General features: G+C 45.4%; 1 protein-coding gene across 6 annotated transcripts; it reads right to left on the bottom strand.

Moving 5' to 3' along the window:
• Positions 1 to 13,415: 13,415 nt before the first annotated feature.
• ZHX2 (zinc fingers and homeoboxes 2) lies at positions 13,416 to 88,357 on the bottom strand. Of its 6 annotated transcripts, XM_059866184.1 has the most exons (5): positions 88,254 to 88,291; positions 85,275 to 85,354; positions 55,882 to 55,939; positions 19,750 to 22,433; positions 13,416 to 14,683 (listed from the first exon to the last, which is right to left on the bottom strand). In XM_059866184.1, exons 2-4 carry the CDS (start codon positions 85,297 to 85,299, stop codon positions 19,754 to 19,756), a joined length of 2,763 nt encoding a protein of 920 aa, XP_059722167.1. In that variant the 5' UTR covers positions 85,300 to 85,354; positions 88,254 to 88,291; the 3' UTR covers positions 13,416 to 14,683; positions 19,750 to 19,753. The 6 variants fall into 6 exon arrangements, with proteins under 6 accessions (XP_059722167.1, XP_059722186.1, XP_059722194.1 ...); XM_059866203.1 differs by lacking the exon at positions 85,275 to 85,354 and having other exon boundaries at positions 88,254 to 88,357; XM_059866211.1 differs by lacking the exon at positions 85,275 to 85,354 and having other exon boundaries at positions 55,878 to 55,939; positions 88,254 to 88,330.
• Positions 88,358 to 112,426: the final 24,069 nt, after the last annotated feature.

Raw genomic sequence — 112,426 nt, 5'->3', positions numbered from 1 at the left:
TCCAGTGACTTAACAAGAAATTATCTGTTGTCATCCAATGATTGCACTAGGAAAACTGAGAGTCTTTCATTTTCAGGGGAGCATATTGTTTGCTCTGCAACATAAGATTCTTTCTGTGTTTATGTATCCCTGTGTACCTCACCAGGGAGGAAGATTGCTTTGCCTTGGTGGTTCCGGTTGTGAGATGGAGAGGTACACTCCAGTTTACAGTTTGAAGCTTCTGATACAAGAAGTCACTTTGTAATGACTTTGTTCTGCGTCCATAAATTAAGATGATTCATACTCTCCCTTGTTCTGTGCTAGACTTAGGATGGTGGATCCATCTGTACTACCCATAGTGTGACAGAGCACTAATTTTGGTGGAGATGTTCTTAGCATTGCTATTGCCTGCACTAGGAAATAGATTTTCTTGTTCTAAGCATCCCTAGATACTTATTTTGCCATGGATGATAGTAAGTGTGAAGTTCAGAATTGAGTCTGTTGTCATGATTTGATTAATTAAGCTAAATACTGTAATATGTGCATATTAAGCAGAAGTACTTACATCTAAAAGGTGATGATGTGCTGTTCTCTAGAATTGAAAGGATGAGAACACTTCAGCTGCTTGTGTTTTTCAGGCACACTGTTCAGGTGATGAAAGGAGTTCCATTTGCAGCCATGGCTCACCCTTTCATCATCTGGAAAAGGATCTAGGAGTGATTACACTGCTTGGGAGCACAAGTGCATGAAGGAGCTGTAGCTGTGGGATGCTGGCAAGGCCTGTGCAGAATCTTGTTGATGTTGGATGGGGGGGGAGGGGGAAAGTGATGATGAAACCTTAATTCTGGAGCTTCATTTTTTAAAATTTTCCTCCTTCTCCAAAAGGCAAAGCACTTCTAAAATGCCGTTAGAATCAAATCGGATTTTAAGGCCATGTTTCTCTGACTGCCAGACCAATCCTAGCCCTTTGTGATGAGGATCATGGCCACTGGAGGTAACGTTCCACATCAAAACCACTGGAAGGAGTCCTCTTGCATCTGAATATTTACAAGAATTTCTTAAGAGGATGTGTGTACTTAGTCCTTGGACTGGGTATGGATTACAGGACAGCAGGTGAATCTGTCTATTTTTGGTTTCATTGACTTTTCTTTGCCCCTGGAGGTGGGAGGATGCCTGTGCCAACCCTTGGGCTTGTCAAGCTGCTTGGCCCCTTCACACTGGAGAGTTCAGGTCACCTTGTGGCATTTAGTTAAATGGAGGAAGTTTCTTTGCAGTTTGTTTCCCTTTGGCTTCAAGTTAGTGTATCGGTTAGCCCTCCCTAATGAACCCAGGCTAGTTTGTAGTTAATCCTAACAGACCCCTCAGTCTCTTTTAAACTCGGAGCCCCCTCACCTACTCCAACTGAAAAGGCTTTTTTAAGCACTTGTCTTCCTTAAGACTGACTGGCCTGGCACTGCTCAGTGTTGGTGCTGTGAGAGCTCCCCTGGGCCATGGTGTGTGGAGTTCACAGAGGGCACATGAAGGGTTAGGCTGCAGCACTGCTGCCTCCTTCTGCAGTCCATGGAGTGCCCCTCCTGCACTGTGTGGTTCCTGTAGAACAGAGGATCTTGGATCAATGCAATCCAACTGCTTCAGTTCTGGTGCTTGTGCAGGTGTGCTCATGGCCCCAGGCTGTGGGGAACAGGTACTGTGATGGAGAAATGCAATTTGGGTTACACGGTGGCTTCTTTTTATTTTTTGGCAAAGTAGTGTGGTGGTGGTGAATGAACGAGGTAGAGAAACCTAAAGTACCTTTTTCTGGTGAAAAAATATTTTTAGTCAGTCAGGAAGGGATCTAAAGTTGCTGAGAAGTTGTGTTTTAAACTGGACTTGAAAATGGGAAAGAAAAACATTAGGGATTGTATTTATTGATCAAAGGATGTTTTTCAAAGTGCTTTTTTATCTGCAGTGTGGGCTCAAAAAGTGGCAGTCTCCATTCAGACTGCAAAGAAAAGCAGCACCTGTCTCTGTCCTCCTCTACTGAATCCTTAGCCCCACAGAAGGAGGAGGGCCAAAGGGAGACCCTGCTCAGTATTTATTTGTACCCCCAGCTGGTCTCAGGGATGTGCCTTTGGCTGGAAGGAAGCCTTGATTGTGTGTCTGTTACACCCCTTACCTGTCTTTTTAAGCAGTTGTCCATTGACTCTGAACTGCCTGTGGTTACTGCTGTTCAGAATTTAAGCAATTGCAAAAAAACCCAAAAACCAACAATGGCATGTGTGTGCCTTGGGCATTGGCCTTACTTGTTTTAGGGGTTTAGGCTAAGGAGTTAACTTTAACTAATGTTAATGTTTTGGTATTTTCACTCCGGAGCTTTTACATACAGAATAATTTTCTTAAAATCTGATTCAGAGCTCAGCTGCTAGAGGGTTTGGGCTTTTGAATGTATAAACGTCTAGGAAAGTTAATCTTCTCATGTTTTCTGTTCTGTCTCGCTTTTCTTCCCCAAGGTATGTAAGATCAGAATCCAATTAGTGTTGGAAAAGGAAAGCAGAGATTCTGAGGCAGCTTCAAGAAGCTTGAAGACCCCAAAGCTTTATGTAACTTATGGCATAAAGTTTTTATTGTTCTTTTGGCCCTTGTAGTCTGGTTTCTGAATTTACACAACACATCTTTAGGGACTGATGTTCTTAGAAGAACCTGGTTGGGATCTACAAAGCAGGAGTTCAAAAGTTTTATAAAAGTTCAAACTTCTGCTGTAATTAGAAGTGCTCTGATTCATCCAGCAGAGCAATATTTGGTTTTTTTTCCTACTCTACAGCTCTGTCTTAGCAATATTCAAACTGAAGTGTAGCCCTTGCTCGTTCACAGGGCAAACATTCCTCTCTAGCTGTATCAACATCTGCTTTGGCTTTGGTAGTCCAAGATGAGCACAGCCAGGGCAGGGGCTCCCCAGGGAGACCAGCACTCCTCAGCATGCCAAAAAAATCCACAGGGGCTGAGGGGAAGAGTGGGAGGTGTGACCTGACAGTAAGCTTGATTTATTTGACTTTCCTTAGTTGGCTGGGTTGAACTGGTGGGGCTGTACAACTCAGGAGGGAGTAGGACAGACAAGGATGAGGAAATGGCCATATCATTTTGAGGAGGTCCTGGTTTGGCATCTCTTGGGTACAGCCTTCCCCAGGGTATGTCAGGAAAGCCTCCTGAGATGAAAACTGCTGTTCCTGAAGGCTGTAGGAGGGAAGGCTCCTAATGTGAAAATAAAGGGGCAAAGCCTTGGTGTGTACAGAAGAGAGGTTCTTAGCTGGAGATCAGACCTGTGTGTGCCTGCAACATGTACAGGCTTCACTGGAACAGAATTGCAAAGAAATTGTGTGGGGTGGGAGGTGGGGTTGCAACATGAGAGTATTTTATTTGGGCGATACCGATGACGATGACATGCTTCAGGTTTTTATTTCTAAAATGACATTTCAGTTATCTTAGGAGGTATAATGGGCTTTCTGTTTTGCTTTTAAAGTTCAAGTCAACCCTTAAAAGGTGAAATCAGAGCCTGTTTTTTGATAGGGACGAAACATTTCTGCAGCCTTTGTTTCCAGAACTGTTATGGTGGTGGTGGCTTTTCACTGCAATAAAATTAAAAAAAAAGAATTACTCTTGTCTGAGATGAGACTTGTATGTTGGAAAAAAGGCCTCACTTGAACCATTGGATCAGTGGGTTTCTATCTCTTTTGCTCCCTGAGCAGGGAGTACCTGAAGGGGTTTAAGAACCTGGAGCTTCTGGGCTGTTTCTGCATTCATGGTGAAAGCTTCCTAGCGTGTCTGTTGCTCTCACTGGTGTAGTTACAACCTGATTTTTTGTTTTCCTCTATGTTTTAGTTAGAGCAATATTATTTCATTTAAGTCTACATTCCTTCTTGTTCTCATCTGAAACTGCACTCAAAGCATTAGGGCCAATTTTAATGTTTCACAATAGCACAGGAGGAAGAGGAAGGATATTCTCAGCTCTCCTGCACTGGACCCACACCCACTGCCTGGATTTTGCAGAGGCAGACAAGACTTACAGGGGCACCAGATGCACATGCAGAATGTAAATCCTCATTAGTTTAGAGAGCCTGGGCAACCTGTAACAGGGATCTTCACCCATTGCCTGCTGTGACTGCCGTCATACATAAAGAACTCCAAACCATTTTCAGAAGTTGAGCCTTGCTACTTAAAATCATGTGCCCAGTAGCAATACTAGTTTTATAGCAGTTTATAATCTTTCTTGCCTCTTCTGCTGTCTGTCATGCAGGTAGGAAATTACCAACTCTATTTTTTTCCACCCCTTTAGGTGATAACCAGTCTAATACCTCTTCCCTTGCTTACATCCATCTCTGTTTGCCAGATATCAGCTACTTGTTCTCTCAGATGATCTGATGAATGTAACCAGTTTAACTCAAGAATTCTTGTCCTTAAATGCCACTCGAGCTTTTGGAGTTGCTGCTTCAGAAGTAGAGTTTTTGTGCTGTCTTACCCAGTCTTTTTCTAGCTGTTGTTACTGAGCATCTAATTATTTCTCCAAACTTTCTCTTTGTTTCTGTACTTCAGAGCCACTCCATGGGGATGTGCATGGACTGTTTTGGGAGCAGAGGAGAGTGTGTAGTCATTGCTGTGTCACTGCAGACATGTCACTCTTCCCAAAAAAAAGGGAAGCTGTGATTACCCAAATGGTGAGCTCTGCTTGCCTCTCTCCTGGACTGTCTGATACTGGGAGGTCTCACCAGGCTGTAAGTCCTTGGATGAACCATTGCCTTCACAAGAGATGGATTTGTGGGGCTCACAGATCCACCCATTAAGAAATTACTTTTCTCATCTCTAGCAAAGCATTTTCCCCTACCTTGCACCCATTTTTCTGTCATTTTCAAATAGCAAATTCCTCTGTGTAATGCATCTTTCAAGAAAAGAAGAAATAGAAAGAGCCATTGATATAAGTTGATATCATTTAACCTTTCCTGGGCAAGTTGGTAGTAGAATTAGAGGAGAAAATCCTGTGTTGGAGGTGTAGGTGTGGTGATCCTGCACCTTGAAGGTCTGGTAAATCTCTAGGAACTGTATCAGTCTAATTTCTTGAAAGCAGACAGAGAACAACAGGCCCTAGGGCAGTATTATCTGGTTAAGTAGCTAAGTGGGCAGGGGGATGTTTTAGCTGGATGCAGTTTCTGTGCTGAAGGATCTCAGACAGCTCTGTAGCTGCTATTAGAGCACAGCTCATTGGGCCCAAATATTTACTGTATAATTTAATACAAACAACATAACCTAATGTGTCTGCTACCCTATAAAAAGTCTTTGTCATCTAAATCTGCTCCTGCCAGTTCCTCAAAGTTCTAGATCTTTCTGTGTTCCCTCGTGCATCTTGAATGAGATCAATGACTTCCAAGGCTGGCCCTAGTGGGGTGGTTCACTCCACAGAGCTGCCCTGTGAGGCCACAAGCAAATCTTGCTGAGTAAGAAGTTTCTGTTAATGTGTAATCAAGTCATGATAAGACCAGCTAATAAAGATAAGGTTTCCAACAAGTGGTGGGACAATGAGCAGGGAAATGGAGTATGGCAAATTCTGTGATTAATCATGACCCCTGGCTGCATTGTTTAGAGGAAAAGCCCTGCTGAAGAGGATGCATGGGGGAGGGAAAGCAGGAGGAATCCAGGGAAAAGAGTAGGAAGCAGGAAAGTGATTGATTGTTCCTCTGTGACCATGAAGGCAGCACTCTGACCCTGGGGAGGGCTGTCTAAGAGTAGTTTAGTCCTAATGCCCTCATGGCTGCAAAGCCAGAGGGAATTCAGTCACACTCCATGGGTTGAGCTGCTTTGTAATGCACGGGGAAGGGCTCGTTCCTGCTCGCTCTCTGGGGGCTTTGGTGGAACACCCTGCCCTGGAAGTGCCAGTTGGGCAGCAGGGTGTGGGGCAGGGCTGTGTGTCCCCATCAGCCAGGGAGGGGTAGGACAGCACATGGCATCTCCCTCACATTTGGTGTTCTGTAACTCAGCACTGTTGTCACTGCCAAGATCATTTACACTGGATATGTACCTTGCTGTATCACTGCTTTGCTTTTTTTTGATCTGAAGTGTAAATTAATCTATGGGCCAAATCACTCACTCTCTGACCTATGAAAATTTAATCTTTTTCCCTTTCAGAGTAGTATCTTAAAATTGCAAGCTTTGTTAAGTATATGCCAACAGGTGAGCTTGCTCTTAGGTGCTTCTGGGCAGGGAGCAGTTGTAAAGCCAATAAACAAGGGCAATTTTGTAGACTTGCATTTTTTCTGATTATACCACTGTGTGTCAGGCTTCAGCTTTGCTATGTGTTTTCCAGAAAAACAGCCACTGACTGGCACTGCAGCCCTGGTAAAGAGCTGGAGAATAAGGATGGGAAGGGACTTTAAAGAAAAATTATATTGGTGCCTTAGACCTGCAGTCCCTCTTTTTGAATAGCAGTTACAACAGAGACCATTTGGGCATAACTATTTTTTCCCCCACCATTTTACATCTGTCTTGCTACCTGAATGGTGATAGTTTTAAGAAGCTCTTAGCCTGGGGTCATATTTGAAGGACTGATCTAGTGTTGAACAAGCATGGGTGTCAATTAAGAAATGGTTACCTGCATAAGATAATTCAGGGAGAACATGATTGAAAAGAAGTGCTAATTTTTCTTGTCTGTCAGCTTGATCCTTGACTTGCTTAGGTGCTGGTGACTGTGTTTCAGTAGTATCAAATTAATAAAAGTTATGCTAGGCATGGAAATAAGGCAGTTCTAGCTGGCATCAAAAAATGGATGATAAAACCTGGTAAGCTCCAAGCAGCTTTTATATGTAGTCTTATGTTTGGCATATTGGATTCTTTTTAAAAATTATTAATGCTGTGGCTGTGAAGATGAGTTAAGAACTTCAGTGTGCAGGATGCAGAGGAGATAACAGTTTTGACTCTAGAGAGAACTGGGATGAGGTTTACTGAGTATTGCTGGAAAAGTCTGTTTAAAACAGGTCAGCAGGAGCTGTTCATTTAAAAACTGCCCCATGCCCGTGTCCTTAGGTTCCTTTGCAACTGCTTAGGTAAATCAACAGCTTTTGCCAAAAAGCTGGCAAGAGGAGGAGCACTAGGAGTTATGACTCTGGCAAGCTGACGTTGCAGATGGCCACAAGCAGTGGCTTTGGGAGAGGAGGGAACTGCTCTTTTTCAGAAGGGGTGTCAACACTACAGTGAAAATCTAAACACTGTAATTTTGCCTGATGAAGGTCAGTGCAGCAGCATCTGCAGATGCCCTGAATTAGTAGGTTGTGCTTTTACTGAGCCAAAACGTTTCTCTCCTGCTAAGGACCACCTGGAAGTTATTTGTAAGTAAAGCAGGAAAGTTTAATCAACCTGTATGACTTCAGCTCCCAAGTCACTTGTATTAAAAAAAAAATCACCTTCTAAATGTATAAGTAGGAGTGGGAGGTATAAGAGACCCAACAAAATAGGCCAAAAGGTCAAGCACATTATCAATAAGCCTATTCTGCTGCTGTCTAGTTGAGGACAAAGTGCTGAAGACATTGTTCAGTGCCACCACCTGCTCCCTCAGAGAGAGGTGCAGTCACTTTTGTTTAGATGTTGAAATGTTCTTGAAACTCGGGCACAGGGTGTGATTCTTGGGTATCCCACGCAGGGCCAGGAACTGGACTCAATGATCCTGATGGGTCCCTTCCAACTCGGCATATGCTATGGTTCTACAAGAGCACAGTCCTCTGAGAGGAGGTGATTTGGAGATAAGTTCATGTTTGGCAAAGCCTTGTCTGGGCTGTGGGGCTGTGCTGTGCCATGGTGGCAGCAGCCCCACTCTGGGACAGTGCTGAGCACAGTGACACCAGGGCACTTTGTGGCCGACACAGTGCTCAGCCTAGTGTCCCTCCCTTGGATGACACAAAATTGCTCAATGTGAGTCTGAAAAGAGGATGGTGATGTCCAGGTTCAAGTGCAGGCCAAGTATGAAGAAAACAAAACAAAGCTTCAGCAGCCTCCTGTGATTTAGATGGGCAAAGCTCCCACGCTGGAGGACAAAACTGCACTCTTTGGATAAGTGCTTATCGTTCTTGAAGCTGGCACAGCAGAGCAGAGCAGTCCATGCTTCAAAAAGCAAAGTAATTAATTCTCCTTGCTCTCAGCCTCAGCAGTCTCTGATGTGCAATGCTGCACTGCAACCAGGCATGGAGAAACTTTCTTCCCAATCAAAAGAAGTATTCAGTTTTTTTACTCTGATACAGCAGGGTTGGTCTTCCTTTTAATATTAATGGAGACAATGTCTTCCTTGCCTTTCCATGACCTTCAGTGTTTGTGCTTTGTGCTAAAATTTCCATTCCCCCTCCCTATTCAAATGCTGGCATAAAAAAAAAAAAAAAAAAAAAAAAAAAAAAAAAAAAAAAAAAAAAGAGATTAAAATTCCTTTTGTTTAAATCCCTAAGAAGGGAGCCTTAGAGCATGCCAGCCATCAGATGCAGGGGTAGGTCTTGGCTTGCACTCCTGGCTCTGAACTCTTCACCTGGGCCATGCTGGGTCAAACCTCTGGACCCTCAGCCCAATCCAAAAGCTCTTTGCCTGCTGTTGGCTCAGTTGTGGGTGAAGTTGGTGATAGCTGAGTCTGGGCTGGAGCAGAGATTTGGAGCTGTGCTTCTCAACCTGGGGTATTTCTACTCACCCTCTCTATAAAGGGGCTGACAGTGCCAAAGCCTCTGGCATCCTGTTTCTGTTGCAGATGCTCCAGTTGTGTCCTCTTGCTCTTAGCATGTGCAGTGGCCATCTCCAAAATGTGTCACAAACAATAATTAATAACTATGCCAATCAATCAAAATTAGTGCTGATTTAAATTCCTGCCCCAGCACTGAGATGACAGGGACTGCTGGGGTTATGGGAGGACTTAAAAAGCAAAGTATGTCAAATTGGAACATTTAGGTACAGATATATGTTACCTGCCACTGTGTGGCAAAGTGCATTTTGGTATGAAGGATTTGGTGTGAGGGGTTCAGGGAGGCCAATGAGGCTGAATGGTTCCATGCTTCTTGGTCTGAGGAGATAAAAACACTCCTTAAGCCATGAGGGGTTCAATTGCAGGTGTTGATGTGTTTATAAAGCACCCTTTGGCACACTGTGACCTCCTGCTGTAATGCAAAAGGAAATTCCCTCTGTGTGAGAATAAAACAGCAGCTGCAGCAATGGCTAGAAATGCTGCCCAGACTGGGGGGAGCACCTGGCACCTCCCGCTGGGGTCCCCTGTGCTGGTTTTGGTTGTGGTAGAGTTAATTTTCTTTACAGTAGCTGGTTTGGGGGTATGTTTTGGATTTGTGCTTTATTGAGTTGAATATGGCAAGGTCCCTTCCAGCTCAAACTACTCTGTGATTCTGTAATATCCCAAACCACTGGTCATCCTCAGCAATAACAGCTGAGGAAGAAGGAAGGAGGAGTGGGATGTTTGGAGTACTGGTGTGTGTTTTCCCAAGTCACTGTTACACGTGGTGGGGCCCTGTTCTCCTGGAGATGGCTGAACACCTGCCTGCCCGTGGGATGTTAATGAATTCCTTGTTTGCATTGCTTGTGTACATGGCTTTACCTATTAAACTGGCTTTATCTCAACCCACGAATTTTCCCACTTTTACCCTCCCAATTCTACTCCCCATCCAGCTGAGGGGGAGTCAGTGAGCAGCTGTGTAGGGCAGAGGTGCCAGCTGGGGTTAAACCACAACACTGCCCAAAACAGGTCTCTGGGAAAGGAAGATGGGTGGAGGATGTTCAGGAAGAGACTTAAAGGTGGAAGGAATTAAGGCAGGAAGGTGAAAGTTTTACCTGGAGACCTGGGTAAGAGAAGACACATGTCCTGGCAGGCTTGTGTGGGATGAGGGTCTCTGAGAATCCCCAGTCCCAGGCTGCTCATTTCTGCCCTTGTGCCTTTGCCCCTTGCAGAGTGAAAGGCTTAGAAATGCCAATGAAAGCGCAATGATTTGATCCCAATATAAAATGAAGCTTCCTTGTTGGAAGTCAAGACTAGGCCAAGCTGAACTGAGCTCTTACCTTTAACACATTCATTCAGCAGTCTTATGAATACCTGCATACATCTCAGTTTCTCTGTCCATAAACTTGGGTTAATGCTTTTATTCCTTTAGCTGTCTTATAGATGTTTGCAAAACTAATTATTTTATAGATTAAAATTGCTGCACACTAAATTTTACACAATACATTGCACTGGGATGATCCAGACTTTTAAGAAAGATTTTAAAAAATGAGGAAGGTGAGTTTGTGTACTGAGGAAACTACAAAGATGTCCAATTTACTGTGCCTGAGCCAGCTTGCTGGATGTGTTAGGTACATGTAAATGATGAGAATTTTAATATAATTGTAACTACCATTTTGGTGTATCAGTTGGAGGGAAATAAGAAAACCACAGCCCCCCCTGCTTTTGCTTGCTGTGCTCAAGGCGTGCTGTGTGATTTGCTCTGACAATTACCCGGTCACTCAGCTCTTAGCTCTGTCCTAGCCAGAGCTTGCAATAATCTGATTGGCATAATTCAACTGCATAACACCCCAGAAACCCTGCCTGGTGTTTTTATGCTGCTTTTCCATTCCTTCACTGTATATCTCACATTCTCTTGCTTTCAGTGAAGCATTCACTTTTCTGCTGTATTATGAATATTTTTGGAGTTATGCTCAAGAGCCACAGGCCCCATTCATAGCTGCTTTCCATTAGTCTAGCAGATTTCCAGCTCAGGTTTCTCTTTTTACCCAGCAGACAGTAAAAAAGTTCCTTTCCATTGCTGGTGTGCTCTCTCCTTGCTAACAAGATGCCAAATGACTTCCTACAATGTTGTCTTATGTGCTTCTGAAATTTATTCTTTTCCTCCTTCTGTAAACTGGTAAGATTTCAGGATGCATCTTTTTGCTACCTAAGAAATCTGAGGGCTACAAGATGAGGAATGTTTAAGTGGTAAATTTCTGCTGATGGCAAATATAATACATAAATATTACTTATCTTGGTTGCCATTTTACCTGTTTGTGTATTTCTCTAGGTTATCATCACATAATTATCATTATGCTCATAATCACTTGGATTTCTTGTATAACCCAGCACTTTCCTTCCGGTTTGTGCTGGTCCACATGGTGCTGGGACACTCCTTCTTCCTAGGGATCCCTGCAACTGCTGAGTTTCCCCCTGCAGGTGCAGGTTTCTTGCCCCATTCACTGGCTGAATTTCAGAGTGACACTTTAAATGAAATTCCCAAAGGTCAGAATTGGAGGTTCGAGGTAAGAAATTATGCTACTGCACAATTGTGATTGAAAAGAGCTATTTTTTTTTCTTCCTTAAAAAAATAGTATTTGAGAAAACTGAACTGAGACATTTAGACTGCAGGGAGTTTAGAGTTGCTCAAGCTGTTGCCCCTGAAGTTCCCAAGGCTTGGTTAAATGGGGCTTTGAGCCACTTGATCTATTGAAAGATGTCCCTGCCCAGTGCAGTGGTGATGGATGAGATGATCTTTAAATGTTCCTTGTGATCCAAACCATTCTGTGATGCTATTCTGTGTTGTCTGAGTGGTCTCTCACTATTCACATTTAATAAGGCTTCTGACATGTCTAAATTGTGTTATGATGTACTTGGAGCCCCCAGATTTCTAACACCAGTACAGAGCTTCCCAGAATCTTATGGACCAAGCAGAAGAATAATGAAAATCCTTGTCAGCAAAAATCAGACAAAATTTAAAAAGCAGAGTTCACCTAATTCAAGGTGTTACTGACTTCCCACTGACGGATTTTTCTACAAGCCACATTTTAATCTTGTACAAGTTTAAAAATCTGATTTATTTTTATTTTGTGTTTAACTAGATTCTTTCTGATTAGAAACTTCAACACTTATGTTAAAATGCATTGTGGAAGGCCTCAATCAACACCTGAGCACCAGGGACTGCTGCTGCTGGGGGACCCTGCCCAGGAAAGGCTGTCCCAAGCTGTCCCCTCGCTGCAGGGCTCTGCCAGGACAGGCCCTGCTGGCCGTGTTCCTGCAGCAGCTCTGGGCTGCAGGGCTGTGGGAGGAAACTCGGTGTCAGCAGCGTTTTCATGGTGTGCAAGGAAACCCCAGGGCCCTGTCCCTAATGGCTGCCGTGCACAAACAATGTCCCCATTGTCCCTTGCTGCTGGCACTCTCCTAGAAACGCAGTCACTGTGGCTGTGTTAATTAAACACAAAGCCTGCTTCCACTGCCCAGCTCTGACAGACACACTGAAGCAGCCTCTGGGGCACCTGGGCTGCTTCAGGCTCAGCCAAAAGGGGTCCTGGGCTCAGCTCTGCTGGGCTCTGAAGGTTGGGTACCACACCATGCCCTGCCTGCACAAAGCCCCTCAGTGCCACCAGCCTGCTTGCTGGGGGACAGCCTCAGATGTATTAGCTGTGTGATGACAGACTGCAGGGCCACTGCTAGTGTTTTATTTGAATTGCAGAGATCTCAACGAGCCCCAGTCCTGTGCCCTAATCCACTGTATCTGGGATGTACAAATACAGAAAAACCCAGGTGGGTCTTGTTCTTCCTAAGCTCCCTAGGAGCACTGCTAGTTAAGTAGGTCAGTGCTCCAAACACACAGATGTACTACACATGTCAGACAGGAGAGATGCAAACTGCAATACTAAGCCAGCAAGTGGCTGTTAAAAACTTTATAAGGGCAATTAAACTATTACCACCCTTTCATACAAGCAGTGGAAAGAGAAGTGGCAATTAGTTTCAGCTACAGCTTTGGAGTTCTGGACAAGCATCTTCAGATGCATTTTCTTTTTGGTTGCCTGATCTGTGCATCCGTGACTGCGCAGGCATCTGCCTCCACTCTGCAGCTGAACACCTGAGCTGTGTGTGATGGGACATGTGCCTGCTTCCTGGCTGGCAGCCTGTGTCCAGGGACCAGCTGATGTCACTTTCCCACCTTTTGCACACAAATGCAGCAAACAAAGTGCTGCCCCATCCAGTTACTCCTCTTCAGCAAGGAACCAGACAACTTTACTGCAAGGGAATTCACTTGTTGCCACCCACTGCAAACCTCCCTCTACAGTTATATGTTGTGCTGATGATTAATAAAAATAACTCCATATGGGTGAATCACAGGGGTGGTTTCATTCATTCATTCAGTTTGTGAATCTGCAATCAAAATAAAAGGTGTTCCCCAAAGGCTCATTCCCAGGCACTGTCTGCATCCTTCCTGCAGGAAACAGCTCACTGACAGGGGGGGAATAAACATTAGTATTCACAGAGTTCACTTTAATACTGTTGGTATTTGCCAAATACTGCAAAACCAGTGAAACCCTCATTGCAGCTCTAAAGACATCAAAGTCCTGTGCACAAACTTTTGAGCTGAGCTTGGGTGGGGTTTGGTTTTCTTGGGTTTTATTTATTTCAGAGTAAAACAAAAGCGTTGAGAAAAAAGTTATGAAAATTTTTAGCCTTTGTTTTATTGAGTTACAACAAATGAGCAACAAGTTAGAAAAGTTGGATTTATTCAAACTCCCTAGCATCCTGTTTGTGCCATGTACTGAAAGGTGGGCAAGTTCTCCAACCCCAGCTTGGCAGAGAAATGCCTGGACAGCTGTTGCACCCAGGCTCCTGCTCCCCTCCCTCCTCACCCATGCACAGACAGACATCCCCACACAAATCCAAATTAGCAGTATTTGAAAAAAAGTGCACTCAGGAACCTAAGAGTGATCAAAAAATTTAGTGGCGAGGGTTAATAAGAAAGTTCTGTTGTGCGCTACAACGTCTAAAGCTGGAGGGCAGCCTGCTGGTTATGGTGTCCATCACTGTACCAGCCAAAGAAACACAAATAAATTTGGATTATGAAGCATCTTCATTTCCTCATTCCAACCCCTCTGGGAGTTGTAATGCATGTTTAAACAAAAAGTGCTAAAAAAACCTCGAAACCAAACCAACAACCAAAAAAAGGCATTCTAGCCAAATCTTCAGAGACCCACAGCTGGGGCTGGCTGGTGAAAAGTGAAGTACAGGAGCTGGAGAAGGCTTGCCTTGTAGGAGCATGGAAAAGCAGAGATTTAAATATTTCAATCAGTAGCAGGTGGCCATAGAACAAAACAAAAAAGTCAAAACAACAAGAGAAAAAAACAAAAAAACAAACCCCACTGCTCCAGAACATGTTTAACTGGTCTGAAATGTAAACTGGAGTGGGGATCTGGGCTCAGGTGTTGATCTGCACCAAGACAACTCCAAAAGATTGCAAATCTTTCTTAAAACGCTTCAGGAAAAAAAAAAAATCTCCCTCCTCCACAAAAGACACTTCCCTCCCCCCAACCAACCCCAAAATTTCTCAACTGCATTATATGCAAGAATAACTTGCACCTATTAAAAAAATTAACAAAATTTTTATGTTGTACAAATCTGTTCCAGTAGAGGAAGAGGCAGGGCGGGAAAGTGGATGGGAGAGAAACTAAGAGAAAACTATGTACAAGGACCCTTTCCTCTTTCCTTCTTCTCTTTTGTAATGCAGTAGTAGGACTTTGGCACTATCAACAATTCCATGGTGATGCTCCATGAGAATATTTCTTCTCACTGTGCCTCCACAAGCGCAGTTTGAGACTTGGAGTCACAACACACTCTCTCACCCAGGCAGGAAAATAGAGTTGTCTTCTATTTTCAGAGAGCATTTCCCCTTCAACATCAGGACAGTGCAGCTGAGGAGTACCCCTGCAAAAATTACAACAGCAGCATATTATTTTTCAAGGCACTGTTTGAGCTGCTAACTATGACAAGAGAGCCGGTTTACATGCCTGCACATGTGGTTACACTGTTTTGTGTTAACTGTGCCCTGAGGCCTATCCTTATCACAGCCTCATCTGGTAGGGTGCTGCATTTTTGCTGCATGTAACACCCAGCTAATAATCCCCTATAAGCTTCTAACAGGGAAACATGGTCCAGCCTTGGCTCAGACAGATTCTCACACTGACTCAAAATGATGCCTGCACGTGTTTGGGGCAACTGCTTTGCAAACCACAGGACAGACAGTGCTAAAACCAAGAAGACTTCAGGTCTTTCTCCCCCAGTAAATCCCCTCATACTACTCCCTGTTTTACATGATTTTAGAAAATTATACAAACTAAAAGACAATGGAAAAAGTTGGATGTGCCTGTGCTCTGCAGAGCAGCTTCCTGGTTCTGCTATCACTCCTGCACCATCATAAAGGCTGCACAATTGGACCAGAGATTAAAAGATGACCCCTCAAAACCCAGCCTTCAAACAGGCACCAATTCACACACATCCCCAGTTCCAGCAAAAAGCAATGGCTCTACGGCAGGGATTAAGCTCAGTTTTTCCACACTGAGGTGTGAACGTGCAAGAAGTGCAAACATCCTCTCACCCACCCTGCAGCAGTGCTCACTGAAACCTGAGCTGACTCCTTATTTCACACCTCTCATGGATGTTGCTGTCTGCTCTGTTATTTCCCACAAAAGCAGTGGGCTCTATCTGGTATCTGCAATGCAGTCAAGCCCAGGGACAGGCCATAGGCTTGCACCAACATCAAGGGGAAAAGTCCTCCCCCCACCCTTGAGACCTTCCCATACAGGCCCCTGTTCATCCTGACTCGCTGGAAAATTTTAATTGCTGCACTGGGTTTTGCTTCTTTCTCTGAAATCCTCCATTATGGTAGAGCTTGAGTCTCTAATGAACCTCACTCATTCCAGGGGAAAAAGCATGTCCTCCCTACTTCAGCCTCATTCCCTCAAAAGTTTTAGGGTGACCTGAATACTGCACTGGTCAATCCCTTGCTGAGTTACTTCAGGATGCTGACTTGGAGCCCAGCACCAGTAGCAGACACTACTGTGAGCTTTCTAAATGAAACCCTAAGCCTCAAGAAAAGTGAGAACTTGGGCAGAGAGGGAGAAACCCAGTGATGTTCACTGTTGGTGGTTTTGGACACTGGAATGCACTGGGTCACTGGCAAGCGAGTAATCTGAGCTCCTGCAACAGTGCAGAAGGGCTGGAGATGCTGCCAGGAGGACCCAGACTGCCTCTGATGCTCAGTACCACGCATTCAGCAGATGCAATGGATGACTGCCTTCAGGCTTTTTTGTTTCCCTACTGTGCAACCTTCACACATGGTTTGACTTTGGCAAATCTCCAGGATCTGGGGTGTTCAGCTACCTCATTCCCACCATGAGCCACAGGCTCTGGTGCCCACATCTTGCAGGGTTCATGCTTTAAAAAGGAGGTCAGGAAATAACTCCAGAAAAAGACAGTTTACTGTGGAAAGGTGGAGATGGGGAAAAAACCAGATCATTCTGAGAAAAAACAAAAGCTCTGGTCTTGGGAAAACCCCACAGGGAGACAATACTAAAGAAAGCCAGCAGAAGCTGCCAAACACTCTGGCATGCTCTGGTGCTGCTCTCCTGTCTGAGCTGTAGTTTGCTGTGTTTAATCAGAACCAGTTTCTGTTTGTCAGTTTGTGCACAGGAGGACAAGGGACCCAGTTCTGCCCTGTGCTGTGGGAAGGCAGGAACCTCTCTACTGATGGAAAGGGAGCTACAGCACTCTTGACAGAGCAGTTGGACCTCACTACAAGAGGGACACAAAGCTTCATGACAGACAGGAACACTTCCAGAGATGGCTTCAGTGCACCCTACAGCATCCACTCAGCATCTGGAAGGCCTGGCACCCTATGGGGACAGGTCTCCCAGCCTCTGTTCAAGAAAGCTGATCCGCTCCATGGAATAAATCCAATTTTGCCAAAAACTTCAGATACAGACTTAGTTACAGAGACTCTTAGTGCTGGGATGGCACTGCAGAGCCTGGCATGAATCCTGCTCTCACAGAGGCCCACTTCCTTGTGAAATTCCCTCTAGCTGCTGCAGCAGCAGAATTTGCCAAACATGGATCAGTTTTGGAAAAACTCATTTTTTTAAGGCATAAGGTCTGTGTAGGCTATGACACAAATGCTCTCTAATAGTTCCAAAATCTCCTAAAGCTACATACTGGAGAAGAGAATGACTGAGATGGTCTGGAAGAACTGAGGATTTACAAAAGCCACACCCAAATTCAGTCAAGAAGGGTATGGAGGTCAATCATCAACAAACATTCATTTTAGACTATGCAGATCAAGCTGGCAAAACAGCAACACCAGGAATATGAAAGGAGCATGCTTCTGCCTGGTGCATGGCTCAGCAGTGAGAGACTCACCCAGCAAGTGTGGCTGTGTGAGACAAGAGGAATCCCTTGTCAGCTCTTTAGTCCACCTCTTACATGTGGCACCTGAGGAGCATGTTAGGAAAAATCAATCTTTTATGACAACTGACAGAAACAAGTTCCCTGTCAGGTCATACAAAAGTCTCTGCTTTTGAGTCACACCCTGGATGTCACTTGGGATAACACCTTGTTAACGTAACACCAACATTTTAGCTGAAAATTTCTAAGATTGGCTGCCCAGTGGAAGCTTACAAAAAGTAGCTGAGATAATTGCCTGAGTCCCATCAGTGTGGGGTATAAAGATTCCAAATTTTGTGTCACAACATCTGTGGCAATGCCTCCATGTGTGCACCACACAGCAGGCACTTGCATTCCTCAGCTGAGACTTAGAGGCAGAATATAGGAAAATAAAAAAACCTTTTTTAAGTCCCCAGACCAGCACACTGAGAAAATGGCAAGGAGCAGAGGACAGAAGGGCCCTCAGACCATTACTGCACACTCTTTGCAGCAGAAGTCCTGCTCCAGTGCACCTTTCCTCAGCAGGTGTATTGAACACACAACCATCAGAAAGCTCCTCATCCAAAGGATTACTCAGCAACAGTTTAACTGAGATTAAAGTTCTTATAAAAATTCCTCTCTGGTAACACTTGAGCACCTCCAGAGCCCTGAAGCTTTATGGTCAACATCTGTACCAGGGCACAGAGGCAGGAGGTTCACTCCATGCCTGACACTGCTCACAAGCACAAAAATGCAGGCACCAAACCTAGGCTGCTGGAAGGAGCTGTGGCAGATCCTGGTTTCATAGTACAAGAGGTTTGTAAGAAACAGGGGTTTCTGGCAACTCCCCCTGCTCCTGCCTTCTTCTCCATTGCCCCTCTGAGCCCCTGATCTGCTCCCTCTCCTCAGAATCAATATTTGTAGCTGGAAGGGGGAACTGTTCTGGAATAACAACCTAGAGAAAAAGAATTCCACAATGCATTTATTCCTCACACATTTGACTTTAAAAGGCAGATCAGATCCTGGCTCTCCCCTCTTATGTGGCTGCACAGCAGTGGCACCCCAGTGTGCCTCTGGCTGATGTTCCCACATCCTTCTTCCTTTAATCCCTGCCTTTGACACACAGGTAACACCTGCTCCTCACATCCATAATTACCAACTTTTTCAAAAGTAATGGAGGACAGTGCCTTGCAATGCAGTCTGAATCTGTAAGATTTTGTTATAAAGGTGCTGTCATAACATTTCTCAAGATTAGCAAACAGAATTCACAGTTAAAAATAATACCAACCTTCAGGGCTGGTTTTTTTTTCAACTCAGAGAATGTCCAGGAGACTCTGGGACAAGTACTGCACATGGAGAAAGTGGTGTGCTAGGCAGCAGGGCTTGCTGCCAAAAACAACTGCACCTCTGCAACAGGTAGTTCAATCCAAGTACTGGTAGCTACAATAGCAGAAGTCTTAAATGCAAGTGTGGAGGCACTTCTCTCAGTCCTGGCTTTTTTTTTTTTTGTTAATTTGTAAAGAAATACTAAAGTATATTTTACTTACTAGATGCCAGAAAATCACCAATTTTCTCAAACAGGTTTCTCTCACTATGGTTTTTAATGCAGGATGCTGAGTTTTCTGTAGCACAAACTCTAAAGCTGTGGTTTAAAGAAACTCCAGATTCAGGTTTACTGAGCACAAAATGTTACAGGTTCCAGTGAACTCAATTAAACATGCAAGAATTACTGACAGTGCTTGTTCCAGATTTACACCTGTGCAGTTGTGATCCCAAACAGGATTCAGCTCTCCAAATAACAAGTCCTTTTGCATTGGGAAAGATCATATAACCCCCCCTCCCTTAAAGCCAGGCCCTGCAGCTTGCTTTTAAATTCAAGATCCTGTGAAGAAGAGCTGCTAAACACCCACACAGCCTAGTCTGGGGCATTTCCTAAGCCTCTACTGAGAGCAAGCAGAACAAAGCTAGACTGAAGAGAGTTCTCACTTGCAAGAGGAAGAAAACACATTTGCATGAGCCACTTCAGTCCCACTTTTTTCTTTTTTTTTTGCTCGCTTTTGCATAAAGAGGCATCTGTGTCCTAGGCCCTTCCCCCAGTGACCTTTTGTTTTCAACATGGCAGGATGCTGCAAAGGAAGGACCTGAGATGCAAAAACAGGCACAGCCTCTATTCAGTGATCTCTCAGCAAGGGGGATATTAGCAGCTAGTGTTACTTACTATTTCTTCATGTGGTTCAGCTAGCATGTTTTATGTAAAGTACATACAGGTTGTTTAAAGACAGAAAGTTTAAAGGTTTAATCACTAATTGCAAAAAAAAAAAAAAAATTATGAAAACTTCCCTTATCCAGGACTTGACTCACAAGGAGACAAAAAACAAGGCAAATGGCACTAACCCCTCCTCTATCATGCAGCTGGCTTTAATTTACAAGCAGAATGGGTCTCCCTTTTGTTCAGGCATCCAGCAGGCACAAAGCATCCTGCAGGGATGGGCTCCAGGGATTTACACTGAAGCTGGGCTACAGAATGCTGAAAGCACACCCTGCAGGCTCAGAGAAAAGGGCACCCTCAGCATTACCTGTCTATACGTGGGCATTGTCTCCAGATATACTTTCAGAGTCCAAGTCTGGCAGCTCTCTGTGGCCCTCGGGGGCCGTTTGGCTCCAGGGGTCCGTACAGTCCGAGGCAGCGTCGTCCTCGCCCACCGTCACCTCCACCCAGCTGGCCTCTGCTGGCTCCTCGTTCTCCTCACTGCCGTGGCCATCGTGGCTGTTGCTGCACTCCAGCCTGTCCACACTCTCTGCTTGATTCCCCAACAAAGAGTCCTTCAGTGGTTCACAGTCTCTTTTTGCTCTCACCACTGGTTTCCCCCCATTCTCTTCATTCAGTTTTTTATGCTCCTGGTAATGCTGCCGAGACACCTCATTACCATTCTTTGGACTCTCAATGTGCTTTGAGCTCTTTTTCTGGCTTTGCTTGTTATGACCATCACCAGCATACTGCTGCTGGTACTGGTCAATCCATTTAAGTGACCCTGTTCTTAGAGAAGACCGGTTTTCCTTGAACCAGCGAACTATTTCCGTTCTCGTGAGCCCAGTCTGAGATGCCAGCTGGTCGTACTCCTGGGGTGATGGCCACTGGGTCCTTGCAAATGTGCTTTTCAATAGATGAATTTGCTCTTGTGTTTTCTTCAATGTGGTAGCGGACCCAGATAAAGCACCAGGGAGCTGAGAGCTAGTCAGAAGTTCTGCCTGGCTTATTGCACCATTGGGAGTTCCTTGATCCTTAATTTTTCTGTATGATCCCATCGAGTCCAAGACAGCTTGCTCCATGCTGTCCCTTATCTTTCTGCGCTCAGAGAACCATGAATCTATCTCCCTCCTACTCAGCTTTGTCTCCATTCGAAGCCTGTCCAATTCTCCCTGGGTAGGAAAAGAACATTTTAGGAAACTCTCCTCAAGGGCCCTAAGCTGCTCTTGAGTTTTCTCTTTGAATCTCTGGGGAGTGAAATCTGTGTATGGGTGAAATGACCGGCCGTGTCGACCAGCTGAAGGTGCTATTTGATCTTTCCCTAAAGCATCACCAGGAATTTGCACAATGCCCCTCTGACTTCTGTACCTGTGGTCACTGAACCACTTTTTGATCTCACTCCTGGAAAGACCTGTTGCCTCTATAAGCCGGTAGACTTCTGCATCATCAGGAAACTGGCTTGCCATGAAACTGGCCTTCAGCTCTGCTATCTGCTCCTTGGTCTTTTTCCGCTCACTGGCCGGGGTCACTGGAACAGCAGTCACCTTGGCAGGAATCTCAGGCACCTGAACTATGTGAGGACGCTTGGCCTCTGGGGCACTTGATAAGGTCTGTATTGTCCTCTTTTGGCCCTGATTTGGGGCAACAGCAAGGGTAATTGGTGAACAGGAAACAGTTGAACCATTTGATACAGGAGTCAAAACCAGGCCAGTCTGGCCCAGTATCTGACAAGGCAAGGCTGTCTGGATGATGGGCTGTGGCATTTTTGCAGTTGCCAAAGGAGCTGGCAGGACGGTGATGGTCTGGGGAACTGCCTGGATAGTACCATTGAACATCTTCTTCCTTGCTTCCTCCACTTCTTCAGGAGACCAACTTATACCGTGCTTCAAACGCTGCGTAGCAAACCAGATTCGGATTTGTTCTTCGGGATGTTTTGATGCTGCTGTCAACCACGACAGCTCTGCTTGTGTTGGGTAAGGAAACTTATTAAAGGAGTTGATCATGGTCGCATTAGTGTCCAGTGCAGAGTTGTATTTGGTACTGTTCAGAGGGACTGGGACCTTGGGGACAAGGTTGATATTTGGTGGCAGCTGTACAGAGGGCATAACATGGGCTAACACATCATGGAGAAGGTCTCCATTTATACAGGCAATAGCTTCAGTGGCTTCAGTTATGATGTGGGGGAGAGCACCATCCACGTGGTTTTCCATAACTCCCTCTTCTGGCTTTTTGGATCCCTTCTTGGCTTCCCCTTTAGGCTTTCCCAGTTTCATCGCGGGCGCTTTATTTGCGCCGCTTCCCCCATGGAGTGAATCGTCACACTCTGCATTTTCCAGCCCACTGCTTGTGACAGTGACATCGTTAGTGGCAGCCTCAATAGACTGCTCTAGAACAGTCTGATTATTGCGTTTAATTAATTTCAGTTTAAAGTTAGTCTCTCCCGGGTGGTATTTTGTGTTGTGGTCAGACAAAGAATCGTATTTTTTGGTTGTGAAGTTGCATTCAGCACAGACATACAGGGGGTTGAGAATGACATTTGGATGCTGAGTGTCAACGTGCTCTGTGAATTCATTTAGGTTTTGGGTTGAGTAAGGGCAGTACTTACACTCATAACCACCCTGGGGTTTCTTAGACTGATTTTCACCCGTGGGCTTCGCCTCCACCACCTCACAGTCTTTGACTGAGCTTTCTGAAGGCCAGTTTTTTTTGGAGTCCTGCTGTGATGCACCCTTGTCTTTAGGAGCCTCTGCGCCCTCGGCACCTTCCTGCTCCACGACTTCAGAAGTTCGCACCATACAGGGAGTTGTGGACTTTCTTTTGCTGGCCATGGCAGCTGCTGGCAGGGTGCTGCTGTCCAGATGCTGGCTTCTTTTGACAGGGTGAGCAACCAACTCAGCAGATCTTGCAAACAGCTCCAAACTTCCCTGATAATTTGACTCTGTTTTGTTTAAAGAATTTCTGCCCTGGCTGTGACCCTCAGCTTCAACAGCAGACCTGTCAGCTGCATGACACCTGTGAAACAAAGCACATGTTGTTAGCCACTGATCAATAAAACACAAATTTAACAGAAAGCCACAGCTCAAGGTGTGTGCATTTGCAAGGCATGTGCATATTTTGGATATTGCTGAACTCTTCTTCCTCCATGTCATCATTTTAAGAGTCAAAAATCTCCCCAAAAAGCAAAAAGTCATGGGTAATTTGCAATGAAGTGCACCACTGGAAGAAAATGACTGGAACTAATAAGATGAACAGACAGGGAATTTTAATTTCCACTAGACTCAATGTGTTTAGTTAGGAAAAGAAGAAGATAGTACTATAAATACTGCATCTTTTTATAGAAGCTGCAATTCTATTAATTACTATTTTGTAGCTTGCAGATTTGAAATTGAGTGTGATTTATATTAAACTTAATTACTTCCCACTGTCACTTACCTTGTAAATATGACTACTAAATGACTGTGGTTACTAATGATGGGTGATTTCTAAATAAAGCTATAGGATCTGCCTTGGTTGTAAAAGTAATGGCAGAAAGATGAGTTAATGTAAATCAACACTTGCAAAGGTCTGTGTTTTGAGAAAAGGTGGGCTCAAAGAAACTGCAGCAGGAAACTACAGATTTGTGGAGGCCTATCAAGTCTTTTCCAGATGAGAAGTTTCCTTAAAACACCACTTCTCACTCAGCATTGACAGAAACAGCAACCAAAGGCCATTGAAGCCCTCAGATTCCTTTTAAACAGGGTCCCTTTCTGTGACCCCACTGATAATGTCCCAACTTGTGCATGCCACTTCCTACAGAATTCAAAAAAGCCAAACCAAAACATTGTAAAGCTTTATTTTTAATGCTGAAGCACTTTTGAAAGTTCCCAAATGCAAGAGTTCTGTAACACATATTTTCTGAAGGACAGGAGGCAAACACCAGTCAGAACAAGCACAAAGAAAAATTACACCAACTTTTTTAGGATCTACACTCACTCTTTAGGACTGGATGGAGGGAAAAAGAACAATTTAGTTGTCAAAAGAGCTTAATTAATTAAAAAAAAAAAAAAGATTAAAAAGGTCACTTCCCTATTTGACAAGATGCTTTTTAAAATTTATCACTGATTCAAATTTGTTATTCTTCCTGGTCAGATGGTCTCTGGTTTCATAATACTTCTACAGTCTCGACAGAAAACTCAGATTTAACAATCAAGAAGTTCTTGGAATTGAGTGGGAGGCACACTGGTGCTCACAAACCGGAGGAGGATGGAAAGGAGATTTGCAGAGTGGGTCAGGTCTGCACTGAGTTCTGCAGAAGTGCTCTAAATGGAGAATTTGAACTAGAGATCCAATGGAAGATACCCCTACCCCTTGCAGGAGGGACAGACTGGATAATCTTTAAAGATCACTTCCAAGCCAAAGCATGATCTCATGTCTAACCAAATGCACATCTGCTTGTTGTGAAGATTGTAAATTACAAGCTGCATCCAGAACCGGAGACATGAAGATCTAACAAAATAAAACATCACTGCAGTCACATCTGGACACATCCAACATCAGCAGAGACTTTATAACCACCTGAGTGCTGTCCCTGTATCTGCTCCTCTCACTGGAGCCTTGGCATGAGAGAACCTGTGAAAGCAGCCGCCAGCTTCTCGCTTGTGTTTGCAGCTGAGGAACATTCTGCAGGTCTCCAGAGCACAGTGCTGCTGCTCTGCCTGTCACAGATCATTCCATTCCTGTGCACATGGAAACTCAAACCATACACTGCCAAAGGAAGCAGCCCCAGCTGGGGATAGGAGCAGGGATGGCAGCTCCCAGCCCTACACTCAAAAGCCAGCAGGAAGCGATTCCCCATCCACGGAAGGCTCCGCGCGCGGATTCCTCAGGCAGCGCCTTCGCGGGTAAGGCTCTGGTGACACTCAGGCTGTGAAACGCCAAACACACCATGGAGAAGATCCCATGCACATTTACTATGGTGCAGGTGCCTCTGCAGAGCTGCACAGTGCTTTGTGTTCACAGCGCTGCCACCGCTGCACCTCCCAGCCCTGACACAGCCCAGGCATGCTCCTGCACACTCGGGGAAGCATCAGAGCATCTGGCTGACTTTGGAGGGTGCATTTGAGCTCCAGGTGCTTCTCTGGGAAACAGAGCACATCTGCTGAGCTCTGTGAAACAGGCATGGGGCTGCCCACAGGCCTATGGCTCTGCCTTGGTCAGGGTGACCCAGTGCTATTTCCCCCCAATCTAGGACCACCAACATTGTCACCACCATTCCCCAAAGCATTTGCCTCTCAGCCAACATTTCCTTTTCTGTTTCCTTTTTTTATCCTTCTGCCTTTTAATGATAAACAAACAAGAACAGTGAAAGCAATGATGCCTGCTTTTCTGTACATTTGTGGCTATTTACCATTGAACTAGATCACACTGAACATTCTCTATTATTTCCACATATTCCTTCAAAATTCCCCTTCTACTTCACCTCACAATTGTCCTTCCACAGATATTTTGGCTGTGATCTGTGACTTGCTGCATCCCACTGTGAGTGGGATCTGAAGCTGGAGACAAACACACAACTGCCCCAATGCCCATCTTCCTGATCACCCATTTTCAACTGTGCTTGCAGAAAATTAATTTGCTTTGAGGCTTCTTCCCTTACACCAAATCTGGTTGAAACAGGGCAAAAGACAGGGGTAAAATGGGCTCTGCAAGCCCAGCTGGTGCTGTGAACAGGGTGATCAGGTCATCTCACTCTTCCCTGTAGATCCCACAACATTTGTGATATTGACTTGGATGAGGGAAGGGAGGTGCAAGGCAGTGTCCTGGCCAGGGTAATGAAGATGGAGCCATGGCTCCTGAGATGCTCCTCTGAGTCTTGCTCTCCCTCTCAGGCCACAGCTGCTCCTAATGGTCTGCTCCTGTTTTAATGCATGACCTCGTGCAAAATTCATGTGGCAACATCAGCAAAAGGAAGAAAATTCAAAGGACATCAGAGACAGAGCAAGGCTTATTTATATTTCACTGAACTTGCCCCTGCCTCCACAGGAAGAAAAAGCTAGGAATGTAAAGGAATGTGATGGAAGAGAAAGAGTGGAAAAGGAGAAACATCTAGGTTACAGCTTTGAGTCAATCAAAGGTTTCTTAAAAGTCAGACTAAATGTTTTGCATTCCCCAGTCTCTGGAAGCTCAGCAAGCTCTCTGCTGCACCAAGCTCCTAACTCTTATGAGGACAGGAGGACTGGCCTCAAACAAGGATGCTCTGATACAGAGGAAGGGCCAAGGTCCCTTGAAAACATATCTAAGTGTGTGGAAAGATGAAAAATTCTGTCTGCTACAGTTTGTCCAGAAAATTGTACAGATTGTTTCTTCTCTTCCTTCTTCCTTTCCACAGAGTGGTTTTCTGCATGTCTAATTGCTGGGTTTCTAACCCTACACTTGGAGTAGTTTGTTCTGCCACATGAGAATCATGATGCACCACAGAAATAAAGCACAAGTCAAATGCTTCTTTTTAGAAGTCAATAAAAGAAACAAGTGACTTTTAGTCTATGATGTGTAGTCTTGAGCACGCATTAGTAGCTACAGACTGTCCCTTAAGCCCACGCCCTGAATGATGGGGAAGAGGAGAAGCTCAACACTTTCCTGAGCAAGGGGAGTTTATTGGGATCTCCAAGCAGTAGCTCCTGCAGGACCTTAGTAAGGATGTCATTTGGGATAAAGTAAGAGAAAGTTCCAAAAGAGGATTGGACCCCGCCCTATCCAAAAACACATCCACCTTTTGGGAGGTGCATCATGTACATTTGCAGGGACTGCCACATGTCATCCCAGAACATTAGAGAAAGCATCAAGAGCATCTCACAGCTTTCAAACATGAGCCACTTGCCAAAAAATCAAAGGCCCAGCAGACAGCTTTAAATATGCAGTGTTGCCCCTGACAAAACTGATAAAGGATGCCACTTCAGCTCCTCCAATGCAAGGCTCAGCAACTGGCACATCCTGATGGCAGCCTGAGCTGCACCAAACCACCTGAGCCCTGTCCACAGGACATGCATTCCTTCCAGGGCCAAACCTACATCTGATACTCAGTGCAGGGCTGCACCATGGTCAGGTCAACCTCCATCCCTGAAGCTGGGCCTGTTCTCCTTATATCTTGTTATGGACAGGACTGTGGACAAATAATCTGCATTTCTGGGCTGCTGCCACTGTGGAGAGCCCACAGGAGTGAGGTGCAGGGGTGCAGTCAGCAGCTGCCTTGCGAGCTCACTGTGTACTCACTGGAGACCCCTCATCCCTCCAGCTCACCTGCCACATCTCTTGTCTCCCCATACTGCAGGGGGTTGAAAGAAAAAAAAAAAAAGTATCATTTTTTGAATTTTCTTTTTAAATGAACAAAGCAGCAAAAGGCAACCAGGTGAAAAACAAGATGCTTGGCTCCAAGCAGAATCTGTCATTGTGAATGAGTTTTAGACCAAACCACAGAGAGCCTGTGTGCAGGAACAAAAACTTTCAATCTGCTTTGCTCTGCAAAGCCTTCCAGGACAGGAGCACACAAGTCAGAAGCAATGCCTTCTTTTAAACTTATCTCCCCACAAGTGTGTCACAGCACTTATGAGTGAGGGCCTAACCTGTCTTCATTTAATTTCTGAGATTTGTTTAAATAATGAAATAATCCAGCCAGAGTCCTCTGATCAATGCAGCTCCTGTTCAAACAGCTACAGAGCAGCTGACAAGAGAAAGAAGCGGGATCTTAATGGCAACTCTGTGCATGACTGAGGAAATGCCACATTTCCTATCATGGCCCCAGACTGGGGAAACTGCAGAGAATCACACAGGAAAAATAAACAGTGTTTTTAGGCCTGGCTGGCACTGGAAAACGCTTGCCTGTGTAGCAAAGCCACCTTCCATCAGCAAAAGGTAACTGTACAGTGCAAGCTAAGGGATGATAAAAACAAATCCAAAAGGTTTCTCTTGCCGAATATTGAAATCTTTTCACTCTCTTGCATCTTTACCTTGTGCACATAGCTAAATTTTACACCCTATTTCCACCACAACAAAAGGGAAACATTTGGGTAGAAACTGAACTCCTTTTCTGCACTGCTGTTCCCACGGGCTCCTCCAAGGTGGTGGCAGAGCAGGAATTTTCCATGGGAGCTGGACACAGCTCAGTTGCACAAAGCATCATTCAAAACCCTGTGAGCTGTGGCTGGGGAAGCGGTAGGGCAGGGAGGGAGATAGGGAGAGATGCTGCTTGTTTTCCTTTATACCACAAAACATGAATGAGTCTGGAAAAGGCTGTCTAAAGATCACCAAACTTGAAGGTATGTCTAATTCAAAAGCATGGAAAACTTTAATTTTAGCAGTAAGGAAAAAGCACATCAGAATTATCACTGCTTTGTGCTGCACCTTGCTTTCAGCCAAGGGCTGGAGTAAAGTAAACAGAGGCTGAACCTCCCAGGCAGTGCAAATGGATCTTTACTTTTCACAGATAAACCTCACTTTTGGGAACAAACAAACAGAAAAAAACCAAACACTTTAGGGACACTTGTGAAATTTGTCAATAAAATCTTTCTTTATTTTTTCATCTTGCTGCATTGTTCACTCTGCCCTGGGCTGGCAGAGAGATCCCAGCACCTGGCCTCATTTGAAAATGAACAGTAGGGAAACCACCAGCACGAGGATAACTGCAAATAAGGACACAAATATATAGCAGTGCTCATTTGCAAGGGTTGGCTGATGTTTGGAGAGGGTGGAAACATTTTATTTTACTGCTTAGGAGCTCATTCTTCACAATCAGCATCCTCTCTGCTAACACAGGACAAGCAATAGCAAATTACACCCTTGTAATTTAACACCCACACCCCCCTTGTCTGAACGTGACAATTAATATCACAAAGGTAAAAGTTCCTCCTTGGAGCTTTCCCAGGCCCCTTCCCCAGCTTGAGGGCACAGCAGCAGTAAGAGAGGAGGAACACAGCACAGAGCTCACCAGCAAGGACTTGCTGGGCACAAACTGTTCAGTCCCTGGCTTCCTTTGGAATACCATCCCACTTTATTTCACAGCAAGTGGATCTCAGCAAAGCCCAACACAGATGCCCAGCTCTGCCCTTGGAGAGCAGCCAGCGTCCACCTGCTGATCACCACCTTGCAAACACTGCAGGCTGCTTTTAAGGCAGAGACACCACCTGCATCCTTCTTCCTGAGCTGTAGAATTTGCCACCCCTCCCAGGACATGTGACCAACCACACTGTGAGGGACCCCAGTGACTCTGTTCATTCCTGGGTATCTTCAGCCATCTCCTCTCACAGCCTTCCAAGCCTGGGGGTGCCTGGATGCAAACGCTGGGTCCCTCTGTGTGTCTCAGATTCTAACACTGTGTGGCTGCCCAGAAGTCATGCTCAAGTTCAGAGCAGAGCAGAAACTAACTGATATTACTTGACAGCATCAGAAGCCCCCCTTGACCACCTACTCTTTGTCCAGGAGGGCTGCAGCAATGCAAACAGAAGCAGCACAGGGCAGAGCTGTCATCCTGCTTCCCCCCAGAGACACTGAGCTTACATTCATTAGAGTTGTGGTAACGTTTTTCTCCTACAAGCACAAGGATGAGAGGGGAGATTCACATTTCACAGTGCAAAAAAAGAAACATGCCTAGGGTGATGTTCCTCCTTCCTTACAACTGCTTTCAGCATGCAGCTGCTACAGTAATATCAAAAAGCACATCAGCAAGCACAGCAAAAAACATGCTGTTGCTCTCCTCTGTGATAAAACACTTAAGAACATTGCTTAATTACATACAGAAGAATAAGTGGAAGCAAACCAGGGCAAATAATTCCTGCATGATTGCGACTGTAACGATTCACAAAAAACCCAACAAACCCACACAGAAAGAAAGGCAGGTTCTGTGAATTAGGGCAGAGCTTTTAAAACAGCATTTAAAGTCAGACCAGCATAGAGCTGCAACACCTCTACAGTTTTTTGTAAGCTGAATAAATCTCAATTATAGGGGAGGTATACAGACTGTTACAGCACTCACTTTTGCAGACGTGAAAAAATAAAATTGAAAGTTTGCATATGTTGGTGTAGACATTTCTAATTATAAAAAAATTCCCACATAGATGTCTGTAACAGGATACTGTGACCATGAATATTTTTCTACAGGAAAGCAGGAATTTATAATTTTTCTTTCTTTAAAGGACCAGAGACTCACACCTTTCAAAGGTGACCAGCAAACCAAAGTGCCTCTGGGACTCCTGACTTCCCCAGCAACAAATCCTGTGAAACTGGATGTCAACACATGAATGGGAGCAGAAGCAAAGCCAGTGCACATCCCACCTCTGCCCTGCACTCCCCTACAGCACAGTCTCTGTTTTTCTGTAAAAACACAAAGATAAAACAAGAATCAAAAGTTTTGGCGGGCTGAGGGTAGAATGAAAGGGGTTTTAGAAGGCACCGACAGCTGTAGAAAATCCCAGAGAACTGCATGATGAAATTAATCACATGAAAGCTGCCTCTTAACATTAACAGCTCAGCTGTGATGTGACCACTGTGTAGAGACAGAAAAACTTACTCTGAAAAACACAGGTGTTTTGGGGGGAAAAAACCCATTTGCAGGCTTCACCAGAATAGGCTGTGTGGCAGCACCATGCAACAGGTTTATTTCAGAGTACACTGCTAACAGGCTGTTCTTTTGAACTAAAATGTTCTCATTCAAGCTGCTGTTAAGCCAAAGATGTGGGGGAAATGGTGGTATGAACACAAGAGGCCAGCCCCTTCCCAGAAAAGGGGAAGTTGAATATTGCATGCTGTGAATTTGCTATTATAAGTACCAATCTGCAATCACTGGCTTGTACTTTTTTTGCCTTTTTTTAAATGAAGGCTTAATTCAGTTGCTAAAAACTAGATTAGGCCTGACTAGCTTTTTTGCTTTCTGAAAAAAACCTACTCACTATTAGAAACTGCACTTTACAAACTGGTTCATGCCCTGAACAACAGTCACTTATTCCAGCTAAGACAGTGGGCATAATCTTGGTGAAGGCAGGAGATGGTCCTTCTCCAGGAGGGCTCCCTCCAGAGCAGGAGGGAGAGCACTGGAGTGCCAAGGTGGGGACAAAATCCACGTTTCCCTTCTCCCCAGCCACTGCTTCCCCTCCAGAGAAGGGGCTGGCAACCCACAGCTCACACACAGAACGGGACATTGGGTACCCGCGGTGGCTGCAGCTCCCACTGCTTTGTGGGGCTGCTGCAGTCTGGGAAAAGCTTTTTTTCTTTGCAGTGTGTGCTCCTGCCAGGGGCACCCAGGTCCTGCTGGACACCCGACTTGGCTGCTGCCCTGCTCTGGAGTCACAGATGCCCAGGGACACAAAAGGACCCCAAATCCCAGTGGCACCTGACTGTGCACTCACAACCCAGAGGGTGATGGTGGATGCCCTGCTGAGAAATCGCTCTCTCCTCTGGGAGGGAGGAATACAAACTGAGCTCTTCCAGGCGAGATGATGCACAAACAACCCGTGCAAGGTACAGTCAGACACATCAGCAAATGTTCTCAACACCCACAGAGGGGCTGATCCTCTGTCCAACACCCTCCACTGGTGGCTTCCAGGGACAGCAAGCTCCAAAATAGCAGTCATGTACCCTGTCAAAATTACCTCCTTTAATCAGTGGTGTGCTCAGTGTTTACTCCTAGGGTGGGTACTGGCATGTTCAGAAGAGAGAAATAAAGATCAATAGACTTCTTACAAGAGAAACAGAAAAGCTATAAAAACATTCATTCTAATAAGTTTAATTACTTGTCTGTGCGACTCATTGAGTTCTCATCACTGGACTAAATTAAAGTCACTGGATATAAATAATTTTTCATATTGAGTTTTCATCCAGCATGATGTGGTAGGAGGACAAGAGACTCACAGACAAAGTAAAAATTATCTGTTCTGCTTAGTGGGTTAATGTATCTGGATAGATCTGTCTTTTATTTTATGCAGAAAAAAATAGTTTATCCTGTTAGAATGTTCAGCTTTACTTCTTTTCAGATACACCTTAAAGAGCAGCATTTTTTCTAGGAAACGGTGGAGATGTTAAAATAAATATTCTTTGCTTAGAACAGTTTAAGTAATAATTTCTTATTTGTTTAGATCAAATATCTTAACAGCAACATCTGGTCCACTTTCTCCTTCATGTCATCTGTCATTCCATAACACTGCCACCTAGACAAGGAACAGCTGCACCCATTTCCAATCTAACTATATATTTTATGTATCATCACATGTTTTTTCTCCTCAGATTTTATTGTTACTATAGAGACACTCTAAGTTAAATTCTTCCAAAGCAGAAAGAACATGAGCGGTGACAGAATCAAGACATTCAATTTTTTTTACAAAACTTAAGCAACAGTGCAGAAGTTTTCCTGCTTTAGTACTTCTTACACTACTTGGCTCCCTTCTCAAATTCTTCTGCTCTGGGAACCACAGCACCCTGCCTTTAGTCAGCTGAGTGTCAACTTCTTCTAAATAAAATTATCAAGGCACTCAAACACTTTTGCAGGTGAATTGCACAGGGGAAAACAAAATAAAAATCACACACACAGCCCTCTTGCTAGGCTGCAAGGTAGAAATGAGCTCTAAATTTCTCAAAAAAACCCCAAGAGCTCTCACTTCTCAAGAAGTAGCCCCTAGAGCCCCGCATGTCTGGGCTCTGACACATACATGGCACACACCACAGCAGAAAATGGGAAAAAGCCCCCAGAGGACCTGATGGAGGGGGAAAGAGAGAAGGCTAAGGCCACAAGACTGTTTTGGTGACCACTTCTAAGAAGTATTTAGATTTGAGGGTAAAAGAGAAGAAACTTCTGTCACCAGCAGGTCATGTCTCAGCGAGACAAGCAGTGCACACACCTGTGGGAGGCTTGGGCCAACTCTACTTGTCCAACATGGGAAGCAGCCCTTCCATCAGCCTCATTCACCACAACTGCAGCACTGAGAGAGTCTATGGAACTCCCAGGAGAGAGGAAGGAGCTCAATAATTAACAGAAAACATTAGTAACCTGTGTGTCTATGGCTGCACAGCTCCCTGTTTGACTCACTCACGATGTATTAGAAAAAGGCAGATGGTTTGTGATTTGTACAGCTGATGAATCACTGCACCTCTTTCCTCCCTCCCTGGAGGATAACACACTTCAAGCAGAGCAGTATAATGTCTCCTGCCACAGGATGGTTTTACCTGGGGCCCACAAGCACTGCTGTTCTCTCCTGTCCCATTTCTCTACCCACTCACCAACACACTGGTGAACTCCACAGCTATTGCTTCAAGTTGTGTTCACTGACACTGCCTACACAGTCTGAACCCCTGCACTATTGTGAAAAGCTTCAGTACATGGTCATTTTGCCTTTTAAAACATCAAGTCTGGCTTATAAACTCTAACAACCAAAAATACCCATTTCCTGACGGGAAACTCTTGAGCTACAGTACCAGATGCTATTGAAGGAAGAAGCCCAAGAGCTGGGTTTGGGGTACAAAGATGTGTCTTGAAGCCCACCACACTGAATACTTGCACAGCAATGAAATGGAAATGCTTCAGCTCAACACTTCCATAAGCAGGAGTTTAGACACACCTCTTTGAAAACAAGACCTCTCCTGGAAACTGCCACACGACTTTTCACAGGACCTGTACACCCAGTGACCTCCAAACTCAGCCAGGGGATACCAAGCAAATCTGATGTCCAAGGCACTTCAGGGCAGCTCCAATTTTAAGCACCCAGAGTCAGCTGCTGGCCCAACTCACACAGTTCAGTGACCTGCTCTATTAGAAGACTCCTGTGGTACAGATGAACCCCAATATCTCTAGGAAGACATTTCCTTTCTCAAACCTGACTCAGTTTTGTCACGACTATAGCCAGACCCCAAGCTCCTAGCCAAGACAAACACAAAAAGCAGCACATGGGAAAGTTGGCTGCTGCTGGTAAAGAGGAGTGAGATGCTTGGGAGAATTCCACAGGCAGTGCTTTGCATCTGTCTGATCTCTTCAACTTCCTGGTGATGAGCAGATTTGGTTCAAATCAGGGGCACTGCAAATATCTTGAGGTAAATGATTTTCACTCCCTCTCATCTTGTTGCATTTTACATTACCTTTTGTTGTGCTCTGCCTGCTTAAAGAAAAGGCTGCTTTAAAAGGCTGGTGAAAAACCTAAGTTCCACATTTATAGGCTTTTCTTCTCTCAAAGCAGTGACATGACTTCTACCATGTAAAACAAGTATTTTTTAGGTCCTTTCCCCTCATGTAGGAGTCTGCCTTAGATAGTTAATGACCCGTGGTGATCAGAGGATCCCACTGGTCCAATATTTGGAGGCTTTACAGCTGTTAAGATACCTATCCTCACAGCAGGCTGGTGAGTTAAGGCACTGCTATTATTCCCATTGCTCAAATGGGCAATTAAGGCATGAAGAGAACATGGCAGAGGCTTTGCTAAATGGCCAAGTCAATTTACAGCTTGCTGCCACCAAAACTGGGTATCAGAGTTCAAAAATTGTGCCTTACCCAAGGTCTTCAGCAGGGCTGGAAACTGCATCGAGGGTTTTGGTTACTGCTCCAATCTCCAGTAAATTCACAAGTGGAAAACATTTAACGGCCCCTGCAACTGGTACTGGTGCTTTTTTGCTGGGACCTAAGTCACAAAACCACCACAACTTTCACCAGGAGGCTCATGGGAGGAAGCAAAAGTCTAAAGATAAAAGGTCTGAACTCTTCTGCCTTCTCTCAGAAATCACTCATTGGGCCAGGTGCACATATGCAAGAGAGAAGCTCCTCTCCTGAGGCTGCTAAACCTCCCCCTGTCCTTACACAAAAGAAAAGCTACCTTCCTCTGCAGCTGCTGCAGAGCAGATCATTAGCAAACCACACCAACTCCTCCTGCTCTTCCTCTGCTTGAATCATAAAGTTCAAGAACTCTTTACACTTTTTGCCAAAATTCTGTAAAAAGCAAGTATTTTAGAGAGGGTTCCCACGTAACAGAGATCTTCTCGTGACAATCCCATCTCACACAGAGTCTGTGGGCACCATCAATACACTTGTTCTCTTCTCTCTGGTGACCCTGGATGAGTTGACCCACACTATTTTCAGTCAAGAGCACACATTTTTTTCTGCTTGTTGGTGACACAAGCTGAGCATTCCTAGCATGAATCATACTATTCCTTGGTCAGTTCCTTAGTCAGGTCTGAGGTCAAAGGATGAAAAAGTGACCATCAAAAAGATGCTTAGTTACACTGCTTTCTGTCATTTGAATCACATGCTGGGCCTGTGCTTTTTGAAGTTGTTTTACTACACCTGCTGTACCTCATCTCTTGCAATTCCCACTCAGATCACCCCTACATATAATTTCCCCCTCATTACCTTCAAGTTTTATCTCAGCACTTTGTTTTCAAAGCGTATTTCATTATTTCTCCTTCTCTTATCAAGCACCCAGTCCTCATACACATACACTTTGTTTTAGTGTAACCCTAGTGCAACTGTGTGACAGAGAACCTACCACATGTTCCACAGAAGAGGCTGAGAGACAAAAAAGGAGTCCAGCAAGATCCTTCTGAAACATTTGTATGCTTTCCCTTCACTGCAGAAAACACTTTCCTCAGCTTACTGGGCATTTGAGGCATCCAGTACAAGACCAAGACACAAACTCCTGTCTGCCATCAGAAACCAGAAGCCAGCTGAAGCATCACCGATGTTCCAGATGTTCTACACCCTATGAAATGTGAAATCAAAAGCTGTCTGAAGTTATTCACCAAGTGACACTATTCTAATTTCTTCAGTTGTCCAAATACGCTCCCAATCAAATCTTTATTTTCCTTGGGAAAATCACTGATTATAAATATAACTTTTAATCGAACCCCCCCAAAAGCCAAACAAACCCCCAGAGTTAGAAAGCCTTTCAAAACTGTGCTTACTCATGGGGAAAAGGCCTGTCCTGCCCCACAGGACGCTGAGGTTTCGGGTGGCTATGACCATTTAAGTGTCCCTACAGGCACCTGGCAGGCAGGCAGGCACACCAACGCCATTTTCCCCGGAGATCACGGGACCAAAGGACCTTCCTCTTCCTCCCTGCAGCACCCGTGGCTGCTGCAGTTTGTCACAGGGCAGAGCCACTGCCCTCTGTGCACAGTAACAGTTTTGCTGCCGGGAGAATTTGGCAGGGCCACAAAGGACCTTTGTCCGTGCCAGGAGTAGAGCGCACAATGCAATCCTTCCCCCTTGTCACACAGAGCTGGGTTTCCCCAGCTGGGCTGGAAACACTCCCCCGGTGACTGCAACCCACAAACCCAAACACTGTCCCCCTCCCTTCTTCCCCTATGCAGTGCTGCAGGCCAGTGGGGAGCAGTCACTGCTTTTGGGAGCCTTTGATTCTGGTGAATTCTACCCAGACCTGCTGCCAGGATGAGTCTGAGCGAGTGCCAGAGCTCTGCCCTCCATCTCTCTACACAACTTTTTCCACCTAGACAGGACAAGACCACCTGAATATAAGGGTCTCCAATTTCCAGGTATATTCTTGTCTTCAAGAGGCCAGAAACTTGGCAGACTGATCTGATCTCATCTAACAGTATGTGATTCCTTTGTGCAACATTCCTCTCTTTGTGTTTGATCTGCCAGTCTGTGTGTGCATGTATATGTAACTTTTTTTTAAATGCAGCAGCTCTAAATTCAGCCTGTCCCACCTTTCCCTCAACTGGCCCTTGAAATGAGGGTCCCTAGGCCAGGACAGGAGCTGCCAGCACCTTGGAGCTCTAGGCCAACATGGGATGTGGGGGACAGAGGATGAGCACACCCCAACACTGTGCTGCTGGAAAAAAGTGGGATTTAGCAGGATGTAAACGTCTCTGTGTTTTCATTTTGCTCCAGAAATACCAAGAGGAAAGGATTACTGAATCATTCACAAACTATTTAATATCTCAATTCAAAAGAGCCAGGGATTCTTCTGGAAATATACAGTGAAAGAGAGCAAAAATGATCTTTGGAAGTAAGACCTGACATGTATTAAAAAATAGTAGGAATCGACACAGTCGTAGATACAATGAGATTAGCACAACCCAAGCCCTTGGAGACTTTTTCCACAGCATATGATGCAAAGCAGGGCATGTTTAGTTTCTTCTACTTCTCATTTGAAGCATCAAGGGATACTGATCAAACCAGTTCCTACTTCCATAACTGAGTCTGACCTGGACCATCCATGGCCTAGATGCTTTGGCACAAAACACCCCTTATAATCTCGAGCCACAAAAGGAACCATGTTTCACACGGAGAAATTATTACTATATTGAAGAATAAAATGCCAAGGAAAACAACAAGAGAAGAACTGGCTAAGTCTCCCATTCATTTATTTCTAACCAGTGGAAGGGATTGCCATCAGAACACCTAAGTGTGACCAAGAACTTGGCACTTGCCTCCTTCCATCTGCTCCCACAGCTTTTAATTCCAGCGTGCTCACTATCCCCAGCTCTGGCTCCCAGCCCGAGCCAGCGCAGGCATCGCCTCTCTGTCTCCCTGGTGCTCGGATTTCCCCGAGGGCTACTTCAGAGCTCCTCCAGATGAAGAAACTGTAACAATGATGCTTGAGCAATACTTGAGAAATGCAGAAAAGGAGGAGAACTGCTCCATAAAACAGTTTCTCACTGAAGGATATTTGTTTAAATTTTTTATTAAGAATTTTTTAAAACTCTGTTTCTTCTCCTCCTGTTTCTGGGATGCCAGGACCAGGCCTGCAGCAGCGTGCCCAGGGCTTATGCTCACCCCCATCATCTCTAGCAAAACCTCCTCCTTCCTGCTCTCTCCTCAGAGCTGCAAAACAGGCTCCAACCATCCAGTCACCAAAATCCAGTGTGACACTAATATTCAGGATTTGTTGGCCAAAACACATATGTGCTCCTTCCAAGGGAAGGCACAAAAACAAACAAATCCCCTTAATGATATAATTTCAAAAGACACTGATTCTGTGATCAGCTTGTGTTAATTTAGATGGTCACCTGGTTTTATAACATTTGTGAAAATTCTTCTCTCAAAAAGAAACAGCCACCAAACACTCCAGTATGAACTCTGTGCAACGTGGCGGTTCTTTCCATGGCAACCCACCAGCACCAAGCTTGCTCTTCTCCACAGACTTTGCTGCACAGAAAAGGAAGGCAGGGAAAGAGCTGCTGCAAAGCTCTGGCTGTTGCTGCCAACCTGGCAATCCTGTCACCCCTGGGAACCACAACTTTGGGGAACGCAGCACTTCCACAGCCTCACTGCTGAAATGTGGCTTAGCCCCAGCTGCTAACCAGCTGCCGGCTCATTTGCAGGTTGCTTGGTTTGCTTGCTTTGTAAAGCCCAATCTATTTTGTTTCCCAAACACATGAAATATTACCTTGGTAGTCCCCAATCATTCTCCAATCATGCAGAAGGGAGTGGAATTAAGGCAACTAGGCCATGCTCTCAAATGGTCTCCACATGCAACAGCAGGATGCTCACTGAGGGCATCTCCTTCTGGAGGACAGACAGACAGACCTGCCACTGCTCTGGGCAGCCTGGCCAGTGTGGAGGGCAGGCAGGGCAACCACCAGCTCCCTGATGTTCTGCTAGGACCAACTGGAAAACAGCGAGGCTCCCAAGCTTGTCTCTGCAACTACACATTTTCCTTCTACACACAGCCCCTGCCCCTGCTCTTTGATGGACACGTTAGCAATTCAGCACCCCCACACACGTGGGAGCTAGGATCTTGTCTTTGGCTAGTCCTCAAGTTAGCCATGTAGCCAAACCTCTTGTGTCACCACAGGCAACCCAAAACTGAGCCACAAGCCAGCTCCCCAGACCTCCTCCCCTCCACCCCATCTCAGAAGCACTCCCTCACATCTCATCACCTGCAAGGATGCCTCAAGCACCGCGACAACCCACACTGCAGTGGTCCTGGCTTATTCTCCTGAAGCTTTATGTGAAGATTTAATTACGCAGCAGCTTCTGAAGTTTAGGAAAAACCATGTTCCACAGCAAGAGCTGATGGCATTATTTGGAGTGACCTGACCCCAAAATCCAAAATCCAAAGAAGCAGGGAAGGGGACAAACAATAGTGCCAGCAGTAAGGCTGGAGATGGCAGAGACTTGAAACCAGATCTCAGAGGAGCATTCATCAGCCATGACCTCTCATACCTAGCCTGGATTTTAGACATCTTTCCCAACAAAAACATTGACAAAACAGACTCTTATGTGGAGAGCTCATTTCCAGCAGATCAGCTAGCTGCCTTCTGGCAGGGAAACGCTCACCCATGAACATTTCCTGAAGCAATTCCTACTTCAAGACTTCTGTGATATTCAGGGAACTAGGTCAAGACTTACTGCAGGCTTCCCACCTGAAAGAGGAGCCCAAGGAAAAAAAAAAAAAATTACTGAATTACTTTTGTCTTTTCTCCCTGAAGTTCCTCTTCTCTTCATGATTTCTTTGCCTCATGGAAGTGATCTGCTTCTCCTCCAACACCTTTTGTCTTCTCTACCCTCACCAGAACACTCACGGAGTGAAGGAAGCTTAGGCAGAAGAAACCAGACAAACTGTTCACACAGTTCCTGGCTTGTGTGGTCTCTAGAAATGCTCCAGAGAGGCAGTCCCTGCAGAGCAGGGCTGCTTTGGGCTTGGAGGGGAATTGGGCTGTATGTGATCCAATTCATTCTGTTTCCCTGGTATGTCCTGTGGACTCACAACACTTAATTAAAGGAAAAAATCAGAGGGGAGAGAAAGGGAACAAACAAGAAATCCTTAAATCCCACCCTGCTCATGTAGGCCTCTGCTGCCTTTTTGAAAAAAAATATAATTTCTAAAGCAAAGTTATCCCATGTGTGGTACTGCAAGAGGAGGAAAGAGAGCCAGGAAGCAGGAAAAGACTGCAGAGCCTGCAATGGAAAATCCTCACTCTGTCACTGAGCAGTCCTCTTGTAACACTTATTTTAATAAAGTGAATATGATGAAACACAGCCCAGTTGTACACAAGACTGCTGAGAAATTGGATCGGGCTGCTGAAATCAGCTCTGGAACCCCTCCTCTCCCAATACTGGCAGTTCACATCAGCTAATTCCATCCAAACCACCCCCAGCCAAGAAGGGACAGGAGAAATGAGACAGGATGGGTCAAGCCCACATTTGATTCATCTTCAGAGCAGGGCCAGTGTGTACATCTTTACTGGTCTCTTTTGTCACCCGCCGAGGTTCAAACGTGGCATGTCTGGCTGTTCCCTAATGATGAAAGGTGACACTAACAGACTTCAAGGGCAGTGTCCATGGAACTTGGCCTTAGCTGCTGCATGAGCAAGTGAGAAAACAGCCTTGACATTAGGTATAAGAAAGCAAATTTAAAAAGGACCTGGTTTTTTCTCATCATTTGCTTTTAATTCTAGATCTTATTCTTTTAAAACTGAATTCAAACAAGAATAGACAGATTTTCCTCCTTTTGTGGAATAAATCAGCCCAGCTGCTGAGGTCAGTGTTTTCAGACCAACACATGAAAGCAGAAGATGTGTCTGAGGAAATTCAGTGCTGGCTGATTCATCTTTTAGAAAGGATGAAGAACAACCATCCTGGCACGTCAGGTTAGTTCCTTTGAAGGCAAAACAATTTAGTGTTGGTATCAAGATGGCAGGAACTTGGAAGGGAAAAAAAGGCAACCCTGTCCAGACTGCCCTGAAATATCTTTTCAGGCTTTAGATGCTGAACAATAAAAGAGCCTCCATGGTCCATCAAGTTTGCACTGAACAGAAGAGAGGTGAAGGGCATCCTTCCTCGTTCACTTCTTGCAGGGTGGCTGAGCACTGCTGCCCTCCTCATGTCCCCTGCCACAGACATGCACACAGAGACCAGGGCAGCAAAGGAAGAGAACCACAAATTGTATGACCCACTGCAATGTTCCCCCACGGAATCCCCACCTCATGTTTCACAGGAAACAAAGCATAGCCTGAAACTTGTGAAAACCAAACTGCACAGCAAAAATTCACCAAAAGCACAGAATGAGAGAAAGAGTGAAGAAAAAAAGTGCACTCAGATTTAATTCAGATTTGGAGAAATCAAGAGGGTGTTGGTGGAGGAAAAAAAAAAAAGAAAAAAAGGTCTTTTTTCCTTGGACAGCCCCATTTCAAGGTGCAGGTACACATTCACACAATGTGTATCCAGCTATATAAAACCAGCACATGCCATCTCTGTTTCCTTAGAGTGTAAACAGCATCAGGAAAGAAACACCTTTCAACCTGTCCCTCTGCTTGCTTTCAGTCCCAAGTGACTCGTAAGAAGGGCTGTCTGAAGATGCTCAGGAGCAGGTCAATCTCTCCCAGCAGGTAGAAGAGCTATAAATCAATTGCTTTAAAAGAAAAAAAAAGGCAAAAAATCCCCCAAACCAAAAAACCCCTGAGGCTTGCTGGGAAGAAGTAAAATTGGGGGGAAAAAAGAGGTAAGATGAGAAGAACCTGTAATCCCTTTAATGCAGCACTGAACTTCTTCTGAAGAGAAAGCACAGTAATGATAAGAAAAGGAAAGAAAGGGAAAGAAGAAAGCAGCCCATTGACACAAGGTACAGATATTTTTTTTAATGGGCATTAGGTCAGCAGGGCATTTTCCATCTGCCCTGCTTAAACCAGAGCTCTGATGATGTTATATGTGTGATTTTTATACAACATTTATCCTGGTGGGACTGTAAGTTTGTTCTCTGTGTGTGTGTGTGTGTGTGTGTGTGTGTGTGTGTGTGTGTGTATGTGTGCACATGGGTATTTTGATGGGTTTTCCTGAGGGGAAGGGCAATTTGTAAGCAGATGATGAAAACAACAGATGTTGGGTTGCACTTCTACTGATTTTGGGGATGCTTAGAAGGGAGAGAGAAAGAAATAATCAGCAACAAAGGGCTGTAAGGGTTTGGAGAGGAAGGGAAGAAGATAATGAAGAAGAAACAACTTTGCCCTCAGCCTCCTGCAGTCCTTCTGAGCTCAAATGGCCAAAGGGCAGCCCTGCTACTCTGGAATCCCACTGGGCAGGGGCAGCTCCCCTTTCCCAGCAGGGCCCTGGTCAGGACTCCAGGCTCTTCTCCCGTGCCAAATGCACAGGAACTGCCGTGACCCTCACTCCTGCTCAGTTTGTAGCCCAACCTCCAGGCCTGCCCATCTCAACTCAGAATCCTGGTCAAGGCAGCAGTGATAAAAGACATTTTTTCCTGTATTTTTGTTAGTCATCTGATGATTCACACAGATAAAGAGATCGCAGCCTTCCTCCTTCAAAAAGTTGGCATAAAAAGGAAAGATCACGATTCCACATTCTGCTTTTCTTTCCAATTCCACAGTGCTTTTCCAATCCAGTTCAATAAGACTGTGCAAACTAACTGGAGCCTGCAAGAGTTCCCAGTTAGCTGCTTGACTAACACAGTGGAAGTTAAGGAAGATTAGCTAGAAGCTGAAGTCAAGGTTTAAAACACAGATTAGAGACAGGTTTGGAAGTTAACTCAGAAAACCATACCCCACAATCTCAGTAATCCCCTAAGTTTAATTACCACAGTTTTAGGATACACTGCCATAATTAGATCACCCATTCTCTAAAGGTGTAAAAGATCCCTGGAGAACACCACCATTAGTGCCAGCACCAGCTCCTTACACACTTAACTACATGCAATGCCTTCTAGTTGCTTATATCCTAAATAAACCCAAAACAAGCCCAGACTCTCTTTCTGCCCACTGATAGGCAGCAGTGGTATCACTCAAAATGGTCACTGTTTCAGGAAACCTGAAGACTTGAAAAACATCTGCTAGACTTGAGGAACAAAGCAGAAAACATTCATATCTCTGTGGGGAACCTCCATCACGTGCAGTACAAGTGTGTGTGCTACCATGGATGGTGCAGGGATTCACTTTCTTCCTGGCCTGTGAAACTGGAGTAGGAAAAAGAGACCCAACAAGAAGCTTAATATTCACAAGCTGCTGTAAGAACCACTGAGGAGTTAAAAATTTCCAGTGGTTTTACTTTACAAGGGGCGAGATAGAAATAGGGATACATTTTGAAATTTAATTTTACAATCCCTGAGGATTATATTCCAGGAAATTACTCTCTAATGTGACTATGGTTACTGCAAGACATTTTGGTCCCATTATCTCAGACCCCTTTTTGGCACATCTGTCAGACAGGATTCACCATATATTTAATGGCATGCAACACTGGTTCAAATATAATTTACTAAAAATATAATTTACTACATCAAGTTAAGAAAACCTTTTTCTTATGCTTCAGGTTACAGCTTAACTCAGAAATGCCTTCAAACAATACTCATCCAATTTTAAGATCTCCCATGCAGATTTCTGGAACTTTAAACAAGAACAGAACACACACACAAGACAGATAAAACTGCTTTACATAAATTAGAGAAAAACAAGATACAGTTTGACTGCACTAAATCATCTCAATCCTAATACCCTCCCCAGCATTTTTGAGTTATTCATGTAAAGTCATTTCTCTGTATGATTCCTAGCCAGGATTTCTATGGCAAGAAGGTTTACCCAGATCAACAGTTTTTCTCCAATCACAATGTCACTGCTACAAACCCAAACAAGCCCCATTCCTTGTCCCAAAGAGTTTACACACCATGTCCCTGCTAATATGGGAGTCAGGAGGACAATTAGATGTCAATTGCTTTGAAGGTAAAATAAAAAGAGTGTTAAATATTGCTGTCTTCACAAGTCAATATACTTCAAAACTCTCTGTTAACACTATGGTAAAAATAGCAATTTTGAGCAACAAGCTACATGTTCTACAATTGGTGGCTCAGGAGCAACAAGCAGCACCAAGCATTACTGTCTCTGAGAACAGCCCCACGCAGGCAAATTTGTTTTAGAGATAAACTGAACACATTTCAACTCATGCAGCCAGAGAGATTTTGTTCAAACCCTTCAGGCAATGAGCTGAGTGTGCTTGTACCCTGCAGAGGGCAAGGAGCAAGTGGGATCCACCAGAATGACACCAGCCTTGCAAAGAGAGGACCACCTCCAGGACTCCGATGAAACATGGCTCACCTAGGGTCAACTACTGCTGTGCTGAAGGTGCACAGAGCAATGTGGCACCCAGCCTCTGATGAGGAGGGTCTTGGAGAAGGGGTTAAGGAGCAGCAGAGGAACACCAGGCACCTCCCACACAGGTAACCCACCCAGGGAAGGATGCACAGACTGGCAGCAGGCATGGATCCAGCCATGCTGTCAGGCACCTTTGTGATCAAGTATAAACAACCAACAAATCAATGAAAAAAATCAATCACCAGATTCACCCACAGGAATAGAAAGCCCTCCCACCCCCAGCTTCCAATTGTCTGGAATAAAATCCAGCCCTTGTAAAGCAGACACAACCTCATTTTCTTTGTCCTCCGTACTCAAATCTCCGACGTTATCTGGGTCTGTGCTGCCATCCCAGCTGAGGCTCCCACCAGCAGGAAGAACCAGGGAAAGCCCCAGGACACACAATGAGATCTTTACAGAATGCCCTGGCCAGCAAACAGGACATCTGGCTCCTTGGCTCAAGCAGATTTGGGAGTATCTAAGAAGGAAAGTGCAGCTAATTACATGAACTCTTTGAACATCTCTGTCTCCTGTGAGGTGACCCAGGGTTGTCCTGCCTTTCAGAGCTCTCAAGGCTGAGTGTTTGAGGAAGAGCAAAGCCACAGAGTGCTGCCAAGGTTAATCCTGCTAGAGTTCTCTGGAAAACAAACCAACAGCAACTAAGGAGGCTGCACAGAAGAGGGTGGCTTCTCCTGGAAAAAGACCTGGTGCTCCCCAGTCGTGGAGATGACACAAAATGCGAGCACACTCAATAAACAGCCCAGGAGCCTCCACCTGAGCAGACACTACACCAGGACCAGCTGAGGCCACAAACCTGCACTGCGTGGGGAAAGAGCTGATGCATTTGAAATTTCACTTCTTGCATAATTCCTAGCATTTGAAAGCAATACAAAAGCAGCAATGTTAAAGGAGAGGTTCAGTCAGCAGCCAGCCTGTGTAACATCACCTTGGTGCTCAGGGCGTTGAGAAGGGTCCTGTAAGGAAAAACTTCTGGAAAATTGCAGCGTGGTGCTGTTGATGCTCATTATGATGATGTTACTGGTGTTTCAGCAGCCAGGGAAGAGCACACAACACCTGAGCCCAGTGCTCCATTCCCCTGACACATCACAGAGCACAGTACACAGCCTGAGAAGGAGAAGCCACAGTTAACAGGTATCTATCCATGACTAGCCTCAGACACCTGATGGGCACAGCTCTGTGTTTGCTGGCAGGCAAGTGATGTGTTGCAGAAGCCAGGTGTCAGAAGCAGGGACTGTGATTTGCAGGGGTAATTCACCAGCTATACCTACCAGTTGCTTTGCTGTGGCTTTTTTTTGGCTTTTTAAAATATGCTTGCTAAGTGGGAAGCCCCAGTCACTGGCACAACAAACCTCCTCTCACAGACCCAGCACTTCTGAGCAAGGGGAGCATGGATTCACAAGAAGAAGGAGATGCTAGACAGGTATGAAACCAAGCCTGCATGAGCCTGAAGCAAACTAAGATACTGGAATGATCACAAGGCTCTCCTAACCCTGGGATGCTGCTGAGACATGCAGCCTTGAAACTCTCCACCCTTATAAATGAGATTTTTTCAAGTTTATTACTTCTGCAACCAGCTTATGAAACCCTCAAAATACCTTCTACTTGTTTTGCTACTTAAATGCTCTCTGGAGTCACTGACCCCTCTACCAAGAGGAGCTAAATCACTGCTTCCTTCCCCTCTGCCACCACTGCAGCCTTTTGGAGGTCACCATCTACCTTCTCTCCATTTATCCCGTCCCTCAGTGCACAGCTTTGTGTGTACCAGATATATCACACTGCACAGTGCTGCTGGGGCCATCTCAGGGGCTGAGCAGGTGCTTTTTTTGTTTTGTGTTTTGTTTTCTTTTTTTCCCCTGGTTAGCTTCAGGCTTAAAGGACACACTGAAGCTGTTCTCTGCTGGGAAAGGAGATGAGCACCATCATCCCCTCGTGCTTGCCAATGCCACCACCAGGGTGGCATATCATATAACATGCCAGGGGATGCAAACCTGACCCCCAGCCTACCCTATATCCCTCTTATGCTTGAAACCATTCTTAGGAATTCCCAAAGGTGATGAAAATTATGGCAGGCTCTGGAAGCTTTACTCTGCTTTTAACACACAGGGTGTACCTCTGATTTCACTGCCACCTCTGGCAGTCAGGGCTAGCACGAGCCTAATGTATGCACCAGGAGTTTGTCCAAATGACACAATTACTCATCCAGACTCAGCTGGAAAGAGATGCTCAGAGATCCTCATGACATGCACAAAATGCACCCTTCAGATTTTCACACACAGCAAAGGAAGGTGCTTTTGGATCTTCTCTTACAAAAAAGTGGCAGAATTTCTACAGTAACAGATCAAAACTTACTGCTGCCACAGACAGCCCTACATGTTACACTACCACTGCATAGATTTCTCTTTTATGAAACATATTCATGAAAAAAGCAACACTTATTAATGAGGGTGTGCTCCCTTCTACCCTACAGCCACATAAGAGCTGCTTCTCACCTGCTCACAAGTGCTTTCCCCAGTGCCTTGGGAGTATTTTTAGAGGGCTGATCCCGGCTCATTAAAGTCCTCTGAAATTTTGCTACTGACTCCAGCAGTAGCAAGATCAAAGAAGCAAGCTGCTTCTTCTCTGCACTCCTCCAGTATCAGAGGGGTGGCCTGCCCATGGCCACTCAGAGGGCTCTCTTACTGAAGGGAAAACCATTGCAGATGTTGAGGAATACATTCAGTGGAGCTGCAGATTTCAGCTCCGGGTGGAAGGAGCCCGAGGCAAGAGCTGGCAGTGACCCTTTGCACAACAAAAGGCACAGAGGACCCCTGTGCAGGAGCCAAAGACTCAGCAGAAGAGCCCAGACTTTCATGCACATAGATTGTGGGGATGTAAAAGCCCAAGGATTCCTTTGTTTGATGTCCCACCTCTGGAGGCAGCAGTTCAAGCTGTTAGTCTGTTATTGCACCAAGATTATTTTAACAATCCAGACATCTGAGACTGCTGTGGGAAAGCCTGGATTGAGCTGGTAAGGAAGCCTGGTGTGACTGTCTGAGAGTAGGGAGGCAAGTGGGCACCCTATGGCCACTGGAACCACCCGTGGTGAAAGGGCTTCAGTCCTGGCTCAGGGGCTGGGGCTGCAACTGCCAAAGCAAATCCTGCATGGTCAGACAGGAAAATTTCCTGAACAGGAGAGCAAGGTCACATCAAGTTGGGAATCTACTGAATGCTTTATGGAAGAGCTAAAGAAAACCCCAACCCGTTCCTCTTTGCATTCACATATAATAGTTAATACACACTCACTAGATAAAATTACATATATAATGTAAGTAACATAAACCACATTTTAATCCAATATTAATGACAAAGACAATGAATGCAAGGCCTTTCCCTGTCCTACTAGAGGACCAGTCTCCTCCTGCAGTAGGTGCTCTCTCCAAGCATTGCACCTCCCTTGCCCTTCCCTACAGACACTCACAGCAGCATCTGAAATGCAGCTGCCCCAAGCACAGCAGGGTTTGATTCATCTGTTGCAAGCCTGGCTGGGTTTCAGGGCTGGCAAACAGAGATAGTCTGGTTTGAGGCACGCAGGGAAGAGTGGACTTGGAGAACTGCAGACAGGAAATGTGCCAGATTGTTTATACCTGAGTCATAACTAATGCTGACAATGAAAACTGAGTCAACTCGGAGACCACCACTGTGCTCAGTGCCTGTGGGATGCTCCAGCCTAATGCCACTAACAGGGAAACTGGGACTAAGCACAAACATCACAGCTGGTCCTGTGAAACTGTTGGTGATGTGATACCCCTGCTGCATTTGCTGCCTTAGGAGACAGGAGCACATTCCTCAGAACACAAGCAGACTCACAGGTCCAAGCGCTCCTGCTATCAAGACCTTGGGCTCTGATTTCCAACAGACATCTCCATGAGCGAGCAGGCACTGAGAAAACAACACTACCAAAAACTACTGATGGTAGCAAAAAAAAAGGAAACGTCTGGAACAGGTGGAGATGGAAAGCTCCAGGAAAGTTCACTGCAACTTTTGGCACTTCCAGTCTCTCTCCTTTCAGTTCACTGAACTCTATTCCATCCCTTGGTGTTCTTGCTTATCAGGCAGACATGGAAGCAGCTGTGTACCTTTTAAATCCACTGGGACCAGTGAAGAGGAAAGCTAGCAAAGCCTGGTTTAGCTTCAAGGGGAGAGGATGAGGGTTGAAGTGAGGGGAGAAGATCCCATGCTTGGTTACATGGGGATTTGTGACAGACCACAGACTTGCAATGCAAGGTGTGCACATGCATCCCAAATCACATTAAAAAAGCCCCAAAACAAAACCCCACAAGCCTTGGGCTTAATTTTGGTGGAGTCCATGTTACTGCAGTATCTATGAGCACTCACTTGGGCAAGATGTGCCCTTTGCTCCCACACAGGGCTTTCTGCCACCTTGGATCCACTCTTATCCTCAGGGGTGGGAAAGTCAGACCTGCCTGAGTGCATGTCACACCTCTCCAGACTACATGCAAGTCCCAAATGACTGTACATTGAAAATCTGTATGGCACATTGCATCCATACAGGGAGGCTGAGTAGTTGATGCTGAGCTGAGGACTTGACAGGTAAACTCCCTCACAGCAGTCTGTGTTCACTGTAGAGTATTTATTTCCCCTCATAAATCACATTTCAGCTTTTCCAATAGAACTCCTATGCACATCTACCCAAACAGAATTTCAGGCTCCCATCTTCTACTTTTACCCCCTCCTGATGATCCTGATTTCCCTCCTGGGGAACAGCTTTCCAGACCTGCCACCCATGCCAGCACTCAGGAGCACTGTCCATCAAGGGCTCCCCCAAATCTCTCACCAGGCCTGCTCCACCACGCACACTCCTAGCAGAACACCCCTCCCCAGGAGCCCACTGCTCCCCTGTGCTCAGGGACAGGACAGCAGAGCTGGCCTGACTTCCTGGCTCCCCCATCTGCTGCCCTGTCAGTATTTTCACTGTCAGCCACCCCTAATCTGGTGGCATTTCTCTCAGCATGTAGCCCAAGCAGGATTGCTATTCTGCAGCACTTGTCTCTGCATCCTTTGCAGAATTGGACCACTTGACGAAAATTTCAGGTAGAAATGTTATTTCTGTACCTTCTTGTGAAAATTCCTATTTCAGCTACTTAATCCACTGCCTTTTGATATTCAAAAGCATCACTGCTCAGGTCTCTACCCTTGCCAGTCACCATCAACCAAACCCTTCCCACCTCCTGCCAAGGAACAGTTCCACAAGTTCCCTTTGGTCAGGGCATTTAGTTCAAAGCTCTCAGCCCCCCTTGTCCCTCTGAGGTAGCCTGATCACATCTGCTAACAGAGCAATACTGACCTCCTGCACTCCCCTGGTAATGCCAGCTTCATCCATCTGCTTGCCAGCTTCCCCCACAACAGCCACTGCCTGTCCCCACCCCATGCTGCCCCTCCAGCATGGCAGGACCTCCCACCATCCCACTGCAAAGCCTGTCCTGGCAGCTGCCTTGCAAGCCCAATGGAGATCCACATTTGCTATGAAAACATGAACATTTGGTTTTTGCAGTGTATCAGGTGCTTGGTGGTAGAAAAAAGGATTCCTTTCCAGAGCTCTCAGGAAGCAGCAGCTAAAACAGGTGGCTGCAAGCATGTGCTGCTCTGTGGCTGTCACCATCCACCCAGAGACCCTGCTTCCATCATAGCTCCTGCCATATCCTGGGATCACCTTTGGATTAGATGAGGTTGCCATCAGCTAGCAGAGGGATTTAAAGAAACATCAAAGAACTTAGCAAGAAGTATGGGATTCAACTCAGAAGGATTTTTTAAAAGAACTGCCTAACACACCCAATCTACTTGCTGTATTACTGCAGCAATAATATTATCACTCTAGTTTTGGTCATAACAACACACCTTCAGTGTAAACAGGAAGGAGAGCCTTAATTCTCTTCCTGGCTTGCTGGAACAATTTAGACAAATCTTTAGCACCTTAGTTTACATGCCTGGGGACTGGTTTTGCATATCCTTCTGTGCTGTTAAATCCCAGATGCCCAGCTGTGAGCAATGTGTAGCAGAGATTAGCTGTGCTGCTTTGGAAGGGCCACCTGACACTGTGTGACCAGAGCAGTGTGAGGAGCATGGACATCCTGCAGCCTGGAACACTGTTAGGGACCACCTACAGAAACTGTATAGGTCATCTTTGGTCAGGGTGGCACTCCTCTTGTCCCCTTTTTCCCCACCTAGTTTATGGCTCAGAGTTAAATGGGGAGAGATAGACAATTCTGAGGGCTATGCCTGTGACCTGCCTCACACATCTGTCCTAAAGCAGAGTGAAACATCTCTGCAAATGGTGCAGTCTTTCAACTGATGCTGGAAGTGGTTAGACAGCTACTATAGAATAACTACTTAACCTATAGGCAGCTGGGGGGAAACACATCCTAATCCATCTCTCCAGGTTTACTTTCACTCATTTATGAAATGGGGTAACAGCACCACCCCAGACTCTGAGAGTGAGAGGCTGAGCTCATGAATCCCTGGGTCTGGGCCAGCCAGCACACTGATCCATGATGGAGGTACACACAGCCTCAGACCCATCTGCACAAGTGAAAACCTTCAACACCCTTCCCCTGCCCTCAGGAAATAAAGGTGCTACCTCCCAAAGAAGGTTTCAGTACAATATTAAGGAATGTGATGTGAATAGAGACGAAGTGTGCAATACTGAAGTTAATCACAGGAAATAGGGGCTGGAAGGGAATCCCACGAGAGCGACACATTTATTTCATTATTATATCACAGACGACATTAAGCATCCACTGAGTCCCTCAAGGCAGAATTCTTGCATAAAAAGCATCCCCATTTACCAAGTATGATAGAACCTGCAACTGTTCTATAAATAAAGGTTATTTACAAAGAGCTGTTAAATATTTATTTTTCTCTGGAGACTGAGTTCTCTGTTCATTTGTCTCTGCTGCAGAATCATTTGGTATCAGGGAGCAGAGGAGCTCACCTAAAAAAAGACTAGGAATCTGTCCAGAGCCTGATCCGGACACAGCACCAGCCTCCTCCACAAGCTGGCAAGGAAAAGCATCCAACCTGACACAGAGGGAACACGAAGCAAACAAAACAGGAATGATCTCATTCAGGAGGCAGAGGTAGAAGAAGGAACACCAGTGATACAGCAGTGATTAATAAATGCTATCACACTGCTTCGTCCTTACAGGGCTGCCTTGGCACTGTACATTGAAAGAAGTGACAACCTTCAATTGTGAAGAGTAACTGCAGATTTGCATTACATTTGCTTTGTGTCTTAGGAACAAGAATACATCTCTCACAACCAATAAATTAGTGATTTTTCACTTGGGCTGACAGATCAGGGTGGGGGACACATGATACAGGCTCAACCAAAAAAATCGTGGCTCTGGAATACACTTCACTGCTAACCCTTTGTAGTAGTGATTGTAATAGTTCTTACTCCAGCTTGCCAAAAGCTGTTTTAATTAAATATTAAAAAGCTATTTGTTAAAATAATGTTTCCATAGCAACTAGAGAAAGCTAAAATACCCTGGTGCTTCTGACTCACAGCATATTAATCAAGCAGCAGCTATTATATAATGAGCACCTCCCTGCAAGCACCAGCAGGAGCCACGGCACTGAGTGCCTGAATGCAGAGCCGGACTCTGCTCTGTGTCTGCTGCCTGCTCCCAGCACAGGCAGCCTGGGGACTTACCTGGGCTCAGCCCAGCAATCACACGCCCAAACACTTTGGGGAAGCCATGCTGGAGTCCCCAGGGTCAGTATGTCCCTGTGGGGGCACAGAGGGGGTGGCACTGGGCAAGGGGAAGTTCTGGCGAGGGCCACACGGCAGTGGCTCCCCACATGCCTGCAGCAGTGAGGGGCTGAGGTGGCTCCTTCTCACTAAGCCCCAGCCACCTGCCTCCAGTGCTTGTCTTGCAAATGCAGTGCTCGTACCACATCTATTTCTCTAATTTTTTTTTTGTTTTACATTATTGGAATTATTTTTTGTAGCAAGAACCTTCCTACTATTAGGCCAACTGTGCAAAACTGAAGGAGTGATTAAATCTTGCAGGGACAAACAAGCTCTGCTGCTCAACCAGAAAAGCTTATTTCACAGATTCCAGAAACAAAACAAAACAAAGAAGAGCAAACAACCACTCCCCCATCACATCTAATGCCCCCAAAAGATGAGCAAACCCTCCTGTACTCTATCTGTGCAGCACAACACTGGCAGCCTCAGCCACCCAGCAGTTAAAGCTGCCTGACACGTGGCTGCTGCTGGCCCTTGCTGCCAGCCTTTGGGAGGCTTTGGGAGCCTTGTGTTAGAGGCAGTGCAATGTCTCCCATTGCCTTGTCCATGAGGAGCACCACCACATGGTCTGAAGTGATGGGAACAACTGCAGAAGGGAGTTGAGCAGTGGAGGCCAGAGCAATATTACCTCGGGGGAAGAGTACTGGGATGGAGAAGTGCAGCTACACAGGTCAGATGGAGCTGGAAACCACCTTCCTCCTCCTCAGTGACTCAACTTTTTGCTTTTAAGACCCCTTCCTTTTTTTTTTTTCCCAATGGAAAAGAAATACCTAACCACACAGTTATTAACCAAAAAGAATGTAATGAATATTGCAGCATCTGTATGCCAGCTTTGGTTTCCTGCTGCTTTGTTTGGGTGTCACAGACTGTGGCTATGACAACCACAAGCAGTTATTGGACTGATGTCATTTGTGACATCATACTTAATGGAAAAGAAAAGGAAGAAGAGACAGTATCAAAAATAAGAAGAATGGAGCAAGATCCCAAAGGACCGCCACACTGGGGCTGCTGGAGAGCCAGGGAGAAGCAATGCCATCCTTACCAAAGCCCAGGCAGCACTCATCTCTGGGACAAACCTGCCCTGGGCTGTGATTTGAGCTGCAGACTTGCAGTTACATGAATGAAATCCTCTCACCCCTTCTCATCTTGGAGCTGTAATACAGGCTTTTGGCTGAGCCTCATCTCCCCTGACTAAATCTCTCCTCCTCTCCAACCAACTTCTCCTCCACATCTTTATCCTTCAGTTACAATAGTATTCCCCTCCTTTTAAAAAATAAAACAGTCTGTCCAAAATTTCCAGACACTCCCCTGATCGAGCACCAGCAGAACAAGAGTTGGTTTTGTGAGGAGTGCACTGTTTGGAGAGGTGGCTTTGCTGGTGACAAGTACAAGTGACAATTTCAGGGCAGGCACAGCTAGAGCCCCATCTCTTGCCCCATGTAAGAGCAAGGAGGTGGCACCACTGCATTTGGCAAAGCAGTTTTTGTATGTAGTTCTGGCATCCCTAACACACTGTTGTCATTTTCTCTGCAGAAAACGCTTGCAAATTCACTGCTCAAGCTCCAAGAAACAAAAATAACCCCAAATTCATCTAAATCTCATCTGATAAGAGAACAGTTTACTGCAACAAGTATGTATTTTTGAAGTTATACATCCAGAAGTCTCAACATAAGCAAGTTAATTTTTCCAAGCTACTACTGCCCAAAGGACACTTTCTCTGTCCTTCCTGCTTCCCCACCAGACCTGCTGTGCCTTTGTAGTCCAACACTGCAGCCTGCCCTGGGCATCCTGTGGATCTCACCAACCTGTCCTGACACAGGGCATCCTGGGGTGGGAGAGCAGCCACACAACCACCTGAGGATGCTTCTTCCCCAGCACCTACAACTTGGAGGAACTCCTCCCCTGCATCCTCCCAGGGCTTGGTTCCCCACCAAGAGATGGCTCTGCCTTGCAGAGAACAAAACTCCATCAGCTGAATTCTGCCCATAATAAAGTGGGTATTGCTTCTAAAGAGCAGGACAGACATGCTGCCTTACAAAGGGATGGTGAACTAAAGCCTAATGGGTGAAGCAACCACCACTCACAGCTTGCTCATAACTGTCCCCAGGCCCACTGGAAGTGGTAGGAGCTTCCCAAACCAACACCTTCCTGACAGATCATAATACAGCTCTTGGTCAAGGCCCCTCTGCAAGGATGTCCATTAGAGGCACCCCAAGCCCCTGCTGACACCCACACTGCCACCCCTCACAGGGGACAGGCACCTCTGGGAGCAGCCACTGCCAAGATTCACCTCCAGCTGCTGGCAGTCAAACAGAGAAAGGGAAATGACAAGCAAGCCTGGTTTTCCTTCAGTTCTCTCACAGAACAGCTGAAACATTTTGCAGGGCAATACTGCAAGAGGACAGAGAGAGCATATGCAGAAGAGCCAAATTCTTCTAGCTCTGGGTTTTCCTGAGCTTCTGAGCAGGAGGTAAGTTTCTCAGTCAGCACTATCCCACTGCAGCCATCTCATGCTCCCCAGTTCCTGTCATGCAGCCAGCAGAGAAGACAGGCAAATGGGAGCTTCCAGTCTCCTGTCATTGCTGGGCTGTGACTGGATCTTGCTGCAGTAATTTCACAGCCATCTGAGACCATACACCAGTTGCCTGAGGAGCTTCCAAGGAGGCCACTCTTGGCTGTATCTCTCATCCTCTTAACACAGCTATAATATAGCAGAGGCACCTGGGGATTACATGCCTGTATCAGCACTGCTGTTTCACTTTGATTCAATGACACAGACAACATCTATGTGGGACCAGCCAGTCCTTCTCTGAGGAGCAGGAGCAGGTCCCCATGCTCAACCCCTCTGTGGAACCAACCACCACAGGGGTGCATTGGGATGTAGATTCATTAGGAACTGAGAAAATGATTCCCAGATTTCAACACTGCCTACCTAACAGAAAAACAATCAAGTTTTGGTTCTGAGACGAGGAAAGAGCTTTTCTAGGATGTGGATATACCTTGAGAGACACAATATATACAAAGCACACTTCTGCTGATTTCTTTTTCACTTAAATTGGCATCTATTCATCACTCTGAAGCCAGCACAGCTGTAAAAAAGCAGAGGCCAGAGCCCACCCTGTGCAATGCTTTGTAAGTGACTCACAAAAAATAAGCCCCACAGCTCAATTAGCAGGTCCTGTGTGGCAGTCTAAACACCAAGGAGTTAGAAGAAAACATTTGTGATTCAAAGGAAGAATATGAACCCTGGACCTTACTGAGAGAGATCAATACAAAACACTGTCATCATTTCACATCCCTTTTTTCTCCAGTTACTGCACTCATTGCCAGTAACCTTCATAAAGGGCTGAAAGAAGGATTCAATTTTTTTTGCTTACCAGTTTCTGAATGCTTGATAGGTGTTTATTAGTGAATTTTCACCACACCTTTACCAAACACGGATGGACTCAGTCTTTCTCCTTTAACAAAACTAGCCCTTCCTTTTTCAGGCTGATTTCAATTTGGGGTTTTATTCTGCTCCAGCCCAAATAGATTTTTGTTGTTGTAACAGAAAACAGGCTTAAGCCACTGAAATGAAAATAGAAACAAAACTCTGCTGATGTCCAAGTAACCAGAGATTGCCATCACCACAGAACAGGGTAAAAACAGGAGTTGAGCTGATTATAAAAGCCTCAAAAAAACCCCCTTATTCTACCCCTCAACTAATAAAATTTACTTACAGAAAGCAATGAAGCCCAGAACAACAGCATCCAAATTTCAGCCCTGTTATCAAACCTCAGAGCAGCTGCCTCAGGAGCCCACACTGTGCACAGCCAAAGGCTGCAACCAGGCTTTCCTGAGGTTCCTTTAGAACAGCACTGGCTGGCCCACCTGGAGAGCTGCAGAGTGGCCACAGCTGCTGGGAAATCCCAGCCCACACCCTCCAGCAATGCATAGGGAAAGGTGTAGGGCAGCTGCTCTTCAAAGATACATTTCCAGTTGTTTTGGTTTTTTTTTTAATATATATAGAAGCTCCTGGCTAAGCTGCTTTGAAGCAAATGTGCAAGTGTCTCCTGTGATACAAAACTTCCTTCAAAGCTATTTTATCACATCAGGGAAGACCCAAATATTGGATAGTTTCCTATTGTGATGACAAGGCTGTGGGGCTGCCCATACACACAAAAACAACATCACAGCCAATCTGTGCTCTTTTTCCATTGCAAAAGATGCAAGCTCACTTCCCAAGGAATGCTTCAACTCTTCAGCAAGATTCTGTCTTTCCATAGCTGGTAAAGCTTGGAAACGACAAACAAGCTTCAGATGGTGCTAATGGTCCATTCTGCTAACCATATTCTGAGTTAAATGCATTCATGTGGTTTATATCTGTAGTGAGATAATTATTCAGCCTATGTGGTAACACAACACTGACTTTATTTTGTGGGCTGCAAAGAGGTGCCAAAGGCACTCAACTAGCTCCAAAAGACTGGATTTGCTTGCTGTAAACATTTCTTGAAATGTCTTTAAAAGAAAAAAAATTAGAAGATTCTCCTTCTGTTTGGGCAAGCTTGGATTTCTCATGTAAAGGAAAATGGAAAGAAAAAGCTACTCACTCACAGCACTTGATTTCCTACATCCTGGGAATCTCTCTGAAGATGAACAGTATTTCTGATACCTACAAAGTGGAGAAAACCATATAAGTCAGGGAGAAAAAGAAAAGAGAATAGCATCCATCCCTTCTCCTTTACAACTGGTAATTTAGTTTTTTCACCAGCACCAGGAATGCCAACAGGAATTCCAACAATTCCCTTTTCCACTGACCACCACTGACAAGCAATTTGAAAGATTTGGTCCTCCAGCCCTTTTACAGTAATAATGAACCTTGGGAGCCTCTCAGGAGAAAAAAAAATCCACATTTGTTAGGCCAAGCAGCCAGTGGAGAGCGCTCACACTGATATCCTGAGATACCACCTCTGTGCTTTGCACTGGAAATACCCACAAAACATCTGCTGCAGCTGCCATGTTCCAGAACAAACTCTTTGGCTACTGGGAACTTCTACAAAATGCCATCAAAATTGTCCTCCTCCTCCTTAAAGGGACTCACCTTCTGTCTCCCAAAGCTAAAGCAGGCTTTTCTCATTTTTGCTTTTTTTTTTTTTCCCCCCTAAAAAAACAGGAGAGGAAGGTTTCGTTTCAGCAGCTGCAAGACAGAACTGAATAGAAAAACATTTCCCTTTGGCAGTGAGTGTATGCACACCTAAGAAACACAGTGCCTGCAGGTCTGCAGGAATGGCTAAAGAGATAATAAAAAGCCAAGGGACTGCTCTGAGTAAAAGAAATACAAACAGAAAACCACCCCACAAGCCCCCCAGGAAAAGAGGCAGAAGCCTATTGATTGCCTCAGTAGGACTGTGAGCACAAGCTGCACTTTCAGCTCAAGCTGAAGGATTTGGGTTTGAAACTCCAGACTCCTGTTATCAGCCCAGGAAGGCTGGCTGACAAACCCAAAAGAAACCACTTGGTTATGAGTAGAAAAGTTGTCCATTTTTAAAAAAAGTTGCAGAGTTAACAGGTTTAACCAACTGCTGCTAAGTTGGAGTTTTAACTATTTGTTGTTAATAATTTCATGTTGTAATCACCTGATGTTAATAGTTTTTCTTTAATTACCTGTTGTTGATGGTTAGAAATTCCCTCTTTGTCGAGTAACACCTTGGTGCTTCCTGGGAAATGGCACCTGGGACTGTGAGAAGGAGAGGACAATGGGGTTGGCATGCAAATGTGGAAACACCTCACCAAATCTAGCAGGAAAAACCCCTAAAACAAGGAGCCATCATGGAATTAAGAGATCTAAGTGATGTCTAGAGGTGAGGAACTGAATCCAGCGCCTGCTAAAATCCTTTTCACCTTTCACCCTAACCTAAAAGAATGTTGGCTAGGAAGAGGACCTCGGATGTCAAACCAAAAAACTGGCATCTCCTGGTGCTCTCGTGAGGACGGAACCCCCAGCTCTGCCTGCAGACCAGCAGACAAAGCTGCACTCTTCCTCCTCCTCTCTTCCTCCTCCTCCGTACCACTCCTGGGAGCAGCGGCAGCGTGTGCGCGACCCGTCGGTTCTCCCCACCCAGGCTGATTTTTAATAAAAGCATTCAAAAAGGAGAAAGATCTCCTGCCCTATTTATTTCAACTTGGAGTCTTTTGCTGCTTCCCAGCAGGTTAGTTTGGTATTTTTTTGGATCTTTTCAAAGGAAGAGATGACTTGATTTCCTGAAAGAGCACGCTGGCTACTGGAGGAGCTGGGAAGCCAGAAGCTATTACACAACCATAACCATATTTTAAGAGCTTAGGCTAGAAAAAGCTGCATGTTTATTCACAGATAAAAGGGAAACTGCTTCCCGCTTCACTCCACCTAAGAGTAAGGCAAAAAAATGCTAGTTTTACTGAATTGTAAAAGAGAAATAAAACACATGGGATAGCTGCAGATTTTGTGCTATTTATACCTCCAGCACTTCGGGACCCAGCAGGCCACCTTCTGCTGCTCTTCCTCCCTCTTTTGGGTCAAATTCTCCATTCTCACATTGTAGGCTTAGGATGAAGCTGTTTCTCTATTTAATGGGTTTAGTCCAGTCATATTTTACTAAAACTGCTATCTGAAATCCTTCTTTTTCAGTGCTGTGTCCAACACACAAAAGTGACCTTACAGCTTGCCAAGAGAACTAAATCCAAACCTATGAATAAAACACTTCTAAAGAAAAGGAAATCACCTACAGTCCAACACAAGCCCTGTCCTTCCCCAACCTCAAACCTCCGCTTAGAATGTTAAGTAAAATAAATACGTATATGTACAGTGCTGTTGCTTGTTGGGATTGTATATTGAACCTCACAATTTTTGGTACTTCTCCTAAAGACCCAGCTGGTGAAGCTTCTGCAAGGATCTTCTCTACTTTTGTAAACATAAAGCAGAAAGAAATCTTTGGGATTATTCCATCCAATCCCTTGCTGTTGTAATCATTCTGCACCATCCTCTTCAGAAAGTATACAAAAAGTTTCTGCCCCTCGTGGCTATGAGAATATGATTTGGGTTTAATACGACAGCTCAGAAACAAGTTGGTAATATATGTGTGTATATATATACACAAACATACATATTTCAGATCTTTCAAACTATTTCACACTTCTGGGAGATCTGCTACTGCTTTTGAATGCTTGGAGTTAGGCAACAGTGAAATGAAGGAGTCACAAACATGTTTCATATAGAAACACCAACTTTTTCAACAGGTAGGTAATTGCTATTGAAAACTCTTGCCTGAGTTTGCTTGTCTTGAGCATCCCTGCTGTAGGCAGCTCTTGAGCAGCCTCCCATGGGGACACGCTTACTCCCAGGCAGCACAAGGCAGCAGAAGCAGCTTTCCTTGCCATGAAAACACCACTTTCCTGGAATGCATCACAGTGCTGGGATCAGGCAAATTCAGACCAGACCTCCCCTCTGCACAGGAGGCATTCATACAGCCATCACCACTTCACCCACATGAGCTGTGCCACACCAACACCCACAGAGTAATGGACAAGAGCTGGGGAGATCTGTATCTGCTGGCTCCCATGTGTGTCATGGTGAGTACCTGCACAGAACAGTAAAGGGTGCTTTCTGAGTTACCACACAACTCCTGGTTGACAGGAATTGCCTGTTTGTGTGTTTGTGTGGCCCACAGCATGCAGTGAGTAACTCCAGCTATCCCAGCCAATCTCCATTCTCTGCACACTGAGCAGGAGACTCAGCCACCAGCTGCTTCATCATTCTAGATTCTTTCCAAAAAAACATCTCATGGCAAAACAAAACAAAATAAACAAAACAGCTTTTACATACTTTATAAACAGCAGCACTCCACATGGTTTCTGCAACCCAAACACTACAGCACAAACCACCTGAAAATGGGATTATTTTGCTTTATTCACCATGGACTTTTTACAAAAAAGAGAGATTGTCAAGATATCTTCAGAGAGCTAAAAGGCAAATCTTGAGCTGCTGTTACGACAGGGAAGAGAAATAATGGTACTTTTTACATGCTTGACAGAAAAGTTCCTTTGAGACTCTCTCAACCTACAGAAAATATCAATTTTGCAAAAGCGTATTTTACAGAGAGAAACTGAGTTGGAAGCCCTGAAAGCACTCGCTTTCCCAAGCTGTGCTTGAGATGAAGGAAAATAAACCCCACACTCCACTCAACTTCTCTTCCTGAAGATGCCAGTTGGGTGTTTTAAATCCTGGGGTCAGCCCAAAGCATCCCCATGGAGCAAGTCATGCCAGCTCCCCACAGCTCCAGCAGCTCTGATGTTCCCCCCACAGCACTGCTGATCCATCAAATGGCCTGACTGCCCCAAAGCCCCAAACTGGGGGTACAGGCAATGGTCAGGAAAAACCTCCTCCACTAAGCTAACGTGCCCAGAATGCCGCTCTCCTCTGCAGCTGGCTCAGCCAGGCAGGAATACAGCAAGCCCAGGATGCAGGGTGGGGCACTGGCAGCCACCCACCGTGTCCTTGCTCCTCACTCCCTGGTGTTTGTATCATACTAGGCATTTATTAACTTTTCAGCGTAGCTTACACCTCTATTTCCCTAAAAAACACCATGATCAAAATTACCACCTTAGAGATCTGAATTACTTCTAACAGCAGACTAGCAATGCCTTCATTGGAATTAAACATGCACAGCTGGGCTGGAAATGGGGGGTTTGCAGCCTCTCGACTGCAGACTGTTATTACAGCATGATTAGCAGATACAAATGTTCTTGGAAGTCATCTCTCTCCACACACTGAAAATCACAGTAATCCCAACAGATCCCAGGAGCCCCAACAGCTCCTGGCTGCTGGTCCAGGCCTCGTTAAGCATTCACCAAACCTGGCAGAGCACAGCACCATGGACTAACATGCTCATGAGCCTCCTTGCCTTCAACACCTCTTCCTAAAGCTATTAAAATTAACCCATCCCTGCCCCCATCCCTACAACAGACAAAATACAACTGAAAGTCTACATCAAAACCCTAATTATGCAGTGAAAAAGCCACTAAAAACCCCCAAAGTGCTCTGAGGTCTCTGAGTAAGTGCACACACACAGGGCAGACAGGGATGCTTGGACAGACCACGGGGTATCTCCCACAGCACTCCATCCCCAGAGATCTTGTTCCTGTCCCACTTGGCACTCAGCTGTCCTTCTCCAGCTTTCTGAACAAAGCTTAAGAAGAGAGGAGTATTTCCACCCCTCACCAGCTGCTGCTGGCAGCCCCTGAGCTCCCCTGGAAAACCACCAGGGCTGACCTGGAAAACACAGAGCAGGAGCCCCCTCCCAGAGTCACCTTCTCCACCTCTTTAGTGAGATGACCACTCACACAAGGTCCTTAGCCACGCTGCACAATTTTCAGGGATCTGTGAGCAGAAGCTGTCCCACTCAGTCAATCCAAGGCTGCACCACGCTGCAGCTCTCCAGCCTTAGCTTCCTTCAGGAACATTTCTATAAACTATAGGAACAGACCAAATCCCTCTTTGCAATGCCTTCTGATATTACCAGCTGCTTTTGAAAATATTACAAAGCATATTAATAAGCAAAGAGAAAACAACAGCAAAATAAAGAGTAAATAAGATCAAAAACCATATTAACTGTCTTAAAAAAAAAAAAAAGAAGGAAAAATTTCATCGTTTTAGGCACATTTTCACTGTGCAGCACTGTCCCAGAAACTATTCCTCCCCTCTGAGAGATTTACTAGATTTCAGAAAACATGTTCTTCTCTGCCAGGTTGAAACTGATCTCTCACTGCTCTAGGGAGAAGCAGATGGCTGAGCCAGGCAGCCTGGGCAGCCACGGAGGCCACCTCTGCCTGACTGCCAGCCCCAGGGGTCTGCTCCAGTCCCTTGGGCTGCTCAGGGCCAGGCTGTGCCCATCCACAGCTCTGCTGAAGCTGGTGAGAAGTGGTGGGGCTGCTGGCAGCAGCTGCAGTTGGCCTTGGCTACAAGGTGAGACAGGGGCTGGTGAGGGTCCTGGCCTGGCTTCCCTGGCACTGAACAGACAGACAGACAGGCAGACAGACAGACAGACAGACAGTCATCCTGCCACTTCTCATCTCAGTGCTCTCTTGAAAAATTTGCATGTGAACAACAACATTAGCCCCACAGCCCCAGCACAGGGAGGTGACCACCCACCTGAGGTCCCACAGCCTTTCTGCACCTCACTTTCCAACGCTAAGTCTGGTTCATGGGGAACCAGAGCCCTGAACCAGAATGAAAGAGAATGGGAAAGCACTGCTCAAAGCAGATTATATTTGCTTTTCAACACATCCCCAGTTGCAGATGTCAGCACAGAGAAAGGTAGAAAGAAAGGCTTTCTTTCCTATCTCCTTAACTGTTCCTAACTTCCTTCAACAAATCAAAGTGTTTTCTTGAAGGGTGAGAAATCTCAGTCTCATACTATTTTAAATTGGCAGCAAGGGGCTTAAAGCAAGGAGAAGAATGTTTGATTGCATAAGAAAATTCAGCCAGAGAGAGAAAGTGATGTTCTGTAGGGTTCTGGCAACAAAAAAAGTTCATTATTAGTTTATTTGGCTTTTAGTAAGGCTAAACTATTTCACATTATTCCTCTTAACCCTTGCCTTTCAGACTGTCACCCTCTGGTTAGTTACCTGCATGCCCATAGCAATGAAGGTGCTGGGAAACATTGTCAGACCCCTCCTCTGCCAGGGCCATGACTGAGAACTGTTTTCCAACACAGTGGCTGCTGCACTGTAGTTGGACACTTTTTCTGCCCAACATATGTACAGCAGTAACTTTTTATTGTTAAACAACCAATCTGTGACTGTTAGCCTGCTAATTAATTTTCAACACCATGGGATGTCCCCTTACACAGTCACAGAATCATTTATGTTGGAAAGAACCTTTATGCCAAGTCAACCACTAAGCCACTTCCCTAGGTACCACATCTACATGTCTTTTAAACACCTCCAGGCATGGTGACTTCCCTGGACAGCCTGTTTCAGTGCCTGACCACCCTTTCTGTGAAAAACTGCTTACTAATACCCAATCTAAACCTCCCCTGGTGCAACTTGAGGCCACTTCCTCTCATCCTGTCACTGTTACCTGGGAGAAGAGACCAACCCCACCTGGCTGCAGCCTCCTCTCAGGGAGCTGCAGAGAGTGTCGAGGTCTCCCCTGAGCCTCCCTTTTCTCCAGGCCAAACACCCCCAGCTCCCTCAGCTGCTCCTCATCTGAGTTGTGCTCCAGATCCTGCCCCAGCTCTGTTCCCTTCTCTGGACAATCTCCAGCCCCTCAATGTCTTTCTTCAAGTTGAGGGGCACAGAACTGGACACATGATTCAAGGTGTGGCCTCACCAGTGCTGAGTACAGGGGGACAACCCCTGCCCTAGTCCTGCTGGCCACACTGTTTCTGATCCAGGCCAGGATGCCATTGGCCTTTTTGGCCACCTGGGCACACCTTGTCTCATGTTCAGCCACTCTCAATCTGCACCCCAGCTCCTTTTCCTCTGGGCAACCTTGCAGCCACTCTTCCCCACACCTGTAGTTTTGCAGTTCCTGTGTTCAGATCCATCCAGGTGCCACACATGGAGATATCTCCATTTGATGGAGATACATGGTGTAAGTTGTACACTGGGGACTGAGCCAAAATCACACACTGCTTCCACTCCCCACCAAATACCCAAGCTCATAACAACAGCAGTGTTCAGAGTAGGAAAAACCAAAGAGACAACCGAAGCAAACACACCAGAAAAACAGGCTACCCCACATCAGTCCCCATGATCTAAATGGATGTACGAATTTGGGAAGGACAGGGGTCATCATCTGAGGCTGCCTGTAAGAGCAGGCAGGTGGGGAAAGTGTTGTGGGCAGCAACCCATCAGCACAACTTCACATATTGATAATGCTAGACTGCAGCCAGAAACATCACCAGCTATTGTCACTGCTCAGATCCTCTGTCTGACACAATTCAAGGCCTCCCAGTATGACTGTTAGGTCTGGCCTGGTCTCTCCAGTTTCAGCCTGATTTCCTCACCACATGACAGAGCCCAGCAGCAATCACTCTTTTCCCTTGCTCTTTATTCATTCCCTCTTTTGTTTCCCTCAACCCTCAAGCTGAAAAGAAAAAAAAAGGGAAAAAACCAAGACTGATCAAGACCAGACAGTGACTAGATTTTGTTGCCATAAAAATAAATGCAAGAGGAAGGGGTTTCCCTTTTCCAGCTGTTTAGACCATTCCTACTACTTTTGGCTGTAAAGCACCGATGTATTTGCAAATTCCTGCCAAACACAGCAGCCATCAGTGCAAAAATGGTGCAAGAAACTAAATGAGCACAGGATATAAACATAAAGCAAAAGATCACTTTGCTCCTCTCAAATATTTGTGTTTGTGCTTCATTTGCTCATGAAGACCAGCACTGTTTGGTGTTACTGAGGCTCTTGTTTTCAGTAAGAGCGTCCGTGTCCCTCTACCTGCAAAGTTCAGCGAGAGGAACCTGGGTCAGCTACAAGTAATCACAGAGCCACAAACAGACCACAGGAAAGGCTGCCCAGTGTCCCTTATATGTTGCTATATGCTCTTGCTCAGTCCTGAGCTTCAGCTGGTCTCCTCACTGCAAACTCCTGGAGGTCCTGTTTGATGGAAGCATCTCCCAGGGCATGTTCCTGCCCGCTGCACTTCTCCCTGCTGCACAGCCCCAGCCCTGTCTCTTCAGTATCCCCATGCTCCAGTAAATGGAGCCACAAGGGGAAAGTCTGCACACACTGACAAGTTAAAAAAAGTGACTGATCCCAAGGACTGGGAAGGGTTGTGGAAATCCCCACAAAGCAGCTGCTTTTGTGGCCTTTTCTCCCTATCCTAGGGATAGGCAACACAGCCTGGGCAATGCATTTGCTTATTCTGTTAAGAATCAGTAACTCTGGGACCATCCTTCCCCTCCAGCTAGACTTTAACTTTTAAGGTCAAGAATACAAAGGGATAGAATGAAAGTCTCCTACAGCCTGTCAGTCTTGCTGTCCCACAAATTTATCCTATCAATTTATCACCTTCACTGCACTGATGTCTGTATTGAACATTAATTTGTTATGTGTCTGGGTACACAGCCCTGAACAGTCTGGGATGTTTTTGGAAACCAAAGCAACAGAGGTTCGCTGCATGTGTGATTCCTCCAGACCTGTGTCCACTGGAATAAAATTAAGGCTTGGATCTGCCTTAGTTTGAGAAGTGGGCCCATGGGAATCTCATGAGGTTTAACCAGACCAAGTGCAAGAAGCAGCACCTGGGTCAGGGCCAATCCCTGGTAGGAATCCAGGCTGGGGAGGAACAGACCGAGAGCAGCCGTGCTGAGACCTGGGGGTGCTGTGGATGAGAGGCTGGGCACGACCCAGCAATGGAGCCCAGAAAGACAAACATCCTGGGGTGCATCAAAAGCCCTGTGGGCAGCAGGTTGAGGGGAGTGATTCTGCCATTCTGCTCTGCTCTGGTGAGACCCCACCTGCAGGGCTGTGTCCAGCTCTGGGGCCCTCAACACAGGAAGGACATCAACCTGTTGGAGTGAGTCCAGAAGATGTCACAAAGATGATTAGAAGGATGGAGCCCCTCCCCTATGAGGAAAGGAGGAGTGAATTTGGATTGTTCAGCCTGGAGAAGAGAAGGCTTCAGGGTGACCTAATTGCAATACCTGAAGAAAACTTACAGGAAAGATGGGTCAAAAATATTTACAAGGGCATGCAGTGCCACGACAAGGGATAATGGGTTCGAACAGAAGAAGAATAGGTTTAGGTTAGATATTATGAAGAAATTCTTTACTGTGAGGGTGGTGAGACACTGCCACAGGCTGCTCAGAGAAGCTGTGGTTGCCCCGTCCTGGGAAGCATTCAAGGTCAGGCTGCACAGGGCTCTGAGCAGCCTGCTCCAGTGGGAACTGACCCTGCCAATGGCAGGGGAGTTGGAATGAGACAAGTGCCTTCCAACCCAAACCATTCTATGATTCTACAGGAATACATCTGGAGCACCAGGTACTTTTTACAGCTTTCCACCCCATCCAGGATCGAAGATATGTTCACATTTCTGAGACAGAACCCTGCTACGACTTGGATACAACTTTCCCACTCACTCCAGCACAAGCAGGTTTGAACAGAGGAGATAAAGTGCAATTCACATCCTGCTGTGAAGACTGTTCAGGAAAAATGCACTTTCATCTTTTAAAAATCAGATTTAATACAAAATGTATCTTATCCTTCCACAAAACCAGCAACATGACATTACATTTCTTCTGTCTCATCTCATGATATATTTAATGAGGGGGAGAAAACCAGACAAGTGCACACCCCTTTCTCCAGTGCTCCTTGTTATTCTTCCAGAACAATTCTTCAAAGCTACTGAGATCACTGTATGTTACCTCCTTTTTGAAGGATCAGATACATTCCATCAAAAAGCATGCAGGAAAAGTTCTAGGGCATGAAACCAATTTTTGCACACTTTTATCTGGGTCAGCTTTTCTATTGATTCTGCAAATACTGTATCATTTTTTTAAAGTTAAGGTTTTTTTAGTTTAAAAAGAAGGAAAAGAGAACGTCAGAACTCAAGTCAAACATCCATCTCAGCCAAGGACTGGTTTTGTTGGGTGACTCCAAATCAAAAGGGTAGATTTTTTTGTAATAAAATCCATCTAACAATGAAAGGGATCTGGATCAACTTCTAAATTCAGTAAATGCCCTCTTCCCACACTGGGTCTAATTTCATTAATACCATTAACACCACCTTTGCTGTTAGGTGTACAAAACTTAGCAACAGCTGACAACATCTAAGAAAGCTAACATGAAACAAACACATCAAAACCACTCAGACACATGTTTTAGCATTAATTCCTCCCTTCCTTTCTCTCCTCCTCTGCCAAGTTTTCCTCCATGGTTATGAACTATTTGGCACAGCCTCCAGCTTTGCTTTATGTTGTTTCATCAACCAATGTGTGTCTTGAGGTGCTCAGAAATAGAAATAATAAGTAAGAACTGGCCTCAGGTGATATTTTGTATTAGGAGGAGATGACTTACTGCAGACATCCTGAAGATCTGTATCAGCTTCATCTGATACACACACAGTAGGTGGAGGAAGGACCCTTCTCAGAGGACTCCTACCAATAGGTGACAGTTCCTAGTATGGACAACTCAGAAAATTTGCTTACAACTTCAGATGACAGCATTATATTTATTTATAATAAATAAAATCGTGGGGAATTTCAATTAGGTTGGTGAAAATAAAGAGCTAATGAACTGTCTCTCAAGTGCTTTTCCCGAATGGAATGCTTTTACTTCTGAGATACTTTTTGCATATTTCCATGGTGGTGTGATGCTGGGAACTCCACCACATTGTCCAACAGCCTGATTATCAAATGTGCTTCAGCTGGAATTTGGGTGCCTGCTTTGACAAAACCTTGTTTCACAGGGATCTGGGCACATGGAAGAGAGCTTGTACACTTCTACGTCAGAGCTCAAGAGGGATCTAAGATAAGCATTTATTCCCTGGCTCTGGGACACTTGTCTGGCATGCTCAAGATCCAGAGGATTGTCTGCACAGATCCATCAACCTTTTTATAGTCACTTTTCCCAGTCTGGAGAGCTTGGATGGAAAGACGAGTAATCATTTCCATCACACCCACTGTGTGACCCACACAAAACCCCCAGCCTAACTGATTTCTGATACACAAATGATTCAACCCCAGCACTTTCTTGCCATGATTTTACCCCATTAAGCCTTGTCCTCATTAGGAACCTTGCCAGTCCTGCATGAGGCTGCTGGATGCTGCCTCCAGCATTGCACATGTACAACCAAAGAGCTGCAGACAAGTGAGCTGCCCTCTCTGCAGCAGGGCTGGAGGTCCCTTTGCCCAAGGATGGCCCTGTGCCCAGAACCCCACCCTGCTGCACTCCATCCATGGCCCAAGTGCAGTTATCAATATACTTCTACATGCAGGAATTATTGCTCTGTTACACTATGTCTTCTCTCTTCCCCCATGCATTAACTGGTTGCTTGGAGCTTTGCAATCCTTCAAAGAAAATGCTTTGAAAAATAAGACTGAGGAGGCTCACGTTAAATTGGGAAATGAGCACGCCTTGCTGGCTACCCTGAGAAAGTAGGACAGGCTTCTCTCCACCGAATCTCCAGGTATCTCTGAGGCAGCAACAGTCGGCACAATTCTTAAAATACGCACAGGCTGATTAAAGGCTGGCTTGCAGCACTCACCAGACCTGCAGCATTAGTGCAGACTTTTAAAATCAGACAGACAGGACAATCCACGAAAGAAATGCAGGACTGCTTGCTGGACCCCCTTCCTTGCTCTCCCACCTCATACCACACCTAAAGCTCCCCTTGGGAAAGCCTGGGGTACTGAAGTGGGCACAAGCAGAGGTACCCACATGGTACTTCTGGATGTCAGTCCAAATTCAAACCAGCAGCTGCTTCAGTGTTAAAGTGTGGTTGTAATCCGCACTTTTCCAGGGTTCCTGAACCAGCCTCCATCCTGCTTCATCCCTTGCTGGGAGATGCAGTGCAGATGTCTGAGGGGAAAGTGGAGGGCTGAGCTGGGACAGCTGGCCAATGGATCTCCAAAATGTCACACTAAACAGCTGCAGAGCAGAATTTAAAACAAATATCCCTTCCCAACAGGTCACTTTCCCTGGGGGAAAGGTCTTCCCCCATGTGCCACATCCCAGGCCCTCTCATTCATGTACTTGCCTCACTGCAAAAGCTTCATTAGCGGAGAGGAGCCGAGTGCTGCCGGGCCCTGTGCTCCCCTGAGTGATGGATAAAAACCAGACTGAGAAACCAGCAACATCCCTCCCTCACACAGGGGGAACAAGGGCTGCTTCCCTTCCACTGCCTTCCCCCCCTTCCTCCTAAGTATCAGAGCACCCCCCTGCCAAACTGAATTTAATATGGTGTTTTCATCCTGTTACTATGGAAGAAGCAAAGCAATACTAATAGTTTGGATTTACTTGTGTCAGTTTGAATTCAGGCAAGGTTGCACATCTGGCTTTGTCTGAGCCCACCACACCCCAGCAGTGCAAAGTGCAGAGCCCAGCTGGGGCAGATGGTGCCCTGGCAGTACCACCCTGGCCACCACTGCTGGCTGTCCCTTCTGTGCCAGGCTCAGGCTGTGGCACTCCAGTGCCCATGGGAGCGGGTGGGCTCCAGCTTCCCTCCACACCTTCACCTTGCACTGACACTCACCCCACAACCCCAGCCATGCAATCCAGCCAGCTCAGCTTACTAACACCTCCTCATTGAAATATTTAGGGCACTTTGCCACAAATGCAGGTGCTTTTGTTCCTCTGCTCTTTCACGTGGACTTCAATAAACAGCTTTTGGCCACCCGTCCCACAGGGGACAGTTCAGCATCTTGAAGAGAGCTATCAGGCACACAGGTTAATGGATGAATGTTAATGTACAAATATGCTGAACCTAAATGGACTCTCTCAAATGAGATTCAGAAATAACTACAGAAAATATAGTCAGAGGTCACCAGAGAAACCTACTGGTAATGCTCAAATTTATACAGAATCATAGAATAGTTTGGGTTGAAAAGGACCTTTAATTATGTATTAATTACAATTAAAATAGATTTTAGTCCAACCCTCTGCATATTCACAACCTTGAAGTGAAGGAAACATTGGCTGTAAAGGATCTCCTATAAAGCAAATTAAGTAAACACCTTTAAACAAAGCTCAGCAACTCTCTAAATCCAGGCAAGGTAGTTACAGCTCTCTTTAGACTGTACTTCATAGATCTTCACAGCAGTCTGTGGAATCAGTCATAACTTTCCCATTTGTCCTTTGCAACATTATGACAACTTCTGAATAACTGTGAAGCAGCACAGCTTCCTCAACTGGAACACCCTTCACTGTCCCAGGGCAAACTGCATCATTTGGATTTAATTTCTATTTATATGGCTGTGTTTTCCAAATGAAATGTGTGGTCTAAGCAAAAAAAAACAACTTCCAGAGTCTTTACTGCCTTCATCCAAACTCAATCATACGCTCTCACATGTCCCCCTGAAACAACCAAGGCTCCACCTGGTACCCCAAATCCCTTAGAGCACTCTGCCCTTCAGGAAGCACTGTAGTGCTCTGTTGAAAGATGAACAGTGCTCAAAAATTTTATTCTTTGTGGAGGCTGTATGTAAAAAGATTTTCTACCATCCTTGTTGGAATTTCATATTTTGGATGTGTGACAAAGCAGACATCATGTGCAAGGAAATATAAATTCTGACTTCACAAAACTACCCTAGAGCTAGAACTTCAGGACTGGATAGGGACCAATTCTGACCCCTCAAATCAAATTGCTCAGATCTTCTCTGCTGCTAAAATAAAGGCAGAATTTTGTCCTAAAAGCTTCCTGTCACTCCTCAGTTTGCAGCAGAGTTTAACTAGAGATCTGTCAAGGCTCTAGTCCCCACCTCAAACAGCCTTGTCAAGTCATACAATCAGCAAGAAGCAGCCAGGGCAGGGTTTTATTCTCAGGAATGTAAACACGTAACAGGCAGTGCTGTTAATCTATCTCAGGTTGGTGCATATAATTTTAATTAAAGCATTTATGTAAATACAGATGCAAATCAGGTTCAGTATAGCATCTGACAAATTACTATCAAAGACCTGAGGCTACTGGCAAATTATCAGCATGAGCTCTCATGATGTGAAGGAATGAAGTCCAATCCTGGTCCAGACACTGTATATTTTATTTGGCTTAAACTGGTAGTAAAACACCACACTGATGCATACGAAAGAAGTTAAATAGTCTTCAATTTGAAAAAAGAGCACTGAGGAGGTAAACCAACATCCTTATAATTTGTCCTTTAGACAGCCTGTGTCTAGCAAGAAAAAACTCCTTTTTGCATTTCTGCAACACCTACCGAAGAAACTCAAAGCATCTCTGAAATGTTAATTAATCCATACTCTCCCCAAGGGATATCTATTTTAAAGATGGCTATATGGAGCCTGCATTCATCTCTCATTTGCCAAAGGCTCACAGGGGAAAAGCCACAGAGATCAAATGTGGACCTTGGCTGTGCTCGTCCACGTTCTCATCACAAGACTTCCCCTTCACAAAAATCACAAGAACTCACTCACACCAAGAGGTGTGAACCTCTTTGGCCTAGATATCACTGCCTCAAAGTAGTGTTAACTTCAAAACCTTGTTTAACTTGCAAAGATGATTACAAGACAAGAAAAAGAAAGGAAAACAAATCACAAGAGAAAAAAACCACCCACTCCCAACATTTGAAAATTGAAGGAATCTTTAGATCATACTGAAAGAATCTTATCTTTGGAAAATGAAAAGGTATGACCAAGGTAATCTTCACAGCAGTATCAGCAGCAACTTCTGCTATTTCTTCCCTCCAGGTTCAATTCCATCTTTAGGGCCTTGCAAGGGAAGAGCAATTCTCCTTCATTCAGAACCACCAACTAAGACAATGCTTGGAAAGAGGCAATAGCTCCTAGGGTTTTAAAGCAGACTTAACTTGATCAACATCAATGATGTTTAAGTACGTGCTTAACATTTTGCCCGCAATTCCCTCGCACATTTCCCAGGGTATGAAATTCCCACTGGCACTGACAGAAATGAAATCACATTTCCAATTTATTCCGAACAGATGCATTAAGTTCCCTGGAAACAACTGTTATTACTGGTGATGAAGAAGGAGAAGGAAACACAGTAAGGTTTGGAGTTACACAGGTACATTCACAGCCTGACCAAATGTGACATATACATGTCATATCATTACTATGACAACAGTGTTTGAAAGATGTGTAACCAGCATTTTGTAAGCATATGGTCATATACTGGCCCCTTCCTGTGCTCAAAATGAAAAACAAAACAGAGGGACAGGAGCTAAAGGCATGAAGCCACAGACTGGCCAGTTTGCATTCCTTTGTCCTGAATCAGTTATAATGACTGCACAGTCATTCAAATGTTTTGCTTATAGATGTGTTTATTTGTCTTTAGCATCTTGCTTCCAAAAAACCTCCAAGAAACATATAGAAATAGCAAGTGTTGGTTTTGAACATTAGGACACCAGTGTGAATTCCTACAGTAACTGTGATTTCGTGGCTGCAGGGAGTGTGTGGAAGAGGGGAACAAGAAATGCTGATGTAATTAAGGAACTGATACTGAGGTCACACCTCCTGTTATCTGTTGGAACAGGCTAAATGTGAGAGCTTTATGCTCCTGGAAATTGGACATCCCTGCTTTCCATGGCTATTAAGAGAACTAGTGCACATATATATATGTGTGTGTGTGTGTGTGTGTGTGTGTATGAAATTTGCTGGAGAGCAGTTAACATTGCAAGCTCAGCTTCTCCATAGCACATTTGCATCTTTAATGGAGTACCTGCTCCAGCAAAATAATTTTCTGGGTCCCCTTTTCAAGAAGAAAAAGTGGCAAGTTTCACTGAAGGGGGAGAAGGAGTCAAGACTGTTACAAAGGATGAAACACCCCCCCATATTTATTTTGGGAGAAAACCAAGCCAAAACCACAGCCTTACCATGTACTGGTTCCAAGTCAGAGCCCAAATACCTAAAAGAGGCCAAGTTTGACATCTTGATGATTTCTTGTTGATAATCACATCTCAGTAGACTTTTTTTCTCATCTGATGACTTAATCAGGCAATTTCAACGGATTGAATGATTGCCAAGAAGTTTTGCCAAAAGCAGTAAGTGACTTGCAACATACAGGCAAACAGATAAATAAAAGACTTGCAGGTCTGATGTGGCCCCAGCTGGCACATCCTTAGGGAATTGTTTGGAAATCAGTGGTCCTATACTGTACTGAGAAGCTGAGCCTCTCAGGCAGCAACTCATTACCCAGGGATATGGGTGCACCAGAGGAAAAGGAGAGGGCAGGAGGGTATGGCTCCAGCCAGGCTGTGGGAGAGATTTTAATTCCCTGCCTGACCTTGTGCAAACCATTTTTACTTTCCAGAGCTTCTTCACTAAATTCTTGTTACAAAACTTTTCCGTATCACAAATACTGGTATGGTTAATAGCCAAGAGGATACAAGGTGCTTATATTTTAAAAATATGAGATCAAATAAGCACCAATAAACCACTCTCTCATCTACTTCTCCAGTGAGGTTTGGAATAACCCTGAAGGCCTGAATAACCCTGTTCTTCTTGAGCAAAGAAATGTGTAACTCTAAGATGCCGGGGAGGAAGAGAAGAGCAGTATTTCATCAAAGGACCTGTACTAACAGTAGCAGTCTAACCACATAATCTCTTGAAGGGAGCCAAGGATTAAAAGTTGGTGTGGAAAGTTGGTTGTAAAAATACAACAGCATCCATCCTTCAAAACTCAAGGGGTCTTGAAAGAAAGAGGGTGCTAGGAAGTGGGATGGGAGTTGCTCTGCCCAAGAGGTAAAGCTGTGCCTTGTTTCCTCTGCCTGCATATTTTTCTGCCTTTTAGTTTTCGATCTCTCCACATTATCCAGCACTAGATGGCACATAGCTAGAATAACAGCCACCGTGCCCTGCTCCAGAGCACAGCAGCCACACTGGAACCTCCCTGCAAAGAAGGAAGGTGAGGGAGAACACAGAACGCTAAAATGCATCTCTCACCTCTGTTTTACTTAGGAGGATTTGAAAACACACCTTTAGGAATTTACAGGACCTGATTTCCCAGAAGTGCTCCAGCAGCAGAGGAGCCCCTGTGTGACCCCAAAGGCTGTGCAATGGGCAGGGCTGTGGGGCAGAGCCCTGCTGTGCAGGAGCCCAGCCTGGTGGGCTGCAGAAAGGGCGGCTTCCCCAGCACAGGCACGCCGTGCCTCCTCAGGAATCACACCTCTCCTCGCTTGGCCAGGACAGCTCTGCTGGCAGGACTCTGTAGTGTAGGCATGGCTTAACCCCGAGCTATTTTCAGCAGAAAGCGGGATGGGATGCGAGCTGACTTCCCAGTATACAGCACAGCCTGTGTCATAATACAAAATCCAGCCTTTGTGCCTTGCCACACAGAGCTGCTCCGTGCGCTGCAGGTGGGGACCATCAGATGCTGTCAAGTAAGAGCCAAGATGCTGATGCCATGAAATAAATGGTTTTATAAACCCCCCAACAGGACAGTTCTCATTGATACACAAACTCTAGATGAGCACTGTTTTGGGCCCCATCACATCAGGTCAGTGCAGAAGGACCCAGCTATACAAGCAGGGCAGCCAAAAGGCCAATTTGCAGTCCTTAAGCTCAGGCAAGCACAATGCATAAACAGCATCACTGGAAAAAAATGTAGAACTAACACATCTCAAAGGAGATGAAACTCTTCTGAAAAGGCCAGGATTAACAGGTGTCCTAGGACAGCCTTATCACAGACTCAACCAGGAGCCATTTTATTAGGCTGGCTGGCCTGTTCCCCTGTTTCTGCCCATGAACTGGTTTTGCCATTTCATTTCTTTATTTTAGGCCTATATAACATTTTCCTGCATCAGAATTTACTATGACCCAAAGCAGCTACTGGCTGGAGTAGCCATCAATCTAAACACACATTAAAACTTCAAGTAACACATCCAACCCTGTGTATCACCCCTGAGGACACAGGCAAACACAGTTATAGCTAATCAACAGCTGGTTTCTTCTAAAAATGCTAGACCTGCAAGTCCCAATGAACTCCCAGTACCCCATGGACCACTTAGATGCCAAGATATCACTTCAAAGGCTAGACTTTAGAAACCAGCTTTCATAAATCTGTAAAATCATTTTTATCTTGACATAACTACATTGCCAGAAACAGAAAAAGAATTATGATTTGTAGCATCTTCTAAAGCACAGTCCAGTTCTCAGTCTGAAAGTGCTGAAATCAGGAATTTGCACAAGACTGCAAATACATGCTTTCTCCTTGGAAACATAGCTCACAGGCAGAAGATAATCTGGAATTCCTCTGCTGCCAGCACTGTTTTAGTTGATGTTATGATACCAAGAACTGCAAGTTGTTTCTACTGAGAACCCCTCCTTCTTCCAGTTGTTTCATGGGATAGAGTCAGTTTCTATGTTAATGGAAGGGTTAATTATCACTAAGTTTTCCCACATAATTGATACTTGATAACCAGTGCCTTTGGCGGTGGTAAGACATTGCTCCCAACACTTTGAATTACACTGATCTTTCCTCAGGAAAAGAGATTGTACATCTCTCACCTGTGATTCAGCCTCAAACTCAGAGTTGGAGGAATCATGCCTGTTTTGGATGGCAGACTCCTCCTAACTACCAAGGGAAACGTGAGGAAAAGGCTCCCAAAACTCAGGTGGAGCTTTGTGCCCATGCTGAGAGGCATACCTTTGCTGAGGAAGGGAGCAGCTCTACAAAAGGAGAGGTAATGGCACCCACTGGTAACTAAAAACCAACAGTGATCTGCTCTGCAGTCTCCACTGCAGCTTTCTCTAGAAAAGCTGCACCAGCCAACAGCCAGGGACTCAATCCTTGCATCTACCCATTTTCCAGCTTTTGGAGAAATTGCCTCAATAAAGAGTCACAAAAGAAGCTTAAGATCTGGGTGTTATTCTTGTAGCAGTAGAATCCCAGAAGTCCTCCCTGAAGACACTTATGCTACTTTTGAGGGCAAAAGCAGATGGCATTCAGTATGCTGCTGGAATATTCCGGGAGATCAGCGTGACAAGGGAGTCCCACCATCATCTACTGAAATCATACAGGGCACAGCATGACCTCCAAGTTGTGTCCACAACATTCACCTTGCCATAGCAGTGTGAAATAAACATTAACTTCAATATTGTTTCAGTGAAGGGCTTTGAATTTCTACGCTGGGTCTGCCCTAACTTTGCTCCAGCAATTGAAAGGAATGGCTCCAGGAGAGAAACCAAGCATCTGTTGCAACTTGATACGATGTGGGATGAAATATTCACACTCTGTAAGAAATAACAAGAAAGTTGTACCAGAGAATGCTTCTGATATGGATTTATTTTGCCACCTGGTTCCACTTCAGCACTACCTGCAACCCCAGAAGCTCAAAGAGTATTAAAGGCTGGTCCTTCCTGACACACCTTACATCTTCCAGACACAGAGGACCTTTTTTACTCTGAAGGCCAGCTGTATGTGGGAAAGATCTTAAACACTGTACAAACTGGTCCTCATTCCTGGAGTCATACCTGTTCTCATTAAACCCTATCTCCCTACTTTACCAAAAAATGCCTCCCACATGTATTTACACCAGTGTTCACTCTGCAGATGGCTGTGGGAAAGAAATAAAGATTTTAATCTGTCTGGTGTACCACCAGCTGAGCTGCAGTTGGGATTCAGTGGACAGACTCTTTATTGCTGGTAGACTTACGTGATGAGATGAGCACAGTTTTATCTCCAGAATCTGGATGGAGGGGTAAAATAGCTTCCCTGCTGTTTCTTGGTACCAGAGAGAACTAAAACAACTGGCTCCTTCCCAGGGAATTCACTACTCACTGCTCATCTCTGTGATCATGCAGGAGGTGTTTGCTGTAGCAATGGCTTCAGATGAGGCTTAGTGAGTGTCCTGCTTTTTCACACTAACCAGACTTCAATTAGAAGTATCATTACAGTCTTGGGCAAAACATTTCCATCCTCTGCTGGCTTTCTGTTCCTTGGCTCCAGGCAAAACGCTCAACTTTAGTGCCTCAGTTTCCCCACCACTAAACAGTAATAAAACCTCCCGTGGAGGTATCAATTGGTGCTTGTACAGGAGGGTGCAAAGGAAAGCACTCCAAGAACCAGAGATCATCAATAAAGCATCCAACACTGCCACTGATGCTTCAGCAAACCGCCAGCCCACTCGACCCCTAGAGCCAGATGTGCAGCACTAGCTCAGAAAGCCAAAAAAAAGGAAGAAGCTGCCAGGTTCTTCCTATTCATGAGCTTTTTAATAAAGCTCAACAAAACTTGGAGGCATGTTCTCTGCTGTTGCTCTTGCCCTTCTGCACAGCGAGCAAGTCATAAATATTTCAGGGGAAGAGTCCAGAAAATTTGCAAGACTGGTCCTAGCCTTTTACAGCATTAATGAGCAGGCCATTAATAGTTAATGAAGCAGCTGCTGGTGATCTCAGAGGTAAAGGCAAGACAAGAACAGCAGCGTTTGCCCATTCACTACAATGTGATAATGTGAAGGAATGGCTTGATCCTTCTATCAAATTCTCCCCATCACAGCAAGACCCAGAAGCTGATCACAGGACTTCCAGCAGAACCACACACAACCCCTTGCCCCACTGCTGTCACGCAGCACGGATGGAGGCTGCTGGAAGTGGCATGAACCAAGTGTCCTGATGCTCCGTGCACATCTGAGGGATTGCAAAAGCTTCAGTGCTGTGTCTTAAATACAAGACTAATGTTCCAGACAATCAGGAAGGACCATGCAATGCCGATGTGCAGGTGTGTGTGTGCACCCCATAGCCACACATATGTAAAAATGCCAAAAAAAAGAGTGGGTGTTGAGGCCTTTTAAAAGTCTCAGCTGTTCGTTCAAAGCTGCACTTTTAGAACCAAATTCACAATACAACTGGGCAGCCAATTTCAAAGAAAAATTTCTGCGATTTCAGCCTCAGATGCAGCGAGGACTTTGGTGAAAAGCTATTCTTGCTGTACTTACTCTTGTATATCTGAACTGACATCCCTTGGCTGTATCTCTGCAGACAGGAAAGCATCTTGCAGACAAGAAGTCACCTTTTGGCAACTCTACTTGCCAGGAGCTTTACCAAGGAAGGGCACCACTGGCCAGGCTGCTGGGTGCAGTCCCGCAGCCCTTTTGTTTTGAGAAGAACTGGGTAAAAGTTTGGACACTGCCAAACTCAATTTTCCTTTGTTTTATCCCTGCCAGTATCACTGATTTTTAAAGGATTTGTTAAGAGGTTTATTTCTGTCTTCCTCCACATTCATGTGTATGTGGGTCCATCAATCCCAGCACAGTAAATTCTTACTGGTCTAATGAAAACAGGGAAGTTGTGGAGAGACCCCCCCACCACTTGTGCTCTGGAGAGTGGCCAGTGTGACCCAGTGCACACAGGAATTCAGCACCACAAATCAAACACACTCAAAGCGGTTTGCGTCAGTCCTGCTGGCCCCAGGAATAATCAGCCTCCGGGATTTCAGCTCACATCACATCTGGCTCGTCACAGATTAAGCCTTTTCTTTGGTTTTCTAATAGGGGCCTGCACAGAAAGCAAGGATTGATAGCAGAGAGGCTCCCTGAAGACCCCCAGATGCACAGGGACAGCCAGACCCAACTCCTTCAACAGCAAACTGAGCTGGGTTTGGATGCAATCTGAGCATCTCCCTTTTATGTAAGTGTCCTCAGCACAGAGTGCAAAAGTTCATCTGTTCCAGCCGTTCAGGACTGGCAGTCAAGAGCTTTGCATTCAAAGCTAAGAGAAGAAGAAAAAGAAAAGCTTAATCTCAAAGTTACAGTCTTAATTCCACCCTCCAAACCAGAGATGTTTTAGTAGTGCAGGAGTCAAAGGCAACTGCAGCACTGGGCCCTTTGTTAAATAATTAACTACGATTTGCCTAATCCATCCACCCCAGGTTCTCACTGAAGAGACAAAAAACATCCCCATCAACACCCCACTCTCACCTAAGCAATGAGCTTCCTACAGCACCTCCTGGGATAATCCTCCAGTTTTTAACAAAACTGGTCCTTGACTTTTCTCACCTTCAAACATGATTCTGCCTGCTGCTCTCAATGCAGATCAAAGGGGACCTTAGTAGATCCTTACTGTGCTAAGACATAAATTTATTAAGTTAAATTTCAAGCAATTATGTTATTCTGTAACTTTATTAAAAACTATCATTTGCCAAACATGCTCTGGAAAATAATTACTACTCAGATTTAATAATAAAGTACATAATTAGCAATGAATGCATACTGCCTCTTTTTAAAATCCATAGCATATAATGCTCCTTGCTCCTTCATGCTTTGAGTGGGGAGTGTCTTAAAGTGATCATAAACAGTGATTTAAAGACTGTATACTGCCTCTTTTATACTGTATACTACTACTGTATAATGAATGTATACTGCCTCTTTCTAAAATCCATAGCATGTAATGCTCCCTCATGCTTTGAGTGGGGAGTGTCTTAAAGTGATTTAAATTGATTTAAAGACTTTAATACCTTAAACTAATTTAAATTACATTAAGGATGAAATGTTACATAGGAAGAACCCTGCCAGATTCAGATGTGTGTTGGGCTGTTCCTCACTCACACCATCTATTTTGCAGAATTTAAGAGCAAATATTTTAAAACAAGACAAGTAAAAAAAGCAGACAAGTTAAAAAAACTTTAATGACCAGAAAAACCTACCCAACCTTACACATTTCTTAATCAACTTCCTATTAGCTGCCTGTTTCATACAAAAAAGAAGGGGAAAAAAGTTGACATTTTACCTTCTCCTCCAGCAAAACTTTGATGCTAAGTGTGTGTTACATTTTTTGTTTCCAACCCTTTGAGAACCTATTTTTTACTGATTTTACAAGACAGCAAAGGGACATGGGCCATTAATGCAGTAGCCAAAAATTTATCAAGCTGCAACCCCAAACAAGCCAAGTGACCACAGCAGAAGCTGAAGAATGTTCCAAAATGAATATGTGTCAGCTGCAAAGACCAATACTAAAGGGTTGCAAATCACAGTCCTTTTCCACTGCTGTGCAGACCAGCAAATATGAATTTGAGCAGGGGAAGGGTGTCTCAGCCAACCTGTGCCAGAAGCTCATCATGGAACTCATCTGGGAGATGCTGCAGCAGGGCCTAGATACACAAGCCAAGCAGTGACCTTGCCACACACAGTAGCAGCCTCCACCCTGAGACTCAGTAAAAGGATCAGGACAAGAGAGAAGGAACAAATAAAACCCCTACTTACAGAGCAATGAACAAAATACAGGCAGATTAAAAACAAATAAAATAACTAAAGCATGTGAGATGAAAACATGAGCCAGTGTAAGTGGTCCTACTGCTTGTGCCAGTGAGAGGCAAATAGAAAAGGATGCCCTGAGTGCAAGGCAGATAAGTGAAAAATACAATCAAATTCCTACCTTGGCTGCAGAAATCAATACAGAGAGGAAACTCAGGTATGAATTCAGGTTTCCTGTGCAAATACACCATTCCAAATGCATCAAGCTACAACTCACACCACTCCACACAACATATCTCAAGGCTAAAAGTGTGGCAGAGCCCAGGTGATAATTCTCATCCCTCCTGCTGTCTGCAACCATCTGTAAGTAAAGCAGCCTGCAAACAGCCACAAATCCTATGCCACACAGTACTGCATACCATTTACACCACCACCAATTTTGGGATGCAGCTCGTGTTAAATACCCAGAATCTCCTTGCAAAATACCTCCTACACTTTTCCCATTCAATAGCACAGTTCAAAGCAGATCCCTATCTCCATCAAGCCCCACAACAGCCCACAGATGGAAAGGTGCTCTCCTTGTCCTGTGAGCACCTTGCCACAGCAAGCTCCTTGTTGGGATGCGAATGGAGCCCTCCCAAAAAATGTCAGGGTGGGAACAGACTGGTAGGGGAAGAGGTGAAGGAAGAGGATACCACAAAGAAATTAAAAATGCAAACCATGTGCTCAACAATGATCTTCTTCCTGAACTGAGCACAGGGCACAGACAGGGATTTGCGTACTTTTTTTTTTTTAATTTAGAAGAACCTTGTATTTAAGCCCCTCGGAATTTTTGTGGGAGAGTGGCAGAGGGCTCAGCACAGAAATGGAGCTGTGGCAAAGGGTGTCTGGTGCCTGCTCGCCCCTTGCAGCCTAGGGCAGTAGACCCTGAGGTTGAAAGCACTCACCCTTGAGCACTTTGTGGTGAGAACAAGACCATTCACTGCCCACCAAGAGGCAAGAACAGAGCAAGGAAAAAGCAGTTCAGGTTTCAGGAGATTAACTTTAAATCCACCACCTCAGTGCTCTGATTTGCTGCTGAAGAAGAGATGGGGATGGAGCTAAGATCATTCCTATGTACAAGCTCTTTTCAGCATAAATAATATATTGTGACACTCCTCTCCTGACTTGGACATGTACCGAGTGTTCGCACACTCTCCTCGACCATCAGAGGGTAAACACATAAAAATAAGGTTGATAAGGCTAAGATCCAGGATAACAGGACAAACAAACAGAATCTGAGGCACTCAAGTGTATTTATGGTTGAGAGCAAAATCCTTCAGAGAGCTAAGATTTTTTTTTCCTTTATCTGATTAAGTGCAGATCTTGAAACTTGTGTTTGCCTTGAGAAGTATTTCCCAAACCACATCACCCCCTTGACATCACCAAGGCACACAGACAAGATGCCAACAGATACACAGAGGAAGGATATCCTGTGAAAACTATTTTAGCAATAGTGAAATTATGAGGATGCTCTCAAGAGCTGCCAATTTAAAAGTAGTAAAGAAAACAGTTCACTCCAAACACATCATTCTTTCTTGTCACTCCAATTGTTTTAAAACACATGTATGTAGAGCCAACTCCTCTCTCATGCTGAAGAATCCTGCACAGGCAGAGAGAAGTAGAGGCTTCTTTAGGCAGCACTTTACTCTGAATTTATTCATCACCATTTACACCTGGAAGCTTCCTACCTGCTGTAGTTGGGCAAAATCCTGCAGGTCCTCAGTGGTCACCAGCCCCTGTCCTTGGCAGCCTGGCATGGGCACAATGCATCTGCCAGCTCTTCCATGCAGCAACCCCTGGCACCTTCTCTGGTTTGAAAACCCCATGTGAAGATTTTCAGCATCATCAGCCAGCTTTTTCAGCTGGTTTCTCAAAGAAAACTAAACCTAGCCCTCAAAAAAGGGTCCTATAGTGGAGCTGGTAGCTTCCTGGCAAGATACTTTACCTGAGCACAGGTTGGAAGGACCTGTGTCTTAGGTTAAAGCCCAGGTAAAAGAAAAAAAAAAAAGGATGCAAAGCCCTGAGACATGAGAAACAGATCCCAAAAAACTGCAACTGCAAGGTCATGACTCCTGGTACTGAATATCCCTTGATGGTAATGAAAATCAGCATCATAATGGTGAGAGGCTGCAAGAGATGATGTGGGGATGCCAGATAGTAAATGCATGAGTGATAAAGAACTCTGTAACTGCCTTTGGCTGAGCAAAAGGAGAGCACTGGTGTTCTGGTCCCACGGGTGGGAGCAGTGACACTCATGTGGACTCCCAGCCAGGCGGCCAAGTGCTCTCCCTGGGAGGGAGCTGAGCACTCAAACAACTTCCTCGCCTTTCAATCACATGGAAATGAACAACACTCTTCACAGAAGACCAGGAAGGGGAATCTCTTTGGAAAAATGCAGAAAAAAACAGCTTCAGGGGAAACTAGGATTCTTTGGGATAACCCCATCTTCCACAGTTTTCAAGAAAGCTGTACCAAAGCCGGGAAGACAACAAGCACCAAAGCCTTTAACAGCAGTGTGCTCCCAGCATATCATTTAAATAAATCAGTTTCTGGAGAGACAAAAGACAAGGAAAAACTCCCTGTGGTGCCTGACAGTTTGTGCTCAAGAGGATGCTGAAAAAAAAATCCCACAACAAGACATATTTGCTTTTGAGGTGGGTGGTAGGAGGAGGAGAGGGGAAGGAATATCCCCAGAAACACTTGAGGCCAGAACCATCAGAACTTTCCTTCATTTTGTGTGAAAGTGAATCAGCAGTGCTCTGCCAGCCCAGCAGCAAAGCCTGGAGATGCTGCTGCTGTCTGCTTCATACTGGCTTTCACTGGCAAGAGAGGAGGCAAAAACCTCCCTGCACCAATTCCCAGGCCAACCCCCAGCACCCTTTGAAACCCTACAAAACTTAACTGCTTCTAACTGGTATCCTCTTGGATTTTTGTCTTGCTGGTAGGATTTAAGAAAAAGAACAAGTATTTTCCCACTTCTGCTATCTAAGTGAAGTGCAACATAAAGTAACTGAAACTAATAAGCATGAAATTAGGTTGAGAAATGTAAAAAATAAATGCCCAAAACTTAGAGTGAGAAGAGTGAACACACACAAGAAAGGCAGCAGGAGGGGTACAGAGACCTTGAGACACACTGGTATTTTATTAAATCTCTCTGACAGTGCCTTCAGCAGCAGCTCAGAACCTGCTTTTTTGGGTGGTATTCAAAAAAAAAAAAAAAAAAAACCACGAACAAACCACAAATAACAAGATTCTGCTTAAAAAGAAAGGAACCACATTCTTCCCTATACAGTTTTGCTCACAGGACTCTTCTTCCTCCACTTCCTCCATCAAACTGGACAAGAGGTTAAGTAACACTGAATCCGAGCCTTCCTTAGTTATGGTCACTGACTCAAAAGAAGCAAGAAAATCTCTATTTGTTTGTTGGTGGAGGATTTTTGTTTGTTTTAAGCTCCAGTGAATGAAATATGCAGTTTTAACACTTTTTAAAAATTGTGGGAACAACAATCAACTACAAAAAGAGAAGCCAAAATAAACAGGTAATTTGAGGTTGCAAGTTTAAAAAAAAATTTTGCATTTAAGAGGGGAAATAAGGTCAGGACAGGATGAATGGGGAGGAGGGGGGGAAGAGAAGGAAAATCCAAGATTTCAGGCCTCTCATAGGCTCAATAAATAAATGAAAAGCAGTGCGAGACGTTCCCATCCTACCCAACCCACTGCTCACATGAAATTAATCGTCCCCTCCACCAGTGCCAACTGAGACCACACTGCAAATCACAGCATCAAAATGCCACAGATTAAAAGCTAACACTAAAGATTTATATCTCTACATGTCACTTAATAAAGGAGGGAGAGAAGCAGAGGGCTGTTTCTCTGCAAAGCCGAAGCTACGAGTTTTCTAAGTGGAGTAACACAGGGCAAGTAGCTTTGCTTTTCATCTTGGAACATTTTAACATTTTTCCAGGTAAAAAGATAAATTTCAGGCTGTGGAAGAGTTTACCAAGTGAACTGAAAGCCACGGTGGGCAGGTAATACTGCTCTTGAGGAGACTCTGTAGCTTGCACAGAGCTATTTGCACTTGCCAGGATGTGCCCATCCCTGTGATCCAGAGCCTGCACTGCCTGCACCTGCAGGAGGGACTTTAACTCGAGCTTCACTCCAGCAGTAACAAGGGCTTCCCAGAGCAGAGGGTGGACGTGCAGACACCAAGAGCTGAACAAGCCCATGACAGCAGGCATGTCTGCATGGGCACATCTCTCATCAGGTCTGTACCACCAACACTTGCCATGTGTTGTACCAGCCCAGGGCAGGACATGCCACTGAAGCAGCTGTGCTGGCAAACCCAGGAGTGAAAGGGCTGCTACACCAGCAAAGGGGCATTATTGCCAATGTCACTACTGAGACAGGGCTGGGAAGATACACCCACTATCAGCACATTCACCCAAGGAGAAAGTCCTTGATGTGCTTGTGGGATGCTGACCAGACCAAAGCACCTGGTAGCCTGCCTAATGAGATATAAACATACACAGTCTCACTTTGTACCAAAGCCTGTAGAGATGGGACAAGGAGCAATGGTTTTAAACTGAAAGAGTGTAGGTTTAGATTGGACATCAGGAAACAATTTAAAGATCCCTTTCAACCCTCAGGCTGGGCAATTCCAGACAAAGGCAGCACGAGGCAGAGGCCTACAGGACTTCAGAGCTTTTGAACTAAGCAGATGGAAACTGCATCCAAGGCTGAGCCTGGACCATGGTATTATTTACCCTGTAATCTGTGTGGGTGGGAGTTGTGGAGATCTGCAAATTCCTCCCAATAAGCCTGTAATAGTTTGAGAGGCAAGCAAGTAGTGAGCAGGCTCCAGTTTGCTAGATCAGGTCCCTGCTGGACAAGAGCGTGGAGAAGACACAAACTACAGCTGGTGCTGGGGAGGCTTGTTCTCAGAGCAAAGCTGAATTCTCTGCCCCTGCCCTGCTTTCAGCACCCAGCATGTGCCCTTGCCCCCAGTCAATTTGCAAAAGGTTGTGAAAACTCACTGCAAGCTCACCCCCTCCACTCCTGATGTGTGATTTCTAACCATGCAGGTGTTCCAGACCACCGTCTTCCCCATTTGCTTCCCAACCCTTCCTCCCCTGTCTCCCGTCCAGATGGCAAATGCTCCCCTCTGCCCAACACTGACATGAGCCTTCTCACCACAGCCCCACTCGGGGCACTGCCCACTGCAGGCCATGTGCAGTCTCATCCATGAATTCAAAGAGATGCTGCACCACAATCCACCTCCTCAGCTATCAGAATCTCCCAGGATGACTTTTTTGAAGTCCCCTCCTAGCTGCCAACACCTAAACCTACCCTCCTTGCCTGTGTCGTTCTCTCTGCTCAATAACAAAACCAAGCCATCTGAGCCTTCTGCAGTGCTAAATACACAAAATCATTTCACACCTCTCCCTCAGTTTCAGCAGCAGACTCACAATACTGGTCATTCTACATAAACTCAGCTTATGGAAATTCAGTTTTCACTGTAGGAACTGGTTTGGGGTCCCACGGTCCTGAAAAGAGCTTGCCAAATGCATTGCCTTATTTTCAAACTCACAACATTTTTACAACAACCCCAAGTGCTAATTTTTAAAACCAAAACAACCAACCAAACAACCCCTCTGCCTTGCAAAGGCATGGTGGTTTTGGGGAGAGGGCTAGCTTGGTGATTTCTGAACTGTCTCTGAAAGGCAAGGCTGCAACTGAACACTGTTCCCTTCATCTTCCAAGCACCCAACTTATTTTATTTCCATTTTGCTACACCTTCACAAACCAAACTCTCAAATATTACCCCATATGAAAAGTATTTGAATCATTCTGGAAATCAACAGGTCTTTCAGCTTTTCAGAAAAAAACCCAACTTACTGCTACCCTGCGACTGAACTGTATCATTACATCCCGTAAACGTCAGATCTATTTTTGCAGGGTTGATAAAATAAACTAACCGCAAATATTAGTTCTAGCTGATGTGACAAATGTAAATACACCCTGACAGAAGACCAGCAATATTCATAATGGCTTTAAGTTAAAGCCTTTATAGATTATTTTAGTGCCAACTTTTGTTTATTACTTACTTTCACTATGAACAAATAGCATCATGTAGATGTCCAGTAACCTTTAGGGCAGGAACACACTTGCTGAATTACCCTCACACCTGAAAGAAAGTCAAACTCCATGTAACTGGAAATGGAAATGCAGCTTTACCTGACAGGCATTCTGAAATCTCAGGGAATTCAGCTGTGACACTGCATGTTTCTGAACAAATTCTAATTAAAATACTTTTTCTATTTATTTTCTGTGGATGTTTCCATTCCTTAAGTGGACACGAAGAAAAATAATTTAGACATGGATCAAAACATCCCAACCAGAAGACACTCCAAATAGCATTTCTGAGAACCATCCAAGTTAGGGCAAAACAAAAAGAAATAAAACCTGAAGATGTCACACATGCAAATACAGTGATGTCACGTCTGGCATTAAAATCTTTGTCTTTTACAAGGATCAGCAAAACCTGCTGTGTTCTCATTCCAGCCTGGAGCAGTTTGAAACTGGTTAGAAAATGCAAAAAGAAGCCAGTAACTTTACTGTATTTAATGTTGGCTTTTTTGGACTTTTAATAAAAACACAATAAAACTTTCCCCTCCCCACAAGAAAGAACACTACAAACTTGGGCTGTTTCATATAATGGATTATTCATTTTACAGATATTGACTAGAAATTGCTGATTGTAACTAGAGTAAAGAGGAAAAAAGGGAGTGGAATTTTGAGAGAAAGCGATTGGAAGGAGTGTGCTACTTTCAAACACTGACAGCAGGAAATGTCCTGTGTGACAAAACTCTGACAGCTGAACTCTTGGGGTGGACAGGCAGGAAAAATGTCATTTTACAAAGGTGAGCAATCACAAAGTCTTTGGGCTGATGACTGAGCTAGAAACACCTATCCCCGCTTTTTGGCACTGAGTTTATCACGGATACAAGAAGAGAGGACAAACATGGGACAGCTCTTGGCCATTGATTTCTGTAGAAGCCTAAGGGGATAAACACACAAATGGGGGCAAAGCAAAACAAGGACCAGCCAATTCTTAGCATTTATATTCTTCCCAATTGCTGGCCAGTACCTTGCTTTTCCTGATCCAGAAATCAATCTGCAATTCTGTTTCAAAGAGCTGCTGAGTTCATACAACATACTGAAGCCACATCTACATTAGAAAGGCTTCACCGCTACAGAAATGCATTACCCTGGCAAAGCACTCTGGTCACAGATACCTCTTAAACAATAATATTGCCAATCTACTGGTCTAATAAAACCAAGGCAGCACACACCACTCCTGATACACATGCCATTTCCCAGTAAGGCTGCATGAATGAGGTTTCAGCTAGAAACATCAGACCTCCTCTGGTTACATCTGTGCCTCCCCGACCCAGCCGCGGCCAGGGGGGAAAAACCGCGCACAAAGTTTCATCTGTAGTTTAAAAATAAAAGGCACCTCAGTGACAGCCTTGGGCTGTGACCCTGTGCTGCCAGACGTGCAGCTTCTCAAGGCAATGCACACTCTGGCACTGTCGAGGCTGCTCCCCGCGCTGCTGCTGCGGGATCCAGCAGGCAGGAGCGGCTGATGCCCAGCAATCCTGATCACCAGGTCCCCTTCCCAGCCAGCCAGGAGTCCTACTCTTCCCTCCCACTCCTACATCTGCGGATGCTTTCTCCCCTTGTGCTCTCCACCTTCCAATCCAAAACTTTTGCTGTGTTCCCCTGCGCGGCAGGACGCTCGCAAGTTCACAGGGTTTCCAAGGAGCACCTGCCCCAAGAAAGGATGGGGAGCAGCCAGCAGAGAGGCGCTTGGGCAGCCAAGGGGGAGGAAATCAGAGCCATGCCCCGCCTCCCCGGCCGTCTCCCTCAGGAGGGATTCCCAGGCTCTGAACTAACCAAAGTGCTCAGTAAAGAGCTGGGTATACAGATCCCCCAAAGTCAGACAGGTACTTCCTCCCTGTATCATTTCCAAATTATAGTCCTGGAAAAAAGGGGGAGCGGGAGCCAGTATCCTTCCCTGTCGCCTTCATCGCAGAGGGAGACAGAGAAGGGGGAAAAAAAAGAAGATGGTTCTGTGATGTCTTTGGAAACCGGCTAAAACAAACGGGAAAGTCACCTCTCGTTAAAAAAAAGAAAAAAAGAAAAAAAGAAGTGGATAAAACATGCCAAAGCCTGAATTTCCCCAAATATCCCCATTCCGGAGAAAATAAAATGCCACGGGAAGGCAGAGCCTTTCGCCGGGGGTGGAGGAGGGATGGAGCGGGGCGCCCGGCTCTGCCCCGCCGCGGTCCCGGCTCGGTGCCGCCGCTCCGCCTCGCCGCTCCCCGCAGTTACCGGCAGCGAGACCCGCGCCACGACCACGGCGTCACGGGTGGGAGGGGGGCTGCCAAAGAGGGGAGGGAGGGCAGGAGGAAGGAAAAAACATCAAAAATTAAACCAGAAGAAACCGCTGCCAAGTGCGGCCGCGGGCGCGGAGCCACGCGCGGCGGCGGCGCCGGGCCCCTCCCGCGCCCCGGGGCGGCTCTGCCCCCCCGGCCCGGGAGCCCGCGGCTCCTCGTCAGGGACCGCGCTGACAAAATCCCCTGCTCGCCTCTACGTAACGCCCTGTCGAAAGCGGACGCCATATTTTGTGTTGCTGATGTCGACATAGACAAACGTAGACATGTTCCCCCCCCACTCCTGTTTTTCCCCCTTCGCCCAAACTTGCGATCGGGAGGCGGCGGGGAGCGGAAAAAGGGCGAGGGGAGGGAGGCTGCACGGCCAAAAATGAAAAATGTAGCTAAAATAATTAAATGCCCACCCCGAACAACCCTCTCGGCTCCCACCCCCGGCGGTCTCCCCCGCCCTCCCCCCCACCTCCCGGCCCCCGCCGAAGTCCAGGGAACCGGACAGTTTCTTGCAGGAGGAAAAGTTGGGTGCGAGCGGTCGGCGCGGGAGCGCCGGCGAGCGTCCGTGCGCAGGGAGGGGGCGGCTAGGGAGCGCCGCGCACCGGGGGAGAGGGCCCCGCCTGGGAAGTTTCCTACCTGCGCCCAGGGCGGCGGCACCGACTGTCCCGGGCGGAGCGGCACCGGGGCTCCGCTCCGCGCCGCTCCGCTCCGTGCGCCGCCCGCGGCCGCGGGACCCCGCGCCCCCCGCCCCCGCCGCGCCGGCCCGCGGGGAACACGCGCGCCCCGCCACGCGCGCACGCACCGGCCCTGCCCCGCCGCGGAAAAAAAGAAAAAAAAAAGGGAGGAAAAAAAAAAGGAAAAAAAAAAAAAAGAAAAAAAAAAGAGCCCTCGATCGGCGGGGATCTACGCCAAACCCCACATGATCTCTGACGTCAGCCTGCGTATTTGCATACGATACCACCGCCGGCGCGGCCGCCGGGGTCCCTCGGCGCGGCGGAAAGTTGCGCGCGGGGCCGCGCCCCCCCCATCGCCCGCCCGGCCCGGCCGCGCCTCCCGCGGCTCAGCCCCACCAGCCCTCCACGCACCCCTTGCCCCGAGCGTGGGCTCCTCCGGGCGCTCCGCTGTCCCTGCGGTGACACAACCGGCCCGTGCCCGGCCCGGCCGGTGGCATCGCCGGTCCCCGCCGCGCTCCCCTTCCCGCTCCACGGACGGAACCACGCGGACCTTCCCGATCGTCCAGGTGGAGCCGGGATCGCAGCGGGGGACCCTCCTCCCCGCCCCGGCCCCGGGCGGTTTGAGCGGTGGCGACGCCGAGGGGGATATGGACCCTGGGTAGAGGGGCTGGGAATGAGGAGCCTCGGACCAGTATCCCGTGGGCTGGAGCTCCCCGTGGGGGATGGCAGCAGCTGGACCCTCGTTCTAGGACGTGGGGACGGGACCAGCATCTCTGCATCTCATCCCTGCTGGAGAGTCGGCGGGGGCTGACCCGCGCTGTGGGCACGGTGACGGCATCCCCAGGGTCTGGATGAGGCTGTGCCGTTGCCGTGGGACTGCCCCTCGGAAACGGGGCAGGTTACCTGGGAAGGTGGGAGGCACTTCTTCATCTTTGGCTTGTGATACAGGTTTTCCAAGCCACAGTCTTTTGGGTGGGCTTCAGGCGGTGTGGTTTTTTTTGTGTTGCTTTGAAGAAGGTGGTGTGTATTTCCAAGGGATGCTACCGCAATCTCTGCTCCTCTGCTGCAGCGCAGGAATCCTTTCCCCAATTTAAAACTGTCGCTGAACTCCTTCCCCTTCTTCCAAAGAGATGCAGACAGATAGGACCCAGGCTATTTTCTGTTTACTTCAATGAATTAATTAAAAGAAATAATTTACCGATTGTATCTTGCCACTAGATAGCAGATCTTCCAACAAGTCCTGGCTAATAAGACTTAAGAGTAGCATAATCTCACTTTAACTTCAGGGATGTGCTATCTAGACGTGGTATCTTTGATTAGATCGCATTAGATTAATCTTTTAATTCTATTCTTTGTGCTCTACAGGCTTTAAATCTCGGTTTGCTTCGGCTCTCACCCTGCCCCATGTCACCAGCAGGTCGGCCAGGCTGCCGCCCTTAGCCCAGCTGCGCGACTTCGCTGGGCATGGTTTTGTTTCCCTTCCCCGTGTAGGGCTGGGACTGGGGACTGGCTCATGTTCGAGTGTCAGACGAGGAGCTCTAAGTTATTGCAACTGAATAATCGCAGAAGAACGTAAATATGTCAAAGCAGTGTCAAGAGATTTCTTTGCAGGGATACCCTTATCTGAGTAGGCGTGTTTTTGACTGCCTGACTGAGTATAGTCTCTCTCTGTAAGTATTTGATAGCAGGATGGATTCCTTCCTTGCTGCCACCAGCCCCGAGATTCCTGCTAACTTCCCTTTCCAGATGGAGGCTGTTAGGCAGGGACAAGCTTGGCATGCTCTCTGCACTTGTTGGGGGCACGGAAGATACCCCTTAAAGCTTGGTGATGTTCATCAAACTCTGGTGTTCATCCCGAAAGCTGTTGGTGGTTTTGGTATTTTTAATGAAAATTTCTTTCTCTTTTAAATATTTCTGAATATATTGTGTTTAACTCTTCAGTAGCTGTCCACCCCTGAAAATGGTGGTGGTGGTTTCTGATTTTTGAATACTCGGATGCAAAAAAAAAAGTTACTTTAGGGCACAAAGATTTTCCTCCAGGGTACACAGTTTTTTTACTGTCTTAAATTCCTTTTCTACAATCTAGAAAAGAGACAAGCCTAAGTGTTTTAGTAAGACTACTATACTTCTGAGTATAAAATGTTCTTGAAAGGGTAGATCAGTGGAAAAGCAGGTGAAAAATCATCTGCTTGCTGTTGTCCTAATTGACACGTACTTTAAGGCCTGTTTAGCTTTTCCTGCATTTCCAAATGCAGAAGGCTCTTTGACTGATTAGGTGATATGGCAGCTAACGCTGCTTTTCAAGTGCAAAAAAGGGCTGTCGGTGGGAGCCACGTGTGGGAATTCAGCCCTTAAACCCTTGTTGTAACAAAGGCAATTTTAACCTGTGGCCAAAGAGATCCCTGCACCAAGTAAGGCCTGCAGTGAGGCTTAGCCACCTTCCCCAGAAACGTGGATGGTGTCACACAAATTAGGATCTGGAAGGTCATTAAAGCTGAGGCATCATTCACTGTATTCAAGATGAAGAGGATGTGGGTTTAAAATTGGAGCAGTTGTTATTACTATCCTAAATGAATAAGCTAAGGACAACTATTTGAGCAGGTGTGTGTTCGATGTTCCTGCTAGAGAAGCTGCTCACACTGTGTCATCTAACTCCAAGAATACCTGCTTGTGTCTGACTTGGCATTTCCCACATGGAGGCACAAAATACAGTGCACAGAGGTTGGTTTTGTGAATGTTTTTTGACTTGGTCATGAAATTCCTCCTCTGAATCTTGAGGAGTGGGACAAACAGGCTGTGTGGCATCTCTGCCTGGATGCTGTCGTTTAGGAGACTTGTAGTTGGTCGGTTAGCTCTGATTCTGTCAAATTTATTTGAAGTTAAGTGAAATGATCGAAGATTTACTGAGAAATGGCAGAATGGTGTTTAAGATGAGAGTTTATAATTACAAAAGCCTCGATTCCTTGGGAAGTCATGCAATTAAAAAAGTATAAGTGATGAATGCAATTGGAATACTTTTACAAAGTCTCAGTGTTCATTTATGAAAACCTAACATTAACATGACGCGGGGTAACATAGCAAAATGGAAATTGCTTTTGCAGAATATGCAAAAGGAAATTTGCAATTTTAAATTTCTTTTGCATAAGGCCTCTCTTTTTAATTAATAGCACAATGAAAGCCACACTGATTACAAAGCACAGTGAACATGCATGCACAATTTCCCAGGAAAGTGAGGGCAGAGTACTTGCTTGCTTTAAATCTAGTGCCCTCTCTGTTCCTTCTGTGCACCATCTCTGGGTTTTAAGTGACATCTGCTCCACAAAGCCCTCAGATGAAGTTGCAGTCTTGTCTGTGAAATAATGCCTTGGTCAGACATAATGAACTCTGTACTGATGTGTGGTTTTCTTACAGTGTGGATATGAGTGTCTGACATATGTATTGTCACATACATTTCAGTCTTTTTCAGTTTAATGGTTTTTTTCTGACTGTTTATTCCTGTGAAATTGCAGGCTGAGTCAGCACTACAGATCTAATTGCCTGTCTTGGAGGTGCAGCTCTGACTTTTGCTCTGAAGGTACTGCATAAATATCCTAAAAAGGAATGTACATGCTCTAAGAGCTGCAACAGAGGCATGCAAATAAAAGAAGTCTTTTCTGTTGAGTCCATGGCTACATGTTTCTCATTTTTATGCTGGCCTAACTCTGTGAGATCAAGTGGAGTTTTGCCTACAAGACGTAGCAGCAAACAGGTAGGCTGTGAGTTTTGGAATGGTTGTGTTTGCTTCTCCCAGGGCAGGTGAACCAGCCCTTGGCTGGTGGGTCAAGCTACTGCCTTGGAGCTGGTTTTGGGAAGAACCAAACTCAGCTTCCATTGCTAATTTTACACCTTGCACCCATCTTCTTTTCCACCCCGTTCTTCTAACCCTGCATGGGCATAGCGATTTGCTGGCTCTTTGTTTCTAATGCCAGCTCAGTAATGGAATCAGGCTTCTTATACAATCAGGAGAAATTAAGGTAAAAACAAATAAAAAAGAAGTCAGCAGACAAGCACTGCTACCATTTTTCCCTCTCTTGTGGAGACCTTGATCTCTGTGCTGAGGGCGGGAAGTGGCGCTTGACTGGTGTGCACATCAGTGGTTGAGAAACAAAGCTCTTTAGCCTGGTGGGTTTTTTTTCCCACCCCAGCAAAACAGCTTCCCAAAGCAAGCCTTCTCCTTTGCTAAAATGCTTTGTCTCTCCTATAAATGCTCTCAGTCACCAGCGTGTGCAAATACAAGCTGAAGTAGTAAGCACCGATCAGATGTGCTGTCTGCAAAATGAGATGTTAATATGAATGCACAGAAAAGGAAAACAGTATCAAGGTCTGATCCAATTGTAAGGGCTGATCTTATGATTTGTAGTGCCCTTAAGCTGGGGGAAGCTGTCAGAAGGCAAGATGGCTCTCCTCCTGGAAGAAGGGCTGATGGGGAAGATTAGTTGCTAAGCCTGGATGGAGAGAATCCCCTGAACACAACCTCCCTAAGCTTTTGCACTCATCGCCTGAGCTTAAGATGGGTCCTGGCAAGAGGCACGCAGGCATCTGTCTTTTTCTGTTTCAAAAACTCCAGGAGAGCTGATCACTTATCACGGGAACCATCTGGCTTATTCTTACAGAGATCAACAGTTAGTCACTGAATGAACAAGGAACAAGCTGCATTGAAGTCTGCTCTCCCCATTAAATATGAGGACTCAGCCCAAGGTCTCTGAAGCACCACGTGCTTTGCCTGCTGCAGGCAGAAGGGAGAGAGATTTAATTTTGCCTTGAGGTTGCTGAACTGCTGTCATGTGGAAGAGAGCTTCTGTGGAGAGCTGGGGGATGTCGGTGTCTCTGCAGTGAGCTGTGGTGGCCATGGGGATGGGGACCCGAGGCTTTGCTGCCTCAAGGTCACCTCTGCAGGGATGGAAGAACCTGAGGAGGGAGCAGGGCTCCACCATGGCTGACTGGAAAGCTTGACACCGTCTGCTCTGCCTCCATTGATCACTGTTGGTCTCAGTTCCCAAGTGCCAGGGCAAGAGTGGGAATGGGTTATTGTTCTGGGACAGTTGCTGAGGGTGCAGGACCAGGCCAGTGTAGGCTGCTGTGGGTCAGTGCTGCTGTGCTAAACCTAGGGAGCCAAGGTGTTTCACTCTTGCCTTTGAGGAGTAAAACTCCACCTTGTCCCTGAAAGGATGCAAGCACATCTGTGTGCTCTTCGTGCTTCATTAAGAAGGACCATAGAAATAACAGAGGCCGCTCCTTGCTAAAAACTTTTGAAGTCAGGCTGTCACTGCACTGACTTGTGTTGGGCAGTGTTTTAATAAAGCCTTTGGCAGCCTCTGCCTGCCCTCTGCCATTCCTGTCAGGTCCCTGTGAAGGGTGGCTGGCTTTGATATGCACTGATGCACCAGGGGGGCTGCTATAGGAGGCGCTGCTCTGGGCCTCCTGTAGCCAAGCAGGCTCCAGACTCTTTTGGACTTATCAGTGACCTGACAAGCTCAGTGAACTTGGAGCAGCAGCTTGGCCTTTCTGTGGATGGCCTGCAAATCTCACGTGAATGCTACAACCTTTGCTGAGAGTGACAGTTTGGGGATTTTTCTTCTCTTTTCAATGTTTTTTAATTTTTTTCTATTGCTCTTGCTAATTACTAAAGCAATTTTTAAAATTTAAATGAGGGCTTCCTCCCTCACAGCCCATCTGCTGTGAAATCACAGCGCACATCCTTTGTGACAGTTCAAGCATTGCCATGGCAACGTGCTGTGATGTGATCAGCCCCGAGTTATGACCTCACTGCGGGACCAGGCAGGCCAGGTTGCTTTGGCAGAAGGAATAAAATCCAACTTCTGTATTAACAAAAGTGGTATCTCGGCTGCAAACTGGTGGGATTTGTCCTGGACTAAAAGCCAGGCTAAATCCCTTTCTGGAGCTTTTTACAGGACTTCAGTGCTAGGGCTTGGCAGGGGCATCCACTTGAGAAATCATCTATTTGTTTCCATAAAGAAAGTTACTTTCTTCGAGAATTCTTTCCCACCAGTTTATCGCACTATTTCAGTAGAAATTCTTTGAATTTTTAAGACTTTTTAATATTTTTTTTCCCTCCCTGTTTATCCATAGTGCTGGAGACCAAACTCTCCTTGTCCTATTTGGAGGCAGGTGCTGCCATGGCCAGTGGCAATGCATACTTCACCTGTGCTCCCCTGTGGCTTTGCCCTGACCCCATCCAGAAGATAACAGGGCTGGGGTGAGTAGTTTGACTTTCTGAGGCATTCATCTCTCACCTCCCTGCTGAGCCTGGCGTGAAGGGTGTCAAGGCTGCAAGCCTTTGTGGACAACTGGAGTGGATTAGTGACCAAAGACTGCCCAGCAGGTGTCATATCCAGTGTTATCCATTTCCAATTAACCAAAGACCTGGTTCAGAGCCCCTGGTCCAAAATAAGGGATTATTTAATTTTATTTTTTTTTGTGTGTGTGTGACTCCTGCTGATTTTGGATCAGATTTTAACTGTCAAACTGAGCCTGCTCTTCAGGAAGCTATTTACACATGTAACTAATTCACCAAGACAGCTTGTATATTTATCTCTGCTGTAGAATGTGTTTCAGAATGTGTCTTTATCTGTCCGTTATGTAGAGTACAGCCTCTTTAGACCGACGGTGCAAACAGAACTGATGGGGTTCTTTGGCAGCTGTAGAGGGACTGGTGATACAATTTGCCACCTCTCTGGAGACCTGGATGCTTTGCAGGCAGCCTTGTTTCTCCATTTTATTCCATGCTGTTTATGGGGATTTAAACAATACATGGCTATTAAATTACATGTATTAGCTGAGGGAAGGGGGGGGAGGCAGTCTGGGGAAAACGGTGTAGCTCCAAGTGGCACACTCTGCAGAGAAGTATTTCACAGTATTAGACTTTCAAGTGTTAAGAGTTTGTGGCCAATTTATATGATGGTATTAGCTAGGGGACCACAGTGGGTGTGCCATGCCAAGGTCTGTGTGGTGATGAAAGAGCACACAGCCCTTGGTTGCTGTAGGTCCCCCTGTCCCTTATAGCAGAGCTGGTACATAAGGCTTACAGTCCTCACACATCTATTCCTCCCCTGTCCCTTTCTGGACATATGCAATCAATATAGCCCCAGTGCATTATTGATCAGGCCATTTAACTTTGCACTGATGGTTCTGCTTTACCTGTTGAGTCAGAGAGCTGACAAATGGTTGCTGTAGTTTTGTCTTTAAGCCATTTTGGAAAGATAGCCTTGAAGATCTCCATAATTTTCAGGCTCACAACCAAAAGGGGAACAGAGGGGAAAGGACTCAAGTGTAATAATTGTCTCCCTCCAAAACTGTCTTTAAAAATCCTCCCTGGTTTAGCCTCTTTATGCCATTTTACAGCCTCCAGCAAGTTTTTACAGCTGAGCTACTTTCCAGCCCCAGAAATTGTGGTACAGACCCTGAACTATTGAAGTGCAAATGACTTGACCGTAATCTAGGAGGATTCAAGAGAAACAGGTCAGATGTTACACTAAACACTTATGGCAACATATTTCAACAGCAGGAGGACAGAAGCAAGTTTTACCCTGGTCAGGTTTAATGTGAGAAGATAAAAATCTATTTTCTGAAGGTGAATGTCATCAGTTTACTGGTGTTTGGCTGTGCAGGCTCAAAAATAACAATCCTTCTGTAACTCTGTGTAAACCAGAGCCTTAAGGTACTTATAATATTAACTTCATAAGCTTCACAGCACACTCATAGTATCAGCCCCTATGGTTATCCCAATTTATTGGTGGGAAACCAGAGCTTGAGAAAACTGGAGACAAGGTCTCCAGCAGCTTTGGCTATGGTCAAGCATTCATACAAATCAGTGCCCACATTGGGACTCCTGGGACTTTTGGCAACCCCGTGCAAGGGACTCATGCACAGCCAGATCCCTGGAGTCTGAAGCCACTGGCTGTGCTGCACATTGTTCACCCCATTGCTGGCACCAGGAGGAAGGCTTAGCTGGGCTTGCTGCAGGTTGAGATAAATATTTATGAGATTGACCTGGATCCCTGCAGTGGCAGTAGGAATTTTCCTGCTTTCACAGAAAAGTGCGTCTATACCACTCTCTGAAATAGAAAAGCAGTACCACAGTGCTACAGAAACAATTTGGAGTCTTTATCCTGCTGGGGCTCAGCCAAGAGTTTGTATCATTTTCTTAGTAAGACACCTGCCCTTAGGTCCTCAGCACACAGATTTTCCCTGCATGCTGGGTTAGCTCCAGGATTTTGTTTTGCTGCAAGGCCATGCTAGTAAAAGCTTCTCAAAGTTTTGGAAAGCTGGATTTGCAAAGCTAGCTCCTGGATAACGTGGTAAATTACAGGTTAGGCTATGTGTATTTACTGCAACTGAAGGGAAATGTTTTTTTCTGATCTTGAAAATCCCAAAAAGGCAGCTTTCTCAGTGAAAAATGTTTTGTCAGAGTAGCCACCTTAAATGTCACCCTAGACCAGTGACAAATTTATGATGACATTTTTCAACAGAGATGGTTAACTCATGTGCTCCCTATAAAATACTGATTTTCCTGCACTTTGAGAGTGTCTGGAGGAAAAAAGATACTGTATGTAAAACCTGATTTATAAAAACAATGTGCCAATTGCTTCAGTCTCTGGGTGCATTTACATTAAAAGACACAAATTAAATTTAACATGATGCTGCCAACAACTGTGTTTTATCCAGGACTGTGCAGACAGGACAGGATTTAGCTTTTCAATAAAAGGGTGGCATTTTAGGGGGAAGCTTGGAAAAAGTTGGGGGGACACACTAGCAGAGTAAGAGATAAAGGTGTATACCTTTATAAGGGCATGGATATGTATTTAGCTGCCTATGAACTTTAAATTATCATTTGGTTTCAGAAAGACTCTTGCCAATATTAAAAGAGACAAAGACAAGAGAACCCTTTGTCCCAATACAGTGAATTTATTTGCAAGAGTTTTGGTAATTCAGTAATAGAAGGAAGAATAAATGTAGATTTTCTGTATGTTTTCCTTAATGCTCTAATATTGGTACAGACGTTTCAGAGAAATGCTGGGATCTATTGTCTGGAGGGGAGGTGGGAGAGGGATTAATTCCTGTCCAGGTTCTATTCACTGCTTTTACTTATGTCTTAACACATTAATGAAATACATTTAAAAATAATTAGTATGCTAAGGATGGCGTGATGGATACCAAATTTGATGCATAGTGGTACAAATGAAGATTAATATTAGTCATATCTGTGTCATTTAATGAAGGATATAATGCCACCTGCTGTGTGGTGGAATCAAATTACTGGGTTTTGGTTGTTTTTGACTAGTTCTGGAAAGAAAATTAATTTGAACTAAGCTAATTTCCCTGTAATGTCTTAGATTTGTAATTAAAGATTCACGTGTTGCAGTTAAGCATGAATAGTGTGTAAAATCACACACAGGATAGGGCTGTGATGTTAATCCACCATTCCCCAGAGGATGCAGCACCCAGCATCTTCTAGCTGAGATTAGTAGTAGCTTCATTTTCTTTTACTCTGTGGACTTGTAAGACATCCCCATACATTTCCCTGCTTTTTCACAGGTACAGAAGAACATCCCTTGGAGGCTGTTATTCACAGAGCAGTGCCAGAAGGAGATGTATATTCATACATTTAGTGTGTGGCACTTGCTGGAGCCAGTGCAGGGCCATGCTGGGTTGGGACACCTCTTTGGTGGCTGCTGCCCCAGCATCTCTCAAGCCAGGGGCAGCATGTGGATCCTGAGAGGGAGCAGTGATGACTGGAGTAGGAGTCTCTGCTGGAAACAGACCACATGTGGCATCAAAAGGAGCCATTAAAACCCAAGCTGTGGCTTGGATCTGTTGCCACTGTGGACCTTTCTGAGGACCTGGAGTTTCTGGCTGATGGGTTGCTTTGAAGATCAGGATGGCTGCTGTAGCCAGAGCTGCTGTGCTGGAGTGTGCTGTGCCTCCTTGCCATGTCTAAAGGCTGCATGGCCTAACTGCTGGATGGCATATTGTACATGGCAGACTGGCAAGCAGTGGTAACAAAATGATTTTGTCCCCCAACAAAGTTAATTGAATGAGATTTAGTGTTGCTAAGAGATTTGGACTGCATCCCTCGAACTTCAGGAGATTAAGCTGCCAAGCAGGAGGCACTGCAGAGGGACTGGCCCCGTGCCAGTAAACAAAGCTTTATCAGGATGATATGTTAATATTTGTGTGTACTGTAAAATTAAAAAAAAAAGGGGGAGGGGCAGAGTGGTGGACTGCCTCATCTGCTACTCTGGCATAGAAATTCCCATTGAAACTGATGGTAACACGCTAATGCTCCTACAGAAAATGTGATTTCAAAACAGCTTGGTTGCAATGGAAAACAGATGCCTAATGCAGTCCACCTTCATCTGTGGCTCAGCAGATCCTACATGGGAAAATATTTGTCTTATGAGAAGGCCCAGAGGCCCCAGTTGACATCAGAGTTGAGTTTGGTGGGGGGCTTCTTTGGGCTGCAGCAGTGCTGACTCAGCAGGGTGTGGATGGATACAGGATTTCACTGCCTGGGCACCAAGCTGGCCATGCCTGGGTTCACCGTCACTGGAAAACTGTGTGACCATGTGAGTGTAAGACTGCACTTGAGGTGGCAAACCATGATGAAAAGCTCAGCCTACAGGAAAAAAAATGAACAAAACTGATCAGAAATGCAGGCAGGCAGTTGGTTTCTTTCACCTTACACAATATGGCCAGGGAAAGTGCCAGGAGCACCACAGTGGATCTTGCAGGCTGAGAAGGTGCTCCTGAATTTCATCTGAACTTTGGACAATTAAAACATCAAAGCTGGTACCAAAATGTATTTTTCTGGATTAATTGCTGAAAGAAGTTAACAGGAGAAGATAATGGAGTAGGTGCTGAAAGTAAGAAACAGCAGGATGGTCAGGAGGCAATTCCCTGTTGGCTTAGCTAGTGATGTGTGCCATGGTTAGAAGAAATGTTTTCTGGGTGTGGATGTGTGTGAGATGTTTGAGAAGGCCCCTGGCAGTACTCCTGCCTGGTTCTGCCTTGCTTACTGCTAATAGGTTTTCACCCTGGGGATTTGGGGGAAGTGGATCTGAGGGTGCTGGAAGCACACATGGATGGCTGTGGAGTGTCCCCACTTCAGTGACAGCTGACCTGAGTCTTACCAGAATCTGTAGTGATATTTTCATCTGAGGACCACTGCAAATGTGGTACCCCTGGTGACCACAGCATCAAAGTGTAGCATGGACTTCTTTCACCATATGAAAACTGCAGGACCTGCATAGATGTTGGGAGAAAGGAGAAGACCTTGGGGTTTCATGAGATAAAGGACAGCACAGCCCACAGAGCTTAACAGTTTTAGCTGCAGCTGTAACACAGGAGCTACAGCTTTCCTTTTTTGCCAATAGACAGGTAAAGCCTTGGCTGTCCAGATCACACTTTTCTTTCTCTTCCAACTTACTGCCTGCTTTCTTAAGCACTTTGCCTAAAATCCTGGTCCCAGTGAGGCAAAATGGCAAATATCCCACTGGCTCCAGTGGGACAGATGCTATTTCTCAGCTACAGTGACACACTAGCCCTCTTCACTGGCTAAACTCTGAACCTACACATCCAGAAGTCACATAAAGACAACATTGAGTTCGCAGGAAATCCTCATTTTTGATATAAAGAACAATCTGTAGGCTGACTCAGCTAATCTTTAGATCACTGACATGAAGAGTAAGGCTTGGGAGCCTCAGTCCCGAGAGAAATTCAAGTCCAGCCTGATTAACTGCTGTCCTCTGTCTCTACCAGACAGATCAGATGTGTCTGCATGGTTTTTAGTAGACAAGTTTTACAGCTACAAGATGTTTCCTCTTTGCCACCCCCCCCCACCTGCCAGCCCTGGGGTGAGGTACAAGTGTGACATTTGTGCTGTTTCCATAGCCTGCAAGCCTGCCCAATCCCTGAAGTACCCAGACTCCAGGAGAGGGGATGAGGAATGCATCAAGCATTTATTGGCTTGGCAGCTGCTAGCTGGGTGAAGATAGATACTTGTGTATGTCCCATTATCTGGCTCTGGGAATAAGGTGATGATTCACTCCAAGTGCTTTATCACAGCTCCACATCAGAAGGGAACCATACAGAAAACTTATCTCAGGACTGTCTTGACTTTTTCAGAATTCAATAATTATGTGTATCCAATTGGTCGTAAGTTTTATATTGCTTTAATGAGGCTTTTCCATCTCAATAGTCAGTTGTTTGCACAGAAAAACTCCCACTTCATATTATCTTTTATTGCCCTAGGCTGCATGTGTCTAATTTTTCCTGTATCCCAGAAAGGCTCTCTCCAGCATTTTGGGAGGATTCAGCTTGAGTGCTGACCTGCCTTCTTCAGTGCTCAGGAAACACAGAGCCTTGCACAGAGCAGCACTCTGTGCTGGCATAAAACAACAGGAGCTAGGAAGCCTAAAGCTAACTCAAATTCATCCTGGTGGAAGCTTTGTTATCGTGGATGAACTATATCACTGAAGAAAAGCTGGATTTATCTCCAAACACTACATATCCCAACTCCATAGGAGTTCAAATGAGCTAATCCTAGCAACTTAAATGATGTAAGGCAACTTTCAGTCCAAAAGCCTTTTCTCCTGTCAATTTTCTCCTGTGACTTTTCTCCATTTGTGTGTCTTTCCATGCTCAACTGGCATCAGCAGCAGAGAGGGAGGAAAATAATAACTATAGCAGTTACTGCCAGAGCAAAAAGGGAAGTGTGCAGCTTTTTTTGGTAATGTCCAGAGAGGGAAAAACCATGAGCACAAAACTTGTGTGCTGAGTTTAATCTTAACATTCCTTCTAGTAAGGACTTACTAAAAAAGTTAATTGATGAAAACAGACCTTATATTAAAAGTATTAAAATAATATTGAAATTATTTTCTCTGGTTTAAGAAACACCAGCTAAAATTTTTTGTTCATATTTTTTTTTTCCTCTGGGTTGCAAGGATTGATTTATCTGTTCAAGTAAAACGCTGGTAGTGAAACCATCACCAGGGCTGGCCCCTTGAAATAACAACTCTTCATTTCTCTCCTCTGTATTTAGCTGGAAAGGGGCTCCTTCGCTGCACAGGGAGCTCCTTACTGACAGCCTCCTTCTGCTGGGGCTTCAGGAGCTGATGGAATGAGGGGGAATGGAGAAGCTAAACCTCCTTCTCCTCTGGTTTTAATGTCATTTACGAAGAAAGTATCGGAAGTTCTTAGTTTCGCATTTTGATCTCATTTCCCATTCGGAGCTCAGTACAGATGTGGATTTTCCAAGCCATCTGATATGTTTGGATAATAAAAGCCTGTTAGGTCTTTTGGGAAAAAGCTGATATACATTTGCCAGCATTTTTGTAGATGTTTTCCAAGCACAGTTTTCCAACTGAACCCCAGAGGATGGGCAGGCTGAGAGCTGTTGGAGGGCTGTGTGCTTATTTTCACCCATTTTTAATGTGCTTAAAAAAAGAAAGAAAACAATGCCCTTTCTTTGTGACCAACATCTCTAAAATGATTCAGTTCTGGGGGTTTTTGTACTGAAGACTTTCTAATAAAATCTTAATTCATATATTTTAACCTAGTTTCCTGTTTTTCTGCCAAAACATTGAAAAAGTTGCACTCTCTTCCCCATGCATGAAATGATGAGAGATTTTCACATGCTCTGAATCAGGAAAAGCAAATTAAAATCCTACACTATGTGTTTTGGAAAGCCCTTGGAGCTGTCAGTTCCCATGGGGAATACCCAGGACATGAACTACAGTGCATTTTGGGCCACCTTGCAGACCTATTGTGAGATGGTTATTTCTCCAAGGAGATGTATCCTGGTCCTCTGTGCTGCATGTTTGCTTCCCACTCCCTTCTGCAATTCTGAGTACCCTTACTCTTTCTCTGAGAAATATCCTTTCCTTCTGAAACTGATCCTTGTCCTTTCAAGTTTCTTCTCTTCCTTTGTTTTCAGTAGTTCTACAGAATAAAATAGAGGAACGTAAATTCCTCCTTCATCTTTTCTACCTTTTTTCTTACGATATGTTCTCCCACTGGAAGGGCAAACACAGTCTTTAGAACTGCTCTTCATGAGCTGGAGATCCTGCAAGGCTTTGCATGGATCCAGTGCTTGTGGATCTAGAAATCAGCGTGTCCAAGTGAATCCAGGGCTCAGCACACACTGATTTTTCAAGACTAAGACTGAAGACACCATTGTTTTATAAAGCTGTGTGCAGGGAGACCCTCTAGAGAACTCTCACTGGCCTCAGATGTCAAATGTAAACTTCAGCCTCGTCACAGTAGAGAAAATTACATAAAAGCAGATATCTGTTCCCCAAAGAGTGGCTTTGTTTTGCTGTTATGTGTGAGCTGAAAAGCCTCCTGTGCCTACAGAAGGAAGGAAGATTTTTTTCTTAGAGCTCTTATATCATTAGAAGATTATTCTCTTAGAACCTAAAAACAACAAAGAAAGTTCGAACACTAGGCAAGAAGACTGTTACAGGTGACATAGCTGTAATTTGCTGACATTTTAATCAGCACAATAACACTGAAGATCATGATGCTCTGGCCCGTTTATTCTTTCCTCAGCTGTTCAGTTAATGGATGGATTAATTGGTACCTTTCAAGCTTGAGCTGAATGTACTGAAGGTTTTTGCAACACTGCTCTGTCCACTTGAAGGGAAGCAGTATGGTTGGCTTCAGAAAAATGTCAATTAGAAAGCAATTTCCATGTATTCACAGCTTACTCAAAGTGTTATAATTTCACCCAATGCTTTCTATGCTGCTTGCTCTTTCAATGCTCATCTGTTTATTTCTGTTACCTATTTTATTGTAAAGTCCAAGAGATCAGACTGTCTCCTTTTCTGTATCCATGCAAAGTGCCCACTGCAGTCTGGCTTTCCTTCTTGCAGGAAGTCCCTGCAAGGTGCTGCTGCGATTAATGTGAGCATGGAAAGTTTGAATAACCTCCTTGTAACTGGCTCTGAGTGATGAATGTGTGTGAGGAAGTCTCCGAGGATTTTTCCTATAATAAAGTATTATTTTTCACATTAACAATTCCAAAATAACTGAACTTTGACTTGGACTTTTCAGTCCATGTTTCCCAGAGTTTGTGTTCACTAAGCTGTTCTGCTGCTGAGAGTGAAAATCTGGTTCCTGTGAGCCTTGCCCAGTCCCAGGAAACAGTGGCCAACCCAAGCTGGCTTTTGCTGCCAGATTTTGAGGAGCAGATTTTTTTTTTTGTTTGCATCTCTATAAACTTCCATATCACACTATAGCTTGAGCACATCTCTTCAAAGAGCATGTGAAAGTATTTCAAATAAATGAAGATGCATTTTACAAATATGTATTTTTAGCTGGTCAAGGAAAAACTGCTTATTAAAGGACAATACTCTTTTTACAGGTGTACCACAGTGGTGGGGATAGGCATGGATGTGGTAAACGTTAGTGGCTTTTTTGCTTAATTTGCAGTCTAACACTTAAGATAAAGTATTGGGACAGGACCTCGGAGAATTGGACTCTGAAAATAATAACCCTACTCCATACTGGTTTTGGTAAGTCACTCATAATCTCTTGCTGCGTGAAAACCTTGTCTGTAAAGTGAGGACTGCAGACAGAAGTGGGAGAGGGCTGTGCCATCCTGACTGCCACTGCTGCTTCTGGAACTGCTGTGCCACCCTGCCCTGGGTGCTCCCTGTCAGGAGGAGGGAGAGGTTCTCAATATCTGTCAGGCAATTTCTAAGGCTGAGCTCCTTATCTGGTGGGCAGGGCTATGTCCTGTATCTGACAAGGTCTCTGCTAATTCTCTTGTTTTGCAACTTATCTTACCTGCACAGTGAAGCAGCTGATTTCAGCAGGTTTTGATGCTTCATTAAAACATTAACAGTGCAGTGTCACAGTGCAATGTGTTGGATGACTCTTGCAATGATTATTCTCTCAGAACTTCTCTCTGAAAGCATTCAACAAGGGCAGAAGAGCATGGTGGAAAGGCAGTGCCATTTGAGAGCTGTGGTTATCTGTAGGATTTGGTCTTGGCACCCATTTAATGTCCCTAAATTGTGCCTGGATCTCTCTGTATGACCATTGTAAGGTGTCGGTGATGATGGGAGGAATGATGCATCTGACCCCATGGACATCAGAAGGCTAATTAATTACTTTATTATACTATATTATTCTATATTATATTACACTATATTACATTACATCTAAACTGAATCTGCACAAGCACCCAACTCAGCTGCCCAGAATCTTGTGACTGTCTGCTGACCGACAGTTTGGACACACTCTTGGCCCTGATAGGCCAAGGAAACAAAACACCATCACTTTGGGTAAACAATCTCCATATTGCATTCTACTTTGGCACAACACAGGAGCAGCAAATGAGGTAAGAATTGTTTTGATCATTCTTTTCTCTGCTTCTCTCACGGCTTCTCTCAGGTTCAGAGAATGTGAATCCCACAGTAAGGGATCCAGCTAATCTGCAGAACCACATCACTTTTAGCCATTTCTCATTGAAAGCCTGAGACAAGCTGAGATGAGAAAGCCCATGGTGGTGCAAGCAGTGGCTGTGGTTGAGTGAAGCCCACTTGGATGTCCAGTAGTACAGAAAGTTTGAGAAACTTTGGATTAGGCCATCACAAGGATATGGCCTAAATCACCGGATATGAGGAATACCAAGTGATGTGGAATGAAAGCTTCCTCGGTGTTTGACTTACCTCACAGAATTTCAAAGCTGGGGATGGTCATGCAAACTGTGTGTGTTGCAGAGAAGACAAATCTGAGTTACTGGAGAAAGAGATTAGCTGTTCCTGGGTCCTGGGGCCAGGGCTCTTCATCCAGATTAGCCCAGAGAAGTTTTGTTTTTTTTTTTGGGGGGGGTCTAGAATAAAGATTATACTATGAAAAATCCAACAGATGCTTAGCTGTCATGTTGTGAATGGCATCACGGTAATTAAATGCCTCAGCTTCTTGCCTTAAACAAGTAGTTTCTTTGAGAATTCATCTCTGAAAAAAAATTTTAAAAACCCAAATGGTGTGATATGGAAAGGGCAAAGGCTAAGACCATGCTTTTCTTCCTCCTAATCTTGATTCAGCACCTAAAACTGCTCTTAGCAGGACCTGCTGCCTCATATGTGGGGATGATGTGGGCAGCTTTCCCTGGTCTCAAGCCCCATGTCCTCTCAGGAGCTTTATGGCAGGGTGTGAATACCTTAGCCTCACTTTGCAGATTTATGCATCAAGACAGAAACCTTAAGCTTAAATGCCATGACTCAAGTGCTGCATCACTGTGTACCTGTGAGCCTTTTGTTTAGCTGACCTGCTGTCCTGTGAACTCAGATCTCCCACTCAGGAATTCACATGTGAGTGGGAGCCTAAGGCTGGGATTTGCAGGTAGAGGGGGAAGCAGAGGGAAATGCTCAGGCGTCAAGTCATGTTCTTGTTTGAAGCTTTTCTTCTAGTAGCTCCTAGCTGTGAGTGGGGAAAGGCTCAGCTCTTTTTTCTGACACGCATAAGGTGCTCTTTGAAGGCACAAAGACTCTGGTCCCTGTTTATTCTTGTCTGCCCAAGCACATGTCCAAGGCAGGCACAGATCCTTGGGTCTTCAGGGCAGCCTTGGTTTCCCTGCTGAGGCTGGATGTCCCCAAGCCCTCCATCTGCTTGCACATGGTGTTTTGTCTCTTGCTAAAACACACCTTGAAAGTACAAAAAGTGAGGACAACTTCTGGTCTGAAAGTCCCCTATGGAGGTACATCCCCATTTTGGGACTATTAAAGGGCTGAGTGTTACAGTTGAGGCAAAATATAAGTGCCAGGAATACCTGCATGTTAGATATTGCTGTTAGAAAAAGTAGGTTAGAAGCTCTCATTTCCTGCAAATCTCTATCAAAATGACTTTCCTAGATGAGGAAAAAAACTAATCAGGCTTGGTTTCTTGTAGATGCAGAACAGCCTCTTGAGTTCCTTCTTCACAGTGGTTTTTTTTTCTTTCCTTTCTGTCATTATTCCATCAGGACCACGTCCTTCCAGATTCCCCAGAGAGGGCTATCCCAGGTCTAACACTCATGCCTTCTGTGGTTCAGTTAAAACCAAAGGGCCTCAGGCCAAGCATCTCAGCTTGAGACCCTCAAAGTTGTTTGGGTTCCCACTGCCCAAGATGAAGGATGGCTTCCTAATAGTGACACCTTCCTATCAATGCTTAGGAGGGAAGGGCTTTGGCACACAAGACAGTTAAAACTTTGGGTGAGAGGTGTTTAAACACTTGGGCAAGATCTCTGGTAATGTCTTAGATAGTACGAGTTCTAGCATCATTATAGTGCAAGGATTTCATATGGTCAGAGCTTCATACCTCCTCGATGTTTCTCACCAGCAGCTCCTCTAAGCACTGACTGTTCCTGCTCCTTGCAGCAGTCATCTAACTCCTCTCACTCCTCTTTCCTTACTCTTATATATCACTAGTTCTTGTTGGTTACAGGTGTGGCCTGTTAAGATCAGGCCTGCCTCCAATCTTCAGCAACTGGTCCAGCTGCAGCTCATTGGGGGATGAGATTACCTTCTATACCACCTTCATTTACCCATTCTGTGTCCCCCTACACTTTGGGATCACATGCAAACTTGCAAATTGGGGAAAGGCCCCTGCAAAGCCCAAATTTCAGCCCAATTTCCATCCTCTCCAGGTCTTTCTGAACAGCAGCCTGTCCTCCAGTGTATCACTATGCTGGTTTGGTGACTGCATCCTTGCAGAGACTGCCCCCAGTCCCAGCAGTAAGCCCATTAAGGGAGACAAGAAGCAATGCTGATCCCACCACTGGTCTGAGGGATGTGTCCAGTTCCTGGCTGACAGCTGGGCTTTGCAGTGCTGCTTACACCTCCCTCAGCCTGGTGGCACAGCCCATTTTCCACCCACCTTATTGTTCTCTTATCTAACCCACATTCCACCGCTCTGATGATGAAGACACAATGGGAGACTGTGTCGAAAGTTCAGGGGTGCAAAAACACTGTCTCCTTCTCCTTCTCCTTCTCCTTCTCCTTCTCCTTCTCCTTCTCCTTCTCCTTCTCCTTCTCCTTCTCCTTCTCCTTCTCCTTCTCCTTCTCCTTCTCCTTCTCCTTCTCCTTCTCCTTCTCCTTCTCCTTCTCCTTCTCCAACTGCCGGTTGCCTCATCACAGAAAGCAGATCTATACTAGCTTAGGCATGGTTTGGCTTATACCTGAATTCAGTCAGCTTTGCACCACACTCCCTCCACCTTCCCCGATGTGGTTCCATCTCCTTGCCTCCCCTGGAGCTGACATCCCTCCAACATCTCCTCATGCTGCTGTAAAAGTAATTGAACCTGGTACTGAGCAACTGACTCTGAGACATTCCCTACAATTATCCAAACCACTTGTATTCTGGGAGAAATAGAGATGATGACATTCAAGATGGAATAATTACGTAGTGGAGTCTTGCAATATTTATGTGAAAGGTTATTACACCAGAGCTCCAAATGTTAGCAAAATCACCTCAGGAAAACAGAATGCAGGGTTTGCATGTCGGTCCCCCGCTCTCATAATGCTCACTCATGTTTATGTGCAGACTTATAGAGGTTTTTATTGCTAATATCCTTCTCATTATTAGCCCTTTTGAGTTTTATGGTATATCTTTTTGGCACAAAATCAATTGAGAGTTTCCAATTACGTTTGCAGAGAGAAGATGCTGTTTACATGTTGCTGTGTAAATATTGGACAGAGAGATCTATGTGGGAGCATCAGGCATGGTGCTGGGTCAGAGACACCAGAAGGTTATTTGCAGGACTCCTGTGGCCAAGAGGACAGAGTTTACTGCCAGTTACATCATCTCCTCTCAACTGGATGGAACAGCAGGACTGTTGCTGTGGGAGGGACAGAAACCTCAAACAGTTTTCCCTGAGGCACTGTGGGCTGGGAGATGCAGGAACTCCAATCCAGTATTTAGCTGAAGAAGGGCAGGAGCACTACAGGCAGTGCTGTGGGTCTGGCCCTTGGTGAGGTGGGATCTGCCTTATGCAGAGCTCTCCCTGTGCACATGTGAGACCTCATACGGGCACACAGTGCAGTGTTAGGCAACATGCCACATGAATCACTTTGCAGAGGCTGGAAAAATGTAACAACATATGGAGCTGAGTTTGAGGAAGAAATTGAAAACAAACGTCATAACTTGAGCATTTTCCTCCCATTACAGCTATTCACATGTGCCACTGATGCTTGATATGGGCCTCCCTGCTCACTGGGGAGATATCTGGAAGTTGTCACTGGAGCACTTGCTCTCCAGAAGCCTTTCACCAACTCTGTTTGCAGCTTTGGATGAGGAGTGAATTCTGTGCTGACCTGAGTAAAACACAGTATCTGCTTCCCTTCACAAGCTTCATGGACTTATCTCACATCTCCATAGCCTCTGAGCTAGATTACATCTAACCCCAGCAGCTGTTAAATAATCTGTTCTGAGGGTGTTCAGCATGACTTGACAAAGGACCTTATAACCAGGCATGGACCCTCTAGAAACCAGGTTCTAGTGGGCACAGCATAGGCACGTACACATCTGGTTAAAACACCATCATGACTCCAATGTAGTCCAAGCAGGCAACACAGCTCCAAGCAGGAGATTCCATTCTTTCCCCCAGGAAGCACAAAACCTTGCAAGCCAAGCAGAAACCAAGTGGGTGGCAGTGCTTGCTCTGGTTAGGATGCTAGAGGACACAGGTCAGGGCGATATGTTGTGCCTGCTGTTACAGACTTCACGTGTGGGACTGGCTAACTGGTCTCTTTGGGCCTTGGGTCTCCCACTGTAAGAGGAGAGAGGAATAGTGCCCTCTGCCTTAGCTGTTTGTGCTTTGACTTCTGCAATGGGCATGCTACTGTACCTGAGGAGATTCAAGACTTACTCTGGGGACAGAAGCTGCAAGCAAGTTAAATCATCTTGGAAAAAACTAACTTCAATACAGAAAGGTAAAATGCAAGAGTTAGAATAGAATAAATTCACTTGAAAGCAGGAACTCAGCAAGAGGTTGGATGGACTAAACCAACAGCATTGCCAAGATTAAAGATATGTCTGTTTAGGGCTGTCAAACAATTCCTGTTGGGATGTCTCCATTGGTCAAGCTGCCACCCAAGCTGTGAAGAGGCACATCTGGCTCACTTGTCTCCAGCCTGGAGCCCTGGAAATCACAGAAGCAATCATTGTGATGTAGGAAGACCATAGCTAAACTCTTCATTTCCTGGCTGTTTTTTGCATCCTCTCTCAGGGCATTTAATTGCATTCAGCACTGCATTCCACTAATGAATGGAGCTGGCAGGAAGGGGGGTTCATTGACCTCTCTCAGGAGCTGGTTTTAGGTGTGGGAGTCCTTGGGAGTAACTTACTAATTTCATCATTAAAATTGTGCTCAGTGCTCTTGTGATGTCCGTTCTCTGTCTCTTGGATGTGAAGTTGGTTATACGAAGCCAGCCAAGCATCTTCTGAGGATGTGAACCTCAAAATGCAGCTCTGTGCCCCATGGTGACATCATTTAATAAGTGTCTGTCAGATGGGACTAGTGGAGACAGTTTCTGGGATTGCCACGGGGCCCAGGGCTGGGAAAGGAAGCAGGAGGGGGTTTCCCCAGCTTGGCACTGGGTGGGCAGTACAGGGACAGAGGTGTTCCCCAGGCTCTGCTGGTGCCTGGGGCCCTCTTGTGGAGCAGTTGCCTCGCTCATCCAGGGTCAGGATTAGCTCCTATTTGGAACAGGGCTCACTGGCTTCTTAAGAGTTTCAGAGTGGCTCTTTTTGAGAGACAGAGATTTTTCACTAAGTTTGCTCCCCAGAAAATGGTGTGGCAGCTCCAGCTTTACTGGGCCAGGCCAGGTTTCCAATTTGACCCTCACAACTTGGCTGGGTCTCAGCTCCTCTGAAGGACTTGGGGAGATGGACAGTCCCTGCCTTTTTGCAGATAGGTGGAAGGAGTCATTCTCTAAAGAGAGCTTATCTGTCTGAAGCTGGCCCTTTTATAAATGCTACTCAACATGTGTATGATGAATCCCCTGGAGAGATCCTACAGATGAAGAACAAGAACATATTATTTCCCTCCACTTCCTACAAAAGGAGTTGGAGGTGATGTGATGTCAACACCTATGTTGGAACTATCTGCCATTGGGTGAACTGAATCCCACCATTGTGCCTGGGAGCTTGGTGGGATCTGAGCAAACTCTGCACCTCATCTCACTCTTCATGGGCTCAGAGCCCTTCATGCTGGAGGCCCTGCTGCAAAGAATTAGGTGTTGTTCTTTCAACTACTGCTGTATCCATGAGTATTCTTACTCACTATGGGCTCTGAGCCAGCATAACTTGAGCGTTAGTTTAATGCCTAAATGGGAGTGGAATGTGCTTAAAGTTATTTAGTAAATGCTCTGATGGAGCAAGAGGTGCACAAGAATTAGCTACAAAGTTGGTTGCAGTAAATAGAAGCCAAGGTGGAATCTGGCCAGGGATTCTCTCACTCATTTCCTTATCCCAGAGCACTTCACTGAGCTTAATGGGCAAAATGTGGCCAAGATTATTCTTTCCATAGTTTAAGTTTTCAACTAAAAATATCTGTAATCCAAGCTCATTTTCCTTTAACGCAGATAGTCTTTGGCTTCTGCCATCTGGGACATGTGCAGACCTGGTAACTCTGATCATGGTTGTTGCATATATTCCTTTGTTTCCCAATATAAATCTCTGATTTTTTTTTCCCCCCATCACCTTCTGTGTCTGAAGTTTGAATTTGTGCAGGAAGATGTACCATCTTGGCCTTTTGGAATAGGGCAATATTGGCTCTTCTGGTGTCCAGCTTATTTTCAAACAGTTGGAAAGACTCCAACACTTTTTGCAGAGATGGCTCAGCCATCCATGCAGCAGCAGCTGAACTGCCATGAATTATAGCCAGATATACTAAAGATTCCTGAAACTGAAGCCATTTTACTCCAGTACCTTGTGTTGCAAATGATGGTAATTCATGCTCAACAGCTTGTGAAGCAGCTGCTGGAGTTTGACGTTTGGGCTGTGGTTTGCCAGCAGGAGAGGTGGTCCTGCTTCTTCCCCACCTCCCCAGTGCAGCTGCCTGCATGTGCCATAGCTGCAGGAGGGAAAAAGCTGACTGGCACAGAGAGCCCTGACCCACCAGAACTGCAGGAATAATTTTCCTGAGGAGTGGGCAAACATCTCCTATACAGCAAAGGGATCCTGTCTGATAAATTGAGGACTCTGGTTTAATTCTTGTGAGAGCAAACCTGGCTTTCACAGAGCTGTCTCTGCTCCTTGCAGGGCTATGCTGGCCTCAGGTGTCAAGGCTCTGCTGGTATAAAATGAATGGTTATTGCACCAGAGGCCTTCAATCTGCAAGTGCAAATGTGACATAAATGGGTCTAATGAGCATGGGGCTTGTAATGGGTGACAGCTTAAGAGCTGCACCATGAAAATATGGTCCTCTGTGTCCCATTTTCTTTACTTGGCTTTCATTTACTTTCTTGTACGTGTGGGGGAGATTAAGAACAGAGCACTTACTGCACTCCAGCATTTGTGCACTGCTGATGCCTTCCCTTTCTACACTACAAAAGAAGCAGGGGCTACCTCAGAGCTCCACTGTGGATTAGTCACTAGGGTATGAGAATGACAAGGAGATTCCTGGTTTTCTGCAGTGCTGCAAGTCAGATCAGATGATTTTTATCATCATCTGAAGTCTCAAATCTGTGCATCTGCAAAATAACCAGGGCAGACTGTGAGCAGTTTTGAATGGTACTCTGCATTTACAATGTGTCTCCCTTCCTAATGACTTGTGAGCATCAACGAAGGTAGCACTGACTCAAAAGGGCCAAATACCAAAATGTAAGATTTTCTGAGTACTAGAAACTGTATTTGCTCTCTGCTCCACATCTTGCAGCAGGCACATGAGAATGTTGTGCTTTAATGTGCACCTGGAGACATTTCACATGAGGAAGGAGAAAGAGTGAAGTGTATTTCACTGAGCACTTTGCAGGTGTGAATGAGGCAAGAACAGTGTTTAATTGTTCTCATGCCACAACCTTGCAGTTACTTTTCCCTTTCAAAGACATAATTTAAAGCTGCCACTAGATACTCTTTCCTAGAAAGGCC

This window comes from Haemorhous mexicanus, chromosome 1, assembly GCF_027477595.1.
Source record: "Haemorhous mexicanus isolate bHaeMex1 chromosome 1, bHaeMex1.pri, whole genome shotgun sequence".
Classification (NCBI taxonomy): domain Eukaryota; kingdom Metazoa; phylum Chordata; class Aves; order Passeriformes; family Fringillidae; genus Haemorhous; species Haemorhous mexicanus.
This window is presented reverse-complemented; position numbering and strand designations above follow the sequence as displayed.

What these genes read in the sequence shown, in the direction of transcription:
- ZHX2 (XM_059866184.1), bottom strand. Translation starts at nt 85,299, where the DNA reads ATGATGCTATTTGTTCATAGTGAAA. An exon ending in GCTATTTGTTCATAGTGAAA is followed by an intron (nt 55,940 to 85,274) that starts GTAAGTAATAAA and finishes TCCACTTTGTAG; the next exon opens with GTATCAGAAATACTGTTCAT. An exon ending in GATGTAGGAAATCAAGTGCT is followed by an intron (nt 22,434 to 55,881) that starts GTGAGTGAGTAG and finishes TTTGTTTCACAG; the next exon opens with GTGTCATGCAGCTGACAGGT.